Genomic DNA, 144,179 nt, shown 5'->3' with positions numbered 1-144,179 from the left:
GCAGCACTCCAATAGTTGTCCACTGTCCAGCAAGCAGCAAGGCATCAACAACTGGACTCCAGCTGGTAACACACTGCAGCACTCCAGTAGCTGTCCACTGTCCAGCAAGTGCAAGGCATCAACGTAAGCAAAGTGCCAAAGCAAATAAACAATTGTAAAATTAAAGACTTCACTAACTTGCATTACAATAGTAATTACATTTGTAGCTCAGTTTTTCTCACCTTAGTTTTATATCACTCAACCACAGTTGACAATCTCCTTGTCCCTAGAAGCCTTAGCAGTATTCAGACTATTCATTTCTGCAAGAAGTGCTGAAATAAAAAAACTTAGATTAAATCTATAAGAACATGAAATTAAAGCTATAACTATAAGAACAGGAAATAACCAAATGCAGTACCTTCTTCTAGTTTGGCTAACTCCTCGGTATCCTCTTCATTAGTGATAGGACTTGCACACCTCATCCAATCCTGAGTGCAAACAAGAGCTTCAACCATGAATGGAGTGAGAGAGCTTCTGAAATCATCTAAAATGCGTCCACCGGTACTAAAGGCACTCTCAGATGCGACCGTAGAGATGGGGATGGCTAGAATATCACGAGCCAGGCGCCCTAAAATTGGAAATCTTGTAGAATTCACCTTCCACCACTCCATAATATTAAACTTGGTAGTATGTTCTTCATTCTCTTCAGCAAGGTACTTCTCCAACTCTAATTTTGAAGCACTAACACTACAGTTGTTCGACTTCAACCTTTTGGCAACCAATGTTCTCATCAAGCTACTACCTTCTTCTTCTTGGTCATTATTTGCTTCTTTGGTCTGGCCATCCTTGTCACTTGGAGCATATATTCTCCCATACTCTTCAAACAGCTTTGTGAGTGTTTCGTTCATTTTAATCCAAACCACTTCTCCATGGACCTCACCAAACATTTCTAAGGTTGCGATCTTGGAGTAATTTGAAAGTTTGTACCTTGGATCAAGTGCAACAGCCACAAAGATGAGAATATTGAAACTTGTATGATCACCCCAATACTTGTTGTACTTCGCTAACATTCTTTTTGCCATTTCGTTGCGCAAAGGATCACTGCTATCACACCAAGACCGCAATAATATGTTAAGTTCAGCAACCTCATGAAAGAATATGTGAGTTGTAGGGCGAAGAGTGGCAGAAACACGAATGGTCAACTTGTGGAAGTGCTCAAGAAACTCGGCCATCTTCGCTGCACTAGCCCAATCATCAGAATCTAGCACTCCAGGCTGTTTTTCACCATTTAAATCAATTGCATAGTATGGATCATCTTCTGCATACCTCTCAAACACCTTCTTGTATGCTACTGCTACCTTGAGCATATTATATGTTGAGTTCCAGCGTGTGACAACATCAAGTGCCAAGAAAGCCTTGGTGTTGACCTTCTCTAGCTCCGCACACTTCTTAAATTTGGCAATCCTAGAAGGGGAGCTCTTAATGAATTTAACAGCTGCACGGACACGCTTGATAGATATGTCAAGCTCTTTCAATCCCTCTTGGACTATCAAGTTCACAATATGGGCTGCACACCTCATGTGAAGTAACTTGGATTCCAAGATGCTAGTCTTTGATTTGTTAGTGACCTTTGCCATGTACGAAACTGTGCCATTATTAGCCGAAGCATTGTCAACGGTGATGGTAAACACCTTATCTAATCCCCACTCAGCAAGACACTTCTCCATGTCTTTTCCTATGTCATCTGCTCTGTGACCTTTCACCATAAAAAACCCTATAATCCTCTTCTGTAGTACCCATGATTCATCAACAAAATGAGCTGTCACACACATGTAGCTTTGTTGATGGCTAGATGTCCATGTATCTGTGGTCAAGCATACTCTTTGACCATTTTTCTTGAAGAATTCTTTTAGCTTCTCTTTCTCATTGTTGTAGGCACTAACTACATCTCTAGTTGCAGTCCTTCTAGATGGAACCCCAAAACGTGGGCAAGCCTTAGACATGAACTTCCGAAAACCTAGTCTCTCAGCAAAAGCAAATGGAAGCTCATCTGTAATTAACATTTCAGTAAAAGCCACCCTAAGCATTTCTGTATCAAACCTCCAAGCAGTGATGCTAGACCCACTACCATCTTCACTACATGCTTGCAAAACAGGCTGTTTGTCATCATTGATCTTATTAGGATTCTTTTTGCATACCTTCAAGTGTTTGCCTAATGCAGATGTACCATTCACTTTTGCCTCACACTTTATAACAATCTTGCAATAGTTGCACCTAGCTTCCTTAATAACACTAGAATTATTGTCTATGATCTTGGTGAAGCTCTGCCATACCTCTGATCTAGGTGCCATAGCTTTTCTTTTCTTCACCTCTTTCTCTGCAGCTACTTCAGCAATCTCTTTCTCAGGCTCTTCAGCTAGGTTCTCTGGCACTCGAACATTCTCAGTCAACGCTAGTTGAGGCATTGGCTCTTCTGCTTGTGACATCTGCAAATAAGCAAAGCAAGTTTGCAACTACATACATATTTGGAAATTCGATTATTCAAACAACAAGCTTGCAGCGGCATTCATATTTGCATGCAAATTGGAACGACAAGTTTGCAATAGCTTTCATATTTGCATGCAAATGAGAAGTCGGCTTACATTGCAAGATTCCTCGCCGGTTGCCGTCGTGCCTTTGGTTAGCGTACCTTACGTGGTGGGTCGGTCTGCAGCGAGTCGTGGGCACCACCGAGGCACCGAGGAGCAGGACGTCGAGTCGCCGAAGTCCGAGCAGGACGTCGAGTCGCCGAACGCCGAGGTGCGGTGGCCGGTGGTAGTGGATGGCTGGCGCCTGGCGCTGCAGACGCGCAGAGGCGGCGAAGCGGTGGATCTACGGCGCGGCGGCGAACCAGTGCGACTCGGTGCGGCAGAGCGACGGTGGATCGACGGCGCGGCGGTGGACCAGCGTGCAGCGTGCTTGCGGGCGGTGCGGCTAGGGACTAGGGTTGCGGTTGCGGCTTGCGGGTGCCGCGTGCCGGGGTGCGTCGTGCGTGCGCTTGCGTCGTGCGGTGCGGACTGCGGTCTGTGGAGCCTGACTGAGTGCCTGAGTTAGTGAGTTGGGCCGTCCGGCCGTTAGCCCGTTTGGGTTTGGGCTGAGACTCACTGTAGATCGGTTCTTTGAGTCTAATCGGGTTTGGCTGGCTGAAAACCGAACCCGCAACCGATACCCGAACAGAAGAGATTTAAGAACCGAAACCCGAACCCGAAAACCGAAAACCGACATATTCGGTCTATTAGGGTTCGGGTTCGGTTCGGGTTCGGTTTTCGGGTTAAAAATGCCCAGTCCTACCCGAGGGCCTCCTCAGGCAGTGGGCGCACCCTCGGCTCGCCCGAATCCCAGCTCGGGCGGACTTTATCGTGCAGCGACCTCGGCCAAATCGCCTTACCAACCGACCGTATCGCATGCGCATTTAATGCGGAGATTGCCTGACACCTTATCCTGACACGCGCGCCTCAGTCGGCAAGGTCGAAGTGACCGCAGTCACTTCACCCCTTTATTGACCGTTCTGACAGGAAAACAGCACTATTCACCCTGTTTCGACTACTGTGCCAACCACCAGGGTAAAGCTGAGTCACGACCTCCCCCGAATTCTGACTCGGGTGTAACAAGGAGCTCCGCTTCGCCCGACCTCAGGCCTCGGCCTCAGCCTTGGCCTCAGGAGATGGTCTCTGCCTCGCCCGACCCCAGGCCTCAGCCTCAGCCTCGGCCTCGGGAGGAGTCACATCCTCGCCCGACCTCGGCCTCGGCCTCAGGAGAAGTCTCCGCCTCGCCCGACCTCAGTCTCTGACCGACTACGCTACAGGGGATACATCATTACCCTACCGCTAGCTAGCCACCCCTTGCTACGAAGGAACAAGACCGGAGTCACATCAAACTACTCTGATAGCAGGTAATGATGGTTCCCCGCGTGCGACCATGACGTCGATGGTTCTCAGCTCCTTACGGAAGCAAGGAAACGTCAGCAGGGCCCCAGGCCGCATCGTCAGCTATGCTTCTACGGGGCTCAAGCACTTCTCCGACGGCCACGTTAGCACGTATACATGGCTCAAGGCACTTCTCCGCCAGCCACGTTAGCACATAGCTACACCCCCATTGTACAGCTGGGCATCTCCTTGTATCTATAAAAGGGGATGTCCAGGGCCTTCCTAAGGGGAGGCGGAGGGCGAAGGCAGGCGAGCAGAGGCAGGCAGAGTAGGAGAGACACGGTGGAGGAAAACTTAGACAGCTCACCTCAAGGCCAAACCCTCTCTCTCTCTCTCGCTCTCGCTCTCTCGCAACGCTTGTAAACCCTACTATGAGCACCCCGGTGCAAGATAATATAAGTCTCATCCTCCCGCTTGTGTTCCATCTTGCATCAACCCATCTGGGCAGGGACACGCAGCGACAAATTCACTGGTCGGTTGACGGTCCTCGCGGGTCCGAAACGCCGACACACCCGGATATGCCACTTAAATCGTTGTGACAATATATATATAGTATTTAGAGCCCTGGGCTCTATTTAACTACAGGAAGCCCCGACCAGGTGCGTAGACCGCACCGGACCCTTTTTGGCTTATTGTACCTAACTGTGCTTACGCTAAATTATAATACGAGTTATGCTGATGTGTGTATCAGTTTATGCAAATATAGTCTGCGCATATTACGTGCATCGGGCCCACGATCCGGCCCATGCGCTCACAATTATCCAGTCCCACGCTGCCACTATAAAAACACCCCCACGCCGCCAGGGATTAGGTTTTAGCGGCGGCGGCGGTTCCCTCGAGCGTGCGAGCGGCGGTGATCCTAGGGGCCAGCAGCGGTGTCGCCTCGAGGCAGGCGACCGACGGTGGCGCTCCACCAGGAACGAGCGACAACGACGCTCCGAGGCAGGCGGGCAAGCGGTGACGACGCTATTGAAGCGGACGGACGACAGCAGCGCACCCTAGGCCCGACGACAACGGCGGTTGTCCCGTCCGTCTCTGCGATGGCCACCGCCGCCGCCGCTCTAGCATCTGTGGCGCCGTCCCTTGCACCCAAGGCCAACGACAGCAGGAAGGCGGTGGTGTCCATGGACGCGTCGGAGCTGGAGAAGCACGTGCTGGCGGTGGACGACAAATCCATGGACCGCGCCGCGATCGCCAGGATCCTGCGCAGCTCTAGGTACAGGGTGACCGTCGTGGAGTCGGCGACGCGCGCGCTGGAGTTGCTCGCGATGGGCCTGCTCCCCGACGTCAGCATTATCATCACCGACTACTGAATGCCTGGGATGACCGGGTACGAGCTGCTCAAGCGCGTCAAGGAGTCGGCGGCGCTCAGGGGCATCTACGTCGTCATCATGTCGTTTATGACCATCGTGATTTATACATTTTCAAACAAAATTTTACAACAGCTCTTATTGCATTTTATGCTTCCACTAAAAAGCAAGTGCCACATTCGTGGTTACAAAACAGATCATTGATTTACGCTAAAATTCGTATCCATTTACGCTTGTCGGGGACCATAATTAGGGGTACCCTCAAGACGCCTAATTCTCAGCTGGTAACCCCCATCAGCATAAAGCTGCAGAGGCCTGATGGGTGCGATTAAGTCAGGGATCAGTCCATACGAGCGACTCGATCACGCCTCGCCCGAGCCTAGCCTCGGGCAAGGGCAGCCGACCCCGAAGGGGTTTCCGTCTCGCCCGAGGCCCCCCTTCAACGGCGGACACATCTCCGGCTTGCCCAAGGCCTTGCCTTCGTTAAGAAGCAACCCTGACTGAATCGCCGCACCGACCGGCCAAGTCGCAGGAGCATTTAACGCAAAGGAAGCCAGGCCCTGCCAAAGGCACCATAGGAAGCTCCGCCCGACCCAGGGCTCGGACTCGGGCTAAGCCCCAGAAGACGGCGAACTCCGCTCCGCCCGACCTAGGGCTCGGACTCGGGCTAAGCCCCGGAAGACGGCGAACTCCGCTCCGCCTGACCCAGGGCTCGGACTCGGGCTAAGCCCCGGAAGACGGCGAACTCCGCTCCGCCCGACCCAGGGCTCGGACTCGGGCTAAGCCCCGGAAGACGGCGAACTCCGCTCCGCCCGACCCAAGGCTCGGACTCGGGCTAAGCCCCGGAAGACGGCGAACTCCACTCCGCCCGACCCAGGGCTTGGACTCGGGCTAAGCCACGGAAGATGGCGAACTCCGCTCCGCCCGACCCAGGGCTCGGACTCGGGCTAAGCCCCGGAAGACGGCGAACTCCGCTCCGCCCGACCCAGGGCTCAGACTCGGGCTAAGGCCCCGGAAGACGACGAACTCCGCTTCGCCCAACCCCAGGGGCTCGGACTCGGCCTCTGCTGGCGACCTCCACCTCACCCGACCTAGGGGCTCGAACTCGGCCTCTGCTGGCGACCTCCACCTCGCCCGACCCAGGGGCTCGGACTCGGCCTCTGCTGACGACCTCCGCCTCGCCCGACCCAGGGGCTCGGACTCGGCCTCTGCTGACGACCTCCGCCTCGCCCGACCCAGGGGCTCGGACTCGGCCTCGGCCATGGAAGACAGACTTGACCCCGGCTTCGGGGGAGCCTCCACGTCGCCCAACCTAGGGCACAGGCCAGCCACGTCGACAGGAAGCGCCATCATCACCCTACCCCGAGCCGACTCGGGCCGCAGAGAACAAGACCGGTGTCCCATCTGACTAGCTCCGCCAGATAGGCAATGATGGCGCCCCGCTAGCCCCGTGACGACGGTGGCTCTCAGCTCTCTTACGGAAGCAGGGCGACGTCAGCAAGGACACAACCGTTCCAACAGCTGTCCCTCCGCCAGGCTCCGTCGCTCCTCCGACAGCCACGACATCACGCCAGCAGGGTGCCAAGATCTCTCCGGCTGCCACATTGGCATGTACTTAGGGCACTAGCTCTCCCCCCCGCTAGACACGTAGCACTCTGCTACACCCCCATTGTACACCTGGATCCTCTCCTTACGCCTATAAAAGGAAGGACCAGGGCCTTCTTAGAGGAGGTTGGCCGCGCGGGGACGAGGACGGGGACAGGCGCTCTCTTGGGGCCGCTCGCTTCCCTCACCCGCGTGGACGCTTGTAACCCCCTACTGCAAGCGCACCCGACCTGGGCGCGGGACGAACACGAAGGCCGCGGGATTCCCACCTCTCTCTCGCCGGACTCCGGCCTCCTCGCTCCTTTCCCCCCTTCGTGCTCGCCCACGCGCTCGACCCATCTGGGCTGGGGCACGCGGCACACTCACTCGTCGGCTTAGGGACCCCCTGGTCTCGAAACGCCGACAGTTGGCGCGCCAGGTAGGGGCCTGCTGCGTGTTGACGAGCAGCTTCCCGTCAAGCTCCAGATGGGCAGTCTCCAACAACCTCTCCAACCCGGGACGGTGCTCCGTTTCGGGAGTCTTGAGTTCATGTCCCTCGACGGCAGCTACGACATGATACTCCTTCCACCGCCGCGCGACAACGACAATGGCGGCCGACAACCCGCCCGCCGGCGGCGGAATTGACGACATCTTCCCCGCGTGATGGAAGAACGACATTTGAGCTCGCCCCGTCCTCTCCCCCGCCAACGGAGGAGGAGGCGGGGCAACCAAGGCCGAGCGGGAGGCCGCGCTTCGTCGGCTGTCGAGCGAATTGATGTCCCCAGCGCCCCAACGGAGGGCGCGTCGGGCGTCGACCTCGCGTTCGAGACGAAGGCGAGCGCCGTCCCCCCGCGACACGCCAATCCCGAGCAAGTGGACGACGCCAGCGAGCTCGTGGAGGGCCTGCAGGACGTCGCCCTCGTACCTAGGACGACGGCGCGATCAGCCCCCGACGTGACTACATTGCCCCTCGTCGACCAAAAGGTACTAACTGATTCCCATCCTACATTATTTCGACTCGGCCTCAACCCGCCTAGCGACCTCGCTTTGGCAGGCGCTCTCGTTGAGGCGAGTGCAACCCCTCTGGGGTTTCGTATGTGGTCGCCTTGGGACCGGTCGACGGACGTCTCGACCTACGGGCCCTCTGGGTCTGAGGAAGATGACGATCCCAGCATCTGTTGGGATTTCTCTAGATTTGGCAACCCCAGTGCCATGCGGGACTTTATGACCGCATGTGACTACTACCTCTCCGACTGTTCTGACGGTAGCCGCAGCCTTGACGACAAGGACTGCGGCCCAAGCCGTGAATGTTTCCACGTCGAGCTAGGGGATCCCTCCGAAGGCAACCACCTCGGCATGCCAGAGGACGGAGATCTCCCAGGGCCGGTGCCTCGCGCCGACATCCCGCGGGAGCTAGCTGTGGTCCCCGTTCCGGCGGGGGGTCACGACCCACAGCTCGAGCAAGTCCGCGGGGCGCAGGCCAGGCTCGACGAGGGAGCAGGAGCACTTGAGTCGATCCGCCGGGACGTCGGGCAGGTATGGGCGGGCCAGCCCCCGGCCGGAGAAATACGTCACCTGCCCCAGGGTTTCCAGCACCGCGTCGCCAACGACGTCAGGGTCAGGCCGCTACCCGCGTCCAGCGGGGTCGGTCAGAACCTGGCAGCCGCAGCAATGCTCATCCGCGCGATGCCGGAGCCATCAACCACCGAGGGTCGGCGAATCCAGGGAGAGCTCAAAAATCTCCTGGAAGGCGCTGCGGCCCGACGGGCCGAGAGCTCTGCCTCCCGGAGGCAGGGATACCCCTCGGAACCTCATGTCGCGACTTCCCGATTCATGCGGGAAGCCTCGGTCTACACCGGGCGCACGCGCAACACCGCGCCTGCGGCCCCGGGCTACCTCGGCAACGAGCACCATCGTCGCGACCGTCGAGCCCACCTCGACGAAAGGGTGCGCCGAGGCTACCACCCCAGGCGTGGGGGACGCTACGACAGCGGGGAGGATCGGAGTCCCTCGCCCGAACCACCCGGTCCGCAGGCCTTCAGCCGGGCCATCCGGCGGGCACCGTTCCCGACCTGTTTCTGACCCCCGGCTACTATCACAAAGTACTCGGGGGAAACGAGGCCGGAACTATGGCTTGCGGACTACCGCCTGGCCTGCCAACTGGGTGGAACGGACGACGACAACCTCATCATCCGCAACCTCCCTCTGTTCCTCTTCGACACCGCTCGCGCCTGGTTGGAGCACCTGCCTCCGGGGCAGATCTCCAACTGGGACGATTTGGTCCAAGCCTTCGCCGGCAACTTCCAGGGCACGTACGTGCGCCCCGGGAATTCCTAGGACCTCCGAAGTTGCCGGCAACAGCCGGGAGAGTCTCTTCGGGACTACATCCGGCGATTCTCGAAGCAGCGCACCGAGCTGCCCAACAACACCGACTCAGATGTCATCGGCGCGTTCCTTGCCGGCACCACCTGCCGCGACCTGGTGAGCAAGTTGGGTCGCAAGACTCCCACCAGGGCGAGCGAGCTGATGGACATCGCCACCAAGTTCGCCTCCGGCCAGGAGGCGGTCGAGGCCATCTTCTGAAAGGACAAGCAGCCCCAGGGCCACCCGTCGGAAGAGGCTCCCGAGGCGTCTACTCCGCACGGCGCCAAGAAGAAAGGCAAGAAGAAGTCGCAAGCGAAACGCGACGCCGCCGACGCAGACCTTGTCGCCGCCGCCGAGTACAAGAACCCTCGGAAGCCCCCCGGAGGTGCCAACCTCTTCGACAAGATGCTCAAGGAGCCGTGCCCCTATCATCAGGGGCCCGTCAAGCACACCCTCGAGGAGTGCGTCATGCTTCGGCGCCACTTCCACAAGGCTGGGCCACCCGCGGAGGGTGGCAGGGCCCGCGACGACGACAAAAAGGAAGATCACCAAGCAGGAAAGTTCCCCGAGGTTCGCGACTGCTTCATGATCTACGGTGGGCATGCGGCGAATGCCTCGGCTCGACATCGCAAGCAAGAGCGCCGGGAGGTCTGCTCGGTGAAGGTGGCGGCGCTAGTCTACCTAGACTGGTCCGACAAGCCCATCACCTTCGACCAAGCTGACCACCCCGACCACGTGCCGAGCCCGGGGAAATACCCGCTCGTCGTCGACCCCATCATCGGCGACGTCAGGCTCACCAAGGTCCTGATGGATGGGGGCAGCTGCCTCAACATCATCTACGCCGAGACCCTCAGGCTCCTGCGCGTCGATCTGTCCTCCGTCCGAGCAGGCGCTGCGCCTTTCCACGGGATCATTCCTGGGAAGCGCGTCCAGCCCCTCGGATGGCTCGACCTTCCCATCTGCTTCGGAACGCCCTCCAATTTCTGAAGAGAGACTCTGACGTTCGAGGTGGTCGGGTTCCGAGGAACCTACCACGCGATATTGGGGAGGCCATGCTACGCGAAGTTCATGGCCGTCCCCAACTACACCTACCTGAAGCTCAAGATGCCGGGCCCCAACGGGGTCATCACCGTCGGCCCCACGTACAAACACGCGTTCAAATGCGACGTGGAGTGCGTGGAGTACGCCGAGGCCCTCGCCGAGTCCGAGGCCCTCATCGCCGACATGGAGAACCTCTCCAAAGAGGTGCCAGACGCGAAGAGGCACGCTGGCAACTTCGAGCCAGCGGAGACGGTTAAGGCCGTCCCTCTCGACCCCAGTGGCGACGCCTCCAAGCAGATCCGGATCGGTTCCGGGCTCGACCCCAAATAGGAAGCAGTGCTCGTCGACTTTCTCCGCGCAAACGCCGACGTTTTTGCGTGGAGTCCCTCGGACATGCCCGGCATACCGAGGGAAGTCGCCGAGCACTCGCTGGATATTCGGGCCGGGGCCCGACCCGTCAAGCAGCCTCTACGCCGATTCGACGAGGAGAAGCGCAGAGTGATAGGCGAGGAGATTCACAAGCTAATGGCAGCAGGGTTTATCAAAGAGGTATTCCATCCCGAATGGCTTGCCAACCCTGTGCTTGTGAGAAAGAAAGGGGGGAAATGGCGGATGTGTGTAGACTACACTGGTCTCAACAAAGCATGTCCGAAGGTTCCCTACCCTCTGCCTCGCATCGATCAAATCGTGGATTCCACTGCTGGGTGCGAAACCCTGTCGTTCCTAGATGCCTACTCAGGGTATCACCAAATCCGGATGAAAGAGTCCGACCAGCTCGCGACTTCTTTCATCACACCCTTCGGCATGTACTGCTATGTCACCATGCCGTTCGGTTTGAGGAATGCGGGCGCGACGTACCAGCGGTGCATGAACCATGTGTTCGGAGAACACATCGGTCGCACAGTTGAGGCCTACGTCGATGACATCATAGTCAAGACGAGGAAGGCTTCCAACCTCCTCTCCGACCTTGAAGTGACATTCCGGTGTCTCAAGGCAAAAGGCGTCAAGCTCAATCCCGAGAAGTGTGTCTTCGGGGTGCCCCGAGGCATGCTCTTGGGGTTCATCGTCTCCTAGCGGGGCATCGAAGCCAACCCGGAGAAGATCGCAGGCATCACTAACATGGGGCCCATCAAGGACTTAAAAGGCGTACAGAGGGTCATGGGATGTCTCGCGGCCCTGAGCCGGTTCATCTCACGCCTCGGCAAAAGAGGCCTGCCTCTGTACCGCCTCTTAAGGAAGGCCGAGTGCTTCACTTGGACACCCGAGGCCGAGGAAGCTCTCGGGAACCTGAAGGCGCTTCTTACAAAGGCGCCTATCTTGGTACGTACAGCTGATGGAGAAGCCCTCTTGGTCTACGTCGCCGCGACCACTCAGGTGGTTAGCGCCGCGATTGTGGTCGAGAGGCAAGAAGAGGGGCATGCATTGCCCGTTCAGAGGCCAGTTTACTTCGTCAGCGAGGTACTGTCCGAAACCAAGATCCGCTACCCACAAGTTCAGAAGCTACTGTATGCAGTGATCCTGACGAGGCGGAAGTTGCGACACTACTTTGAGTCTCACCCGGTAACTGTGGTGTCATCCTTCCCCCTGGGGGAGATCATCCAGTGCCGAGAGGCCTCGGGCAGGATTGCGAAGTGGGCGGTGGAAATCATGGGCGAGACCATCTCGTTCGCGCCTCGGAAGGCCATCAAGTCCCAGGTCTTGGCGGACTTCGTAGCCGAATGGGTCGACACCCAGCTACCGACGGCTCCGATCCAACCGGAGCTCTGGACCATGTTTTTCGACGGGTCGCTGATGAAGACGGGAGCCGGCGCGGGCCTGCTCTTCATCTCACCCCTCAGGAAACACCTACGCTACGTGCTACGCCTCCATTTCCCGGCGTCCAACAATGTGGCTGAGTACGAAGCTCTGATCAACGGATTGCGAATCGCCATCGAGCTAGGGGTCCGACGCCTCGACGCTCGCGGCGACTCGCAGCTCGTCATCGACCAAGTCATGAAGAACTCCCACTGCCGCGGCCCGAAGATGGAGGCCTACTGCGATGAGGTTCGGCGCCTGGAAGACAAGTTCTACGGGCTCGAACTTAACCACATCGCTCGGCGCTACAACGAGACTGCGGACGAGCTGGCAAAAATAGCCTCGGGGCGAACGACGGTTCCCCCGGACGTCTTCTCCCGGGATCTGCACCAACCCTCCGTCAAGATCAACGACGTGCCCGAGACCGAGGTACCCTCGGCCCAGCCTGAGGTACCCTCGGCCCATCCCGAGGCGTCCTCGGTTCAGCCCGAGGTACCCTCGGCCCCCGAGGGCGAGGCGCTGCGCATCGAGGAGGAGCAGAGCGGGGCCACGCCTGACAGAGACTGACAAACCCCGTACCTGCAATATCTCCGCCAAGGAGAGCTACCCCTCGACCAAGTCGAGGCTCGGCGGGTAGCGCGACGCACCAAGTCGTTCGTCTTGCTGGGCGATGAGAAGGAGCTCTACCACCGCAGCCCCTCGGGCATCCTCCAGCGATGCATCTCCATCGCCGAAGGTCAGGAACTTCTGCAAGAGATACACTCGGGGGCTTGCGGCCATCACGCAGCGCCTCGAGCCCTCGTCGGGAATGCTTTCCGGCAAGGCTTCTACTGGCCAACGGTGGTGGCCGACGCCACTAGAATTGTCCGCACCTGCGAAGGGTGTCAATTCTATGCGAAGCGGACCCACCTGCCCGCTCAGGCTCTGGAAACAATACCCGTCACCTGGCCCTTTGCTGTATGGGGTCTGGACCTCGTCGGTCCCTTGCAGAAGGCGCCCGGGGGCTACACGCACCTGCTGGTCGCCGTCGACAAATTCTCCAAGTGGATCGAGGTCCGACCCCTGAACAGCATCAGGTCCGAGCAGGCGGTGGCGTTCTTCACCAACATCATCCATCGCTTCGGGGTCCAGAACTCCATCATCACCGACAACGGCACCCAGTTCACCGGCAAAAAATTCTTGGATTTTTGCGAGGATCACCACATCCGGGTGGACTGGGCCGCCGTAGCTCATCCCATGTCGAATGGGCAAGTAGAGCGTGCCAACGGCATGATTCTACAGGGGCTCAAGCCTCGGATTTACAACGACCTCAACAAGTTCGGCAAGCGATGGATGAAGGAACTCCCCTCGGTGGTCTGGAGCCTGAGGACAACGCCGAGCCGGGCCACGGGTTTCACACCGTTCTTCCTGGTCTACGGGGCCGAGGCCGTCTTGCCCACTGACCTGGAATACGGCTCCCCGAGGACGAGGGCCTACGACGATCAAAGCAACCAAGCTAGGCGAGAAGACTCGCTGGACCAGCTGGAAGAGGCTCGGTACAGGGCCTTACTACACTCGGCGCGGTATCAGCAGTCCCTGCGACGATACCACGCCCGAGGGGTCCGACCCCGAGACCTCCAGGTGGGCGACCTGGTGCTTCGGCTGCGGCAAGACGCCCGAGGGAGGCACAAGCTCACGCCCCCCTGGGAGGGGCCATTCATCATCGCCAAAGTTCTGAAGCCCGGAACGTACAAGCTGGCCAACAGCCAAGGCGAGGTCTACGGCAACGCTTGGAACATCCAACAGCTACGTCGCTTTTACCCTTAAGATGTTTTCAAGTTGTGCATATACCTCGCACCCACGCAAAGTTTAGTCAACAAGGTAGGGTCGGCCTCGCCTCGGCAAAGCCCGACCCTCCCTCGGGGGCTAAAAGGGGGGAAACCCCCTCTGCGTCGAAATTTTCCTCGAAAAAAGATCTCTTTCACCAGAATATCTTCCATGCTTTTTGACTACTTCGAAAAGTGGGTCCTGGAAACGACGGAGTACACGTAAGCAGCCAAGGCTGACCGAGCCGAGGGACTCCTACGCCTCCGGGATACGGATACCTCACTCATCACCTTCTGCGATAAGTAACTCGCGTTCGGATAAAGTGGCTCCGCGGATCGGACAAGTCTTTACGTTCGGAAGCCCTTCTGCCGAAGCGATCCTTCGAGCCTTCTCGACCGAGTCGGTGACAGGGCCTCGCGGACGGGTGAAAGTACGCGTAAGCGGCAAGGCCGACCGAGCCGAGGGACTCCCACGCCTCCGGGATACGGATACCTCACTCATCACCTTCCGCAAGAAGCAACTTTCGCTCGCACAAACATCCCTGTTACCGACAAAAAGTCCAGATACTTGAAACAAGAGGAAAAGAGACACAGCTTTACAACGCAGCGAGGGTGTGTGTTCCGGCCTCGGCGGCCACACAAGGCACACGCTACAAGACACTTTGACCCTGCAGGCTCGGGTCTTGACGCTGGAAGAGGGCAGCAACACCCTCGGCATCGACGACACCTCTGGCGAGGCCCGACCTAGCCTCGGACGGCGACGCGGTCCGAGGTTCTCCGCTCCGAAGGACGACGTCATCACCACGCTCGGGCAATTGCTGCCTGGGACTCCTTCAGGAATCCGACCCGAGCAGGCGGCTCGGCCGGTCGCCTCTGGGGCCTCGGCCGACCATCTCCCGAGGGTGCCAGCCCGACCTGAGGCCTCGGCTGATCAACTCCGGCATCGGTCCCGCTGACGGACAACTCGACTAGGCTCCGGCCAACCAGGTTTCATTCTTGAGCCGACTCCGCCTCTGTTCATACTGATATCGCTACCCCTGGCCTCGGCTCATCGAAGAGCGGCCGAGGGGTCCTTTTAACTGAGCTAGAGGAGCCTCGGACAGCAAGGCCGACCGAGCCGAGGGACTCCTACGCCTCCGGGATACGGATACCTCACTCGTCACCTTGACACGGGGTGACTCATGCTTGGTGAAGCGGTTCAGATAATCAACAGAAGAGTCTTAGCGCTCAAAGATGAAGAAAAAACATGGCTCCGTGCCGACGTTACATACATGTTCAGGCCCCGAAAGCCGTGATGAATAGAAACCGTGGCATTCGAAGTGCCATTACAAACGGAACTCCGGTTCCGTCTCCGCGGGAATGGACAGCCTCCACGCCGGGGAAGCCCGTGGAGCGACAGGCTCTGGGCAAATCACCAGCAAAACGCGGGTCGCCCCCGAGCATACCGGCAGATCCTCGCTGCCGTCATCGCCGCAAATGCGAGGAAAGAGGCGGAATGTTGCATCCTAGCTGGGCAGCAACAGTTCGCCTTCCCCGGCATGGCTGGAGGACGTCTCCGCCGTAGGGCTAGAGGGCGATTGCCACCACCAGAAGCTGGAAGAAGAGGTGGTCCACCGACCCGCGCGGAAGGTGGAACCCCGGCTCGCCTCGCCCCCCGCCCCAGCGAGGATGGCGAACACCCTCAACACTGAGGGCGGGACCGGGATCACAGCCCGGTTTGCCTCTCCCTATCAAGGAGCTGGAGGTCACCGTCTTGGGTAACCACCAGCGGAGGGGAGCAACCGGGCTGTGTGATGAAAATCCTTGAAGCCGAACGATGGCTGAAAGGTACCAACTCCCACGGAGTTGCGTTCCACCAACGATGAGGCGAAAAGACGGCGGGCATCCCCCACCCGGGGGCTTGGAAGGTGGAAAGATGCGGCGCATGAGGGAGGAAGAAGACATGGTCGCCTTCCGAAAGAGGTCGCCCTCCTTTTAAAGGCAACTCTCCCTGCTTGCGCTCCCAACCGTCACGGGCTGAGTCTTCTCCAACACGCTTAAAAGCCCTCCCCTGCGGCGCGGGGGCTGGGTCCCGCATGTCATGCAGACCGGCTCCGAGCAGAAGAAGCCAAACCGCCGCGCATGGTGCACGCAACCGCCCAGCGGTTACAAGTGATCCTCCACCTTTGCCCAGACCAACGGGCGAGAGAGGCGGGCAGCCATGCAGGCGGCATGCAACCGCGCCAAGTGGACGCACTTTCTCCGACTCCCGACACGCCCGCATGGAAGCCCAGGCCCACGCGTCGCGCAACCGGCGCGCCGGATGCTGCATGCAAGCAACTGCATCGCCTGCGCCACCACCGTGCCTCCTCGATTGCGGAACCAATACCGCGACTCGAGGCGACCCAGCGCGCGACCCAGCGGCGCCAGCCTGACATGGCGGCCAACGCGGCCAAAGGAGGGCCGGCAGTAATGACGGTGGCAGACGCGCGGGAGCAGCGGGCACGTCGACAGCCAAGCTCACGTCCCATCCGGGGGCAGCGAGAGAGCCCCCTCTCACGGCGTGAAGACAACGCGCCCGTGATCCGTCCCTCGAACGGCTCGCGCACGCGCAACGGCTACCCCGCCAACTACTCGCCCCGTCGCATTAACTTCGCGGCTGGACAGGTGGCGCTTCTGGCAGGAGCAACGGGCGACGCTTCGCCTTCGCCGAAACAACCGCACCAAAAAAGGTACGCCGCGTTGTTCGGTTTCGTATCCTTTTTCCCTTTTTTCCTCTTTCTCTATCTCTTGCAACAGGGACCGGGAAAGGGGGATACCCCGAAAGGGATCCTTCCCCGTGAAGGAACCAGGCTCCGAGCCTCCTTACTGATCAGGGGTTCGAAGGCTGGCCCCCCGAAGGGTTCAACAGCCGCCTCAGATCGCGTGGGCCCTACACCCACTACTGGTCAGAGGTTCGAAGGCCGGCCCCCCGAAGGGTTCCACGGCCGCCTCAGGCTACTCGGGCTCCGTGCCCATTACTGATCAGGGGTTCGAAGGCTGGCCCCCGAAGGGTTCACAGTCGCCCCAGACGCCGAGCGAGGGATGACCAGGGGTACGTTCGATACATAACCGAGGCTCGGGCTGCGCTCCCGAGGTACCCTAGGACATTTCCGAGACCAGCGGGAGCGATCTTGTAACGGAATCCCATCGGAGGGAGGCATCGAGCCCTCGGACCCCGTCGCCAGGGGACCGGGTCCGGCAGATCACCCGCAGGTACTTTTGGGCGTGCCTCTGGGCCCCTAGCCGACCCCTAACGAACGGGGCACGGACGTCCACTCGGATTACCCGCTTGCAGCTCACCGGAGACACCATGTTCGGTGCCCATCGAGGGTAACATGGCGCTCTCCCCCCTCCTCCTTGCGGAAAGGCGACGTAGGGGCGTATGTAAAAAAGTCGAGTCTGTCCCTGATCGCCCTCTCGCCCTGTGCAGAGGCTCGGGGGCTGCTCTCGCAAACCCAGCTCCGGCCGAACCGTTGACAGCGTCAACATACCAGCCCGAGAACTTGGGCCCCGACCGTACACCCGGGCTACGGCCAGCTCGCATGAGGGAACAACCAGACCAGCCGAAGCATTATGCAAGGCATTAAGACCTCGAAGGAGTGAAACCACTCCTCCGAGGCCTCGGGGGCTACACCCGACGGGTGCGCTCGCGCGCACCCACCGGAACCAAATGCAACCGAGAAAGGCTGGTCCCCTTGCAAAAAAGTGCGACGAAAGCCTCCAAGCGAGTGCTAACACTCCCTTCGAGGCTCGGGGGCTACTGTCGGGGACCATAATTAGGGGTACCCTCAAGACGCCTAATTCTCAGCTGGTAACCCCCATCAGCATAAAGCTGCAGAGGCCTGATGGGTGCGATTAAGTCAGGGATCAGTCCATACGAGCGACTCGATCACGCCTCGCCCGAGCCTAGCCTCGGGCAAGGGCAGCCGACCCCGAAGGGGTTTCCGTCTCGCCCGAGGCCCCCCTTCAACGGCGGACACATCTCCGGCTTGCCCAAGGCCTTGCCTTCGTTAAGAAGCAACCCTGACTGAATCGCCGCACCGACCGGCCAAGTCGCAGGAGCATTTAACGCAAAGGAAGCCAGGCCCTGCCAAAGGCACCATAGGAAGCTCCGCCCGACCCAGGGCTCGGACTCGGGCTAAGCCCCGGAAGACGGCGAACTCCGCTCCGCCCGACCCAGGGCTCGGACTCGGGCTAAGCCCCGGAAGACGGCGAACTCCGCTCCGCCTGACCCAGGGCTCGGACTCGGGCTAAGCCCCGGAAGACGGCGAACTCCGCTCCGCCCGACCCAGGGCTCGGACTCGGGCTAAGCCCCGGAAGACGGCGAACTCCGCTCCGTCCGACCCAGGGCTCGGACTCGGGCTAAGCCCCGGAAGACGGCGAACTCCGCTCCGCCCGACCCAGGGCTCGGACTCGGGCTAAGCCATGGAAGATGGCGAACTCCGCTCCGCTCGACCCAGGGCTCGGACTCGGGCTAAGCCCCGGAAGACGGCGAACTCCGCTCCGCCCGACCCAGGGCTCGGACTCGGGCTAAGGCCCCGGAAGACGACGAACTCCGCTTCGCCCAACCCCAGGGGCTCGGACTCGGCCTCTGCTGGCGACCTCCACCTCGCCCGACCCAGGGGCTCGGACTCGGCCTCTGCTGGCGACCTCCACCTCGCCCGACCCAGGGGCTCGGACTCGGCCTCTGCTGACGACCTCTGCCTCGCCCGACCCAGGGGCTCGGGCTCGGACTCGACCTCTGCTGACGACCTCCGCCTCGCCCGACCCAGGGGCTCGGACTCGGCCTCGGCCATGGAAGACAGACTCGACCCCGGCTTCGGGGGAGCCTCCACGTCGCCCAACCTAGGGCACAGGCCAGCCACGTCGACAGGAAGCGCCATCATCACCCTACCCCGAGCCGACTCGGGCCGCAGAGAACAAGACCGGTGTCCCATCTGACTAGCTCCGCCAGATAGGCAATGATGGCGCCCCGCTAGCCCCGTGACGACGGCGGCTCTCAGCTCTCTTACGGAAGCAGGGCGACGTCAGCAAGGACACAACCGTTCCAACAGCTGTCCCTCCGCCAGGCTCCGTCGCTCCTCCGACAGCCACGACATCACGCCAGCAGGGTGCCAAGATCTCTCCGGCTGCCACATTGGCATGTACTTAGGGCACTAGCTCTCCCCCCCGCTAGACACGTAGCACTCTGCTACACCCCCATTGTACACCTGGATCCTCTCCTTACGCCTATAAAAGGAAGGACCAGGGCCTTCTTAGAGGAGGTTGGCCGCGCGGGGACGAGGACGGGGACAGGCGCTCTCTTGGGGCCGCTCGCTTCCCTCACCCGCGTGGACGCTTGTAACCCCCTACTGCAAGCGTACCCGACCTGGGCGCGGGACGAACACGAAGGCCGCGGGATTCCCACCTCTCTCTCGCCGGACTCCAGCCTCCTCGCTCCTTTCCTCCCTTCGCGCTCGCCCACGCGCTCGACCCATCTGGGCTGGGGCACGCGGCACACTCACTCGTCGGCTTAGGGACCCCCCGGTCTCGAAACGCCGACAACGCTGTTTCGGATCACGTTTTACGCTTAAATCCACCTGACCTAGAACCCGAGCTTGATCGGAGCGCGATTTTCACGTCGTAATTTAGGCCACATTCGTCGTTACGAAATAGATTGATGATGTACGATAAAATTTGTACCCATTTACGTTGTTTGGTTCACGTTTTACGCTGAAATGTGACCAAGCCAAAATCCGTGCACGATCGAACGTGATCAATTTTCACGCCGTAATTTTCGGACCCCATTCGCTGTTACGAAACAGGTCTATAATTTACGTAAATTTCGTATTCATTTACGTTATGTCGATTCACGTTTTATGATTAAATCCACCCGAGCCAGAACCCTAGCACGATCGGCTGCACGCGATTTTCATGCTGTAATTTTGGGCTCCGTTTGATGTTACAAAACATATATAGGATTTACGCTAAATTTTGTATTCATTTACGCTGTTTTAGCTCACGTTTTACGCCGGAATCTGCCCTAGCCAGAACCCGCGCACGATTGGGTGCACGCGATTTTCACGCCGTAATTTTGGGCTTCGTTTGCTGTTACAAAACAGATATATGATTTACGCTAAATTTCGTACTCATTTACAATGTTTTAGCTCACGTTTTACGCTGAAATCCGCCCGAGCAGAACCCGCGAACTGTGGCTGTAAATTAAAAATTTATTTCCTTCTACTAATGCTCCTCAAACAGTAAATGTCCCTTTATTTACGCGATTATGCAGCACGTCTTTCCTTATATCAAACCGGTCAAGATTTATATAATGCATGGTTTATTCTATCATGTTACACATCGTTATGCAGTCGTAAACGGTGTGCACATGGTAATATTCGTTTTGTGAGTCGAGGTACAAAAGATTCCTTCTATGCATGATTTATGCGCATTACTACATATATTTATGCGTGTGTATATCGCCTGACGCGTATCACCCAGGATTCGTGGCTATCATCTGCATGGCTGACGCAAGCACGCGTACACTGGGCCGACCGCGACCTGGCTGACGTCCTGGCTATGGCTTCCCCCATTAACGAAAGCCCAGAACTTCTATTACCTCTTCCCTATATATATATATATATATATATATATATATATATATATATATATATATATATATATATATATATATATATATATATATATATATATATATATATATATATATATATATATATATATATATATATATATATATATATATGAACATTCAGCAGTCTGATTGGCCATGATCTGTCTGTGCCCAGGCTTTGTCGTACAAAATTTGCTTAGCACTATGGCATTGTACAATGAGCATGATAAATTAAACACTGTTAGTTAGGATGTATACTGTATAGCTAGTGTGGTTGTTAGACTAAATCATTGTGCAGCATTACCTAGCTTGTTGCATCGGCATTCGATCTAGCGTGGTGTTAGTTGGGTCGGTCAATGAGAGATAAATTGGTTCTATGTATTGCTTGTACATATTGGCCTATATTAAATTACGTACATGTTATATATATACTAGTCGGTTACCTGTGCGTTGCGACACTCACAAGAATACCTATGTAAATTATTCACCAAAAAGATCTCAAGATTTTTTATTGGTTGTCTCTACTCTTCGCATAATATTTTTTATGAACGCATGGATACCATAGGCAGCAAATCAGAGACTCCATCCCTCGCCTCCCCCACTTCCAAGGTTTCGTAGAGCAGGAGAGCTAGGAAGGGAAGAGGCGGGCATACATGTTCGTTGCCGGAGAAGGACACGAGAGAAAGAGAGAGAGAGAGCACGCAAGCGGAGAAAGAAACCCAGCCGAAGCAGCTCCAAACCAAGAGGCACCCGCACCAGGCGTCGGTCTAAGAAGGGCGAGAGAATACGAGTGTCTTCCCAGCCCTAAACCCGCCGAAGCGACACAACACCACCACCAACTCCGTAGCATATACCGACTGCTGCCACGCTACGGGCCTTAGTTGTCCAATATCTCAGACCTGGAATCCTCATCGCTAAAATAACCTAAGCGTGGCAGGCGCCACCATGTCCTCCTCGAAGGCACGCACGGAGAAATGCCAAGAGCATGACCGACTCGCCCCGTACCCGTGTTGACGAGCGTCGGTCGGCTCGCGGCTACGACCGTGGGCGGTGGCAGCAGGTTGGGGTGGAAGAACATGGCGAAGGTAGGGGAGACGAACGAGACGTCCGACGATGCCGAAAACAATGGTGCACGCAATGTGAAACGTCCTCATGGACGTGCAATAGCCACTCCATGAGTCGGTGTCAGGGCTGGTGTCAGACGAATATGGAGAGGAGGCGTCTGCTCCTACGCCCTCTGTCGAGAATGGGGTGGCACGGAGGTGGAGGCACGAGGGGAGAGAGAAAAGAAGTAGAATGGCGAACGAGGTGGTGGCAACAGAGGCGAGGACCATCATTATCGTGCAGAGGTATAGATAGCCAAATAAACCATGTCTGGCGAGCCGTCCTAAGGCACGACCCATTTAATAGTGCCTGGGCCAAACCCGGCACGAGCGTCATGCGGTGCTTGGGTCGTAGCCTCGACTCATAGTGCTGGCCCGGTCCGGCACGATTATTTTTTATTTTAAAAAAAAACATATATACATATGTATACTTTATATTCAATATTATAAACACCTAGACATGATGTTCTACTGGTTAGACAGTGTCACACCCGGCTTTAAGGAACAAAGCCAGGTGCATCTCATACATGCGCCAAAAAGACAACATATATAATAACAGAGTGTATAGAGATAAATGTCACAATAATCAGAGTATTTATTACATAGCGGAAGACTTATTACAAAATAAAAGAATAAATATAAAACGAACTAAGGATCGTCGGCGCCAATGTCAACTGAGAAACGCCACCTAGATCAGATCATACTCCTCGCCTTGTGGCTCCTCCTGAACCACCTGCTCTTCTCCTGTGGGGGGTGTGAGACAGCAAGAGTGAGCTCACATACGTTCATCGCTCAACAAGTCGTGGGGAATAATGTGACATGAACTCACCAAAGGTGGGAGCTCATGGAGTGTAAGGCTTATCAAAGAGAATGGTTACAGCTGAGCATTGCTTTTAATGTTGGTCAAACTTTTATTAGCAGTTACTAAGTGTAAGTAAATACCAAACCTTAAATAAAATAATAGAACAAAATTAATAATAAACCCATGCAATGCATATGACAAAATTGAATTTAAGTTCCATAATTTAAACATCAGAGAGTCCTGAGCCGCTCATGACCGTGAGCTCGGCTAGTATACCAGTTTTACACTCTGCAGAGGTTGCACCCTTTACCCACAAGTCATGTTACCCATCTGTCAAGGGGTCGCGAATCCCATACACCTCTACCTAGGAAGCGCGGCAGGGCAACACTACGAGGCATTTACAAAGTTCCACTAGCTTCCGAAAACCCGCTACAGTTTATAGGAAGTTCCAATGCAGGGTTCCTGGCTGACCGCCATCGCAGCAAAATCAACCAGGGACCTCCCTACACTGACCACTCCCCTACTGCCCTTGCCCCTTTCGGGTAAGGTAGTCTTCCACTAGCTTTCCTAATTAGTCAGCCAAGGGCGTCCCATTAAACCCTTGTGGTGGCACGTGGTTCTCAAGTTAAGCTCTATGTTCCAATTAACATTAATGAACTTGACATGAACATAAATAGAATAACAAGAATAATTGGAACATAGATATAATAAATGATTATCCCAAAACCATGTAAAGCAATAGCAAACTACCCAGGTGATTCAGGGGTAAACAAGGTAATGTGATAAACAATCTAGGGTGACCTATTGGGTCCCATCAAAATTAACCTATGCATGGATGAGTGATATTAAAGAACATTATTGGGTAAAAAGTGGTCAAGGGCACAACTTGCCTTCAATGAGCTCCTGCTCAGCTACTTCAACCTGCTGCTCACCAGGATCCTCGGTCACGGGCTCTTCTACTCGCCACAATACAAACAAGCACAGTGCATATAGAGAAATTAACATTACACCAAACATATATACAAAATACACAGTAATAATCTACACATTAAAATAAAATTCTAGGAACAGGAATCATAATTTTTGGAGTTATAGATTTTAAGATATGAATTTCCAAGGTTTTATGTGCTTTAAATAGGATTAAGTGATAAATAAATTTCTTACTGTTTTCATGACATAACAGAGGCTCTAGGTGATAAAGAATAAAATTACAAAAATTTAGAAACTGGAACGGATTAATTTTGAGCTCATATGAATTTTCTATGAATTATTAAAGTTCTAGCACTTATTTTTGTATTAAAAAGCAATTTCTAATTAATTTTTCTCTGATTTTCAATGCTCTGGACTGGGCCTCAAATCCTGGAAAGCGCAGGGTTCTCGGTGTAAAAATCTGTAGACTCAGAATACAACACCAATGGATGGCGGGTTCTATATTCTAACTCTCTAAGGTCTCTTATGTAAAACTCCAGGCCGAACGGGTATCATCGGTTCTCAGCCGTCCGATCAACCACAGATGGCCCCGATTAGATCAACCATCGCCTGAGCCGATACGGGATCGAGGCCATAGGATCCGAATCCTACGGCTACAATCGTCACGGGACTTCGTCAAACTATGGCCGGTGATCCAAGCTTGTACGGCGGAGAATTAATCCGAGCGTGATCTAATCTCGATCGTCTAAAATACGATGAACGGCAACCGACTCGCCCCCCCTATCTGCTGCTTTCGAGCACGGCGGCGCAGATGCGGCCGAGCGGCGTTCTCGCCGGTGTCGCGTAGACCGCGGCCCGACGAGCAATCTACCCCAAGGAAACATGCGAAATGAAATTCACCCGCTTGCGATTTGAAAGGAGGGCGCCATAAATTCTGGGAGGGGCTAATTACCGCAGGTTGTAGAGGGAGTGCTCCCAGCATCGCGAGCAGCAAGGCCGCGGCGACGATCTTCCGCCGGCGAGGAATTCCCGGGCCCAAGGTCGCTTGTTCTGCCCGGCGAGGTCGCCGCAATCTTCCTTGCAGGCCAGTGGAGCTTCCCAGCACTACACCCAGAGCACGGTGAACGGCGAATCAAGGTTTCCCCTCCCGCGGCGGGACTCACTTCTCTCCCCTCATCGCTGCGCTGTTCTCTTTCTCTCTCTCCACGGTAACAGCTCTCGATCAGGTGAATAGGGTCAGGGGAGGTGCGTGAGGTGGTGGCTAGCATCCGGCATTTAACCCCGTGGTCAATCGCGAGGCAGGTGCGTGATTTGCGCTGACGTCGTGCCCGCCATGCGCGGCAACCCGTTGAGGACGGAACTGACGTCCCGAGCCCACCGAACGGCGACGGAAGGAAAAACGTGGACGCCAGTACATGACTGCCAGGTGGGTCCACATAACGGTGGCGCGAGGGAGCACGGGATGTAGCTGTCGGTTACGCAGGTTGGAGCTCATGCTGCGCATAGATCGGCAGTGAGCACCATGGGCGGTGGTTACGGAGAATTCCACTTCCTGGGCAGGCAATCCAGAGGGGATATATCTGACAACCCGGTCCAAGGACGCAGCGACCCAGGGGTTGTGTATGCGAGGGAGCCACTGCGTAGTGTCACGGCACAGACAGAAAGGGTTTGGGCTGCCGCGGAAAGAAAAGAAAAGAGGGGATGGGCCGTAGGTAAAGGAAACCGGCCCAATAGCCGTTTTCCCATTTTTCTTTCCTTTTCTTTTTATATTTTATTTTCCTTTCTCTTTTCTTCTCACTTTTAAATCTCCATTTGAATTCAAACTTATTTGTAAACTTCATACCTAGGTTAAATGCCTACATTCAAATATCAGTAAGAACATAATATATTCATTCACATATTTATTTTCTTTTTTTATATCCTTTCTCCTTTTTCTCATTTCCATTTTTCTTATTTTCCAACTCTAATTTCCCATTTTATTTAGTGCTCTAATTTTGAATTCAATGATAGACTTGCCTTAATTATAAATTTTGTGTTTGATGCACAAACAAGAAAAAGTCCAGCATGATGCACATTTTATTAAGGATTTATCCACTTTATCTATGCCTACTAATAATTATCATGAATGAAAAGGTACCACACATGAAGATTTATTTCTTTCTCTTATTTTCCAAAGTTGGGTATTACAAATCCTACCCCCCTTAAAAATAATCTCGTCCTCGAGATTTACGAAGAACTAGAGAAAAGGTGGGGAAAATCTATACGAAGCTCTTCTTCTCTTTCCCAAGTTGCTTCATCTTCATCGTGGTGACTCCATTGTACTTTACACATCTTTATCACCTTATTTCTCGTAACTCGAGTCAAAGTATCCAAAATCTTGATCGGGTACTCCGTGTAAGTCAAATCACCTTGAACACTGAGCTCTTCCATGGGTAACTGTTCCTCAGGGACACGGAGACACTTCTTTAGTTGAGACACGTGGAACACATTATGCACATCTGATAGAGTAGTAGGTAACTCGAGTTGGTATGCCATCTCCCCAACTCGCCTAAAGATCAAGAATGGTCCAATGTAGCGTGGGGACAATTTGCCCTTAACTTTGAATCTCCTCATTCCACGAAGCGGTGACACCTTGAGGTACACATAATCTCCCTCTTCAAATTCCAGTGGCCTCCTTCTATTATCAGCATAGCTCTTTTGCCTGGTTTGAGCCACCCTCAAATTCTCTCGAATTATACGGACTTGTTCTTCTGCTTCTTGAATCAGTTCAGGCCCAAAGAACTGTCTCTCTCCAGTCTGATCCCAATATAGAGGAGTCTTGCACTTTCTCCCATATAAAGCTTCAAAAGGTGACATCTTCAGACTGGCCTGATAGCTATTATTGTATGAGAATTCAGCATAAGGTAGACTTTTATCCCAACTTCCTCCATGCTGAAGGGCACAAGCTCTCAACATATCCTCCAATACTTGATTGGTCCTTTCAGTCTGTCCATCAGTCTGAGGGTGATAAGCTGTACTAAAATTCAACTTCGTACTCATATTCTCATGAAAGCTTCTCCAAAATCTTGAGGTAAACTGCGAACCTCGATCAGACACGATCTTCTTTGGTACTCCATGTAAACACACAATCCGAGCCATATATAACTCTGCTAGCTGAGAACCTTTATAAGTAGTCTTGACAGGAATAAAGTGAGCCACTTTAGTCAATCTATCCACAATCACCCATAAAGCATCATATCCTTTCTGGGTGCGAGGCAATCCAGTAATGAAATCCATACCAATCTCTTCCCACTTCCACTCGGGTATCTTCAGTGGATGTAATAATCCAGCTGGCCTCTGGTGTTCAGCCTTAACTCTTTGACATACATCGCACATAGCCACATGTGCAGCCATATCTCTCTTCAGTCCATACCACCAATATTTTTGCTTCAAATCCTTATACATCTTGGTACTCCTAGGATGAAATAGAATAATCCAAGTCATGGGCTTCCTTTAAAATAGTCTCACGAAGGCATTCAGTATCAGGAACACATATTCTGTCCTTGAACCATATAGTGCCCTGCTCATCTTCCGTAAATTCCGGAACTCGACCTTCAGTAATCAGATCCTTAATCTCTCTTATTTTAGCATCCTCGAGTTGACCTTTGCGGATTTCTTGCTCCAAGGTAGGTTCCACATCAATAGTAACTCCTTCAGTATGAGCAACTATCCTCAGGTTAAGTCTCCTGAAATCCTCAACAATCTCGTCGGGTAGCTGGGCAACAATAGCTGAATGAACATGCTCCTTGCGACTCAAGGCATCCGCAACCAAATTTGCCTTGCCCGGGTGATAGTGAATCTCCAAATCATAATCCTTAATAAGCTCCAACCAACGGCGTTGCCTAAGATTGAGATCCTTCTAAGTGAATATATACTTCAAACTCTTATGATCCGTCTATACTTGGCACTTAGTCCCCATGATATAATGTCTCCAAATCTTAAGCGCATGCACAACAGCTGCCAATTCCAAGTCATGAGTGGGGTAGTTCAATTCATGTTTCCGTAACTGACGAGACGCATAGGCAATCACATGTCCTTCTTGCATGAGCACACATCCTAAGCCTTGGCCACATGCATCGCAATAGATATCGAATCCTTTCTGTAGGTCTGGCATAACCAATACTGGTGGCGACATCAACCTCTTTTTCAACTGCTCAAAGCTGTCTTTGACACTTCTCATCCCACTTAAATTCTCTTCCCTTCTCCAGAAGCGAGGTCATAGGCTTTAGCGATCTTAGAAAATTTTTTTCAATAAATCTCCGATAATATCCTGCAAGCCCCAAGAAACTCAGAATCTCCGTAACTGTAGTGGGTATGCTCCACTCCATTATCCCCTTGACTTTAGCAGGATCCACTGAAATTCCTCCATTAGAAATAATACGACCAAGAAATGGCACCTTGCCAATCCAAAACTCGCATTTACTGTACTTGGCGTAGAGTTGATTATCTTGTAGCTTCTGTAGCACCAAGCTCAGATGTTCCTCATGATCACTATCACTCTTGGAATAAATAAAAATATCATCGATCAAAACCACGACGAATCTGACCAGATCATGAACACCTTATCCTTCAGATCCATAAAATAGCTGGTGCATTAGTTAGTCCAAATGACATAACGATGAACTCATATAATCCATATCGGGTCGAGAAATCCATCTTGGGAATATCCGATGGCCTAATCTTCATTTGATGATAACTCGTTCGGAGATCAATCTTTGAGAATACTCTAGCACCTCTCATCTGATCAAATAAATCCTCAATGCGGGGTAATGGATACTTGTTCTTCACCGTGACATCATTAAGTGATCTGTAATCCACACACATCCGCTGCGATCCATCCTTCTTCTGTACAAACAAGACCGGTGCTCCCCACGGTGAGGAATTCGAACGAATGTATCCAGACTCTTGTAACTCAGTTAACTGCTTCTTAAGTTCCTTCAACTCCTCTACGGACATCCTATATGGCCGTTTAGAAAAAGGAGCGGTTCCAGGTAAGAGATCAATAACAAACTCAACTTCTCTATCAGGTGGCATCCCTGGTAACTCCTCTGGAAAGACATCCGGAAAATATCTAACCACACGGATGTTGACACCAACAAACTTCCCATCTACTAAGAATGCCGCTAGTCTGATGGTGGCAGTCATTGCAACTTCAACTTCAAAGCTTTGTCCTTTGGAACTGGTGAGTTCTACGGTTCCCTTAGCACAGTGTATATACTGCCTTTGCCTTTCTTAACCATGACATACCAAGGATCATATCTATAGTGCTCTCTTCTAACACTATAGGGGTAGTCCATCTGGGTTAGAAATACGGGGTAAGAAAGGAAGAATTGTAGACGAGGTGAGTAATTACGACGAATGTTACTGCGGTTGATTTATTAGCTAAGTAGATTAGTGTGTTATCCACTAAAGCTAATACATTACCTTATGGTGGTACATGCTAGGATGCCCAACTATAATGTTTCAATCAATCAAAGAAGCAAATCAGACATTTATCATCAGAACAATCAACCAACATTGTAAATAGAGAAAATAGTTTTAATTTTGTCTTAGGTTCCCTATCTCTTAAAATATCATAGATGTAGGATTCCAAGGTGTGAAATCCATCTCGTCTCAGAGTAGAGAAGGTAAGAGTAATCAGAGTAGGAAAGCAAAAGGTGAGACAAGATCAAGATGAGATAAGTATAGAATGAATCAGAGTAAGGTAAGTAGTGAAGGGTTTTGTCCATTTCTATCTGGGTTTCGTCCTACAGTCAACATTTGCTCTGATACCAATTCTGTCACACCCGGCTTTAAGGAACAAAGCCAGGTGCATCTCATACATGCGCCAAGAAGACAACATATATAATAACAGAGTGTATAGAGATAAATGTCACAATAATCAGAGTATTTATTACATAGCGGAAGACTTATTACAAAATAAAAGAATAAATATAAAACGAACTAAGGATCGTCGGCGCCAATGTCAACTGAGAAACGCCACCTAGATCAGATCATACTCCTCGCCTTGTGGCTCCTCCTGAACCACCTGCTCTTCTCCTGTGGGGGGTGTGAGACAGCAAGAGTGAGCTCACATACGTTCATCGCTCAACAAGTCGTGGGGAATAATGTGACATGAACTCACCAAAGGTGGGAGCTCATGGAGTGTAAGGCTTATCAAAGAGAATGGTTACAGCTGAGCATTGCTTTTAATGTTGGTCAAACTTTTATTAGCAGTTACTAAGTGTAAGTAAATATCAAACCTTAAATAAAATAATAGAACAAAATTAATAATAAACCCATGCAATGCATATGACAAAATTGAATTTAAGTTCCATAATTTAAACATCAGAGAGTCCTGAGCCGCTCATGACCGTGAGCTCGGCTAGTATACCAGTTTTACACTCTGCAGAGGTTGCACCCTTTACCCACAAGTCATGTTACCCATCTGCCAAGGGGTCGCGAATCCCATACACCTCTACCTAGGAAGCGCGGCAGGGCAACACTACGAGGCATTTACAAAGTTCCACTAGCTTCCGAAAACCCGCTACAGTTTATAGGAAGTTCCAATGCAGGGTTCCTGGCTGACCGCCATCGCAGCAAAATCAACCAGGGACCTCCCTACACTGACCACTCCCCTACTGCCCTTGCCCCTTTCGGGTAAGGTAGTCTTCCACTAGCTTTCCTAATTAGTCAGCCAAGGGCGTCCCATTAAACCCTTGTGGTGGCACGTGGTTCTCAAGTTAAGCTCTATGTTCCAATTAACATTAATGAACTTGACATGAACATAAATAGAATAACAAGAATAATTGGAACATAGATATAATAAATGATTATCCCAAAACCATGTAAAGCAATAGCAAACTACCCAGGTGATTCAGGGGTAAACAAGGTAATGTGATAAACAATCTAGGGTGACCTATTGGGTCCCATCAAAATTAACCTATGCATGGATGAGTGATATTAAAGAACATTATTGGGTAAAAAGTGGTCAAGGGCACAACTTGCCTTCAATGAGCTCCTGCTCAGCTACTTCAACCTGCTGCTCACCAGGATCCTCGGTCACGGGCTCTTCTACTCGCCACAATACAAACAAGCACAGTGCATATAGAGAAATTAACATTACACCAAACATATATACAAAATACACAGTAATAATCTACACATTAAAATAAAATTCTAGGAACAGGAATCATAATTTTTGGAGTTATAGATTTTAAGATATGAATTTCCAAGGTTTTATGTGCTTTAAATAGGATTAAGTGATAAATAAATTTCTTACTGTTTTCATGACATAACAGAGGCTCTAGGTGATAAAGAATAAAATTACAAAAATTTAGAAACTGGAACGGATTAATTTTGAGCTCATATGAATTTTCTATGAATTATTAAAGTTCTAGCACTTATTTTTGTATTAAAAAGCAATTTCTAATTAATTTTTCTCTGATTTTCAATGCTCTGGACTGGGCCTCAAATCCTGGAAAGCGCAGGGTTCTCGGTGTAAAAATCTGTAGACTCAGAATACAACACCAATGGATGGCGGGTTCTATATTCTAACTCTCTAAGGTCTCTTATGTAAAACTCCAGGCCGAACGGGTATCATCGGTTCTCAGCCGTCCGATCAACCACAGATGGCCCCGATTAGATCAACCATCGCCTGAGCCGATACGGGATCGAGGCCATAGGATCCGAATCCTACGGCTACAATCGTCACGGGACTTCGTCAAACTATGGCCGGTGATCCAAGCTTGTATTGTGGAGAATTAATCTGAGCGTGATCTAATCTCGATCGTCTAAAATACGATGAACGGCAACCGACTCGCCCCCCCTATCTGCTGCTTTCGGGCACGGCGGCGCAGATGCGGCCGAGCGGCGTTCTCGCCGGTGTCGCGTTGACCGCGGCCCGACGAGCAATCTACCCCAAGGAAACATGCGAAATGAAATTCACCCGCTTGCGATTTGAAAGGAGGGCGCCATAAATTCTGGGAGGGGCTAATTACCGCAGGTTGTAGAGGGAGTGCTCCCAGCGTCGCGAGCAGCAAGGCCGCGGCGACGATCTTCCGCCGGCGAGGAATTCCTGGGCCCAAGGTCGCTTGTTCTGCCCGGCAAGGTCGCCGCAATCTTCCTTGCAGGCCAGTGGAGCTTCCCAGCACTACACCCAGAGCACGGTGAACGGCGAATCAAGGTTTCCCCTCCCGCGGCGGGACTCACTTCTCTCCCCTCATCGCTGCGCTGTTCTCTTTCTCTCTCTCCACGGTAACAGCTCTTGATCAGGTGAATAGGGTCAGGGGAGGTGCGTGAGGTGGTGGCTAGCATCCGGCATTTAACCCCGTGGTCAATCGCGAGGCAGGTGCGTGATTTGCGCCGACGTCGTGCCCGCCATGCGTGGCAACCCGTTGAGGACGGAACTGACGTCCCGGGCCCACCGAACGGCGACGGAAGGAAAAACGTGGACGCCAGTACATGACTGCCAGGTGGGTCCACATAACGGTGGCGCGAGGGAGCACGGGATGTAGCTGTCGGTTACGCAGGTTGGAGCTCATGCTGCGCATAGATCGGCAGTGAGCACCATGGGCGGTGGTTACGGAGAGTTCCACTTCCTGGGCAGGCAATCCGAAGGGGATATATCTGACAACCCGGTCCAAGGACGCAGCTACCCAGGGGTTGTGTATGCGAGGGAGCCACTGCGTAGTGTCACGGCACAGACAGAAAGGGTTTGGGCTGCCGCGGAAAGAAAAGAAAAGAGGGGATGGGCCGCAGGTAAAGGAAACCGGCCCAATAGCCGTTTTTCCCATTTTTCTTTCCTTTTCTTTTTATATTTTATTTTCCTTTCTCTTTTCTTCTCACTTTTAAATCTCCATTTGAATTCAAACTTATTTGTGAACTTCATACATAGGTTAAATGCCTACATTCAAATATCAGTAAGAACATAATATATTCATTCACATATTTATTTTCTTTTTTTATATCCTTTCTCCTTTTTCTCATTTCCATTTTTCTTATTTTCCAACTCTAATTTCCCATTTTATTTAGTGCTCTAAATTTGAATTCAATGATAGACTTGCCTTAATTATAAATTTTGTGTTTGATGCACAAACAAGAAAAAGTCCAGCATGATGCACATTTTATTAAGGATTTATCCACTTTATCTATGCCTACTAATAATTATCATGAATGAAAAGGTACCACACATGAAGATTTATTTCTTTCTCTTATTTTCCAAAGTTGGGTATTACAGACAGCTACGCCTAGTGTCTTTCCACCCTTCTTTCATCAGGGTGTGGGTTCAAACCCCACCTCCTATACCACTTTTTAATATTTTACGCTGAGTTGATTTGAAATAAATGTAGGGACTTTTTTGTAAAAGATGACGCATGACGACCGTTGAAACTGATGCTTCTTTCATCAAGGTGTAGGTTCAAACCCCACCTCCTACACCGCTTTTTAATATTTTAGGCTGAGTTGATTTGGAAGAAATGTAGGGACTTCTTTGTAAAAAGATGACGTTGGACGACTGTTGAAACTGATACTTTATATATATATACATATATATAGTCACTACAGGAAACGCATAAATTTTCGTGGGCCTGGCTATTTTCGTCGGCCCTCGGGACCGACGAAAATTTGGCCTATTTTCGTGGGCCAGTACGTATTTTCGTCGGCCTGCCCACGAAAATAGGAATGATATTTTCGTGGGCCCCGAGGCCGACGAAAATAAGGTGTATTTTCGTCGGTCATAGCCCGGCCGACGAACATAAGTCATTTATTTTCGTTGGCCTTCTCCCGGCCGACGAAAATAAGGCATTAACTGACCACTATTTTCGTCGGCCTCAATGAGGCCGACGAAAATAGAGGCCCGTTAATCGTCCGCCTGGGCCTCAGCGCACCTTCTCTCTCTCGCTCGACCTTGCGTCGCCGCCCGCCCGCCCTCCATCGCCGCGCCGCCGTCGGTGCCCGCCCGCCCGCTCTCCACGCGCCGCGCCGCCTCACGCGCCCGCCCGCACGCCCGCCCTCCCGCCCGCCCACCATAGCCGCGCCGCCGTCCACCATCGCCGCGCCGCCGTCCGTGCCCGCCCGCCCGCCCTCCCTCGCCGCACCGCCACCCGCGCCCGCCCGCTCTCCACACGCCGCCCCGGGGCACGCGCCCGACCGCACGCGCCGCGCCGCCGCACGTGGCCCGCGCGCGCGCCCTCGCCGCCGCGCGCGGCTCGCCGTTTGTCCACACCATTCATAGGAGCAGACTCGTCCACGTCGTGCCCGCCGTCCACGCCGTTCGTCCACGGCCGTCGTTCGTCCACGCTGTGCCCACCGTCCGTCCACGTCGTCGTCGTTCCCCGCGGTGAGCCTCCCCGTCTCCCTTCTTTCCCGACATATTTGATGCTCATGGCGGCCGTGGCGTGCCGTGCGCGCGGCCGTGGCAGCCGTGGCGTGCCATGCGCGTGTCGTGGCGTGCCGGGCGCGCGGCCGTGCGCGTGCCGTGGCGGCCGTGCACGTGCGGCGTGTCGTGCGCGTGCTGTTAATGTGAATGTTATTTGTCTTTTGTTTAAGTTATTTATTATGGACGGTGATCGTTAACCGTAGCGAACCGTATGCGTCACCCGTTCGGGAACGGCGAACGTCACATTGGCTTGTGAGGTTCGCCGTTCCGGTTGGACAGCCTGAGAGTGTAAGCCGATGCTGGTGATTTTGTGACATGTGCCTTACGATTGACGCGGAATTTTGGTTGTATAACCCAGTTGTTCTCCAACACACCATGTTCAGGCGTGTGCTTGGAGAGCAGCGGGGTTATGCTGCCGAAATTTCGTGGCAATCGTAGGGTACACGTCACAAATCACAAGCATCAACCTACACTCTTAGGTGGGTTTAGGGCCTTTACCTAATAGGGAGTTCACCTAAGCCACGGACAATCGTTGATGTTCTTTGTCTTTTGTTTAGCCTTTGAAATGGACGGTGATCGGAGGGTGATGTATGACGGGTGGAGAAAGGATGGGGCACATTCGAATGAATGGATGGGTGTAACAAAGGCTTTTCTTGAGCACGCTTTCAAAGATAGAACAAGTCGTCTAGTGAAGTGTCCTTGCAATCGCTGCGAGAACAGGTGGCCTCAGAAGATAGAAGAAATGGAGAAACACCTTTGCAAAAGTGGGTTTATGCCGAACTACCTTGTATGGTACCGGCATGGAGAGTCTATTAGACACGTTGACGTGGAGGTGGAACTTGATGACGATCATGATAGAATGGACGACATGTTGCATGATCTTGGTAGAGATGTTGAAATGAACGCTGAGGAGCCGGGGCAGCTTCCACGCGATGCTCAGGAATTCTTCCGGCTACTCGCCGCGGGAGAAGAGAGACTGCATGAGCACACTCAGATGTCAGTTCTTGGGACTCTCACAAGACTAATGGCAATAAAGTCAAAGCACAACATTTCAAACAGTGCTTACAACGACATCTTCCAACTGATGGGCGAGGTTCTCCCGGAGAATCATAAGTTGCCAAAGAATATGTACTTCGCAAAGAAGATGTTGGCTGGTCTTGGGATGACATATGAGAAGATCGACGTGTGTCCAACAGTTGCATGCTATTCTTTGAGGAGGATGACAAGCTGGACCGTTGTAAGCATTGCGAATCTTCTAGATATGTCGAGGTGACAAATGATGAGGGTGAATTGGTAGTTACGAAGGTCGCAGCTAAGCAACTTCGTCGGTTGCCCATCATTCCTCGGCTTTCAAGGTTGTTCCTCAACAAGGAAATAGCTCTGCATATGACGTGGCCAAAGAATGGTGTACGTCTCGTCACTGATCCAGACATAATGGTCCATCCGTCGGACGGTGATGCGTGGAAGGCATTTGACGAGTTTGATCCCGAATTTGCAAACGACTCTAGGAGTGTACGGCTTGGTCTATCGACGGACGGATTCACACCTTTCAATACCAGTGCAAGCCCTTACTCGTGTTGGCCTGTCTTCATTGTGTCATATAATCTTCCTCCTGAGTTGGTCAATAAAGAAGAGTTCATGTTCCTTGCACTAGTCATCCCAGGCCCCGAGCATCCAGGGCCAAAGCTGAATATGTTTGTTCGCCCTTTAATTGAAGAGCTAAAACAATTGTGGAGAGGTGTGAAGGCTTATGACAGCCATACTGAAAAGGAGTTTACCATGCGCGCTGCTTATTTGTGGTCAGTGCATGATCTGCTGGCGTATGGAGATTGGTCTGGATGGTGTGTTCATGGTCGGTTGTGCTGTCCCATATGTATGAATGATACAGATGCATTCAGATTGAAGCATGGTGGGAAAGTGTCATTCTTTGATGCTCACCGACGTTGGACTCCATTCAAGCATGATTTCAGGAGTTCGCTTACTGCATTCAGAAGTGGAGCCAAAATCAGAAATAGGCCACCAAAGAGGCAAACTGCACCGCAGATAATGGCATGGCATGCTTGTCTGAAGCAAGGAGAAAATGATAGGTTCCAAGGCTACGGGGAGGACCACAACTGGACCCATATTTCATCAATATGGGAGCTTCCGTATGCAAAAGCCTTGATCATGTCGCACAACATAGACTTGATGCACCAAGAGCGTAACGTTGCTGAAAGCATCATAAGCACATGTTTCGATGTGACTGATAAAACGAAAGATAATATGAAGGCAAGAAAAGACATGGCTGAAATTTGTAAGAGGCCGATGCTTGAGTTGAAAGTAAGCGATAAAGGGCATGAGAGTAGGCCGCGAGATGATTACTGCCTCAAGCCGGATGAAAGGAAAGAAATATTTAAGTGGTTGAAGAATCTGAAATTTCTAGATCGATATGCGGCAAATCTGAAACGGGCAGTCAATCTGAAGACCGGTAAATTGATCGGTTTGAAAAGCCATGACTACCACATTATTATGGAGAGGCTGATGCACGTGATGTTTCGAGGCTATTTTAAGGATGAGCTTTGGAGCATATTTGCAGAGCTGAGTTACTTCTATAGGGAAGTATGCGCAAAGACGGTATCGAAGAGGTTGATGCAGAAATTTGAGAAAGAAATTCCAATTCTTATTTGTAAATTTGAAAAGGTTTTCCCGCCAGGATTCTTCAATGTGATGCAACATCTAATTGTGCATCTGCCTTGGGAAGCTTTGGTAGGCGGACCAGTGCAATTCAGGTGGATGTATCCTATAGAAAGGGCATTGAAAAAGCTCAGGGCGTCTGTTCGCAACAAGGCTGGAGTCGAAGGGTGTATTGCGGAGGCTTTTGCCCTTAAGGAGATATCTCAATTCTCAACCAGGTATTTCGCTCGAGCCAACAATGTGTTTGCGCCTTCAGTGCGACTTCATGTTGAAAATGAATCACCCCAAAGCACCCTTCAATTTTTTGCGAATCCGGGTAAAGCAGTTGGAAAAGGGAGTGTACGTCACATTGAAGGATCAGATTTGAACACGCTAATGCTATATATGTATAGCAATATTGATAGCACACAAGAGGCGTTCGAGTAAGTTTTCCTCATATTTACGTCGATTTTATCATCTCATAATTTCTATAGTGTGTAATCTCCATGTTTCTAATATGTCCAGCATGTTTGATGAAGAATGTTGGAAATCTACTAGTAAACCTACGGCCATCCAATTAGAAAATCTTCGACGTGATGGGTTGAAAGGTGGACCAAACTTCGTGCAGTGGTTTCATAATTATGTTAGTAATTGTCGTTCTCTCATTGTCCATACTTAATCTTTGAATTTTGGACTTGGAAGATATAATGCATATACTAATTCCTTGTATAGGTTTCCAAAAACTCTGTGCACCCAGACTTGCAGCAAATGGCACATACCTCTGTGTCCGTCCGGAACTATACTCGCTATGATGTAAATGGATATCACTTCCGATCCGCGAAATTAGAGAAGAGTCGACCATTGGCAGCCACCACCAATAGTGGTGTGTTGGCAAGTTCATATGTTGACGATGACAAAGTAGTGGACTATTACGGTGTTCTTCAAAACATTGTACAGTTGATTTTCAATGGCCCCAAGGAACTTAAAGTCGTGTTTTTCGAGTGCGGCTGGTTTGATGCTCAAGTGGGACTCGTGTCGACAAGTATGGTAATGTCGAGGTGAAGCATAGCTATAGGATTTCGAGCAGTATGTGCGATGTTGTCCTTGCAAATCAGGCAAAACAGGTGTACTACCTGCCATATCCTCACCCAAGCCTTAGGGCTTGGTGGGTTGCAATCAAAGTCAACCCACAAGTCATCGCTCCAGAGAGTGCTGACTACGTGAGTACGAGCAGGGACAACGATGATGCTGTTTTTCAACCAGAAGCGGCGTCGAATCAAGACATAGCTCACCGATTCCATGTGATCAATGGAGAAGGCCTAGAAAATCTCTGTTGCAATTCAAGCGACTTAATTGAAGAACCTAGGTCAAAGCGCAAACGACCTGTCGTCGTTAGAAGATCAGTAAGAATCCAACGAAATCAAGAGCGTATGAATAAACAACGAGCCGAAGAAGCATCATCGGATGCGGATGACTTTTGATTAGTATGTTTCTTTTAGTTAATCAATTAAGCTATGTATTCCAATTTTCACATTATTAATTTTCATATTATTTGTTTCATATACTGTGGTTTGACATTAATTTATCTATAGTTGAACATGTTCAAGCATAGGAGATCGAGGAGGAGTGGGGGCAGCGCGGCTAGCGAGGACAGCTCGGGCAGTGGGCTTTTTCAGGGCACCTCACAGAGCCGACAGAGGCAGCAACAACTTCTCAACTGTCTAGACGAAGTGCATGGTGAGGAGGGTGAGCAGGAGGCTCCTCAGCAGGATGCTCATGTGCAGGGTGAGCAAGATGAGGAGGGTGAGCAGGATGAGGAGGTTGACCCTATGGGGGCAGGCAGCGCGGGCGACGCGTCAGATGGTTCTACATCCTTCAGGTATTATTATGCATATTAGTTTAATTGATATTAGTTTTAAATCATTTCATCATATTTAATTTACTTGTATACTTAGGTATAAGAAGAGCAATGCGCTTGGTCCGAGACCTGCTGAGAGGAGGCTCATCCGGCCACATGGAGAATGGTGGGATTTATTTCTGTTGTGTTAATTTTTTAATATGAACGTGATTGCACTGGTTTACTTGTTTTATTAATGTTTGTAGGTCATGGGAAGACTTGACTTGGGACGGTACAGGCAGACGTCCCAAGGTGAACGCGGTGTTGGGTAGCCTCTGTCGCTTCTACTACCCTGGCATGGTGGAGCTCAATGGCGAGAGGTTCGTGGCTATGCAGTGGGCCGACAGGGGTCTGAAGGACTATGTCCAGCCAGGGGAGCCAGGGGAAAGCAGTAGCGGAGGGGGAAGTTCGGAACAAAAATGAAGGACTTGTCAGGTGGCTGTGTGGGACGAGTTCTGGGTGAGTTTACTTTCGTATATAAGCAATTCACTGCATTATTGCTTCTCCTAATCTTACTTTAACTTAACTTCTCCATTGATATGTAGGGGAGGTTCCAATTGTCGGATGACATCGAGGCGGATCAGGCTCAGTGGGCACGTGTGAAGAGACACTTTCGGAAGTGCGCTGATAAGGTCATCAAGGATGCCATGTACAATGCTCGCATCGCGGCCGTCAACTACTACTACAAGAAGATAAAGGGGCAGAAAATGAGCAAAGCATTAGGGGCCAATGAGATCTACCTCACAGAGGAGCAGTACTTGGAGAGCGTTGTGGATTGGCTGGCGAAGGACATGGAAGCCTGGAGGTGGTTGGCTAAGAGATGGGCGTCGCCTGAGTGGATTGCAGAGTCCAACAAGCACCGTGCCAACCGTGGCACTGAAGGACCGGGGCACAGGTACGGCGCCGATGGACACCTTGGTACCGCACGCCGCATGGTAAGTGTATAAATCAAACTTGTATGTTACATCTATTACAATTCTATGGTTTAACTCAGGAGTAGAGCCTAGAGCAAAAGGGCCAGACGTCAGGTTAGTTAAAGCAAGAAAGTCAATGCTGGTGCTCGCTTATTCAATCCTTTTTTCTCTCCTCCTTTGTGCTAATCACTAGTGCTAAGAACTAGGTCAAAAGGAAAGTCAGCCCTTAATACGGAGTTTTCTACTTGTTCTTACTTGTGTTAGTGAAGCCTGATAGTTCAACTTGCCTGTCCAAAGTCAATCTATGAAAAGTCTTCCTTATAGGCGCACCCAGCTATAAGAGAGTAGAAGCAATCGGAGTAAATAAATCCCATAGTGAAATACGCCTTGAACCGCTCAGCCATCTCTCCTACATAATCTTATTATGGAAAATAAACTGAGTGAATAGCGAGTTTTCGTATTCCTGCAGTACAGGTACAGCCACAACGGCTCGAGAATTCCATGGCTCTATTGGATTGGATGGAAAAAATCCTTTTCATCTAAGTGGAAGGATCCTGTATTTTTTTACTAGGAATTCTGCTCCCTCGAAAAGTTTTTCTTTGGGGAAAACCAAAATAAAAAGAGAATGGAAGAATTCTTCTTTTTCATGCAGGAAGCTGAAAGTGGAGTTGCTCCAAGTTTTATGGAGGTTTACGTCCGTGGTGGTCCTGATCCGGCGAACCCTGATGAGCTATGCAGCGAGGCGGCAAGGGAGAAAATGGTAAACAAGTTTGTATTTACGAATTAAATTGCATGTTTTGTGTCTAACTCCAACTCTAACTTTCTATGCAGAATGCATATGGGGAGGAAATGACTCAACGCCATGGGCCTGATTTCGACTGGATGCATTCAGACTTAGATGCCTCGGCGTTGTACCACAGTGGTGGGGGTAGAAAGCATGGCAGGTGAGGTGGTTGTCTTTGATTCGACAATTTCATTAACAAGAATGTGTCCACTTAATGGCTCAAGTATGTGTATCATGCAGGTTTGCCTTTGGCACCGGCGTTGTGGAGTACAACATGACCATAGGTCAAGGGAAGGCATCGTCTTCGGTAGGGAGTTCTCGCTCCTCCAAGTCTGCTCGAGAGGCTCAGCTGGAGGAGGAGACTCGGGCAGCACAGGAGCAGGCTCGAGCAGCACAGGAGCAGGCTCGAGCAGCGCAGGAGCAGGTCGGACAGCTAACGCAGTATATGACTTCTTATTTTCAAGTAATTCGTCTATCTCATCACGTGTCATTGAATTCAAAGTATAGTGTTGTGATTCTAACATTTCATCCATTTGCAGGAAATGACTACTCGACTTGGCCCTGATATGAACTTGCCCGCTTTTCGCCCTCCCCAGGTAACACTATCTGAACACTTCAATTCCATAGCAACTCTTTTTTTATTATCAAAAATGGCTCGCAGGCACAAGGATGGGGACAGTGGCCAGGACAAGCTCAAGCGTCGCAGCCACAGTGGACCGGTGTTGGGTGGACGCAGGCACCTCCAGGCACTTGGACGCCTCCACCACCCCAAGGATCGCAGCCATTTCAAGCGTGGATGGCACCGCCACCGACGGGGTGGGTGCCACCACCTCAGGGGTGGCCAGCACAACAGTACCCGTGGATGCATGCACAGCCTCCTTATCACCATGGATCACAGGTGACGTTCCATGTTTAGTTTTATACAAATAGTGACCAAACATAACCAGTATAAGTATAGGGATAGCAAAACACAACCTTATTTGAATGATTGATGAATTGCAGGGTTCAGCGTCACATGCTCAGGAGGGTGCTGTCAACGTCCACGACTTCCTCGTCCATGGTTCTGGAGGGAGTGGCCACCTTCCTGGTGGTGGAGGAGGGAGTGGCCAAAACTCCCACAGCCCGCAGGAGTGATTAGTGAGTAGTGAGTTTGTTTGAAACTATGGACTTATGGTATTGAAACTATGTATGGACTATGGACTTATGGACTATGGACTATTTATGTATATGTGAATGTGTTTTGTGATATGTATATGTCAATGTGTTTTGTGATATGTATATGTGAATGTGTTTTGTGAATTGTGTATTTTGCTTGTGAATCTGTATATGTGGTATTGTGAATTGTGTATTTTGCTGTCAATTAAAAGGTGCAGAAAAATCTGTTTTGTGGGGGGTATCATAAATTTTCGTCGACCTCCAATCAGGCCGACGAAAATACTGCCCAGCTATTTTCATCGGCCACCGAGGCCGACGTAAATAGTCAACCGACCAACTATTTTCGTCGGTACCAACGGAAATAGTTGATTATTTTCGTCGAACTTATTTTCGGTGGCTATTTTCGTCGGTTTAAGCTTATTTTCGTGGGCTTTTGGCCCATGAAAATTTAGGTGTTTCCTGTAGTGAGTAGATATATTAAGAGCCATGTGCTTCAAATAGTTAGAGGAAGTTTAGGCCGACCACCTCTGCGATCTAGTTCAGCCCGGCGCGCCCACCCACTACCCAAGTCAGGCTATCGGCTGCGCCCCAACCCCACGTCTGTGCGCGCAAAAAAGGAATACATGCACGACTAAAACACGTTTCCTACATGGACGTAAATTTAAGAAAGAAATATGTGGCAGTTTCTACTTTTAAATGCTTTATTTTCTCCATAAATATAGGATCTCTGCAACAGCCATGCAGCTAGGCTTGTCATAACCAGTTTATGATATATACTTATACTAAATATGCTACATGATGTAGATATTTATGTAATTCGGTACACTGCGTAAAAATCCGTTATCTACTGCATGCGCACAAAAATAGGATGGTAAAAATGTACGATAAAATGAAATGGATTGATATGTATGGAAACAAAAAAAATCATATTTAATAATTTATTTTCTCTATAAATATAGTGTAGCCCCAACAGTCATGCAGATAAACTTGTTATAACTTGTTTATGATATATATTGATACTAATTATGATACATGGTGTATGTATTTATGCAATTCGGTACACTGCGTAAAAATATGTTTCATGCTGCATGCGCACAAATTTAGGATGTCAAGAATGTGTGAAGAAAGAAAATGAATTGGCATGCATGGAAATAAAAATCGTATTTAATGTTTTATTTCCTCCATAAATATAGGATCCCTCCAACAACCATACAGCTAAACTTGTTATAACTAGTTTACGATATATATATACCGATACTAATTATGCTACACGGTATAACTATTTATGCAATTTGGTACACTACGTAAAAATTTGTTGTCTACTGCATGCACACAAATTTAGGATGGCAAGATGTGCGGTGAAAGAAAATGGATTGGCACGCATGAAAACAAAAAAATCTTATTTAAATGTTTTATTTTCTCCATAATATAGGATCGCTCCAACAGGCATGCAATTAGACTCATTAGAACCAGTTTATGATATATACTTATACAAATTCTGTTACACGACGTAGATATTTATGCAATGTGGTACACCGCGTAAAAAAAGCTGGCATGTGGTTCACAGATGGACGCATCTCCAGGTTCGAGTGTAAAAACCTTAAGTTTTGAGCATAAAACACCTCAGTTATAAAGCATAAATACCGAGCCAATGTGAGAGGTTGATATCTCTAGTGGGTTGTATTTACGATTCTATTTTTATGGCAGATCCGAAAAACATGGGAGTCGCATGCATACGGTTTCTATTTTTATATAGATCGAAAAATTGTGGCAAATCATGTGAGTTTTCATTGCATGCACGTAAATTTTGGATTATATTTTCCTTTTCACTGCACGTGCGCAAAAAATTGGATGACATGAGTCACACATAGCATAAATTCTTATACAATGTTGTATAAATACTTACACCGTGTAGCATAATTGATAAAAAACTAATATCGGTCCAACTAAAAACGCTAGCGGGAATTAAGGACAGTTTTATGGCAGACGTAAAAAATTGGCAGGTACAAACATAAGTGATTTGATTTGATTTTTTATGGTAATTATGAACATGCAGGAATTAGGGACAGTTTTATGGCAGACGTAAAAATCTGGCAGTTACGAATATAAATGATTTAATTTGATTTGTTTATGGTAATTACGAACAACATAAATCGAAGAAATGCCTTTCTAATGTGCATGCAAAAAATATGCATGCAAAAAATATGCATGCAATAAACTGTTATACGAACTCCGTGTTTAAGCATAAAATCGTAGTTTTTAGCGTAAATAGTGCATGTGGTAGGCATAAAACACAATAATCGAAAGACAACATGAATTGAGGAGGTAACCGCCGGAGGACGTCGTCGACGACACAAGAACAGATAGAGGTCGTCACTCGGTCCGCCCGAACTACACCGGATTGGAGGATGTCACGCCCGATCGTCGTTGTGCGCACCTCGCGCCTTCCGTGACGGCGCTCGAACCTCGCGCCTCGTGCGGCGTCGTCGCTACTTGCACGTTGGGGGTGACGCTTGCTCGCCCACCTTGGGGGTGCCACCGCCTTGGGGCCCTAAGACGCTGCCGCTTGCCCGCACAGGGGCCCCGCCGTCGCTCGCCCTCTGGATCGGGGAGCCACCACCACCGCGCCACCGACCTGGGAACCGCCGCCACTACTCCGGATCGAGACAATGCAAAACTAAATAGATTTTATAAAGCAACCACTATTTTTGATATAACACACAGACTCCTTAAGGATGACAATGAGTATAAAACTTGCGGGTACAAGGTTTACAAACATAACCACAAGGTAAACATTAAACATGTGTCCACACCATTCATTCGCGAAGGACATAATATGCCACTCGTACCTGCTACGCGCGGGTGTCACAAAACTGGAGCACATAATTGCATGTATATTTCAATGCGGGCGGTGGCTGGGTGGAAGAAGAGACATTGGCAATTTTGCCATTATGGTTTGTGGGCTTCACCAATATACCATCGGACCCACAAATCATAGACACAGATGGTCCCACCAGTCATAGAGACGGGATGACATAATAACAGGAAGCCAAAACTGAGAGTGCCAAAATTACAAATTTCTCGGTGGAAGAAGTAATAGGATGAGAGAGTAAACCCTACTTCACACATACACCCCTTTGTCCTCTATATGGTTGATGTTTATATGCAAGCGTGGACAAAGATTACATGCCCGGACAATGTCCTGGTTGCCCCCTTGCAATGGCTACTACTGAGACGAGCGAAAGAGCTCAAACTCAAGCCATCAAATGAGTGCTCTTTCTATGTGCTAGCTACTAACTACGGGACCCAAGAGAGATTTTGTCCTTTGAACTCAGATCCTTTGAGAACACAAGCCAAGTGAAGCGAAACCAAAAAACTAAACTAAAAGCCCCAAAATGAAGCCCTTTTATACTATTACACACCTCACTTTTATAACACAAGAAGAGAGTTACATCTTTCCATGGATAGCATATTTGCCTACCAGAGATCCAACTACTATTATCTTATTATACTTGAGCATGCCTTCGATGCGTCACATTAGTGAGTGTGACATAGCATAGTGGTAGGTATGGGCGTCCATGCGATGTAATACGACATAATTCATAGCTCTCCTAGATACACGTGCAGCCTGAGATATGGCTACAATGTCGCCTTTTAACCGCTATGTCATGTATTGTAATAAACGTGATGGATATAAGTTTTATCGTAATCATCTAACGCAACCACTCTAGTCAAGGACACACATGGTATCAAGGTCGTGGCATCCGGAGTGGTCTTGCCTCGGTGCGTCTTAGGGAATGACGAAGGACTCATACTTAAATCCTTCGGCTTGGCCTCGTGGTTTGATCGATGAACGCTGACAATAACAAATAAGTATTACTAAATTCTTTGTTATCATATTATTATGATACATCTATTTGATATTATATTAAATTTGAGATATTTCAGCTTTTAGAAAAAGTTAAAATAAATTATAATTTAAAATAGAGGGAGTGCTTTTAATAGATACGGCTACATTATTTTAAATTCAGGTTCAGATCTATTTTAGAGCCTTTCGTGCGTACTCGTACTACCAACTGCTTTACTACCTCTGATCTCCAAACATTATGTCCGTTTTATCCACCCTCCACAGTGAAGGCTTTCCAACGTATTGAATATCGTATTGCACTGCTTATGTGAGATCGAGAAAGTATAATTTTCGACGACTAGTTCATTTGTGGCTAACATGGTAGGTGTGAGATTTGTGGCTAATTTTGGGGTGTTTAAATCAAGGGGACTAAATTTAGGAGAATGTATACGGTCCACGCGAGTCTTTAGTGCATATAAGTTTTACATAAATTAATAAAGTTTTACAATTTTTTTTGAAAATTATATATTTTTTTCACGCTACTCCAATTATACACAAAATTTTAAGCTTAAAATTCATACATATTTGAACTTGAAATTGGACTTGGGAATTGACAGCTCGGATCTTTTGCATCTCGGAAGGGAAAATAGACCTCGCAATTATTGGAGACGACGAGACGTCTGAACAGCACTGTTTTGCTAGGAAAAGTCGAAGAACCCCCTCCCTTTTTTTGCACAAGTACAATTAATCGTGCTATTAGCTATTACATCGGTTAGTTAATTTTTAAAATAAAATGTGATAAATATAAAACAACAGAGAAAGTACTACCGACCAATCTGGTGTGTGTTGGCAATATAATAAAATAATGCCCATCAGTGCATCACGTGCTGCGCCTGACGTGAGATGCGGTCGATGGAGATCGATGGTGCATCAACGACGGTAATGCGGTTGTTGCGTTTGTTCATGTGTGTCGTCTCTGAATGGACACCTAGCCATCACTTGGCATGCGTGCATGCAACTTGAGCTGGTTCAGTTTCTTTCAGTCAACTGTCCACGTGCATAATTTTGTTTTCCTGGTGGTTTAGCAGGTCACATGTGCAGTCACAGTGCTCATAGTGTTGATGCCATACCAATGGTAGCGCTCTCTGATATATATATGCCCCAAAATATCTATTATCCATGTTGGTTAAACTTTCTTAAATTTTAACTAGATATATAAAATATCTGTATCTTTAAATAAATTTATTTATAAAAGTTTCAATGATCTTTCTAATTATGCTAATTGTATACAGTAAATATTAATATTTTTATATTTTTTGGTCAAAGTAAAAAAAGTAAAAAAAATGGTTGACTTGTTTAGAAACGTGATCGATAACTATATTTGAAAAGGATAGAGCACTTATTTCCCCACGTATATTAAGGGCCTGTTTGTTTACCCCCATGGATTATATAATCTGGATTATTTTTGGAGGATTATATAATCTGGATTATATAATCTGGATTATATAATCTGAGTAGTCCTGTTTGTTTACCCAGATTATTTGAGTTGTTAATAAGATTCTTTTGTATGAGGAAGACAAGAATGCCCTCTATATTTGTACTAGGTTGAAACTCATATATGAGATGAACAATGTAACAAACGTTTCTGAGTATTCATAATTTATTACATAAACAATTTAAAAAAAATTCAATTGACATTGGCAAATATTGCATTAGCAATATTATCACGGAAGGCGCAAAAACGATTCGGTGAATTATAATGGCAATGGTGGGTAATTTCTAAGAAACTTAAAAGGGTAGTGGGGAAGTGGGAAAAAATAATCTGAAATAAGCACCTCCTCACTTGCTTATGGATTATCATAATCCAAGGGGTTAGATTATATAATCTGGGCAAATAAGCTAGACTGTTTGTTTGCCTATTAGGATTATTTAATCCAGATTATATAATCTGGGGGTAAACAAACAGCTCCTAAGGCAGTTTTTGGATGGACAAGCTCTAGGCTCTGATAGGGAAAGCTCTACTTCAAAAATTTTAAGTCTATTTCAGTATCTTTTATTCAAACAGGTCTAGCTCCACAAGTTCTAGCTTCAAACAAAATTGAAACTAGAGGCTAGTTTCATAAAATTTTCGAAGCTCCTCAAATGATGCTTTGAAATCTATATCTACACTATACTTAAAGCACCAGTTTCAACGGTCGTCCTGCTTTTTTTTCAAATAACCCTCATAGCTATTTCAAATAACCCGATGCACGCCTATAGATGGCCAAATGGCGGCCCGGCACGGGCCGGACCAGCTTGTTAGCCCGTCGGACCATTTAATTAAATCAGAGTATAGATGACCAAAGGGCGGCCCAGCACGGGCCGGGCTAGCCCGTTAGCCCGTCGGACCATTTAATTAAATCAGAGTAAAATGTTAAAAAATGATGCAGGAGGTGAGGTTTGAACCCATGCCCTAATATAATGGAAGAAGAGCGAGAGACACTGGATAAAGCTGTCTAACCAGTAGAACATTGTGCTCAAATATTTTTAATGTTGAATATAAATATAAATATAAATTGTATATATGTATATACATTTTTTGAAAAATAAAAAATATAATCGTGTCGAGCCAAGCCAACACTACGGGTCGAGGCTACAACCCAAGCACGATATGTCGTTTTTGGCTCTTGCAAGCATTAGGTCGTTTCTGAGACCACATTGGCGCAATGGACTCAATGGTGTTTTGAGGTTGATGAATTGGATGTATCAACAATGATTTGTCACACTAACAGAAAAATGAAAAGTTATTTGTTGGTTTTAAACGTTAGTAATTGCTACAAAGTAGCATAATTATATGGAGCGCATCTAGTTTTTATTGATGCTTAACTTTAGCAATCACTCAATATTTTGATCTATCTTTTTTATAAGTTTGAGTTCATGTAACTTATTTTATAAACTTGAGGTCACAAACTTTCTCTTATTTGGTCTCTGTATGGTGGAATTATGTTATTTTATAATCTCTGTTCGTTCAGTCAGTCGTTGTGAACTCTCTTCTAATCGCTCACTTCATTGGTCATATTGTACCAAAATATATTGGATGGAGTAAATAACATCAGTTAGCCAAATCAAAAAAATATTATACGGAGAGCGGAGACCATTAATAAAAAATCTTGAATTTTTTGGTGGATAGTTTACATGGGTATTGTTGTAAGCCGTCGCAACGCACGATCAACCGACTAGTATTATTTTTATACATCACCATGAATGTCGGCGTTTCGACCCCGGGGGGTCCCTGGACTGACAAGTAAATTGTCGCCGCGTGTCCCAGCCCAGATGGGTCGGCGCGAGACGGAGCACGAAGGGGGAAACAAGGAGACAGGCGTAAAGGGGAAACCCGTGGCCTTCGTGTTTGTCCTGCGCCCAGGTCGGGTGCGCTTGCAGTAGGGGGTTACAAGCGTCTGCGTGGGAGGGGGCGAGAGGCCTGCACGCGCCGTCCCGTCCTCCCGCGCGGCCAACCTCCTCGTAAGAGAGCCCTGGACCTTCCTTTTATAGGCGTAAGGAGAGGGCCCAGGTGTACAATGGGGGGTGTAGCAGTGTGCTAACGTGTCTAGCAGAGAGGAGCTAGCGCCCTAAGTACATGCCGTCGTGGCAGCCGGAGAGGTCTTGGCACCCTGTTCATGTGATGTCGTGGCCGTCGGAGGAGCGCTGGAGCCTTGCGGAAGGATAGCTGTCGGGGCTATCGAGTCCTTGCTGACGTCTCCTTGCTTCCGTAAGGGGCTGAGAACCGTCGTCGTCACGAAGCACGCGGGGCGCCATCATTATTTGTTTACCGGGGCGAGCCAGATGGGACGCCGGTCTTGTTCCCCGTAGCCTGAGCTAGCTAGGGGTAGGGTAATGATGGCCCCTCTTGTGACGTGGTCGGTCCGAGCCCTAGGTCGGGCGAGGTGGAGGCTCCTCCGAGGTCGAGGTCGAGTCTGTCTTCCGAGGTCGAGGTCGAGTCCGAGCCCCGGGTCGGGCGAGGCGGAGACTGTCGTCCGAGGCCAAGGCTGGGTCCGAGCCCTGGGGTCAGGCGAGGCGGCGAGGTGGAGTTTCCTATGGCGCCCGAGGCCGGACTTGGCTGCTGTCAGCCTCACTCTGTCGAGTGGCACAGCAGTCGGAGCGACGCAGGCGGCGCATCTTCTTGTCAGGCTGGTCAGTGTAGCGGCGAAGTGACTGCGGTCACTTCGGCTCTGTCGACTGAAGGGCGCGCGTCAGGATAAGGTGTCAGGCCACCCTTGCATTAAATGCTCCTACGATACAGTCGGCTGGCGTGGCGATCTGGCCAAGGTTGCTTCTTGGCGAAGACTGGGCCTCGGGCGAGCCGAAGGTGTGTCCGTTGCTTGAGGGGGCCCTCGGGCGAGACGTGAATCCTCCGGGGTCGGCTGGGCTCGGGCGAGGCGAGATCGTGTCTCTTGAGTGGACCGAGCCTTGACTTAATCGCACCCATCAGGCCTTTGCAGCTTTGTGCTGATGGGGGTTACCAGCTGAGATTAGGAGTCTTGGGAGTACCTCTAATTATGGTCCCCGACAGTAGCCCCCGAGCCTCGAAGGGAGTGTTAATACTCGCTTGGAGGCTTTTGTCGCACTTTTTTTGCAAGGGGACCGGCCTTTCTCGGTTGCGTTTCGTTCTGGTGGGTGCGCGCGAGCGCACCCGCCGGGTGTAGCCCCCGAGGCCTCGGAGGAGTGGTTTGACTCCTTCGAGGTCTTAATGCGTTTTGTGATGCTTCGACCGGTCTGGTTGTTCCCTCATGCAAACTGGTCGTAGCCTGGGTGCACAGTCGAGTCCCAAGTTCTCGGGCTGGTATGTTGACGTTGTCAACGGTTTGGCCGGAGCCGGGTTTTTTCCTCATTTCGAGCGCTAGGACTCGCCTGTCGGCTAGCTGGACCGCTTCACCAAGCGTGAGTTGCCTCGTGCGAAGGTGACGAGTGAGGTATCCGTATCCCGGAAGCGTAGGAGTCCCTCGGCTCGGTCGGCCTTGCCGCCCGAGGCTTCTCTTGCTTAGTTAAAGGAACCCTCGGCCGCTCTTCGATGAGCCGGAGCCGGAGGCAGCGGTATCAGCGTGGACAGAGGCAGAGTTGGCTCGAAAAGAAGACTTCGTCGGCCGGAGCCTGGCCGGGCCGTCCACTGGCGGAACCGGCGCCGGAGTCGAGTTGCCGAGGCCATGAGCCGGGCAGATGTCCTCGGGGGACAACTGGCTGAGGCTTCGGGGCGGCCGGCCGAGCCGTCTGCTCGGGCCGGATTCCTGAAGGAGACCCTGGCGGCGATAGCCCGGGTGTGGCGCTGACGTCGTCCTTCGGAGTGGAGACCCTCCGACCGTGTTGCCGTCCGAGGCTCGGTCGGACTTCGCCGAAGGTGGAGTTGACGCCGAGGGTGCTGCTGCTCCCCCTCCATCGACGTCTGAGCCTGCAGGATCGGTTCATCTTGTAGTGTGCGTATGTTTTCTGCGACCGCCGAGGCCCAGACATACTGTCGTCATGCTGTAAAGCTGCGTTTCTTTTTCCCTTTGTTTCGAGTATCAAGACTTATTTGTCGGTAACAGAATTGTTTGTCCGAGCGAGAGTTACTTTTCATGGAAGGTGATGAGTGAGGTATCCGTATCCCGGAGGCATAGGAGTCCCTTGGTTCGATCGGCCTTGCCGCTTATGTGTACTCTTACTCGTCCATAGGATTCTGCTAACGATGTAGTCGAGAAGGCCCGAAAAATCGTTTCGGCAGAAAGGTTTCCGAGCATTAAGACTTGTTCGGTCAGCGGAATCGCTTATCCGAGCGTGAGTTACTTATCGCAGAAGGTGATGAGTGAGGTATCCATATCCTGGAGGCGTAGGAGTCCCTCGGCTCGGTCGGCCTTGGCTGCTTACGTGTACTCCGTCGTTTTCAGGATCCCACTTTTGAAGTAGTCAAAAAGCACGAAAGACGTTCTAGCAGAAAGACTTTTCCCGAGGAAAATTTTGAAGCAGAGGGGGTTCCCCCCTTCTAGCCCCCGAGGGAGGGTCGGGCTTTGCCGAGGCAAGGCTGACCCTTCCTTGATGGTTAGACTTTGTATGTGAACGAGGTGTACGAACAACTTGAAAACATCTTAAGGGTAGAAGCGACGTAGATGTCGGATGTTCCAAGCGTTGCTGTAGACCTCGCCTTGGCTGTTGGCCAGCTTGTATGTCCCTGGCTTCAGAACCTTGGCGATGACAAACGGCCCTTCCCAGGGAGGCGTGAGCTTGTGCCACCCTCGGGCGTCTTGTCGCAGCCGAAGCGCCAAGTCGCCCACCTGGAGGTCTCGAGACCGAACCCCTCGGGCATGGTAGCGTCGCAGGGACTGCTGATACCGCGCCGAGTGTAGTAAGGCCATGTCCCGAGCCTCCTCCAGCTGGTCCAGTGAGTCTTCTCGGTTTGTTCCATTGCTTTGGTCGTCGTAGGCCCTCGCCCTCGGGAAACCGTATTCTAAGTCTGTGGGCAAGATGGCCTCGGCCCCATAGACTAGACAGAACGGTGTGAAGCCCGTGGCTCGGCTCGGTGTTGTCCTCAAACTCCAGACCACCGAGGGGAGCTCCTTCATCCATCACTTGCCGAACTTGTTGAGGTCGTTGTAGATCCTCGGCTTGAGTCCTTGCAGAATCATGCCGTTGGCACGCTCGACTTGCCCTTTCGTCATGGGGTGAGCCACGGTGGCCCAGTCCACCCGGATGTGGTGGTCCTCGCAGAAGTTCAGAAACTTTTTGCCAGTGAACTGGGTGCCGTTGTCGGTGATGATGGAGTTCGGGACCCCGAAGCGATGGATGATGTTGGTGAAGAATGCCACCGCCTGTTCGGACCTGATGCTATTTAGGGGTCGGACCTCGATCCACTTGGAGAATTTGTCGATGGCGACCAGCAGGTGCGTGTAGCCCCAGGGTGCCTTCTGCAAGGGACCGACGAGGTCCAGACCCCACACAACAAACGACCAGGTGATGGGTATTGTCTGTAGAGCCTGAGCGGGCAGGTGGGTCTGCCTTGCGTAGAATTGACACCCTTGGCAGGTGCGGACAATTCTAGTGGCGTCGGCCACCGCGGTCGGCCAGTAGAAACCTTGTCGGAAGGCGTTTCCAACAAGGGCTCGGGGCACTGCGTGATGACCGCAAGCCCCCGAGTGTATTTCTTGTAGGAGCTCCTGGCCTTCGGCGATGGATATGCATCGCTGGAGGATGCCGGAGGGGCTGCGGTGGTAGAGCTCCTTCCCGTCACCCAGTAAGACGAACGACTTGGCGCGCCGCGCTAGTCGCCGAGCCTCGGCTTGGTCGAGGGGCAGCTCTCCTCGGTGGAGATATTGCAGGTACGGGGTTTGCCAGTCTCGATTAGGCGGGACCCCATTCCGCTCCTCCTCGACGTGCAGTGCCTCACCCTCGGGGGCTGAGGATGCCTCGGGCCGAACCGAGGGCGCCTCAGGCTGAGCCGAGGGCGCCTCGGGCTCGGACGTGTCGTCGGTCTTGACTGAGGGTTGATGTAGGTCTCGGGAGAAGACGTCCGGGGGAACCGTTGTCCACCCCGAGGCTATCTTAGCCAGCTCATCTGCAGTCTCGTTGTATCGTCGGGCGACGTGGTTGAGCTCGAGCCCGTAGAACTTGTCTTCCAGGCGCCGAACCTCGTCGCAGTAGGCTTCCATCTTCGGGTCGTGGCAGTGGGCGTTCTTCATGACTTGGTCGATGACAAGCTGCGAGTCACCGCGAGCGTCGAGGCGTCGGACCCCTAGCTCGATGGCGATGCGCAACCCATTAACCAGAGCCTCGTACTCAGCCACGTTGTTGGACGCCGGGAAATGGAGGCGTAGCACGTAGCGGAGGTGCTTCCCGAGGGGCGAGATGAAGAGCAGGCCCGTGCCTGCCCCTGTTTTCATCAGCGACCCATCGAAAAACATGGTCCAGAGTTTCGGTTGGATCGGAGCTGCTGGAAGCTGGGTGTCGACCCATTCAGCCACAAAGTCCGCCGAGACTTGGGACTTGATGGCCTTCCGAGGGGCGAACGAGATTGTCTCGCCCATGATTTCCACTACCCATTTTGCAATCCTACCCGAGGCCTCTCGGCACTGGATGATCTCCCCCAGGGGGGAGGATGACACCACAGTCACCGGATGAGACTCGAAGTAGTGTCGCAACTTCTGAATTTGCGGGTAGCGGATCTTGGTCTCAGATAGTACCTCACTGATGAAGTAAACCAGCCTCTGGACGGGCAATGCATGCCCTTCTTCTCGTCTCTCAACCACGATCGCGGCGCTGGCCACCTGAGTGGTAGCGGCGACGTAGATCAAGAGGGCTTCTCCGGCAGCGGGGGGCACCAAGATGGGCGCGTTCGTTAGGAGCGCCTTCAGGTTCCCGAGGGCTTCCTCGGCCTCGGAGGTCCAAGTGAAGTACTCAGTCTTTCTTAAGAGGCGTTACAGAGGTAGACCTCTTTCGCCGAGGCGCGAGATGAAACGGCTCAGAGCCGCAAGACATCCCATGACCCTCTATACGCCTTTCAAGTCCTTGATGGGCCCCATGTTGGTGATGGCCGTGATTTTCTCTGGGTTGGCCTCGATGCCCCGCTCGGAGACGATGAACCCCAAGAGCATGCCTCGGGGGACCCCGAAGACACACTTCTCGGGGTTGAGTTTTACGCCTTTCGCCTTGAGACACTGGAATGTCGTTTCAAGGTCGGAAAGGAGGTCGGAGGCTTTCCTCGTCTTGACTACGATGTCATCGACGTAATCCTTGACCGTTCGGCCAATGTGTTCGTCGAACATGTGGTTCATGCACCTTTGGTACGTCGCACCCGCATTCCTCAAACCAAATGGCATAGTAACATAGCAGTACATGCCAAAAGGTGTGATGAAAGAAGTCGCGAGCTGGTCGGACTCTTTCATCCTGATTTGGTGGTACCCTGAGTAGGCATCGAGGAAAGACAGGGTTTCGCATCCAGCAGTGGAATCCACGATTTGATCGATGCGAGGCAGAGGATAGGGAACTTTTGGACATGCTTTGTTTAGACCAGTGTAGTCTACACACATCCGCCATTTCTCTCCTTTCTTTCTCACAAGCACAGGGTTGGCAAGCCATTCGGGATGGAATACCTCTTTGATGAACCCTGCGACCATCAGCTTGTGGATCTCCTCGCCTATGGCTCTGCGCTTTTCTTCGTCGAATCGGCGCAGAGGCTGCTTCACGGGTCGGGCTCCAGCTCGGATATCCAGCGAGTGCTCGGCGACATCCCTCAGTATGCCAGGCATGTCCGAGGGACTCCACGCGAAAACTTCGGCGTTTGTGCGGAGAAAGTCGACGAGCACTGCTTCCTATTTGAGGTTGAGCTCGGAGCCGATCCGGATCTGCTTGGAGGCGTCGTTGCTGGGGTCGAGAGGGACGGATTTGACCGTCTCTGCTGGCTCGAAGTTGCCGGCATGGCGCTTCACGTCTGGCGCCTCCTTGGAGAGGCTCTCTAGGTCGGCGATGAGGGCCTCGGATTCGGCGAGGGCCTCGGCGTACTCCACGCACTCCACGTCGCATTCGTACATGTGTCGGTACGTGGGGCCGACGGTGATGACCCCGTTGGGGCCCGACATCTTGAGCTTGAGGTAGGTGTAGTTGGGGACGGCCATGAACTTGGCGTAGCATGGCCTCCCCAGCACTGCGTGGTAGGTTCCTCGGAACCCGACCACCTCGAACGTGAGGGTTTCCCTTCTGAAAATGGAGGGAGTCCCGAAGCAGACGGGCAGATCGAGTTGTCCGAGGGGTTGGACGCGTTTCCTAGGGATGATCCCGTGAAAAGGCGCCGCACCGGCCCGGACCGAGGATAGATCGATCTGCAGGAGCCCGAGGGTCTCGGCGTAGATGATGTTGAGGCTGCTGCCTCCGTCCATGAGGACCTTGGTGAGCCTGACGTTGCCGATGACGGGGTCGACAACGAGCGGATATTTCCCCGGGCTCGGCACGCGGTCGGGGTGATCACCCTGGTCGAAGGTGATGGGCTTGTTGGACCAGTCTAGGTAGACTGGCGCCGCCACCTTTACCGAGCAGATCTCCCAACGCTCTTGCTTGCGGTGCCGAGCCGAGGCGTTCGCCACTAGCACACCGTAGATCATGAAGCAGTCGCGGACCTCTAGGAACTCCCCTGCCTTGTGATCCTCCTTCTTATCGTTGTTGTGGGCCTTGCCACCTTCCGCAGGTGGCCCGACCTTGTGAAAGTGGCGCCGAAGCATGGCGCACTCCTCAAGGGTGTGCTTGACGGGCCCCTGATGATAGGGGCACGACTCCTTGAGCATCTTGTCGAAGAGATTGGCGCCTCCGGGAGGTTTCCAAGGGTTCTTGTACTCAGCGGCGGCGACAAGGTCCGCGTCGGCGGCGTCGCGTTTTGCTTGCGACTTCTTCTTGCCTTTCTTCTTGGTGCCGCGCTGAGTGGATGCCTCGGGGAAATCTTCCAGCTGGCGGCCCTGGGGCTACTTGTCCTTCCGGAAGATGGCCTCAACCGCCTCCTAGCCAGAGGCGAACTTGGTGGCGATGTCCATCAGCTCGCTCGCCCCGGTAGGGGTCTTGCGACCCAGCTTGCTCACCAGGTCGCGGCAGGTGGTGCCGGCGAGGAACGCGCCGATGACATCCGAGTCGGTGACGTTGGGCAGCTCGGTGCGCTGCTTTGAGAATCGTCGGATGTAGTCCCGGAGAGACTCTCCCGGCTGCTGGCGGCAGCTGCGGAGATCCCAGGAGTTCTCAGGGCACACGTATGTGCCCTGGAAGTTGCCAGCGAAGGCTTGGACCAGGTCGTCCCAGTTGGAGATCTGCCCCGGAGGCAGATGCTCCAGCCAGGCTCGAGCGGTGTCGGAGAGGAACAGGGGGAGGTTGCGGATGATGAGGTTGTCATCGCCCGTTCCACCCAGTTGGCAGGCCAGCCGGTAGTCCGTGAGCCACAGTTCCGGCCTCGTCTCCCCCGAGTACTTTGTGATAGTAGTCGGGGTTCGGAACCGGGTCGGGAACGGCACCCGTCGTATGGCCCGGCTGAAAGCCTGCGGACCGGGTGGTTCGAGCGAGGGACTCCGATCCTCCCCGCTGTCGTAGCGTCCCCCACGCCTGGGGTGGTAGCCTCGGCGCACCCTCTCGTCGAGGTAGGTTCGACGGTTGCGGTGGTGGTGCTCGTTGCCGAGGCGACCCGGGGCCGCAGGCGCTATGTTGCGCGTGCGCCCGGTGTGGACCGAGGCTTCTCGCATGAATCGGGAAGTCGCGACACGATGCTCCGAGGGGTACCCCTGCCTTCGGGAGGCAGAGCTTTTGGCCCGTCGGATCGCGGCATCCTCCAGGAGATTCTTGAGCTCTCCCTGGATACGCCGCCCTTCGGTGGTTGATGGCTCCGGCATCGCGCGGAGAAGTATCGCTGTTGCAGCCAGGTTCTGGCCGACCCCACCGGAAGCCGGTGGCGGCCTTGCCCTGACATCGTCGGCGATGCGGTGCTGGATGCCCTGGGGTAGATGACGCGCTTCTCCGGCCGGAGCTTGGTCTGCCCAATCCTGCCCGATGTTCCGCCAGAGCGGCTCAAGTGTTCCTGCTCCCTCGTCGAGCCTGGCCTGCATCTCGCGGATTTGCTCGAGCTGTGCATCCTGACCCCCCGCAGGGACTGGGACCACAACTAGCTCCCGAAGGATGTCAACGCGAGGCGCAGGCCTAGGGGGATCACCGTTTTCCGGTATACCAAGATGGTTGCCTTCGTCGGGACCCCCTAGATCGACGTGGAAACATTCACGACTTGGGCCGCAGTCTCCGTCGCCGAAGCTGCGGCTGCCGTCGGAACAATCGGAGAGGCAGTAGTCACATGCGGTCATGAAGTCCCACATGGCACTGGGGTTTCTGAGCCCGAAGAAGTCCCAACCAAAGTCGGGCTCGTCTTCTTCCTCGGAACCCGAGGGTTCGTAGGTCGAGACGGCCGTCAGCCGGTCCCAGGGTGACTGCATATGATACCCCGGAGGGTTGGTGCATGCCTCTATGAAGGCTTCTACCGAAGCGGGGTCGCTTGGTGGTTCGAGGCTGAATCCAAAAGGCACGAGATGGGAATCGGTCGGTACCTCTTGGTCGACGGGCGGTGACGAAGTCGCGTCAGGGGCAGACTGCACCGTCGTCTCAGGTACGAGGGTGACGCCCAGCAAGTCCTTCGCGAGCGTGCTGGCGTCGTCCGTCCGCTTGGAGTTGGCGTGTTGCGGGGAAACAGCGCTCATCTTCGTCTCAGACGCGAGGTCGACGCCGGACGTAGGGCTGGGCAAAAAACCCGTAACCCGAAACCCGAACCCGGAATACCCGAACCCGAACCCGAAATACCCGAAACCCGAATTTTGTTTGGGAATTTCGGGTAGCAACTTGCAAAACCCGAAATTATTTCGGGTAATTCGGGTATCACAATCGGGTACCCGAAATACCCGAATTACCCGAACTTTCATGTGTCATGTACTCATGTCATGCTTAATAATTAATTTGTACATCTATAATTATGTGTAAGTGTGCATAACTTGGGATTGTAGATTGCTTGTGTTTTATATGTCCATGTATATCATTATTCAAACTATATTTTTATACTAATTTAATAGGGTGTATGTGTTTTTATGAAGCCAACACAATAGTTCGGGTAGTTCGGGAATACCCGAACCCGAACCCGAAATTCCGGGTACCCGAAATTCCGGGTATTGAAAAACCCATTGTAATTTCGGGTATTGATTCTCAAAACCCGAAATTTTAAAAACCCGAAATACCCGACCCGAAAATTTCGGGTAACCCGAACGCCCACCCCTAGCCGGACGTGTCCCCCGTTGGGGCGCCGGCGCCGTCGACTCGCTCGACAGCCGACAAGGTGCCGCCTCCTGCTTGGCCTTGGTTGCCCCGCCTCCTCCTCTGTCGGCGGGGGAGGCGACGGGACAAACCTGAATGTTGTTCTTCTGCCACGTGGGGAAGATGTCGTTGATTCCGCCGCACAGCGAGCGGGTTGTCGGCCGCCATTGTCGCTGTCGCACGGCGGAGGAAGGAGTAACATGTCGTAGCTGCCGTCGAGGGACATGAACTCGAGACTCCCGAAACGGAGCACTGTCCCGGGCTGGAGAGGTTGCTGGAGGCTGCCCATCTGGAGCTTGACGGGAAGCTGTTCGTCAACACGCAGCAGGCCCCTACCTGGCGCGCCAACTATCGGCGTTTCGACCCCGGGGGGTCCCTGGACCGACGAGTAAATTGTCGCCGCGTGTCCCAGCCCAGATGGGTCGGCGCGAGACGGAGCACAAAGGGGGGAAACAAGGAGACAGGCGTAAAGGGGAAACCCGCGACCTTCGTGTTTGTCCTGCGCCCAGATCGGGTGCGCTTGCAGTAGGGGGTTACAAGCGTCCGCGTGGGAGGGGGCGAGAGGCCTGCACGCGCCGTCCCGTCCTCCCGCGCGGCCAACCTCCTCGTAAGAGAGCCCTGGACCTTTCTTTTATAGGCGTAAGGAGAGGGCCCAGGTGTACAATGGGGGTGTAGCAGTGTGCTAACGTGTCTAGCAGAGAGGAGCTAGCGCCCTAAGTACATGCTGTCGTGGCAACCGGAGAGGTCTTGGCACCCTGTTCATGTGATGTCGTGGCCGTCGGAGGAGCGTTGGAGCCTTGCGGAAGGACAGCTGTTGGGGCTATCGAGTCCTTGCTGACGTCTCCTTGCTTCCGTAAGGGGCTGAGAGCCGTCGTCGTCACGGAGCACGCGGGGCGCCATCATTATTTGTTTACCGGGGCGAGCCAGATGGGACGCCGGTCTTGTTCCCCGTAGCCTGAGCTAGCTAGGGGTAGGGTAATGATGGCCCCTCTTGTGACGTGGTCGGTCCGAGCCCTAGGTCGGGCGAGGTGGAGGCTCCTCCGAGGTCGAGGTCGAGTCTGTCTTCCGAGGTCGAGGTCGAGTCCGAGCCCCGGGTCGGGCGAGGCGGAGACTGTCGTCCGAGGCCAAGGCTGGGTCCGAGCCCTGGGGTCGGGCGAGGCGGAGTTCGTCGTCTTCCGGGGCCGAGCCCGAGTCCGAGCCCTGGGGTTGGGCGAAGCGGAGTTCGTCGTCTTCCGGGGCCGAGCCCGAGTCCGAGCCCTGGGGTCGGGCGAGGCGGAGTTCGTCGTCTTCCGGGGACGAGCCCGAGTCCGAGTCCTGGGGTCGGGCGAGGCAGAGTTCGTCGTCTTCCGAGGCCGAGCCCGAGTCCGAGCCCTGGGGTCGGGCGAGGCGGAGTTCGTCGTCTTCCGGGGCTGAGCCCGAGTCCAAGCCCTGGGGTCGGGCGAGGCGGAGTTTCCTATGGCGCCCGAGGCCGGACTTGGCTGCTGTCAGCCTCACTCTGTCGAGTGGCACAGTAGTCGGAGCGACGCAGGCGACACTGTCTTCTTGTCAGGCCGGTCAGTGGAGCAGCGAAGTAACTGCGGTCACTTCGGCTCTGTCGACTGAAGGGCGCGCGTCAGGATAAGGTGTCAGGCCACCCTTGCATTAAATGCTCTTGCGATACGGTCGGCTGGCGTGGCGATCTGGCCAAGGTTGCTTCTTGGCGAAGACTGGGCCTCGGGCGAGCCGAAGGTGTGTCCGTTGCTTGAGGGGGCCCTCGGGCGAGACGTGAATCCTCCGGGGTTGGCTGCCCTTGCCAGAGGCTGGGCTCAGGCGAGGCGAGATCGTGTCCCTTGAGTGGACCGACCCTTGACTTAATCGCACCCATCAGGCCTTTGCAGCTTTGTGCTGATGGGGGTTACCAGCTGAGATTAGGAGTCTTGGGGGTACCCCTAATTATGGTCCCCGACAATGAAGTTGCACAAAAATTACCCACCATGCAATTGGTTTACATGACATATCGATTCTTGTCTATTTCTCCACCCGCTAATCAAGGGTAATTAAGGAAATTCATACAAATTAATTGTATCACAGAAACTAGAGTCTATGTGCAAGCCAAACAATCTTGAATCATGCCATATCAATCTGTTGAAATTGTTTCATGGTGAAGCTAGAAAACCGAAGCTACAATTCTTGAGTGAAGCCCTCTCAAACATAGCCTTAAACTAAGGAGGTGTTTGGTTTCTATAGACTAATTTTTAGCCCCTCCATTTTATTTCATTTTAGTACCTAAATTACCAAATCCGGAAACTAAAATAGAGTTTAATTTCTATATTTGTCAGTTTAGGAACCAAATAAAATAAAATGAAGATACTAAAAATTAGTTCTTAGAAACCAAACACCCCTTAAATTTGAGTCTATGAGTTGAATGCAAAATAGAAGGCCTAAATATAAACTAACCATGGTATTACGAAAATTAGTATAGGCTAATTGATGAGTCGAACATAGTAGAATTTTTTATTAGTCCATATTTAGCCTATAATTCAGTGAATGACCAAATTTTAGTCTGGAGATCCAAATAGATTCTAAACAGATTCCATATTTGGACATGATTTAAGCTATGATGAATTCGGGCCATTCTTTTATTATTATTATTATTATTATTATTATTATTATAGAAAAAGATGAAGAATTTCTAATAAACTAGACTCAGAGACTTCGAAGAGCTTATCCATCATATCTTTTATTCCATCTCCTATGTTAAATTTTATTGTATAAACAATATTGTCTACAATGTTACCCTATTTTGCATGATATACACATCAGACTTACTCGTAGCATAGGTAACGCGGCGTGAGTCCCATTTAGAGATGACAATCGGGCGGTTAGTACACGGATATATAGTTCGCGAATCTAAACCCACGAGAAAAAACTTAACCCATACCCGTACCCATAAACGTTCGCGGGTATGGATTTGTATCCATACCCATACCCGCTATCCAGTGGATACCCGTTACCCACTCGCCCACTATAATTTTAGCATTCAACACTAAACAACAATTTTATCACATTTCGAAATAATTATCATTCCAGTAGCATCAAATGATAATTTCAGCATCAAACAACATATTATAGATAAAAATTGGAAAATAAAAATTTATGATAATATAATATATAAATCTGGATGGCCCACATGTTAGATATCAATTGGGTAACGGGTATGATACTGGATATCCGTACCCGCGAAAAAAATATCCGCGGATACCTTATTATATCCATAGATAGCTGTACCTGCGGATACCAAATTCCAACATACCCATATCCAATGGATAATTATTCGTGTTTATTTACCCATACTCGTATCTATTATCATCCCTACTCCTTTTCGCTAGGCCAACTTGGATTCATCCTCCTGTTACAGGCCCAGACCAACTACTCCTGACTAGTGCAGAGTCGGCCCACGATCATCAAGAAGCCCACCAGACGAGCGCTGCTTGGTGTCGTGCGCCGAGCAGCTGGCGCGCACCGTGTCCCTATGCAACAACGGTCACGTCGCTGCCGCAGCCAACCGTTGCCCGTTGGTGCCGGCCCCATATGTCATCCGTAGAAAAATCCATCCGCGGAGGCATTTGCTCGTTATGAATTTTGTTTCGAGCAATCGTGCGTGCTCTGCTCTGCCGCCTCCTGGCGCTGGCGTCAGGCTCCTCCTCCCTGGCTTCCTCCTCCGCCACCTCGAACACCCCCAAAATAATTTCAGCAGCACGAGCGAAAAAAAACGAGAGGGGGGGGAGAGCAAACCCTAGCTGGCCGAATTCCGCCGCGCGCAGCATTGCCCTCCCGCGACTCGCGCGCCGGAGCTGGGGCGGGCGGCTGCGTGGCGCTCCCGATCGCCGGCGATCGTGTCGTCAGCCGGCGCTGGCGGGTGGGCGCTGGGGCGGCAGCGATACCGGGCAGCACGGGGCCCGATCATCGCTGGCGCCGCCGCCGCGGTCTGGCTGGCTGGCCGCGGGCAAACGTGCTGTCGGCTGGTCCCGGGCGTCGCGGAGCAAGTGGACCCGGGGGCAGGCCGCCGGAGACGGCGGCGACGGCGACGGCGGACGGAAGCGCAAGGGGATGGCGCTGTTCCGGAGGCTCTTCTACCGGAAGCCGCCGGATCGGCTCCTCGAGATCGCCGACCGCGTCTACGGTACGCTAACCCCGCACGCGCCTCCTCTTCGATTGGGGAATTTTAGCACCGGAAACGCAGCTGCATTCTGTAATTTCGCTCAGTGACGGAACATATTTCTCTGGATATTGTTTTTCAGCCTTTCAGCTAACATGTCTTCCTCGTGCATGCTGCATTAGCTTACTGTGCCAGCATGATTTTGCAGCCTTTATTTAAAGAAAAAGAAGACTTTGCAGCCCCATTCTAGTTTCGTTAGAAGTTTAGAACTATGGCTATCAAAAGGGTTTGCTCATTGCGTTCGACTGTTGCTGCAATTCTTCTTTCTTCATTACTACACTTTGATAGTAACGTTGCTACCAACCTCGTTGAATTGTGCAGGTAGGATAATTCTGAAGTTCCTATGTTATGCAGACCATTTTGTGCTAAATAATGTTACAAATTTATGGCTGATAAATGTAACTTACATGTTTGAATATAGATACCACGTTGCCCGCTGATGGGTTTTCTGTTGGTCAGTTGAGGACCTGTGATATTTAGTCTATGCCTAATACAATAATGCTTGCTCATCAACAACCAATGCAATCGTGACTTAATCTGCTACTTCGCTATCAGAAAATTTGAATGGAAAGTGCATTTGGTCTTGCACCACCATGCTGCTAAAATGTTTGAAAACATGATTGATCTAATTAAGTTTCACATGATTAGAGATACTGATTGGCATCTTTGAGTTGCAGACTTTGGAGTCAGTTGTTTGCTGGTGAGTTTTCAGTAGTGCAGTTAGGTGACTTCTTAGTAGGACTGACAGGATAACCTCCCATTCGTTTTTGCTTTGACCTTTGAGTATGTTTTTTCTTCTTGAAAACACAGGAGAACTGTGTTTCATTATATTAGAGAGCTTTGACCTTTGAGTATGTAGGACCAAGGCTATCATGTATTGATCTGCTACTTTCGTAGTCTCCCGTACCAATTCTTTTTTAAATGGGTGGCTTCTGTCCATGCACCATAGTACCATACTGCTATGATGTTTATAGACATTGTCAAAATAAGTCTGACATTAGTGTGCAATGATTGGCCTGTTTGTGCTTGCAGTATTCGATTGTTGCTTCTCGACAGAAACCATGGACCAATACAGATACAAGAATTATCTGGACAGCATTATTTTGCAGCTCCGTGAACAGTTTGCAGATTCTTCATTGATGGTACTCAACTTTAGAGATGAAGGAAAAAGTCTTATTTCAGGCATTTTCTCCAAGTACAATATTACAGTCAAAGACTACCCTTGCAAGTATCTAGGATGCCCATTACTTCCTTTGGATATCATTCTCCACTTCCTGGGGCTGAGTGAAAGGTGGCTTATGCTTGAAGGGCAGCAAAATATTCTGCTAATGCACTGTGAGAAAGATGGATGGCCAGTGTTGGCTTTTATGCTTGCAGGTCTTCTTCTGTACAGGAAACAATATAATGGGGAGCAAAGAACTCTAGATATGGTGTATAAGCAAGCCCCTAAGGAGCTTCTTCAGATGCTAACCACATTGAATCCACAACCGTCACATCTTCGATATCTTGGGTACATATGCAGAATGGATGATGACATAGGGTGGCCTACACAACCTATTCCTTTCACCTTGGATTGTGTAATTCTTAGAGAAATTCCAAATGTTGATGGAGTCGGTGGCTGTCGGCCAATTGTTCGAGTATATGGGCAGGATATTCCAACAACTGACAGAAATCATGGTGTTGTTTCACCACCATCAAAGGCCAAGAAAAATATTAGGCGTTACAGACAGGTACTATCAAGCATATTTCTTATCTAAATGGTTCTGCTATTTATTCAAGTTACTCGTTAACTATTTTTTCAGGCAGATAATGCGCCACTGAAGTTAAATGTTGGATCCTTCGTCCAAGGTGATGTTGTCCTTGAATGTCTGCATGTAGATGATGGCCGAGGAAATGAAAGGTTAATGTTTAGGGTGATGTTCAATACCTTTTTCATCCAGTCTCACATTTTACTGTTGAACTTTGAGGACATCGATGTCCCTTGGGATGCCGATCACCAGTTCACAAAGAACTTCAAAGCAGAGGTAGGCCATGATTTTTCATGTATGCATGTGGCAATTCATCGCCAAATATATCAATGTTAATTGTGGGTGCATGCCTGAACCAGGTACTCTTTTCAGAGTTGGATGCTGAGTCTGATGCATCCACTGAAGTAGCACCTGATTATGATTATGATGATGATGATGATATGGATGTTGCCTCTGCTGATGAGTTCTTTGAAGCAGAAGAACTCTTCAGTAATGCTGATTCCCAAGAAGGAAATAAGGATGCTGATACTCTTTCTATAGCATCTACAGATTATACTTCAACTCCAAGCGCCGAACGTTGGAGAAACTCACCGTTTTCCAACTTTGAGCCGAATATTGGCATTGATGGATCACGAGACAATAAAGTCGATAACTTGGGCTTGTTAGAAACAGTAAACGATGGAAAGACATGCACATCCACTGAAGCCAATACTATGCTCAACAATGAAACTGCAGTTGTTAAGTCAACTTTGGCAGCTACAATAGATGGAGACGCAGATAGTGGTATTTCAAAGTCTACTTATAAAGTGGATGATTACATGTTTGAAAAGGGTAGTTCCAAGCAGGATACAAGGATGGGTTCCAATCAAGATTTGGGTCAGATTGATAATGTGTTGGTTAAGGAGGTGATTATATTAGAAACTAATAGTCCTAAGGACATACAGATGATCAAAGAGGTCATCATATCTGAAGTTACAACTCTCAAACAGGTAGTAGACGGGAGTATGATGGAAACTGAATTAGATGAGACAGTCCATGATTCAGAAAGCATTGCATTGGCAGAAACTGAGGATACAAAACAACTTAATATTTTTTGCAAACAGGATGAGGGACACAGTGTGCAAGATGAATATGCTGCTTATGACAATGGCATAGTGATTGAACAAGAAGAAAGCAGCAACGAAGAAAACCTTACCATCAGAGACACAAATTCAGAAGTGACTGAGCCCACAGATGAGAATAATGGGTTTGAACTTTCATTATCAGGAATACCATATCTTCACTGTTCAAGCACTTCTTCGGGGCTAAGTTCTGCCAAGAAAAATATCGATCAGCTTCATGCTTGCAGTAGTAATGGCACTGCAGAACAAGGGGCGGGAATTGACTCCAGGAGCCACTCTTCTAATATGTCTTGTGTGAACATTCTACCAGAAGAATCTAGCTTGACAATAAACCATGCTTCAACTTCCATGAATGCAAATACAGATACAACAGATTCATCTCGATTGGTGCTAAAGAAAAAACCTTTTCAACCATTGTTGACATCTAGTCTTTTTGCTCCATCATCTCCCAGGCGCAATCTGCTTCGTGGTGCATCCACAGATTTGTCGTTTTTTTCTCCATCACAAACAGAATCTAAACAGAACTCTGTTACTTCTACAAGTGGAAGGGATGATCCAGCTATATCTTCTGTGCTTCCACCATCTCATCTCTACATACCCCTGAGATCATCACCCAAAATTTCTCTAGTACATCCTCCTCTACGACCAATAAGAACAGTTTCATCTCTACCTTCATTATCATTTGATGAATACATAGATATGTCAATGTATTCTTCACGATCGTCCAAACATGAAGAGCATGTTAAACCTCCCCTAATACCACCACATCAATATCTTCACCCATCAATGACAGAGGAAAAGTATCTACATTCAGGTAGTCTAACTTTGCTTGCTTCTAACAAATATGCCCCTCAACCCCCATACCCACCTCCACTGCCACCTCCACATGATTCTTGCACCCAAAATTGTTCGAGCACCCTAATATCTGAACATGAACAAATAAGAGCTGATGGGTCTTGTTCCTTTAGTCCAGGTTGTAGACAAACTGTTCTCCACTTAGATGATTCCTCAGTAACTTCACCCTCTAAAGGTAGTATAGCTGCAGCAGAAAGTTCCTTAGGAATCTCTGATTTCATAGATGAGGAAGTAACAAGTAGACCTAATATAGTAACTGGCATGGATTTCCCAATTACTAATGAAGATCCAAATTCTCTGTTGCACATGTTGACTTGTTCTTCACCTCCCAAAACATTACAACATGGTGAACCACCACTGCCGCTGCCACCTTTTCCTCCAGTAACACCACCACCAGAATTACCAGTGCCAACTATATGCAGTGATAGTGGATCAGTTCCACTGGTACACTCAAATCCATCTTCAGATTGTCCATATAAAGAAGCAGCAATGCTACCAGAACACAAATCTGCTGTTCCACCTACTCTCGAAGGACATGAAGCAAGTGAAGTTCAATTGCTGCAATCTGATATTACTGTTGAATTATCTTCATCAAAACATTCTGAGTATACAGTTCAGCATGTGTTTGGAAGCACTGAAGATACAATTTCAAATATCTCATCCTCTATACCTGCAGCACCTCCGTACCCAATATTTCATATTGTAACATATAATTCCTCAGGTTCAATATCTGCAGAGCAAGTAAATTGCGAGCAGGCTTTAGATCAAACAGCATTACCCATTCATTTGAGGCCATTCAAGGTGGAGATATCACAAAGTGAGACAACCAATGGACTCTTGGCCTCTAAAACCGATGATAAAGAACATGGAGGCCTTCCAATCCCATCATTGCCACAAAATTTGCCCCAGCCTAGAGAACATATGAAACCTCCATCTCCACCTCCTCCTCCACCACGACCACCACCTTGTCATGCAACACTTGTACCTTCTTTGTGTTTATCTTCAAATCCACCTTCTCTAAGAGAACTTTATGAAAATCAACCTTCTACTTCCCCTCCACCTTTTCCTAGAGAATCATTTGTTGCTCTACCTCCACCTCCAGCTCCACACCCTAATCATCTATCTCTTCCTGGAAAACATATTAAGCCATCTCCACCTCCTCCACCTCCTCCACCTAGAGAAAATGAAGCATTTTGTCCTTCGACTCTACTTTCACCTACAAGACATGTTATACCTCCTCCACCAACTTTACATCATATTGCACCCACATCTCCATGCTTGTATCAACCTTCTTTCCCTATTGATATAGAAATCCAACCTACCTTTTCAGAGGATATTGTAATAGTTTCACCTTCACATTCAACGGAGGTTAATATAGTTCCATTGCCACCACCACCTCCTCGTAGAATGAGTGAAATTTTGTCTCAACCTCTTGAGGGTGGACAATCAGCACTGCCAGCTTCTCTTCTTGAAGTTACTAAAGAAATCCCACCTCCTCCTCCCCTTCCCCCTAAAGTACAAAGGAGATCTCCATTGTCTACTCTTTGTGGTGGAATTGTGAATATTCCATTACCTCCACCTCCACCTCCACCTCCACTTCCTGGAGGACATGGAGAAGTTCCACTATCAACTCCTAAAGGATCTGGGGCCATCCCACCTCCACCACCCTTTACTAAAGGGCTAGGAGGAATTACATTGGCAATTCAATTTCATAGTGGAGACTTTTCACTCCTCGAACCTACCAGAGAATCAGAAAGTACTTCACGCTTGCCACCACCACCACTATCTTCCAATGGACATATAGGAGATCCACCACCGCCGCCGCCACCACCACCAACTATGAGTGTATTTGTAGAGGCTTCCATCCCGCTGCCACCTCAAACAGGATGCAGAGAGGCTCCACCACCACCGCCACCATCTCCTGGAGGACATGTAGAGTTTCCACCGCCACCTCCAGGGGAATGTGCATTAGCTCTGCCACATCCCAAAGCAAGTGTAGGGGCTCCACCACCACCGCCTCCTCCTGGAGGACATGTAGAGTCTCCACCACCACCGCCACCTCCAGGGGAATGTGCATTAGCTCTGCCACATCCCAAAGCAAGTGTAGGGGCTCCACCACCACCGCCTCCTCCTGGAGGACATGTAGAGTCTCCACCACCACCGCCACCTCCAGGGGAATGTGCATTAGCTCTGCCACATCCCAGAGCAAGTGTAGGGGCTCCACCACCACCGCCTCCTCCTGGAGGACATGTAGAGTCTCCACCGCCACCGCCACCTCCAGGGGAATGTGCATTAGCTCTGCCACATCCCAAAGCAAGTGTAGGGGCTCCACCACCACCGCCTCCTCCTGGAGGACATGTAGAGTCTCCACCGCCACCTCCACCTCCAGGGGAATGTGCATTAGCTCTGCCACATCCCAAAGCAAGTGTAGGGGCTCCACCACCACCGCCACCTCCCGGAGGATATGTAGGAGCTCCACCGCCACCGCCACCTCCAGGGGAATGTGCATTAGCTCTGCCACATCCCAAAGCAAGTGTAGGGGCTCCACCACCACCGCCACCTCCCGGAGGATATGTAGGAGCTCCATCGCCACCGCCACCTCCTGGAGGATACATAGGAGCTCCACCACCGCTTCCATATGGAGGAATTGGAGGTGTTCCTCCTCCTCCACCACCCTTTGGAGGACTAGGAGGAACTCCACCGCCTCCACCTCCAGCAGGGTTTCGAGGTGGAGCTCCAGCACCTCCTCCTCCTCCTGGAGGTCATGGAGGTCCGCCACCTCCTCCTCCTAGAGGACATGGAGGAGTAGGTGGTCCCCCTCCCCCTCCTGGTGCACCATCTCCTCCAATGCCTCCTGGAATGCCTGGTGGCCCTCCTCCTCCTCCAGGTGGAAGAGGAATGCCTGCTCCACCTGGCGGAAGAGGACATGGCCTTGCTCGCTCGTTAGGCCCGACATTACAAAGTGCAGTACGAAGATCATCTCTAAAACCACTACATTGGGTCAAAGTAACAAGGGCAATGCAAGGAAGCTTGTGGGCAGAGCTACAAAAACAAGTGGACGCTAATAGGTACTATAAACTGTCCAATAGTTTCTCCACTTTTTAACTAGATTCACAATAGAAAAGGGTCTGATAATAAAATGTCATGATGAACTTAATTCAGTTCCCACATATTTACTTAATTTGAATCACATATTTTTCCTGATTGTAGATTCTAGTGGCATTCAATGTATGTTTTTCATCTTATTAATATTCTAACGGGTAATATGATCATTGCAGTCGTGCTGAATTCGATGTAAATGAATTGGAATCTCTATTTACCATTGCTCCAAAGACAAAAGCTGGCCCCAAATCAGAAGGCCGTGGAAAATCTCTTGGGACAAAATCTGATAAAGTTCAACTGGTAATTTACTAAGCATGATAGACAAGCCAATAGCCAATCTCAAGTTTCATGCACTTCCTTTTTGTTAACAACTGCATGGAAGTTTATTTGGTGTAAATAAGTCAATTTCAACAATATTGGAGTTTATTTGGAGTTATGATTGGTGGATATTTTTTCTATTGCATCTTCTATTCCTAGGGATTAATATAGATATGCATGAAAAGTTTATCCATGCTTCTTTTAACGACGACTGTGGATTCCATATTTACCTTCCTTTTAACACTTTAGCTCAAAATATACTCTTTTGGCACTAACATGCTGGCATTAAAGTTGCCCTTTTTTAAAAAACAATGTTTCCTGGCAATACACATGTGTTATTATTTTATTTAAAAGATGTTGGCATCTTTGAAAAATCCACAGATTGATCTAAGACGGGCCAATAACACAGAGATCATGTTGACAAAAATCAAAATGCCGCTCCCTGATATGATGGTAAGTATATTTTGACCAGCAATGCTTTGCATTCTTGAATGACAAGGAATATGTCACAGTTTGAATGGAAAGCACATTGATTGTTTGCAATTTTTAAAGCATAAGTTACATGATATTAGTGCACGGGGAATTACATCACATAGTCACAAAGTTCCCGGGTCGATAGGGTCGAGGAACGTGGTACACTAACTGTGAGAGGGTTTTACATGGTGATAACGAAAATGACCCCGTGTTTCTGGGTCGGGGACGTCGTTTCCGGGTCGAGGGTCGCTACCACCGTACTCGTTTCTTGTGACTATGTTACATCAGTTGCATGAGTTCCTTGTGAATAGTATCGAATCTTCCTGTGAACATTTATCATGGTTATGGGCAATTATTTCCCTTTCATAGAAATGCATGAATCTTGATACTCATAGAAGATCTAATGTAGTTATCATTAAACCGTTTTGGTGAAGTGAAAGCATTAATAAGTATTTTTGGGACATTTTGTTTGTCTCACTAATTTCTTCACTGATAAATGACAAGTGGGGCAGGTAGAATAAACAAACCTATACTTTTAGAATTGATGTATTGGTTAGATGTGGATAAAATAACTGCATTTTTCTTTTTTCCCACGATGGAAAAACCCAAATTCATTACTTCATGGCAACATTTACAGGCATATAAAATAACAGCATTGTGGCTGCATTGTTTTTTCTCCCAGTCAATCTGCATGTCTGCCTCGAATTGAAGATGCATTTATATTGTATATAGTAGAATTTACATATGGTTCGTCATCAGGCTCACTATTTTGACCAGATTCTATCACAGTTATACACAATTTCACAAACTAACAAAATTGTTGTAAAATCATCTGCTTGTTTAAGTCAGAATCACCTGTTTTCCGTGAGTTTTACTCAGTTCGTAATTAAAGTTGTTTCATTTATGACAATCTTCTCCCTAATTTTTTGTGTGAAATTTAGACAGAGATTAATCCCAAATTAGTCACTGCTAGTCAAGTGAGTTTAGAAGTACTTGCTTATATTTAATTTCTCTACTTATAACAGAGTGCTGCTCTAGCTTTGGATGATTCAGTTCTGGATGCTGATCAAATTGAAAATCTCATTAAATTTTGCCCAACAAAAGAGGAGATGGAACTTCTAAAGGTCGCTTTTTAATTAATATCATATTTTTCCACATGTTTGAACCATTTTCTTCCCTGAATCTTGCAAAAATAAGATCAATTATTTGCACATTTTCCTTCAGAACTACAGTGGGGACAAGGAAGCTCTTGGAAAGTGTGAGCATGTAAGCATCCATATTTGTTTTACAGATAAATCTCGATGTGATTTACATGAATTAGGGACACATACATAACAATTGTGTGGGGGTGACCTTTCAATCTTTCATTATATAGACTTTATGTCTTTGTGTATATGTATTGGAGGAATAATAATCAGTTGCATTCCTGCGTTGTTCGAGAAAAAATAATCAATTGCATTGATTGGGTGTAGGGATTACATTATATAGGCCTATGATTACTCCCTAATCCTAATAGGCTACATGGGCTAGGCTAGGCCCATAATACACATAACCACATGATAGCGATACATACACAACGATACAGTCTAACACCCTCTCCCCACAGTTGAAACTCTAGCCACGACAAATGTTGAGACTGGTCCGGAACTTCGAAAACACCGAGGATAGAAGTCCCTTGGTGAAGATGTCAACAAACCGCAAGGTCGTCGAGACAGGAGAACATGAACGTCCCTGACGACAACACGCTCACGGACGAAGTGAAGATCGATCTTAACATGCTTCATGTGCTGGTGTTGGACTGGGTTGACGAAGGGGTAGACGGAATTGACGTTGTCGCAGTAGACAAATGTGCTCCTGGTGAGAGGGTTGTGAAGATTCTAAAGGAGATGGCTAAGCCCCAGCACGCCTCAGGCACACCGTTGGTGATGGTGCGTTACTCAGCCTTGGTGTTAGAGCGAGAAACTACGGGCTGACGCTTGGAGGACAAGGAGAAAAGGTTGTCCCCAAGAAACACAGCGTAGTTGGAGGTGGACCAATGGGTGTCTGGGCACCTCGTTTAGTCAGCATCGGTGTAGACAACCAGCTCATGGGTAGAGGAGCGCCAAAGAAGAAGCCCTTAGTCGAATGCACCTTGGAGGTATCGGAGGATCCACTTGACATCTGTCAAGTACAACTCCCGTGGATCATGCATGTGGAGACATACCTACTGGACAACACATGATATGGTGGGACTGGTGAAGGTTATTAGAGTGGACGCACTAACCAGTTCAACCCAAAAGCTTAACCTGATGGGAGAAGGTAGCCAATCCACAATAGGATGGGCCTAATGGGTCTTAACAAAGGCCTACAAGGTTCAAGTAGGCACTAGGATAGCTAACAGGAGTGCCATCACTGGAGACCTTCGCCTATATATGTACAGGAGTTGCACACAACACAACTTAGGGTCCAGCATGACAGCGCACTCCAATATATCCAAGGTGTACCGACGTTGCTGAAGAAATAGGGTGTCCGAGCGATTCTTGACAATAATGCTCAGGAAATGATGTAAAAGGCCTAGATCCTTCCTTGCGAACTCATGTTGAAGAGCTTTAACCATCTGGTGGAACAGCCGAAGTAGAGACAGTGAGCACAATGTTATCAACATACAAGAGGAGGTACAAATAGGGGTGGTAATGGATCATGATCCAAATGATTCTTCACAAAATGTTAAGGCCCTAAATAAAATTTAGTTAAAAAATGAATAGAAATAGGGCCCGATCCTAACCGATTCGATCCTTAAATCTTAGGCCCTGTTTGGGAACACAGTTTTTCCAAATTGCAGTTTTCCAAATACTAAAGTATACTTTAGTCATGACATTACTACAGTTTACAATGCTTCAGTTTTCGAATACAACATTATCCAATACATCAAGGTGTTTGGGAAAAACTTTGGTTGAGACCAATCAGCCAGAGCGGGACCCAGCTGGCGCTCTCTTTACAGAGAAAAACTTTGGCTGAGACCAAAGTTTCCAAAACTGCAAAACAAGTGCAGTATTTACAATACTACAATTTAGTATACAGAGATTTCAGATGAGTTGCCAAACACCTCAAAGTATATAATACCACAGTATTGCTCAATACTACAGTATTGCTTCAATACTGCAGAAAAACTTTGTTCCCAAACACCCCCTTATAGTGTAAAATTTAGAGTCCATTATCACCCCTAGGTACAAAGTGTCACCACCGCACCGGTAGATGAACAGGGAGGTGTTCAACTTGGCCTCAACAAACCCCAACGAGAGCAAGTAAGAAGCAAACTGGCTAGGAGGTGCATAGTGTCACTGTCGTGCCAGTAGATGAACAGGGAGGTGTCCGACTTGGCCTCAACAAACCCTAACGAGAGCAAGTAAGGCTTTGTTTCTTTGAGCTGCAACTTTTAGAGTTTTTCTGAAAAGCTGTTGTTGGGATTTTGAGCTTGAGAAGTCAATGATAGCTTTTCGATGATGTTATTAGTTTCTAACCCAGGAAGCTACAAAAAGCCCACAAAACTAGGCTTTTCAGCTTCCTATATAAACTTAGCTTTTCTGAGTTTCTGGCTTTCTAGAAGCTAAACCAAAAGGCCAATCGTTTGTTTAAGATTCTGGCTTTTCACGCTGAGAAGCTACCTAAAAAAGCTCAAAATATAGGGCCTAAGTGTAGAATAATACCGCACACCTATTACAGGTGGGGTGACTTCATTATATAGCCTGATAGGCTAGGGTTACATTTAGGGTTACAGTGTACATGGGCCAATGGGCCAGGCGCCCCACATGGGCTGTCATAGATACATTCCAACACCCCCCCTCAGTCTAATCGGGAGTGTTAAGAACGCAAAGACTGGACCTAAAATCAGTAAATAACTGTACAGGTAACCCTTTGGTCATAATATCAGCAAACTGAATTGACGATGGAACATGGAGCACCCAGACCTGTCCCAAAGCAACCTTCTCGCGTACGAAGTGGATGTCAATTTCAATATGCTTCGTGCGACGATGATGGACGGGGTTGGCAGTCATATAGACAGCACTGACGTTGTCACAGAAGACGATTGTTGCCGTAGAGATGGGTGCATGAAGCTCCTGGAGCAGCTGATGAAGCCAACAAGTCTCAGCCACAGCGTGCGCAACAACACGATACTCAGCCTTCGCGCTCGAACGAGAAACCGTAGTCTGTCGATTGGAGGACCATGAGACTAAGTTGTCGCCGAGGAAGACACAATACCCTGAAGTGGAGCGCTGAGAGTCTGGATAGCCTGCCCAATCAGCGTCGGAGTAGGCAGACAAACTCGTAATGCTGCCGGTGCCGATGTGAAGTCCAGTGGAGAGGGTACCCTTGACATACCGCAGGACCCGCTTGAGCAGGGCCAGATGAGGCTCGCGTGGATCGTGCATGAATAAGCACACCTGCTGAACGGCATAGGCGAGATCCGGCCGAGTCAGCGTGAGATACTGTAGAGCTCCGACGAGACTGCGGTATTGGGTGGCATCGGCCACCGGGGTGCCATCCGTAGCGAACAGCTTGGCTTGAGTGTCAACAGGAGTCGCCGTAGGGTGACACTCAGCCATGCCGCCGCGTTGGAGCAGATCCGCAGCATACTGACGCTGGGAGAGGAAGAGGTCGTCCTTGGAACGCGTGACAGAGATCCCAAGGAAGTGGTGAAGGTCCCCGAGATCTGTCATGGCGAACTCGGAGTGAAGAAGCTCGGTGAGGCGACGAAGAAGCTGGGTCGTCGAGGCTGTCAGGATGATGTCGTCGACGTAGAGTAGCAGGTAGGCGATGTCAGCGCCCTTTTTGTAGAAAAAAAGGGACGTGTCCGAAGCTGACACAGTGAAGCCGGATCGCTGTTCGAAGCTGGAGAAGCGCTGGTGCCAAGCCCGAGGCGCCTGCTTGAGTCCGTACAAGGACTTTTGCAGGAGGCACACGAGATCGGGGGCGGCCGAGTCGACGAAGCCGGGCGGCTGCTCACAGTAGACGGTCTCGTTCAGGTGGCCGTGGAGAAAGGCGTTCTTCACGTCCAGCTGATGGATCGGCCAGGAGCGAGAAGCGGCGATGCTGAGGACGACTCGGATGGTAGGCGGCTTGACAATCGGGCTGAACGTCTCGTCGTAGTCGATGCCGTGCCGCTGGGAGAACCCACGAATGACCCACCTGGCTTTATGGCGAGCTAGGGAGCCGTCAGCACGATACTTGTGCTTGAAGACCCACTTGCCGGAGATGATGTTGGCATGAGGTGGGTGAGGAACGAGACACCAGGTGCCATTGTCAACAAGGGCCTTGTACTCGTCAGTCATCGCCGCGCGCCAATTGGCATCGGCGAGCGTGACGCGGGTGGAGCCTGGCAGTGGCGACGCCAAGCTGGAGGCCGCCGCGGTGAATCCATACCGCTGTATGGGGGCGGCAGGGAGCCTGTTCGGGAACGAGTCTGCCGCGCAGGGGGCTCCGCAGACTGAGGTGCCATTGCCGGCGGCGCTGGAGCCGGTGCTGGATGCGAACGCCGACTGTAATGGATGCCGAACCGGGACCCAGCGGCGCAGTGGGGGCACCGTTACTGGTGCTGGTAGGTGCCGTCTGCCGGGGCGCCTGGGGCAGCCTGTAGGCAGCGCCGTGCCACAGGATGGCCGGGTCCAGCCCGACAGGATCGCTGGCATCGTCGGAGGCCCGCGTTTGCCGTACGTCTGAGGTAGACGAGGCTGGCGCGGGGAGTAGATCCTGTAGCAGAAAATCAAGAGTCCGGTCGAGGCTGTGAAGCCGCAAACGGAAAGTGAGTCTCATCAAATACAACGTGGCGGGAGATGATGATCTTGCGAGTGGATAGATCAAGACACCGGTAGCCCTTCTGAGAAGGAGGATAACCGAGAAAGACACGCCGTGGATCGAGGGGACAATTTGTGGGGGGTCGTGGCACTGAGGTTTGGATAGCACAGGCGACCAAAAACTCATCTGGCATTTTGCGATAAAGGAGATGGTAGGGAATACCATTATGTATGGACGACGAAGGCCGCCGGTTTGTGAGAAACACGGCGGTGGAGAGAGCCTCGGCCTAATAGGGAGGAGGCATAGCCGCATGGATCAGAAGCGTCCGAACGACATTGTTCAGAGTGCGAAGCATCCACTCAGCTTTGCCGTTTTGGGCGGATGTGTAGGGGCACGAGGTGGGAAGAAGGATGCCGCGGGCAGCTAGGAAGGCGGCGGTGGCACTGTTAATGAACTCAGTGCCATTATTGGTCTGAAAACAGCGCACAAAAGAGCTGAATTGTGTGTTAGCGTAAGCAGTGAAGTGAACAATATGTTCATGAGCCTTAGATTTATGACGCAGGGGGAATGTCCAACAAAAATGAGTAAAATCATCAAGTATAATATTTATAGTCCGAAATACTCAAAACTGGAGAGGTCCAGACATCACAATGAACGAGTTCAAAAGGTGTAGATGTATTAGAAACAGAACTAGTAAAAGGCAGCCTAGCGTGTTTTCCTAGCTGGCAGGCATGGCAAATGCGGCGAGCTGCTTTATTACACTGTATAGCTGAAAGCTTATTTAGGGTTTGAACGGCGGCTGGTGCTGGATGACCGAGGCGAGCATGCCACAACTCTGGAGCAACGACAGCAACATGGCAGTGAGGCAGCAGACGATGTGGAATGGTGTAGAGATCCCCGTTGCTATTGCACCGAAGGAGGACCGTTTTGGTTTGGAGATCCTCAACAGAAAAACCAGAAGCGTCAAACTCAATGGAACAGTTATTGTCGCGAGTAAGCTGTCGAACAGATAACAAATTACGAGCAAGCTGAGGAATGACAAGAACATTATTAAGATGAAAATAACGATCAGCTATAGGTAAGAGAGATGTGCCACAGCCAGATGAAGGGATGGACTGCCCGTTACCGACCGTAATGGAGCACGATGGGGAATGACAACGGGAAAGGAGTATACCGTCGTTGGAGGACATGTGGGATGTCGCTCTGCTGTCCATAACCCATGAAGGGGAGTCCTGCACCGCCATTTGATTAAGGGCAGCAATCAAGTTGGCTGTATTCCAGCCGCCTGAAGGAGCACCTGCGGCGGAGAACTGCGGTGGCGCAAAGGCGGTGTGGGCCTGCTGTGGAGGAGGCGGAGTAGGCACCCACTGTTGCTGTTGAGGAGGCCACGAACCAGTCCAGGGGTTGTAGCAAACCCAAGGACCAGTCGGCTGGGGTGGTTGGCGGCGGCCACCCTGCTGCTGGTTGCGCCGGCTGCTGGTTGCGCCGAGCACCACCGTCCCTGCTGCCACCACGCCCTTTGCCCTTGCCACTGCCCCCATTGCTGGAGGAGGAGGTGGAATGGTAGGCAGGCGACGTGCAGGATGGGGCGGTGGAAACAGCGAGTGCCGATGCCGAAGCTTCCTTGTTCTCGGTGCCGAGGCGAAGTTCCTTGGCACGGAGCATGTTGGTGGCGGACTTGAAGTTGGGTAGCGGTGACGTGTTGGCGATGATGTCGGCGGTGTTGGCGAAGCGAGGGTTGAGGCCGCGCAGAAGATTAAGAACGAGCTGCGCAGGGGAGATAGTGTGGCCGACCTCCCGGAGCGCATCAGTGGTGCGCTTCAGTTGCTGGGCATAGGCGTCGATGGAGAGGTCGCCCTGGGACAGGTTGTGGAACTCCTGCTCGAGGACGACGGCGCGAGACTCCTTGTTCGCCTGGAACAGGGCCTCGATGGAGACGTACAGGGCGCAGGCGTTTTGATCAGGCTCCATGGCGAGGTCGAGGACGGTGTCATCGGCGGAGTTGTACATCCACCCGCGAACACACGCGTCGGGCTGAGACCACAGGGATCAGCCGGGCGCGCAGGCTCTGTGCCGTTGATGTGGCCGAGCAGGCTGTACTTGCCATAGAGGGCGGTAAAGAAGCCTTTCCATTTGGAGTAGTTGGGGCGCTCGAGACTGAGATCGATCGGCACGTGTTGCTTCACGTTGACGACGGCGTAGGCGGGAAAGAACACCGGGGCAAGCCCTTCTGCAGGGGTGGTGTCGATGGCCATGAAGGCGGCGACGCTTAACGCAGCGGCCTAGTGGCGGCGCGCGCGTCCTGGTGGCGGGGCGGGGCGGGGCCCGGGGTTTGGCGCGACGGCCTGGTGGCGGCACGGGAGCTGGGTGGCGGCTGCGGGGTCGCAGCGGCTTGGTGGCGGGGTAGAAGCCGGGAGCGGCTGCGCGAGCGCAGCAGGCTGGTAGCGGCGGTGCAGGCGCGGCGGCCGGTTGGGGGGACGGCGGCGCAGGCGCGACAGCTGCAGAGGCGCTTGCGCGGCGGCTGGGTGCGGGGGCAGCGGAAAGAAAAGGATCGTGTTTTGGCTCTATACCATGTAGAATAATACCGCACACCTATTACAGGTGGGGTGACTTCATTATATAGCCTGATAGGCTAGGGTTACATTTAGGGCCAATGGGCCAGGTGCCCCACATGGGCGGTCATAGATACATTCCAACACTAAGAAGCAAACTAGCTGCCAAGTCCATAAAGGGATGTGTTGGGTTTGCAGATCATGTCAGGATGAACTGAATCGACAAATCCGGTGGGCTAGCTACAATAGATCATCTCTATATGAGTGTCATGGAGGAACATATTCTTGACGTCAAGCTGATGGACAGACCAAGATGGGATGGAGCTAGTGAGAGAATTGTGTCGATAGTAGTTGGCTTCACCACCGGACTAAAAAGCCTCATCATAGTCAACACCAGGACTCCGAGTGAATCCCCGAAGAACCTGATGAGCCTTGTACCTATCCAGAGAGCAATTCGCCTTCCACTTGTGTGTCTAGACTCACTTGCCACTCGCCATATTATCACCAGGGAGCGTGACACCAAATCTCAGGTGTGGTTGGCAAGGAGGGCCTCATACTCTTCCTCCATTGCACAACATCCGTGAGAGTTGGCGAGTGTGCGATAGATGGAAGAAGGCACGAGGAAACCAACGAGAAGGATGTTGAGTGGACAAGGTAGTCCATAGGAGTATAGGACGAAGAACTCTGGCAGCCTGACAGGTCACCACCGGGTTGACATGGCGAGGGTCACGATGAAGAAGAGGGTGATATACTGTCGACTCAGCTCAAGTGTGAGGTGGTGCACCCTCCTGTGCACGACGCTGGTAGACATGCACTGAGTCGGTGAAGTGAGTCAGAGCGGACGAGGCTACCAATAGCTCGACCATAGTGAGCGAGGGCACATCTGGTGAACCCGAGGTCATGTGTGGCACAGTGGGAGACGTCGAGGCCGCACATGGCTTGACCGGTGACATTAGGGCATCCACATGTAGCATGGTGGAAGACACATGGCACTGGGGCGTCTCGCGCGGTCTGGTCGTGGTCGTCCATGATGAGGTTAATGACGGAGCCGTCAATAGGGCCAAATATCCATGGTGCCCTAGCGAAAGGGTCGGCAGCTAGGGGGTGTGGTGTGGCAGCAGTGGGGAGGATCCAGGGTTAGGCTCGGTGTCGTGATACCATGTAGAGAATTAGGAAAACACCACACATCCATTTATATTTGTAAGGGTGATCTTTTATTATATAGGTTGTATGGCTTGGTGTACAAGATGAGTATAGAGATACATCAATATGAACATGAACATAGCCTTTTAGTCCCGAGCAAGTTGGGGTAGGCTAGAGTTGAAACCTAACAAGAAGTCACCAAAAAGAGAAAGAAAGAAAGGGGAGGAGAAAAAGCTTTTGAGAGAACAAAAAGGGAAAAGGCCTAATCACGGTTGGGGCACGTGGATAGCTTCTTTCTAAGCACTTCTATCCAAACACAACTCCTTTGGGATATTCCATTCCTTCAAGTCCCTTTTGATAGCCTCCTCCCATGTCAAGTTTAGCCGCCATCTACCTCTCTTCACATTAATGTCCCATCTTATGATGCCTCTATGCACCAGTGCCTTTGGGTGTCTCCGGTGGAAATTGTGAGTAAAGTAGAATGGAGGAATTGTCTTGTATTGATAGAGTAGAGGTGTTGTTACATATATAGGGGAAGAGCCAGAGGCAAAAGAAACCTCCTAAACAAGGAAACAGCAGGACCCTAATTGATCCTTACCATCCTGGACTCCTCCCCAAATCTCTCTCTATCCTAACCTGCTATACAAGGCTGGCCGGCTGTTTATGTGCTTAAGCCAGGCATCACGCCTATATACAAGGCAATGGATATTGCTGTCTAACATCCCCCGCAGTCGAAACGTCCGTCGAGCGAACATTGAGGCTGGACCGAAAATCAGTTAACACCGAAGACGACAGACCTTTGGTGAAGACGTCAGCAAACTTTGAAGTCGTCGGTACATGTAGGACACAAACATTGCCAAGAGCAACATCTTCCCGAACGAAATGAATGTCGATCTCCACATGTTTGGTGCGTTGGTGCTGAACAGGGTTTGAGGACATGTAGACAGAACTGATGTTGTCACAGTATACCAAGGTCGTCTTCGGTAGAGGAGCTTGCAGTTCAATCAAGAGCTGTCGAAGCCAGGTGGCCTCAGCAACGACATTAGCAACAACACGGTATTCGGCTTAAGCACTGGAGCGAGGAACTGTATTCTGGCGCTTGGAAGACGGGAGACCAGGTTGTCGCCGAAGAAGACAGCATAGCCAGAGGTGGATCTGCATGTGTCCGGACAGCCCGCCCAATCGGCATCAGAGTAAACGACCAACTCAGTTTGAGAAGTTGGTCGAAGAAATAGCCAGATGCAAAGTGCCTCTGATGTATCATAGGATGCGCTTGAGGGCAGCCAAGTGTGGTTCTCGTGGATCATGCATGTGGAGACAAACCTGATGAACAACATAAGCAATGTCTGGACGAGTGAATGTAAGGTACTGAAGAGCTCCTACAAGACTGCGGTAATCAGTGGGATTTGAAACTGGAGTGCCATCAGAGGGGAGCTTGGGGTTCACATCGACTGGTGTAGTACATGGCTTGCAGTCACTCATACCAGCTTGCTCAAGAATCTCAATCATGTACTGATGCTGGGAAAGATAGATGCCTGAGGTAGAGTGCTGAACATGCATGTCGAGGAAATGTTCAAGTCTGCCAAGATCCTTCATAGGAAATTCTTGCTGGAGGGCACTGATGATACGTCACAGTGTTGGCAGGGAGGAGGCAATGAGCACAATATCATCCACATACAGAAGAAGATAAGCCATGTCCGCACCCTTGTGATAGACAAACAGGGACATATCTGTTTTGGCCTCAATGAAACTGAGCTGCAGAAGGTGAGAAGCGAATCTGCTGTACCATGCACGGGGGGCTTGCTTGAGTCCATAAAGAGAGCGGTTGAGATGACATACATAATCTGGATGAGTGGAGTCTTCGAAACCAGTGGGCTGAGCACAGATGACAGTTTCAGACAATGTGCCGTGAAGAAAAGCATTACTGACATCCAACTGACGAATAGGCCACCCTCGTGAAAGAGCCAATCAGAGCACTGTCCGAACTGTAGCAGGTTTGACCACGAGACTAAAAGTCTCATAGAAGTCGATGCCGGGGCGTTGAGTAAACTCGCGAAGGACCCATCACGCCTTATACCGCTCAAGAGAGCCATCGGCGTTGAACTTAGGCTTGAATATCCACTTGCCTGTCACAAAATTGGAGTGAGGTGGCCGAGGAACGAGATCCCAAGTGTGGTTTCCAACTAGAGCTGCATACTCCTGTTCCATAGTAGCGCGCGCCAATGGGGATCAGCCAGGGCGCGATAGCTGCGAGGAATTGGAGACAGTGCTGAAGCTTCAAACAGAGCTAGGAATAGAAGATCACACTTGCCCCGAGTGGTCACTGTGGTGGTTGACCACAGGGGGCACAACAACAGCGCCGACAGGGACAGTTGGAGTAGCTCCTGAAGTATCAGGGGGCGCCTGGGCTGCTGGCCCAGCAGCATCAGACGCCTGGGTTGCTAGTGAAGGAGACGCCGCGACAGGAAATCGATGGCGAGAATACACCTATCCATAGAAACAGTCGATGGTGATCGCCCTGGGGGCAACCAGGGTAGCTGCTGGTGGAGCCGGCTGCATGACGCATGTCCTTGGAGCATTAGGGAGCGCCAGGGCTGCTGGTCCAGCAGCATGAGGTGCCGAAGTTGCTGGTCCAGCAGCAGGAGACGTCGGGACTGTTGGTGAAGGTGAGGGAGCCTGCTGAGGCTCACACGGTTGTCCAAGGGACTGTGGTGAGCAGTCAGGGGCAGCCACAGGTGGTTCGCCAGGTGAACGGTCCTTTTGTTGCAGCAGTACCTGGAGAAGAAGAAAAAGTCGGTGACAGTTCAAAAGGAACTGAGACCGTGTTAGGTGAACCATCTAGGAAATCAAGGGCAACACGCGTGGGAGGGGAAGAAGCCTCGGAAAAGGGAAAAGAGGCTTCATCAAAGACCACGTGGCGCGAGATGATTTTGCGATTGGATTGACGATCGAGACAAAGGTAGGCCCTTGTGGTGAGGGCAATACCCGAGAAAAACGCAGAGGGTGAAGCGATGGGAAAGTTTGTGGGGGGCTGTGGCACAAAGGTTGGGATAACAAGTGCAACCAAAAACACGGAGATGCTCATATGAAGGATGTTTACCAAATAAATAGAAGTGAGGTGTGGAATAGTTGAGGGTTTTGGTGGGTAATCTTTATGAGATAGGTGGCAGTGCCGAGAGCTGCGGCCCAAAAGGCGGGGGGAACACTAGCATGGAAAAGAAGGGAACTAACGACATTGTTTATGGATCGGATAATGCGTTCGACTTTGCCATTCTGGGCGGAGGTGTAGGGGCATGACATACGAAGGTGAATGTCGTGCGAGGAAAAAAATGTGCCGGCGCGTAGGTTGTCGAACTCATGGCCGTTGTCGCACTGAATACCCTGGATGGTGATCCCAAACTGGGTGCGAACATAGGCAAAGAAAGTAGCGAGGGTGGAAAAGGTGTCGGATTTGAGGCGCAAAAGGAATGTCCACAAAAAATGGGAGTAATAATCTAAAATGGCAAGATAGTATTTATGATCAGAGACACTAGTCAAAGGGGAGGTCCACAAATCACAATGTATAACTGAAAAATTTAGTAGCCCTGGAGGGGTGGATGTATGAAAAGGGAGACATACATGATGTACTAATTGACAAGCATGACATAAAGGAGCAGTTGCACTCTTATTCCAAGAAATGACCGACATAGACGGGATAAGACAGCGTGACCAGGGTGCCCAAGACGCTGGTGCCACAGGGACGTAGTAGATGTAGCTGATGCATGAAGGGTGCCACTAATAGGGGCCCGGAGATATCACATCTGATGATCTCGCGCTGAGTAGGAAGATCCTTGACAGAGCAACCAAGCGGGTCAAATTCAACAGAACAGTTGTTATCGGTGGTGAATTGACGAACAAAAATCAAATCCTTAATAAGGGATGGTGAGACAAGAACATTATTAAGGGATAGATTATGTGGAAGGTGAGCGGTGTCAGTGGAAGTGACAGGAATGAGATGACCATTACCGACAACAATATGTGAAGGAATATAACGAGAAGAAGAGGTGTGAGAGATGATACCGGCGTCAGAGGTCATATGGCTGGTGGCACCAATGTCAAAGTGCCACTCATGCTGAACGGGTTGTTGAAGAGCAACAGTCTGGAAGTTGGCGGCCAGGGCCTACTAATCCCAGACCGGAGTGGGAGCAGGCGGGCCGACGTAGCCGGGAGGTGGCCCATAGGAGGTCGGGTGAACACCCCACTGTACGGTCCACTGACCAGAGGGTCTAGCCAACAAAGCCTGAGGAGACGAGGATGCTCCTTGTGGCGGGCGAGGCGCGGTAGGTGGTCGCTGACCCGACCACATGTAGATAGCGCCTGACCAGGGGTTGTAGTAGCTGTAGTGGGACCCCTGGCCAGCGGAAGATCCAGCGTCAGCGCGGCTGGTGGTGGAGTGCCTACCACCGTCGTGTTTCCCCCTCTTGCCGCACTGGTTGGAGTTGTAGCGACCGCCGGAGCCTCCCCCGGAAGGTTGGGAGGGGGCTGGCAGCTGTGTAGCCGGTTGCTGGGAATGACGAGGAGCGCCGGTGGAGGGCGCAGGAGTAGTGGTGCTGCCCATACTGCCAGGCGCAGTGAGTGCAGCAAGAGCAGCAGCAGGGGGAGCCTTCGTCATGGTGAGCTCCTCAAGAGCAAGGTTGTCGTGGACCTGCCGAAAACTGGGCAGGGGGTATGTGCGACGAAGATGTAGACCAAGCGCAAGGAAGCGCTTGTTAAGACCTCGGATGATGTTGAGGACAAGAGTTCTGTCGGAGACGGGCTCGCTAAGGTCGCGAAGATCCTTGGCAAGCTTTTTGTAGCGACGGTAGTATTCGGCAACGGGAAGATCGCCCTGGGAGGAGCGGAACTCTTGGTCAGTGTATAGAGCACGGGTGGTGCGGTTCCCTAGGAACTATGGCTCGATGGAGAGCCACAAGACGTGCGCTGGGATACAGCGTCGGCGAGGCCGTCAGAGATGGTGTTGAGGATCCAATTACGGACGACGGCATCCATGCGAACCCAATCGGGCGAGGCATAGGCAGTGATATCGGAGAGAACATGACCTTCCAGAGAGAACTTGGTTAGGGTGAGGAGGAAGGTGTCGCACCATCGGGCGTAGAATGTGGAGTTGACGTCGAGGAGCGGGATGAGGGTGCGGATGTTCTGCACTGCCACTGCCTGGGTGTGTAGGTTCAGCAGGGTTGCAGCCTCATGATGGAGTGTTGCGTCCAGTGGGGAGGTGCCACCGTCTTGGATGTCGTTGTCGGGATCTCTGTGGAAGTGACGTCACTGGGGGGAGGCGGCGCAGCAGCCGCGTGTTCACGCGCGGCGCGTTCCAGGGTCGCGCGCACGCGAGCGTCCGCCGCGTCGCGTTCCTGTTGGGTGACGGCGGCCTGGGCTTGGCGCTCGCGTTCCGGGACAACATCCTCCTCCTGTGAGTCAGCAACGGGATCGGACTCGATGCCGGAGATGGCAGCGGCCATGAAGCAGTGCCGGGAACAGCGTGGTGGAGCAGCGCCGAAGAAGGGAGGCGCGATGGAAGCGGAAGCGACAGGGAAAAAGCCTAGACTCGTGATATCATGTGAGTGAAGTAGAATGCAGGAATTATGTCTTCTATTGATAGAGTAGAGGTGCTGTTACATATATATATATAGGGGAAGAGCTAGAGGCAAAAGGAAACCTCCTAAACAAGGAAACAACAGGACCCTAATTGATCCTTACCATCCTGGACTCCTCCCCAAATCTCTCTCTATCCTATACAAGGCTGGTCGGCTGCTTATGTGCCTATATACAAGGCAATGAATGTGTAACAGAAATGCCCCAACCATCTCAACCGGTGTTAAATAAGCTTTTCTTCAATTGGACCTACTCCTAAACAAGGAAACAACAGGACCCTAATTGATCCTTACCATCCTGGACTCCTCCCCAAATCTCTCTCTATCCTAACCTGCTATACAAGGCTGGTCGACTGCTTATGTGCCTATATACAAGGCAATGAATGTGTAACAGAAATGCCCCAACCATCTCAACCGGTGTTAAATAAGTTTTTCTTCAATTGGCGCTACTCCTAGCCGATCGTGTATGTCATCGTATCTCACTCGGTCCAATCTTGTGTGCCCACATCCAACGCAACATACGCATCTCTGCGACACTTAGTTGTTGGATATGTCGTCTCTTAGTAGGCCAACACTCAGTCCCCATATGACATAGCGGGCCTAATCGCCATCCTAGAGAACTTGCCTTTCGGCTCCTGCAGAACTTGGCACTCTCTTGTCACATAGGACTCTCGATGCTTGACGCCATTTCATCCACCCCGCTTTGATCCAGTTGGAGAATAGTTAATCCAAGTAGTTGGGCCAAGCCCATTACACAGAGGGGTAAACATGTAATGGCACGAGGACTGACCCAAAACCCTAACGGGATTCTAACACCCCAACAGTCTCAAGTCTCTCCTGTACAGATGTTGAGGCTGGATCAAAACTCGGCGAAAACACTCGACAACAGCCCCTTGGTGAAGACGTCGGTGAATTGCAGCGTTGTCGATAGGCTGAGAACCCGAATGTCACCAGCGGTGACACGCTCGCGGACGAAGTGCAGGTCGATCTCCACGTGCTTCGTGCACTGATGCTACATGGGATTGGTGGAGAGGTAGACCATGCTGACATTGTCGCATTAGACAAGGACGACGCGTTGGAGGGGGTTGTAGAGAAGTTGGCGCAACCAGGAAGCCTCGGACACGCCGTTGGCCACAACGCGGTACTCAACCTCAACGCTGGAGCGAGAGACGACGGGCTGGCACTTGGTGGCCCAGGAGACGAGGTTGGCGCCCATGAACACGGTGTAACCGGAAGTGGACCTACGGTGTCGGAGCAACCAGCGTAGTCAGCGTCGGTGTAGACCACAAGCTCCGTCGTCGGGGAGGGTCGTAGTCGATGGGGCCACAGAGGTAGCGTAGGATCCGCTTGAGAGTGGTGAGATGGGGCTCCCGCGAGGTGTGCATGTGAAGGCACAATTACTGGACGACGTAGGCGATGTCGGGCCTAGAGAAGGTCATGTACTGAAGGGCGTCGGTGAGGCTCCGGTAGGACATCGCGTCGATGACAGGGGGCCCGTCGTCCACAGAGAGCTTCTTCTGAGTGTCGATAGGCGTGGAGCAGGGCTTGCAGTCAAACATGCCAGCCCATTCCATGATGTCGAGGGCGTACTAACGCTGGTTTAGGAAGAGACCCTGAGGCCTCCGCTCGGCGGTGATGGCGAGGAAGTGTGGAGAGGCCCGCAAGGGCGCGATTGTGCACTGAAGAAGATCGGTGTTGGACGCCATGAGCACGATGTCGTCGACGTAGAGCAGCAGGTAGACGGTGTCTTCGCCGCGTCGGTAGATGAACAGGGACGTGTTCAACTTGGCCTCGACGAAGTCGATGGAGGCCAAGTGGGAGGCGAAGCGGTTGTACCAGGCCCACGGTGCCTAGTTGAGGCCATACAGGGAGCAGTTCAGTCGGCAGACCAGATCCGGATGAGCTGAGTCGACGAAGCCGGTGGGCTGGCTGTAGCAAGAGGAAGGCATTCTTGACATCAAGTTGATGGACTGTCCAGTCCCTGGAGATGGCGAGGGAGAGGAGGGCGCGAACGGTGGCGAACTTGACGACGAGGTTGAAGGTCTCGTCGTAGTCCACTTTGGGGTGCTGGGTGATGCCCAAAAGGACTCAACAGGCCTTGTAGCGGCCGAGCGAGCCATTCGAGGCCAGCTTGTGGCGGAAGATCCACTTGTGGCCAGCAGGGCGGCGTACTCCTCCATCCGTGAGAGCAGCATGAACAGAGGGAACCGGGGAGGCGTTCAGAGGAGCATCGGCGGCGGAGAACGCCGGTGGCGCGACGAGTCACCATCGGGTGGATGTGGTCGGGGTCGCGGTGGATGGCGACTGGGTGGTAACCAGGGGCCGAGGGAGCGGCCCGCCCGCGATGGTGGCAGGCGAGGGCGAGGTCTGCGAAGCAAGCCATACGGGGGGCAGGCGTCGTGCTCGTCGACGAGGCTACGCATGGTGCAGGCAGGGTCGACGGAGCCAGCAAGAGGAAAGTCATCTTCATGAAAGACGACATGACGAGAGATGAGGATGCAGTGGGTGAGGAGGTCAAGGCAATGGTACCCCTTGTGATTAAAGGAGTAACCGAGAAAAGGACAATGAGTGAAGCGAGGGGAGAGCTTGTAAGCAGCGGTGGCAAAGGTATTGGGATAGCAGGCACAACCAAAGACACGAAGGTGGTCATAGGAGGGGGTTGTGCCATACAGGGCAGAGTGGGGAGTGGGGTGGCTCCACCGCCTTCGAGGGAAGGCGGTTGAGGAGATGGGTAGCAGTATTTAGGGCCTCTGTCCAGTAGCTGGCAGACAGAGACACTTAAAAGAGGAGGCAGATCATGTTGGTGGTGGTGCGAATGATGCGTTTGACCCGTCCGTTCTGGGGAGGGGTGTAAGGGCACGAGAGACGCAACCGTGGGAGAGAAAGAAGGAGCGGGAGGCAGAGTTGTTGAACTCGCGGTCGTTGTGACATTGAAGGGCACGAACCGGGCGACGGAACTGGGTGGAGACCTAGGCAAAGAAGTGTGTGAGGGTGGAAAAGGTGTCGGACTTCAATCGAAGCGGGAAAGTCCAAAAAATGAGAGAAGTCATCTAGAATGACCAGGTAGTATTTGTAACGAGAGAGGCTGAGGACAAGAGAAGTTCAGAGATCACAGTCTGAGCAGCCCAGGACATGGAAGTGGAAAAAGGAAGACGAGAGTGACGGCTGAGCTGGCAAGCATGACAGAGGCGCTCAAAGGAGCCTCGACCAAGAGATATCTGAGCGGCTGGAGAGCTAGGACATCACGTCAGGTCTAGAGTGCCCGAGACGATAATGCCAAACGGTGGAGGTGGTGGTAGAAGCAAGAGCATGGGGGAGGCTATGCTGGTGGGGGAAGTGTATGGCAAGTGAATAGAGTAGAGGAGGCCTCACAACGAGCGAGCACGACACGAGTGGGAAGGTGTCGTATGGTGACTCCTAGTGATCGAACTCTATAGAATAGTTGTTGTCACTAGTGAAGCGTCACTAGTGAAGCGACGAACCGAGAGAAGGGGATGAGTCAAATGGGGAGCAACAAGAACGTTGTTGAGGTAGAAGGGTCCCGGAAGAACCGATGCGCCTACTGAGGTGCCCGGGAGGGTGGAATCGTTCGCCACCACGATAGAGGATGGATGTGAGGGGTGTGGAGGATGGTAGTGGAATAATGAGCTAGTGGTAGGAGTGGTGTGGAAGGAGGCTCCGGAGTCGACCACCCAATTGGTGGGAGAGGGAGGGGGCGAAGGCACGTGGTGCGAGGAGAGAGCTAGCGGAGGAGCTCCGACAAGGCTAGTAGGAGGAGAGGGAGACAACAAGGTCTCGACTACCAGGGATGCAATCACAGCACGAGGGAAGACAAGCAGGCCAGGCACGTGACGGTCCGCCTGAGGGTGGATCTCGACGCAGTCACGAAGGATAGGGTTCAAGGCCCAATCAAAGGACACGAAGGTGCCCTGGACAAGCTGGCCGTCAAGGAGGACACACACAGGGCAGGGGAAGGGAGGCAGAGAAGTCGAGGGGACAGCGGGCGAGGTAAGGCTTGCGGCCGCGGAAAACGAGCATGCAACCAGAGGAGCAGGACTAAGGACGTCGGGGGTGTGGTTGCGCCGTTGTTGAGGGTGGCCGCGACGCTGGGAAACCGGGAGCCACAAGGGTTGCGGGCGAGGTGAAGCCGGTGGACCGCACACAGGAGAGAGGCACGCCGCCCATGGAGAAGTGAACCGGGCCTGTCGCATGATGGAGACCAGCGACAAGAGGAGACACGAAAGTGACGGGATCGACGAAGAGAGCACGCAAAGCAGCAGGGACATGGGAGTCCATGCCCACACCAGCGAGGGCGGCGTAGAGAGCTGCCAAGCCTGCAGGAAGAGTTGCAGCAGGTGGCGCCATTGGTGTTGTGCTCGTACAAGGGGCCGTGCCGGTGCTGTGGAGGTTGGCAGCGCTGGTCTGCTGGAGGAGGGGGGCAGTGCAGTGGGGCAGCAGGCGTGCATGCCGAGGTGGGGAGGCGTGTGGGCATCGCCCATGGTTGGAGAAGGGGGGGGGGGCGCCATGAGAGAGAGGCGCCAAGGTCGCAACAATAGTCGACGAGGAAACCTGAGGCGGCGGGCCAGAGGGGCTGGGACCGGAGGCGAGGAGGGAGGCCGCGACGGCCTAGAAGCTGTGAGCGGCGGGCGGCCGCAATAGAGGAGCGGGCCGGCCTGGGGAAGAGGGAGGTCGGCAGCCAACAAGAAGGATCCAGGCGACGGCGGCGAGATCCAGATGGCGGCGGGGCGGCACCTATCCAAGCACGCAGGGCAGGGGCCGTGCGTGGTCGGTGGCCAACCTAGGACGGAGAGAAGCAAGCATCCACGGCAGAGCGGCCTAGAAGCTGTGGGCGGCAGGCGACCGCGGCAGAGGAGCGGGCCGACCTGGGGAAGAGAGTGGTCGGCGGCCAGCAAGTAGGATCCGGGCGACAGCGGCGAGATCGAGATGGCGGCGGGGCAGGTGTCTTGCGTGGTCGGCGGCCAACCTGGGACAGAGAGAAGCAGGCGTCCACGACAGAGGGTCCGGGAAGGCCGACGTCCAGGGGAGTTGTGGCCGGCGGTGACTGTAGAGAGGAGGGCCGGCGACCAGGAGGTGGGAAGGAGGGAGAGAGAGAAAAAAATGGAGAGAGAACTAAACCTAGCTCTGGAACCAAGTTGGAGAATGGAAACCCTAGCCCTAATCGTGCATATATATAATCCAAGTAACATTCTTTCTTCTCCTTTATTGCCTTTCGAACGCGGTCCACCACCAAGTATCTTTAGGTTCACCTCTTCTCCCTTTGGTCACTCCAAACACCTCTGACGCCACCTTCCTAATACAAGTTGCCATCTTCACCCACATGTTGTTTGCATCTTCTTCTTCGGACCAAGCACCCTCCACAATAACTCTTTCCTTTAAAACTTCAGATGTCTCCCTTTTGAGTTTCCACCACTTCGTCCTCGCAAATTTGGCTTGGTTATCCCTATGGGTACGAATCCAAAAACGGAAGTCAGCCACCACAAGTTTATGTTGGGGCACAACATTCTCTCCATGTATCACCTTACAATCCAAACATGCTTGTTTATCTTCTCTCCTTGTGAGAACGAAGTCGATCTAGCTCGGGCCACTGCTAAAAGTCACCAAGTGACTCTTTCTGAAGAAAGTGTTGGCTATCACTAGGTTGTAGGCTACAACAAACTTCAAAATATCCTCTCCTTGATTCCTACTACCATACCTGAAACCTCCATGATCCAGCTCATAACCTGCATTTGTTGAACCTACATGACCATTGAGATCTCCTCCTATAAAAAGCTTCTCATTGGTGGGTACTGCTCTAACCATGCCAGCTAAGTCTTCCCAGAACTTCCTCTTCTCGCTCTCACTAAGACCAACCTGAGGGGCATATGCACTTATAATGTTCAAGACTACGACCCCCAAAACTAGTTTGACTAGGATAATCCTAAGCCTTTTGACATCCACCACTCCATCTTTGAGGCTCTTATCAATCAGGATACCTACTACATTTATGTTTGTCACTGTTCCTGAGTACCAAAGCTTGAAGCGAAAGGGCCTCTAGTCGAGTTGGTTAGGTGATCTGAGTAGCACTGCTCAGGTCTTGAGTTGACTCCTCGGGAGCGAATTTCAGGTTGTGGTTAAAAAATCCCCTTGTTTGTCCCACGCCAAAGCACAGGTCTATGGCCTGGTCCTGGACGCGGTCCTTTCTCACATGGGCTACAGTGCCGCTGTGTATGGGTGAGGCAGCCAGGCAGGGGTTCAAGGGTTTTCTCGATTTGTGTGAGGTCTTCTTAATATAATGTCCGGGGCTGTCTTACCCCCCGCAAGTCGAGTATCAAAGCTTGAAACTAGTGTTCTCCACCTTCTTTGCTTTTTACCCCTTCCATTTTGTCTCCTGGACACATAGGATATTAACACGCCTCCTGCTCGCTGCATCGACTAACTCTCTTAGCTTACCTGTAATGGACCCTACGTTCCAACCTACACGGATCCTAATCGGCTCAACTAGATTCCTTACCCCTCGCACCCGTTGAGACAGATGCGAAGACCCTTACACATTTGTCACTACACCCAGGCACCAATGTAGCGCGCCACTAAGGAAGCGACGACCTGATCTTTGCTCACTTGACACGACATCCAAATCATGACACGGCGTATCACCAAGGGGGTGGCGGTGGTGGCCCGATCCTTGCCCATTTAACACCATACCCAGGTTTCGATATGACGCGTCGCTAAGAGAGTTGCCCCAACGGTTTTTATTGGGTTTCATCTCCATTTGAGTGGCTAAGTTTTTTATAGCTGGCTCGACACGCCTAACGCAACCCTCCTCATACATGGACTTAGGAGCAGGCTATGCTGCACCAACATATGCTGAGACAACATAGAGAGATACACGTCTATACATATCTCTAATTACATGTTTATATATGGGGTGTGTGTCATATGGGAGTATTGCATAATTATTTAAAATCTTGATGTACCTGTTTCCTTGAATTACCTTGCTGCCTGCCATCTGCAGTTCTTTCTAGAGTTGATGAAGGTGCCGAGGGTTGAATCTAAGCTTCAGATATTCGCTTTCAAGATTCAGTTTCAGTCTCAGGTCATATGCTGGTAACTTTTTGATATTTTGACCATTGAGGTGTTCATAGCTTTTCATATCCACCTTTCTTCTTTTCCTCTTAGATTAGAGATGTTAGAAAGAATTTGCAGACTGTGTCATCTGCTTGTGAGGAGGTACACATTTTCCTGAATTTTTATTTTTACACTTGGTATCCATTTCCATCATGAGAGAACTCCACTGATATGCCATTCAGCTCAGAAGCTCTGAGAAGTTGAAGGTTATCATGAAGAACATTTTGTTAATTGGGAATACATTAAATCAAGGCACACCAAGAGGTAATGGACTTTTGTTGTTGATGTTGTAAACATCTTTAAACTTTATTTTCTGCATATATCTTCAGGCCAATACCTTATCTTTTCTATTAGAAAGTAATATTCTTGCTATTTCATTGCAGGCCAAGCTGTTGGTTTTCGCTTGGACAGCCTCCTAAAACTTATAGACACCCGTGCCACTAGTGGCAGAATGACATTAATGCACTTTCTATGTAAGGTATGTAGCGAACTGAAATCCAAAAATTGAATAACAGAAAAGTAGCAAGCATTCAAAACTTCTGTGTTTTTTCTATGCATCCATGTGCTGCAAATGAGCCTAGGATGGTTGAGGTTGTGAATGACATTAATGCACTTTCTATGTAAGGTATGTAGCGAACTGAAATCCAAAAATTGAAAAACAGAAAAGTAGCAAGCATTCAAAACTTCTGTATTTTTTCTATGCATCCATGTGCTGCAAATGAGCCTAGGATGGTTGAGGTTGTGGATGTAAGCTTAGAGATTTTCTAGATTGATACTTTCCATGTTCTTAGAGATATTCTAGGGATATTCTAGATTGATAATTTTTCATGTAACTGGATATATTCCATGTATTGGAATAGTAAACCCTAACCCTAATAGGGGTTGGGTGAAGTATTAATAGACCGAGTAAACTGGGCCAGGCCCATTACAGACGGGTATTCTAACACCCCCCCGCAGTCACAACTCTATCCTGTACAGATGTTGAGACTGGAGCGAAAGTCTAAAAATACACTCGACGGTAACCCCTTGGTGAAAATGTCGGCGAACTGCAGCGTGGTGGGGACGCGGAGAAAGCTTATGAGGGGCAGTAGCAGAAGTGTTAGGGTAGCAGGCACAGCTGAAGACGCGAAGGTGGTCGTAGGTGGGGGCTGTGCCGTACAGGGCGAAGTAGGGAGTAGGGTGGCACACCGCCTTGGAGGGAAGACGGTTGAGAAGGTGGGTGGCGGTGTGCAGGGCCTCTGCCCAGTAGCTGGCAGGGAGAGACGTCTGAAAGAGAAGGCAGCGGATCATATTGGTGGTGGTGCGAATCATGCGTTCAGCCCAGCCGTTTTGGGCAGAGGTGTAAGGGCACGAGAGACGCAACTGGACGCCATGAGTGAGAAAGAAAGAGCGGGAGGCGTGATTGTCGAACTCGCGGCCATTGTCACACTGCAAGGCACGGACCGGGCAGTGAAACTAGGTGGAGACCTGCGAAGAAGTGTGTGAGGGGAGAGATTCTGATATTTGCCATCAGCAAGAAACAGGTTTGTAAAATTGCCATTAGGCCCACATTTCATAGACCCAGCTGGACCCACAATTCATAGATACAGTGGTAATTATAACAAGAAGACAATATTGTGAGTGGCAAAAGTCCAATTATCTCGTGTGAGGGTGGTGAATGTGTCAGACTTCAATCTAAGATGAAAAGTCCAAAGAAAATGGGAAAAGTCATCCAAAATCACCAAATAGTATTTATAACCAGAAAGGACTGAGTACAGGAGAGGTCCAGAGATCACAATGAACCAGGTCAAAAGCCTGCTCAGCCCGAGAAGCAGAAGTGGTGAATGGGAGACGAGTATGTCGGCCTAACTGGCAAGCATGACAGAGGCCCTCAAAATGTCCCCTACTACATGAAGGATCTAGGCTACTGGTAATCTTGGTCATGACGTCAGGGCCGGGATGTCCGAGACGACGATGCCAAGTGGTGGAGGAGGTGGTGGAGACCAGGGCAGGAGGCGGAGACGCGCCAGAGGTGGATGGTTGGAGCGTGTAGAGGGGCCCCGAGCTGTCACAGCGGGCGAGGGGAGTCCTGGTGGCCAAATCCTTCAAAGAGAAACCAGAGGGGTCAAACTCAATGGATCAAGAGTTGTCAGTGGTGAAACGACGAACAGAAAGGAGATTATGAGTGATGTGGGGGGCTACGAGAACGTCGTTGAGGTAGAACGGTCCAGGGAGAACCGAGGCACCTACTGAGGTGACAGGCAGAGTGGAACTGTTCTCAACGACGATCGATGAAGGATGAGAGGAATGGGGGGGGGGGGTGGGAGCGGGAGAGCGTGCCTGTAGTGGGAGTGGTGTGGTAGGAGGCACCAGAGTCGATCACCCAGTCGGAGGAAGGAGGGGTCATCGCCATGGTGCTGAAGGCGGCGGCGAGGGAGGCGTGGTCCCAGCCTCCAGACATCGGGGACAGTATCGACAGGCGTGGAGCAGGGCTTGCAGTCAGACATGCCAGCCCGCTTTAGAATGTCAATGGTGTACTGGCGCTGGGGCAGAAGGAGACCCTGGGACTAACGTTCGGCGGTGATGCCGACGAAGTGATGGGGAGGCCCCAGGTCCTTCATCGCAAACTCCCGCTGGAGGGCGATGATCGTGCGCTGTAGGAGATCGCAGTGGATGTCGTGAGCACAATGTCGTCGACGTATAGGAGGTAGACGGTGTCCTCGCCGCGCCGGTAGATGAAGAGTGACATATCCGACTTGGCCTCGACGAAGCTGATGGAGGCGAAGCGGCTGTACCAGGCCCGCGGCGCCTGCTTGAGGTCGTAGAGGTAGTGGTTCAGCCGGCAGACCAGGTTCGGGTGAGCGGCGTCGACGAAGCTGGTGGGCTGGCTGCAGTGGACAGTCTCCGTCAGAGTGCCATGGAGGAAGGCGTTGTTGACGTTGAGCTGATGGATCTCCCAGTTCCGGGAGAGGGCGAGGGAGAGGACGGCGCGGGCGTTGGCGAACTTGACGATGGGGTTGAAGGTCTCGTCATAGTCCACTCCAGGACGCTGGGTGAAACCCCAAAGGACCCAGCGGCCCTTGCAACGGTCGAGAGAGCCATCTGAAGTCAGCTTGTAGCGAATGAGCCACTTGTCGGTGACCACATTGGTGCAAGGAGGACACGGCACCAGGTCCCAGGTGTGGTTGGCCAGCAGGGTGGCATACTCCTCCATGGCCTGATGCCATTGAGGGTCAGCGAGGGCGGTGCGAACGAAGGAGGGGACCGGGGAGGCGTCCGGTGGAGTAGTGGTCGTATCAGCGGCCAGGATCAGCCTGTCGAATGGCCAAAGGACACTTGCGGCGCAGCGAGTCACCATCAGGTGGATGTGCCCGGGGTCACGGTGAATGGCGACCCGGTGGTACACCGACGGTTCAGAGCGAGGCGCCGGGACGGCGGTGGCCGCGGGCGTGGTTAGCTCGCGGCGATGATAGACGACGGCGGGGTCGGCGAATCGGACCACACTCGTCGAGGGGCCTGGGTTCGTGGGCGCTGAGGGAGGAGCGCTCCCGCGGCCGTGGTAGATGAGGGCGGGGTTAGCGAAGCGAATCCCACTCGTTGACGAGGCCAGAGTCGTCGGGGCCACGCGTGGCGCAAGCGGGGTTGACGGGGCCGCGTGTGGCACATGCGTAGGGGACGGGGCCGTACGTGGTGTGGGTAGAAGTGCGAGCAGGGACGTCGAAGCCGCGTGTGGCACAGGTGGGGTTGATGGGGTCGCGCGAGGCGCGGGCAACAGTGCGAGGCGAGGTGCCTGGGAGGGATGGGTGCTCGAATCAGACTCAAGGAGGGAGCCGAGATCGGTGGGTGGGGAGGAGCCAGTAAGGGGAAACACATCTTCGTCGAAGACGACGTGACGAGAGATGATGATGCGATGGGTGGTGAGATCAAGACATCGATACCCCTTGTGGTCAGGGGAGTAGCCAAGGAAGAGGCAGCGAGTGGAGCGTGGAGACAACTTATGAGGAGCAGTAGCGGAAGTGTTGCGATAGCAGGCACAACCGAACATGCGGAGGTGGTCGTAGGAGGGGTTGTGTTGTACATGGTGAAGTAGGGGGTGGGTGGCGTTGTGCAGGGCCTCTACCCAGTAGCTGACAGGGAGACGCCTGGAAGAGAAGGCATCAGATCATATTAGTGGTGGTGCAAATCATGCCCTCGACCCGACCGTTCTGGGCAGAGGTGTAGGGGCACGAGAGACGCAACTGAACACCACTGGTTAGGAAGAATGACCTGGAGGCATGGTTGTCGAACTCGCGGCCATTGTCACACTGCAGGGCACAGACCGGGCGACGGAACTGGGTGGAGACCCAGGCGAAGAAATGAGTGAGCATGGTAAAAGTGTCGGACTTCAACCGAAGAGGAAAAGTCCAGAGAAAATGGGAAATCATCCAAAATTACCAAATAGAATTTATATCCGGAAAGACTGAGTACAGGGGAGGTCCAGAGGTCACAATGAACCAGGTCAAAAGCCTGCTCAGTCCGAGAAGAAGGTAGTAAAAGGGAGACGAGTGTGTCAGCCAAGCTGACCAGCATGACAGAGGCCCTCAAAATGTCCCCTATTACAAGAAGAATCTAAACTACTAGAAAGCTTGGTCATGACGTCAGGTGGGGTGGCCGAGACGACGACGCCAAGTGGTGGAGATGGTGGTGGAGACCAGGATGGGAGGTGGAGACACGCCGGTGGAAGAGGGCCAGAGTGTGTAGAGGGGCCCGACGCTGTCACATCGGGCGAGTGGGGTCCTGGTGGCCAAATCCTTCATAGAAAAACTAGAGGGGTCAAACTCAATGGAACAAGAATTGTCGGTGGTGAACTGATGGACGGAAAGGAGATTGTGGGTGATGTGTGGGGCTACGAGAACATCGTTGAGATAGAACGGTTCAGGGAGCACCGATGCACCTACTAAGGTGACCGGAAGAGTGGAATCGTTTCCAACGACGATCGAGGTAGGGTGTGTGGGAGGAGGTGGGTGTGAGCGAGATAGCATGTCTGCGGTGTGGGTGGTGTGGTAGGATGCACCGGAGTCGATGACTCAGTCAGAAGTTGGTGGAGCTAGCGCCATGGTGCTGTATGTGGCGGTGAGAGAGAATGGGTCCCAGCCTCCAGCGAACGGGGACCAGGGTGTCGTGGCAGGGGTCCCCGTAGGCGGGAGCTAAGGCGGGGGTGATGGAATAAGTCTTGAGCATCTAGAGGACAGCAGTCACTTTTGACTGTCCTCTGTAGTCCTTAGCATCTAGAGGACAGTTTGACTGTCCTTTGTATTCTCTTTAGCATCTAGAGGACAACAGTCGCTTTTTGACTGTCCTCTGTAGTCGCTTTAGCATCTAGAGGACAACAGTCGCTTTTGACTGTCCTCTGTAGTCTCTTTAGCATCTAGAGGACAATCCTGTTGTGTAGTGTGTGAGAAGGGTGTGGTAGTGCAGCCTCTAGGGCTATAAATATGGGTCTCCAACCCTTAGATGGGTATGGCATTGTGTAGTGTTTGAGGAAATAAACAGAAAATTGCCCCAACTCAGTGTCATCCTCTTGATGAGAGTTAGAGTCCCTTTACTAATTGGTATCAAAGCCAAACTATCCTGCAGCCTAAACATCTCGTGCTCATCTCCTTCCCGCGTCTCTCCCCACACTCAGTCGGCAGCAAGAGCTCCAACTGTTCCTTCCTCCCCTGCTCAGACGAGCAGCCCTTCGTCTGAGATAGCCTCTTCCACACGCAGCAACCCCTCACTAGCCCACCATGTCCCTACGCTCGGCCACTTCGAGTGCGCTGTGCCAGCAGGAGGCCGAGGTCGCCGCGGCTCAAGAACGCGAGCGAGCAGCAACAGCGGCTGCAGCGACAGCGGCGAGGGCAGCACGGTTGGCGGCGGCGGAACTGGCAGCGGCGAGAGCGGAAGTAGAAGCAGCGGAGGCGGCGGATGCTGCACGTGCGGCGGCAACAGAGCTCGAGGTTCTGCGCGGCAGTAGAGCTGGCAGCTCTGCTTCTGTCGACGACAACACCGACGAAGAGCTCAGGCTGGCGAGGGAAGCAGCGCGAGAGCAGGCGGCACAGTGGGCAGCCGCGCATCCCCATGGGGGCGCGCGTGGCGGCAGCCCGGATAGGCGCCGACGCGCCGATGGCGCTCCAGGCGGGGGCGCACGCGGCGGTAGCCCAGACGGGCGTAGACGCGCCGGCGGTGCTCCCGGCGGCAGCGACCGAGTCGACGGAGATCGCGGCCTCTACAGGCGGCGCGGTTCTCCCTCCCCGGATCGGTACCATGGTCGCCGCATGGCCCAGGCCATTGTCAGGGACATCGGTCCCGGCGGTGGGTGGCCTACCCTCACCAAGACCAACTACGTCGAGTGGGCCGCGGTGATGAGGGTACGGCTCCAGGTTCGCCACATGTGGGAAGCAGTTCGTTACGACGACGTCGACTACCACGAGGATCGGCGAGCGCTGGATGCCCTCATTGCTGCAGTCCCGCCCGAGATGCAATTTTCGCTTTCCCAGAAGCGGACTGCCAAGGAGGCCTGGGACGCCATCGCTGCGACCCGCATCGGCAGCGATCGTGCCCGCAAGACCACACTGCAGGCACTTCGCAAGGAGTGGGAGAACCTGGCCTTCAAGCCAGGTGAGGATGTTGATGACTTTGCTCTCCGCCTCAACACTCTGTTGCAGAAGATGGTGCAGTTCGGCGATGACACCTACGATGAGGAGAGAGCTGTTGAGAAGCTCCTCCGTTGCATCCCCGAGAAGTACAGGCAGATTGCTCGCTCGATCGAGTCTCTGCTAGACCTCTCCACGATGACGATCGAAGAGGCGATTGGTCGCCTCAAGGTGGTCGACGGCGACGAACCACAGGCTCTCTCTGGGCCTATCACTATCGGCGGGAAGCTACATCTCACTCGGGAGCAGTGGGAGGCCTGCCAGGGTGACAAGAAGAAGGGGGAGTCCTCGACACGAGGCCGCAAACGCGGCAAGCCGCGCAAGGCGCGTGGAGGCGCCCAGGCCGGGGCGCGAGGACATGCTGAGGGTGGTGCACGTGGAGGTGCCCAAGGCGGCTCCGTCGGCAACAAGAAGCCGGCACGAGACGACGGCTGCCACAACTGCGGCAAGCTTGGCCACTGGGCCAGGGATTGTCGACAGCCACGACGTGGCCAGGCCAACGTCGCACAGGCGGAGGCGGAGGAGGAGGAGGAGAACCTGCTCCTGGCAAATGCAAGCATCGAGCCATCTCCAGCGGCACCGACCGCAGCGACACTCCTCCACCTTGATGAGTCGAAAGCACGCGCTTTTCTCGGCGACGGCTCCAACAAGGACATGATCGAAGGATGGTGCCTCGACACCGGCGCCACTCATCACATGACCGGCCGACGGGAGTTCTTCACCGAGCTTGACTCTAGCGTCTGTCGGAGTCTACTACATCCCCGCGTTGAGAAACTCTATCATCAGCTGGGGACAGCTGGATGAGAACGGTTCGCGCGTGGAGGTCGAGCACGGAGTCATGAGGATCTGGGATCCCTCTCGTCGCCTTCTTGCCAAGGTGCGCAGGAGTGCAAATCGGCTTTACATCCTCAATGTGAAGGTGGCACAACCTTGCTGCCTTGCTGCTCGTCGAGACGACGGGGCATGGCAGTGGCACGAGCGCTTCGGGCACCTTAACTTCGAAGCCCTGAAGCGGCTCAGCGCCAAGGAGATGGTACGAGGCATGCCGTGCCTTGACCATGTGGAGCAATTCTGCGATGTCTGCGTGTTGACAAAGCAGAGACGGCTCCCCTTCCCCAGCAGTCGAGCTTCCGAGCCAAGGAGAGGCTCGAGCTCGTGCATGGGGACTTGTGTGGCCCGGTGACACCAGCCACACCAGGAGGACGACACTACTTCTTGCTGCTCGTCGACGATCTCTCCCGCTACATGTGGGTGATGATCCTTGGCAGCAAGGGAGAGGCTGCGAACGCCATCAGGCGTGTGCAGGTCGCTGCGGAGGCGGAGTGCGGCCGCAAGCTGCGCGTGCTGCGCACCGACAACGGCGGCGAATTCACGGCGGCTGAGTTCGCGTCGTACTGCGCGGATGAGGGCGTTCAGCGCCACTACTCCGCGCCGTACAACCCGCAGCAGAACGGCGTCGTCGAGCGGCGCAACCAGACGGTTGTGGGGATGGCTCGGGCTCTCCTCAAGCAGATAGGAATGCCAGCTGTCTTCTGGGGAGAGGCGGTGGTGACAGCGGTTTACATCCTCAACCGCTCGCCCACCAAGGCTCTCAACGGGATAACACCGTACGAGGCTTGGCATGGGCGCAAGCCGGCGGTCTCTCACCTACGGGTCTTCGGCTGCCTCGCGTTCACCAAGGAGCTTGGCCACATCAGCAAGCTCGACGATAGGAGCACCCCGGGGGTGTTTATTGGCTACGCGGAGGGCTCGAAGGCCTACCGCATCCTTGACCCAAGAACACAGCGTGTGCGCACGGCGCGCGACGTAGTGTTCGACGAAGGGCGAGGTTGGGCGTGGGACAAGGCGGTGGACGACGGCACGACTCCGACGTACGACTTCACCATCGAGTACATCCACATTGAGGGAGCTGGGGGAGTAGGCAACTCTTCTCCGAGCAGGTCTACCCCAGCCCCCAAGTCTCCACCGACTCCAGCGCCACACTCTCCAGCTCCTGCTACAACGAGCTCTTCACCACCACGCACTCCAGCCACGACTCCGGCTACAGCGAGCTCTTCGCCACCACGTACTCCAGCACCGACGGTACCCTCTCCGGGAACGTCCTCTCCGACACCAGCTCGTGTCGAGCACGACCCAGTGGAGCTCGTGACCCCTCTGTCCCGCGACGAGGAGCGTGTCGACGCGTGCTACGACAGCGAGCCGTTGCGGTATCGAAGGGTGGAGGGCCTTCTCCTCGACCCGTCGGTGCCAGGCCCTGCATCTCGCACTCTGGCAGGAGAGTTGCATCTTGCATGCGACGATGGTGAGCCTCGGTCTTTCGCGGAGGCCGAGAAACATGCGGCTTGGCGTGCTGCGATGCAGTCGGAGATGGACGCGGTTGAGACGAACCGCACTTGGGAGCTCGCTGATCTCCCTCATGGTCATCGCGCGATCACCCTTAAGTGGGTGTTCAAACTGAAGAGGGATGAAGCCGGCGCCATCGTCAAGCATAAGGCTCGCTTGGTGGCACGCGGTTTCTTGCAGCAGGAGGGGATCGACTTCGACGATGCCTTCGCCCCTGTAGCACGGATGGAATCCGTGCGACTCCTCCTCGCGCTGGCAGCCCTGGAGGGCTGGCATGTTCATCACATGGATGTCAAGTCGGCGTTTCTTAACGGCGACTTAAAGGAGGAGGTCTACGTACACCAGCCGCCAGGTTTTGCGATCCCTGGCAAGGAAGGCAAGGTGTTGCGCCTGCGCAAGGCCCTCTACGGCTTGCGACAGGCACCAAGGGCGTGGAATGCCAAGCTGGATTCCACGCTCAAGAGGATGGGCTTCATGCCAAGCCCGCACGAGGCGGCCATCTATCGGCGGGGCAATGGAGAAAATGCCCTGCTGGTGGGTGTCTACGTCGACGACTTGGTGATCACCGGCGCCAAGGATGCAGAGGTGGCAGCATTCAAGGAAGAGATGAAGGCCACCTTCCAAATGAGTGACCTGGGGCATCTCTCCTTCTACCTGGGGATTGAGGTGCACCAGGGAGACTCCGGGATCACACTTCGCCAGACCGCCTACGCCAAACGTATTGTTGAGCTGGCTGGGCTCACCGACTGCAACCCAGCTCTCACTCCGATGGAGGAGAGGCTGAAGCTGAGTCGCGACAGCACGACGGAGGAGGTGGATGCTACTCAGTACCGACGTCTTGTGGGGAGCCTTCGCTACCTCGTCCACACACGACCTGACTTGGCATACTCTGTCGGCTACGTTAGTCGGTTCTTGCAGCGACCGACGACGGAGCATGAGCAGGCTGTGAAGAGGATCATCCGCTATGTTGCGGGGACTCTCGACCACGGTCTCTACTACCCGAGGTGCCCTGGGGAGGCAAACCTTGTCTACAGCGACAGCGACCACGCCAGCGACATCGACACTAGCAAGAGCACAAGCGGGATCATCTTCTTCCTCGGCAAGTGCCTCATTAGCTGGCAGTCGGTCAAGCAGCAGGTGGTGGCCATGTCCAGCTGCGAGGCCGAGTACATAGCGGCGTCCACTGCTTCGACTCAGGCGCTCTGGCTGGCTCGACTGCTCGATGATCTCCTCGGGAGAGACACTGGAGCGGTGGAACTCAGGGTGGACAGCCAGTCCGCTCTGGCATTGGCCAAGAACCCCGTGTTCCATGAACAGAGCAAGCACATCCGGCTGAGATACCACTTCATCCGAGACTGCTTGGCAGAAGGGAGCATCAAGGCGTGTTACATCAACACCAAGGATCAGCTTGCAGACGTGCTCACCAAGCCCCTTGGGAAGATCAAGTTTGTTGAGCTTTGCTCCAGGTCCGGGATGGCCCAACTTTCTCACAAGACGACGCCCAAGACTTAGGGGGAGAATGATGGAATAAGTCTTGAGCATCTAGAGGACAGCAGTCGCTTTTGACTGTCCTCTGTAGTCCTTAGCATCTAGAGGACAGCTTGACTGTCCTTTGTATTCTCTTTAGCATCTAGAGGACAGCAGTCGCTTTTTGACTGTCCTCTGTAGTCGCTTTAGCATCTAGAGGACAACAGTCGCTTTTGACTGTCCTCTGTAGTCTCTTTAGCATCTAGAGGACAATCTTGTTGTGTAGTGTGTGAGAAGGGTGTGGTAGTGCAGCCTCTAGGGCTATAAATATGGGTCTCCAACCCTTAGATGGGTATGGCATTGTGTAGTGTTTGAGGAAATAAACAGAAAATTGCCCCAACTCATAGTGTCATCCTCTTGATGAGAGTTAGAGTCCCTTTACTTACAGGGGGCGGGGTCGTCGGGGGCACGCCGTACGGAGGCAGGCGTGCGAAGGTGCGCCGTAGGGGGGCACAATTAGGAGAGCCGGCGTCGGAGGACGGGAGGCACTGGGGGCCTGACCCGACCACATGGAGATGGTGCTGGTCCAGGGGTTGTAGAACGACGGCTAGCCCTGGCCGTGGCCCTGGCCGGTGGAACCTCCACGGGTGGAGCTGCCACATGGAGATGGTGCTGGTTCAGGGCTTGTAGAACGACGGCTAGCCCTGGCCGTGGCCCCGGCCGGTGGAACCTCCATGGGTGGAGATGCCGCCCCTACGTTGGCCCTTGTGGGGGCGACGGCCGCCGTTGGCGGTGGAATCCTGACGAGGGGCCGTGGCAGGGGCCGAGCGGGAGCACCGGTTAACAGAGTGCGGGGAGCCTGTCCCCCGGAGGAAGCCTGAGCACCAGGGGTGGCGCTGTAGAGTGTCGGTGCTGGAGTGGGAGCCTCGATTGTCATGGTGAGCTCCTCGAGGAGAAGCTCATTCCGCACGACATGGAAGGTGGGAAAAGGCACGATCCTCTTGATCAGAGCCTTCAGGTGGCCGTAGCGAGGGCTGAGGCCACACAGGAGGTCCAACACCAAGGTACGGTCTGCCACCGGCTCGCCAAGACCGAGGAGGGAGTCCGCTAAGCCCTTCATCTGGCGGCAGTGCTCCCCCACGGAGAGGTCCCCCTGAGAGAACTGGTGGAACTGGGCATTGAGGTGAAGGGCCCGAGCGTCTTGGTTCCCGAGGAACTGTTCCTCGAGAGCGAGCCACGCCTGATGGCCCGTGTTCGCCTGGTCGCGGATGATGTCCTGGAGCTCAACGGTGATGGTGCTGTGGAGCCAGGAGAGCACCACGGTGTCCATCAGGGACCAGGCCGGGGACGGTGGGGCGATGATGTCGTCGAGGACGTGGTCGGCAAGACCACAGCGACGAAGGATGAGAAGGACCTGCCCCCGCCAACGAGGGTAGTGGGAGAATGCCGGGTCCAAGACAATGGACACGAGGGACCGAATGTTGTGTAGACCGGCATCCTGGGTGTGGAGAGCGGCGATGTGGTGGCGTCGAGTCCAGAGGCTATGGGAGCCTCGGGAATGGGCGAAGTGGATCCTCTCCTGCTGCAAGAAACCGCAAGAAACCAAGGTGTCGTCTTCATCCCTCTTTAGTTTGAACAACCACTTAAGAGTGATCGCGCGGTGACCATGAGGGAGATCAGCGAGTTCCCAGGTGTGGTTCGTCTCAACCGCATCCATCTCTGATTGCATCGCGGCACGCCAAGCCGCGTGTTGCTCGGCCTCCGCGAAGCACCGAGGCTTGTTGTCGTCGCACACAAGATGCAACTGAACCAGAGTGTGAGACGCCGGGCCCAGCACCGACGGGTCGATTGAGAAGGCCCTCCACCTTACGATACCGCAACGGCTCGCCATCGTAACACACGTGGACGCACTCCTCGTCCTAGGAAACGGGGTAACGAGCTCCACCGAGTCGTGCTCGACACAAGCTGGCGTCAGAGAGGACGTTCCTGGAGGGGTTATCGTCGATGTTCGTGTACGTGACTGGAGTGCATGGTGGCGAAGAGCTCATTGTAGCCGGAGCTGGAGTTCGTGGCGCTGGAGTTGGTGGAGACTTGGGGGCTGGGGTAGACCTACTCGGAGAAGAGTTGCCTACTCCCCCAGCTCCCTCAAATTGGACGTACTCGATGGTGGTCGTACGCCGGAGTCATGCCGTCGTCTACCGCCTTGTCCCATGCCCATCCTCGCCCTTCATCAAACACTACATCGCGCGTCGTGCGCACACGCTGTGTTCCTAGGTCAAGGATGCGGTAGGCCTTCGAGCCCTCTGCGTAGCCAATGAACACCCCTGGGGTGCTCCTATTGTCCAACTTGCCGATGTGGCCAAGCTCCTTGGTGAACGCGAGGCAGCCGAAGACCCGTAGGTGAGAGAGAATGCCGGCTTGCGCCCATGCCAAGCCTCTTACGGTGTCATCCCGTTGAGTGCCTTGGTGGGCGAGCGGTTGAGAATGTAGACCGCTGTCACCACCGCCTCTCCCTAGAAGACAGTCGATATTCCCCTCTGCTTGAGTAGAGGCCGAGCCATCCCCACAACCGTCTGGTTGTGCCGCTCGTCGACACCGTTCTGTTGTGGGATGTACGGCGCGGAGTAGTGGCGTTGAACTGTATCATCAGCTTGGGACAGCTGGATGAGAACGGTTCGCGCGTGGAGGTCGAACACGGAGTCATGAGGACCTGGGACCCCTCTCGTCACCTTCTCCAAGGTACGCAGGACTCCAAATCGGCTTTACATCCTCAACGTGAAGGTGGCACAACCTTGCTGCTCGTCGGGATGACGGAGCATGGCAGTGGCACGAGCCCGAGCCATCCCCACATCCGTGCAGTACGACGCGAACTCAGCCGCCGTGAATTTGCCACTATTTTCGGTGTGCAGCACCCGCCGCTTGCGGCCGCACTCCGCCTCCGCGGCGACCTACACACGCCTGATGGCGTTCGTAGCCTCCCTTGCTGCCAAGGACCATCACCCACATGTAGTGGGAGAGGTCGTTGACGAGCAGAAAGAAGTAGCGTCGTCCTCCTGGTGTAGCTAGTGTCACCGGGCCACACAAGTTCCCATGCATGAGCTCGAGCCTCTCCTTGGCTCGAAAGCTCGATTACTGGGGAAAGGGGAGTTGTCTCTGCTTTGTCAACACACAAACATCGCAGAACTGCTTCACATGGTCAAGGAATGGTAGGCCTCGTACCATCTCCTTGGCACTGAGCTGCTTCAGGGCCTCGAAGTTAAGGTGTCCGAAGCGCTCGTGCCACTGCCATGCCACGTCGTCCCGACGAGCAGCAAGGCTGTGCCACCTTCACGTTGAGGATGTAAAGCCGATTTGGACTCCTATGTACCTTGGCAAGAAGGTGACGAGAGGGGTCCTAGATCCTCATGACTCCGTGTTCGACCTCCACGCGCGAACCGTTCTCATCCAGCTGTCCCAAGCTGATGATACAGTTCCTCAACACGGCAATGTAGTAGACTCCGGTGAGCAGTTTGTGCTCACCAGACGTGGCGGTGAAGACGACTAAGCCGGCACCCTTGATCTATATGCCGGAGGCGTCCCCAAACTTGACGAAGCCTCGTACGCTAGAGTCGAGCTCGGTGAAGAACTCCCGTCGGTCGGTCATGTGATGAGTGGCGTCGGTGTCGAGACACCATCTTTCGATCATGTCTTTGCTGGAGCCGTCGTCGAGGAAAGCGCGTGCTATCGACTCATCAAGGTGGAGGAGTGCCGATGTGGCCGGTGCCGTTGGGGATAGCTCGATGCTTGCGTGTGCTAGGAGCAGAGCTTCTGCCTCCGCCTGTGCGACGTTGGCCTGGCTGCTTCGTGGCTGTCGACAGTCCCTGGCCCAGTGGCCAAGACTGCCACAGTTGTGATAGTTGTCGTCTCGTGCTGGCTTTGCCAACGGCGCCGCCGTGGGCGCCTCCGCGGGCACCACCCTCAGCTTGTCCTCGCGCCCCGGCCTGGGCGCCTCCGCGCGCCTTGCGCAAATTGTCGCGTTTGCGACCACATGTCGAGGAGGAGGACGCCCCCTTCTTATCACCCTGGCAGGCCTCCCACTGCTCTCGAGTGAGATGTAGCTTCCCGCAGATAGTGATAGGCCCAGAGAGGGTATGTGGTTCGTCACCGTCGACGACCTTGAGACGACTTATCGCTTCTTCGATCGTCATCGTGGAGAGGTCTAGCAGAGACTCGATCGAGCGATCTGCTTGTACTTCTCGAGGATGCAACAGAAGAGCTTCTCAACAGCTCTCTCCTCATCGTAGGTGTCGTCACCGAACTGCACCATCTTCTGCAATAGCGTGTTGAGGTGGAGAGCAAAGTCATCGACATCCTCACCTAGCTTGAAGGCCAGGTTCTCCCACTCTTTGCGAAGTGCCTGCAATGTGGTCTTGCGGGCACGGTCGCTGCCGATGCGGGTCGCAGCGATGGCGTCCCAGGCCTCCTTGGCAGTCCGTTTCTGGGAGAGCGAAAACTGCATCTCGGGTGAGACTGCAGCAATGAGGGCATCCAGCACCTGTCGATCCTCGTAGTAGTCAACGTCGTCATACCGAACTGCTTCCCACATGTGGCAAACCTGGAGCCATACCCACATCACCGCGGCCCACTCGACGTAGTTGGTCTTGGTGAGGGTAGACCACCCACCGCTGGGACCGATGTCCCTAACAACGGCCTAGACCCCGCGGTGACCATGGTACCTATCCGGGGAGGGAGAGGCCCGCCGCCTGTAGAGGCCTCGATCTCCGTCGTCCCGTCCACCGCCGGCAGGAGCACCGCCGACGCGTCCACGCCTGTTTGGGCTGCCGCTGCTGCCCATTGTGTCGCTTGCTCTTTCGCTGCCTGCCTTGCTAGCCTGAGCTCGTCGTTGGTGCTGTCGTCCCAGGAGACAAAGTTGCCGGCGCTACTGCCGCGCAGAGCCTCAAGCTCTGCCGCCGCCACACGTGCAACATCATCCACCGCCTCCGCTGCTCGCTGAACGACAAGGCGAGGTTGTCAACACCGAACGCGACCACGAGGGCCCATGCGGGGGAAACCCACGACTGCCGACCATGTGGGAGGGAGAGTCGCGTGGCCATGGGCCGCGGGTGTAGGGGTGGCACTGTAAGTAGAGGGACTCTAACTCTCATCAGAGGATGACACTATGAGTTGGGGCAATTTTCTGTTTATTTCTTCAAACACTACACAATGCCATACCCGTCTAAGGGTCGGGATACATATTTATAGCCCAAGGGGCTGCAGCATATGCTTCCTAGAGTTGCGAATATGCTGTCCTACAAACTGCACTAACCACTAGGTGCTGTTGTACTCTAGTCAAAAAGGAAAAACTGCAAACTGCAGCAAGCTGCTGTCCTCCAAAAGCTGAAACTGAAAAGGAGATGCCTGCAGGCTGTCCTTGCAGTCAAAAAACTGCTGTTGTGCTGCCTGCCGCAGTCCTTGCTGTCTGCCGCAGTCCTTGCAGTCAAAAGCTGCTGCGTTGCTGCTGTCCTGCAGCAGAGATGCTGTGCGGACTGCGGACTGTCCTCCACACATGACTTATTCCATCATTCTCCCCCTAAGTCTTGTGTGTCGCCTTGTGGGAAAGTTGAGCCATTCCGGACCTGGAGCAAAGCTCAACAAACTTAATCTTCCCAAGGGGCTTGGTGAGCAGGTCTGCAAGCTGATCCTTGGTGTTGATGTAGCGCGCCTTGATGCTCCCTTCTGCCAAGCAGTCTCGGATGAAGTGGTATCTCAGCCGGATGTGCTTGCTCCGTTCATGGAACACGGGGTTCTTGGCCAATGCCAGAGCGGACTGGCTGTCCACCCTGAGTTCCACCGCTCCAGTGTCTCTCCCGAGGAGATCACCGTGCAGTCGAGCCAGCCAGAGCGCCTGAGTCGAAGCAGTGGACGCCGCTATGTACTCGGCCTCGCAGCTGGACATGGCCACCACCTGCTGCTTGACCGACTGCCAGCTAATGAGGTACTTGCCGAGGAAGAAGAGGATCCCGCTTGTGCTCTTGCTAGTGTCGATGTCGCCGGCGTGGTCGCTGTCGCTGTACCCGACAAGGTGTGCCTCCCCAGGGCACCTCGGGTAGTAGAGACCGTGGTCGAGAGTCCCCGCAACATAGCGGATGATCCTCTTCACAGCCTGCTCATGCTCCGTCGTCGGTCGCTGCAAGAACCGACTAACGTAGCCGACGGAGTATGCCAAGTCAGGTCGTGTGTGGACGAGGTAGCGAAGGCTCCCCACAAGACGCCGGTACTGAGTAGCATCCACCTCCTCCGTCGTGCTGTCGCGACTCAGCTTCAGCCTCTCCTCCATCGGAGTGAGAGCTGGGTTGCAGTCGGTGAGCCCAGCCAGCTCAACAATGCGCCTGGCATAGGCGGTCTGGCGAAGTGTGATCCCGGAGTCTCCCTGGTGCACCTCAATCCCCAGGTAGAAGGAGAGATGCCCCAGGTCACTCATTTGGAAGGTGGCCTTCATCTCTTCCTTGAACGCTGCCACCTCTGCATCCTTGGCGCCGGTGATCACCAAGTCGTCGACGTAGACACCCACCAGCAGGGCATTATCTCCATTGCCCCGCCGATAGATGGCCGCCTCGTGCGGGCTTGGCATGAAGCCCATCCTCTTGAGCGTGGAATCCAGCTTGGCATTCCACGCCCTTGGTGCCTGTCGCAAGCCGTAGAGAGCCTTGCGCAGGCGCAACACCTTGCCCTCCTTGCCAGGGATCGCAAAACCTGGCGGCTGGTGTACATAGACCTCCTCCTTTAAGTCGCCGTTAAGAAACGCCGACTTGACATCCATGTGATGAACATGCCAGCCCTCCAGGGCTGCCAGCGCAAGGAGGAGTCGCACGGATTCCATCCGTGCTACAGGGGCGAAGGCATCGTCGAAGTCGATCCCCTCCTGCTGCAAGAAACCGCGTGCCACCAAGCGAGCCTTATGCTTGACGATGGCGCCGACTTCATCCCTCTTCAGTTTGAACACCCACTTAAGGGTGATCGCGCGATGACCATGAGGGAGATCAGCGAGCTCCCAAGTGCGGTTCGTCTCAACCGCGTCCATCTCCGACTGCATCGCGGCACGCCAAGCCGCATGTTGCTCGGCCTCCGCGAAAGACCGAGGCTCACCATCGTCGCATGCAAGATGCAACTCTCCTGCCAGAATGCGAGATGCAGGGCCTGGCACCGACGGGTCGATGAGAAGGCCCTCCACCCTTCGATACCGCAACGGCTCGCCGTCGTAGCACGCGTCGACGCGCTCCTCGTCGCGGGACAGAGGGGTCACGAGCTCCACTGGGTCGTGCTCGACACGAGCTGGTGTCGGAGAGGACGTTCCCGGAGAGGGTACCGTCGGTGCTGGAGTACGTGGTGGCGAAGAGCTCGTTGTAGCAGGAGCTGGAGAGTGTGGCGCTGGAGTCGGTGGAGACTTGGGGGCTGGGGTAGACCTGCTCGGAGAAGAGTTGCCTACTCCCCCAGCTCCCTCAAAGTGGACGTACTCGATGGTGAAGTCGTACGTCGGAGTCGTGCCGTCGTCCACCGCCTTGTCCCACGCCCATCCTCGCCCTTCGTCGAACACTACGTCGCGCGCCGTGCGCACACGCTGTGTTCTTGGGTCAAGGATGCGGTAGGCCTTCGAGCCCTCCGCGTAGCCAATGAACACCCCCGGGGTGCTCCTATCGTCGAGCTTGCTGATGTGGCCAAGCTCCTTGGTGAACGCGAGGCAGCCGAAGACCCGTAGGTGAGAGACCGCCGGCTTGCGCCCATGCCAAGCCTCGTACGGTGTCATCCCGTTGAGAGCCTTGGTGGGCGAGCGGTTGAGGATGTAAACCGCTGTCACCACCGCCTCTCCCCAGAAGACAGCTGGCATTCCTCTCTGCTTGAGGAGAGCCCGAGCCATCCCCACAACCGTCTGGTTGCGCCGCTCGACGACGCCGTTCTGCTGCGGGCTGTACGGCGCGGAGTAGTGACGCTGAACGCCCTCATCCGCGCAGTACGACGCGAACTCAGCCGCCGTGAATTCGCCGCCGTTGTCGGTGTGCAGCACGCGCAGCTTGCGGCCGCACTCCGCCTCCGCAGCGACCTGCACACGCCTGATGGCGTTTGCAGCCTCTCCCTTGCTGCCAAGGATCATCACCCACATGTAGCGGGAGAGATCGTCGACGAGCAGCAAGAAGTAGCGTCGTCCTCCTGGTGTGGCTGGTGTCACCGGGCCACACAAGTCCCCATGCACGAGCTCGAGCCTCTCCTTGGCTCGGAAGCTCGACTGCTGGGGAAAGGGGAGTCGTCTCTGCTTTGTCAACACGCAGACATCGCAGAATTGCTCCACATGGTCAAGGCACGGCAGGCCTCGTACCATCTCCTTGGCGCTGAGCCGCTTCAGGGCTTCGAAGTTAAGGTGCCCGAAGCGCTCGTGCCACTGCCATGCCCCGTCGTCTCGACGAGCAGCAAGGCAGCAAGGTTGTGCCACCTTCACATTGAGGATGTAAAGCCGATTTGCACTCCTGCGTACCTTGGCAAGAAGGCGACGAGAGGGATCCCAGATCCTCATGACTCCGTGCTCGACCTCCACGCGCGAACCGTTCTCATCCAGCTGTCCCAAGCTGATGATAGAGTTCCTCAACGCGGGGATGTAGTAGACTCCGGTGAGCAGCCTGTGCTCACCAGACGCGGCGGTGAAGACGACTGAGCCGGCGCCCTTGATCTCTACGCCGGAGGCGTCCCCAAACTTGACGGAGCCTCGGACGCTAGAGTCAAGCTCGGTGAAGAACTCCCGTCGGCCGGTCATGTGATGAGTGGCGCCGGTGTCGAGGCACCATCCTTCGATCATGTCCTTGTTGGAGCCGTCGCCGAGGAAAGCGCGTGCTTTCGACTCATCAAGGTGGAGGAGTGCCGCTGCGGCCGGTGCCGCTGGAGATGGCTCGATGCTTGCATGTGCCAGGAGCAGGGCCTCCTCCTCCGCCTCCGCCTGTGCGACGTTGGCCTGGCCACGTCGTGGCTGCCGACAATCCCTGGCCCAGTGGCCAAGCTTGCCGCAGTTGTGGCAGCCGTCGTCTCGTGCCGGCTTCTTGTTGCCGACGGCGCCGCCTTGGGCACCTCCACGTGCACTACCCTCAGCATGTCCTCGCGCCCCGGCCTGGGCGCCTCCACGCGCCTTGCGTGGCTTGCCGCGTTTGCGGCCTCGTGTCGAGGAGGACTCCCCCTGCTTCTTGTCACCCTGGCAGGCCTCCCACTGCTCCCGAGTGAGATGTAGCTTCCCGCCGATAGTGATAGGCCCAGAGAGAGCCTGTGGTTCGTCGCCGTCGACCACCTTGAGGCGACCAATCGCCTCTTCGATCGTCATCGTGGAGAGGTCTAGCAGAGACTCGATCGAGCGAGCAATCTGCCTGTACTTCTCGGGGATGCAACGGAAGAGCTTCTCAACAGCTCTCTCCTCATCGTAGGTGTCGTCGCCGAACTGCACCATCTTCTGCAACAGAGTGTTGAGGCGGAGAGCAAAGTCATCAACATCCTCACCTGGCTTGAAGGCCAGGTTCTCCCACTCCTTGCGAAGTGCCTGCAGTGTGGTCTTGCGGGCACGATCGCTGCCGATGCGGGTCGCAGCGATGGCGTCCCAGGCCTCCTTGGCAGTCCGCTTCTGGGAAAGCGAAAACTGCATCTCGGGCGGGACTGCAGCAATGAGAGCATCCAGCGCCCGCCGATCCTCGTGGTAGTCGACGTCGTCGTAACGAACTGCTTCCCACATGTGGCGAACCTGGAGCCGTACCCTCATCACCGCGGCCCACTCGACGTAGTTGGTCTTGGTGAGGGTAGGCCACCCACCGCCGGGACCGATGTCCCTGACAATGGCTTGGGCCATGCGACGACCATGGTACCGATCCGGGGAGGGAGAACCGCGCCGCCTGTAGAGGCCGCGATCTCCGTCGACTCGGTCGCCGCCGCCGGGAGCACCGTCGGCGCGTCTACGCCCGTCTGGGCTGCCGCCGCGTGCGCCCCCGCCTGGAGCGCCGTCAGCGTGTCGGCGCCTATCCGGGCTGCCGCCACGCGCGCCCCCATGGGGATGCGCGGCTGCCCACTGTGCCGCCTGCTCTCGCGCTGCTTCCCTCGCCAGCCTGAGCTCGTCGTCGGTGTTGTCGTCGACAGAAGCAGAGCTGCCAGCTCTACTGCCGCGCAGAACCTCGAGCTCTGTTGCCGCCGCACGTGCAGCATCCGCCGCCTCCGCTGCTTCTACTTCCGCTCTCGCCGCTGCCAGTTCCGCCGCCGCCAACCGTGCTGCCCTCGCCGCTGTCGCTGCAGCCGCTGCTGCTGCTCGCTCGCGTTCTTGTGCCGCGGCGACCTCGGCCTCCTGCTGGCGCCGCGCACTCGAAGTGGCCGAGCGTAGGGACATGGTGGGCTAGTGAGGGGTCGTTGCGTGTGGAAGAGGCTGTCTCAGACGAAAGGCTGCTCGTCTGAGCAGGGGAGGAAGGAACAGTTGGAGCTCTTGCGACCGACTGAGTGTGGGGAGAGGCACGAGAAGGAGATGAGCACGAGATGTTTAGGCTGCAGGATAGTTTGGCTCTGATACCAATTGTAAGTAGAGGGACTCTAACTCTCATCAGAGGATGACACTATGAGTTGGGGCAATTTTCTGTTTATTTCTTCAAACACTACACAATGCCATACCCGTCTAAGGGTCGGGATACATATTTATAGCCCAAGGGGCTGCAGCATATGCTTCCTAGAGTTGCGAATATGCTGTCCTACAAACTGCACTAACCACTAGGTGCTGTTGTACTCTAGTCAAAAAGGAAAAACTGCAAACTGCAGCAAGCTGCTGTCCTCCAAAAGCTGAAACTGAAAAGGAGATGCCTGCAGGCTGTCCTTGCAGTCAAAAAACTGCTGCTGTGCTGCCTGCCGCAGTCCTTGCTGTCTGCCGCAGTCCTTGCAGTCAAAAGCTGCTGCGTTGCTGCTGTCCTGCAGCAGAGATGCTGTGCGGACTGCGGACCGGTACTGGTGGGCTTTGTGCATTGGGGGGAGAGCCCTGCAAGTGGGGAACGAGGCCGACGCGAGGGGCCTTGGCTACTGCACATGTTGGCGCTGTGAGCGGAAGGGAGAGCCATTGGCTCGAGGAAGAGGTGGCCAGAGTGGACGGTGAGGAGGCCTGGAGGTGGACGCCAGCACGAGCATGGCCTTAGGTCGTCGGGCGCTGACGGGGGTGGCATAGGTAGCGTGACTGGGCACCTAACGGGCGCTGGGGGAAGGGGCGGTGCGGGCGCGCCTGGGAGCGGTGGCGTGGGCGCGCCGAGATTAGAGACGGCGGCGCGGACTCGCCGGGGGCGGGCGTGCAAGGAGATGTGGCACATGGGCTGCGTCGGGGCCGCGACGGCTATAGCAGCCCAAGAGAGTCTGGCCATGATGGGGGAAGGACGAGAGGCGGCTGGCGAGCTGTCGTAGGGGAGGATGAAGGTGGAGGCTAGGCTAGGGGAGAGGAGGGGAAGAGAGGATTGATACCATGTTAGAGGTTGAGAATGGAAACCCCTAACCCTAATTGGGCAGGGGATGTATTAATATGTATCCAGGTACATGGGCAAAGGCCCATTACAGAAATGGATTACACAATACGCTAACACATAATACTGTAGGGGCTTCCCCTACAATTTTCAGGTCAAAAAAACAATCTGTAACAACTAGATATGTTCTCATTATGATGGGAAGATATCTTGTCAATGACTTCTTATTTCTCATTGGTACAGTTTTCTTCTGAACTTAATGACTGGTTTAAATGTACTTCAGTCCCTTGCAGAGAAGTCACCGGAAGTAATGGATTTTCATGAGGAACTTGTCAACTTGGAAGCTTCTTCAAAGGTAATTTGCTTCTCTGACTAATATGGATAACCTCAACTGACAGTATTTGTTAAGTATTCTGGAGTTACTGTAAACAGTTGCAACTGAAAGCATTGGCGGACGAGCAGCTGGCAGTCGTAAAGGGGCTGGAGAAAGTTGAACAGGAGCTAACTGCTTCAGAAAGTGATGGTCCAGTTTCTGATGTTTTCCGTAAGGTATACTTTCACAACTTTTTTGTTCTGTTTAGAGTTCCTTCTCTATTTGAAATGTTTCTGGTGGCCAGTATTTTGTAGTTTTGGTTGTCATCATGTGGAATCCTTATTGTTCGCTTAAAAGGTTGAGCCTTTGACTAGTTATCTACTCATTCAATGCAATGCAGACTTTAAAGGAGTTCATTGATTGTTCCAGTGCTGATGTACGCTCCCTATCAGCATTCTATTCTGAAGTAGTAAGTCATTTGTCATTATCCATGCTTCCATTATGCTTTAGATTTGCCCCTTTTAACTTATTCACTGTTTACAGGGTAAAAGCGCAGATGGACTTGCTGTTTATTTTGGAGAAGACCCTGCAAAATTTCCTTTTGAGCAAGGTAATATTCATGCCAATCGATCCATGCATGGAAATGGTTTACCTTAGGTGCTAAAGCATTGTCATTGATGGAAACGGTTTCTTCCATTTTTAATTGCATCCATGGAAATGGTTTTTATTCCATTTACTATGGTGGTTAAGCTGTGATCTAGATAACATGCTTTTATCATTGACACTTCTGGATTCCAGTACGAGGAGCATAGTTTATCCGGCTGAGAAGCAAGGGAGCGAGAGGTTGAAGACATGAGCAAAAATGACATTTCACCACCTTCTCTCTCCTCAAATCTGAGAAAAAAACAATAAAATAATTGTTGCCTTGTCCTACAGCAAATAATTGTGATTTCATAATAGTACCTAGCATATTTTGTTTTTAGTGGCCCATTCAACATTGTTTCATAATAGTCTCTTGTAGTTTTTCCTTTCGTCGGTGCTTTTGCTTTGCCATATCCTCTATTTTAGATAGTCAATATGGCAAATAGATATCTGTGAAGCGAGTTGTATGTCCTAACGAGTGGTCAATGTGATGTGCCTGTTGTTGAGTTGTGGTTGAGAAAGGGGTTTTGCCACCCCCCCACCTCACCCCACCCCCACCCACAAAAAAATGCCTTAAGTTATGAAATTGTACCATATTTATTTGGAGGAAGTGTGGCGCACCCTCTAGTTGTAAGGTTTTTGTTTCCGGTGGGCCAATTCTCTTCGTCTGATAATACCACAGTGAAGCAAAGCTTTCCGTCCTTTCAGTAATAAAAAACTGTGAACTGCATCAGTTGTTTTTATGTGATTTTCTACTTGTTTTACCTTCGATTCATTCTTTCTTTTTTCCTTTTTCTAAATGCATTAGCAGTGTACTGCAAGTTTCCTGAGTTACAAACAAAGCACACTTTATGCAGTTTTCCAGTCCTTATTAGTACTAACTGATCTTTAAAACATTTGCAGTTGCTACAACCCTTCTGACCTTTGTGGGGTTGTTCCGGAAAGCTCATGACGAGAACCTCAAGCAAATTGAGGCTGAAAAGAAGAAAGCCCAGAAAGAAGCTGAAAAGGAGGCAAACCAGGACAAAACTCCTGTAAAATCAAAAAATGGGAATGCAGATAAATCGCCAAGATCACCATCAACCTTCTAATGATGTACGGCAGAACTTCACATGGTCATCATTTCTTCCTCAACGAATGCCCGCCTTTGCTGGCCTGGGCACAATTTCGCAAGCATGAACAGTATACAAATCCATAAATTCCTTGTGGACAAATGCTTACAAGACAAGGTAACAGATAGTCTCTTTCGTATATGTGTAATGTTCTGTTCTAACAGGTGAAATATGTATACTTGTCCGTACCACCCTAACTTGTAGTCACTTTTATTTTTCCAGATGGTTTTGGTTCAACATCTATGCATGTATCTCATGACACTGTACAAAGCTCACACCCCACACAAAAAACTAGGTTCTTCTGTACAAAATCCATACTAGATCCCCCCCCTTCTGTCTATACTAGCAGCAGGAGTAGGTCAATGTTTGTAAAGTACAAATAGGAGTGTAGGTAGTGATCAGTAGCAGGTCAGAAGCAGGATTAGTGCTACCACAGGCAGGTTCCTAAGCAGATAAAGATGAGTATCATAGCCATGTCCTTTGACTCCTTGACTAGAGCAATTGTGAGCTTCAGTGTTTCGCCTCATTATTGTCAAGAGAAAAAAGTGGCCACCTGTTGCTTATTTGCATTGTGTTGCATTCTCCTCCAACAATCGATGTGGTTTTTCATGGCACAAGTTTCTGGCGTAGAAAATTTGAAAACTGTTCCACTAGGACTGCAACCATGTGACTCCATACATGGGGATCATCTCAACATCTGATGATGCTTAGAATCAGAAATGGAAAGGAAGAGAGGGTTTTCTTCAAACTCCATTTGCTATCACATCTGTTGTGCCTTACATTGAACTCATCCAAATCTAGAGGACAACAACACTAGCAACAAAATGAATCTATTAATGAATGGTTTTGTGTACACGCTGAAGATAAGGGGAAGCAGTTCACTCTAGAGTGAAGGGACAACCGGTTCACTTCCATCGTAGTCGTAGATCAGTTTACTAGAATTTATGTGGCACACGGGGGCGAAGTCACGTTATCTTTCCTTTTGGAGTTCTCGTCCGGGTGCATGTCCAATACCAAAACCAATACTATCCAGTTATGTGGTGTCTATGTAGCATCATGTCTGTAACGAAAGCAAAATGTCTGTACATTGCTGTGTGAAAGGATCACGATGTCCAAGAGGGGGTGAATTGGGCTTTTCTAAAATTTCAACAAAAGTTAAATCCTAAACAAGAGCCCAACTTCACCTAACTAATAGCAATAAATGAATACTACTACAAAAACAACAACCCTAAGTTATTACTACAAATACTTGCTAAGTAATTGCACAAACTGAAATGCTCAAAGTAAATGCGGAATGTAAAGCAAGGGTAAGAAGACTCTCCCAATTTTTTTTGCCGAGGTATCGAAGAATCGGCACTCTTCCCTTGGAGCACCCGCGCAAGGGTATCGCTCCCCCTCGGTCCTCGTAAGAACCAAGTGCTCACTATAAGGTGATCCTTTGTCACTCCGGCGCGGTGGATCCCTTACGACCGCTTACAAACTTGAGCTGGGTCACCAACAAATCCTTCGGGGTAATCATCGCACTCCAATCGCCACCAAGCCGTCTAGGTGATGTCGATCACCAAGAGTAATCAGTCATAGACTTTCACTTGACCAAGAGAAGCAAGACACTAAATGAGGATGGTGGAGGGGGTATAAATAGCCCCAACCATCAAACTAGTCGTTGTTGAAGCTCTCTGCGCATGGGCGCACCGGACAGTCTGGTGCGCCAACGGTCGGCTCCAACGACTAGTTCTGACAGATAGTCGTTGGTCTGCCAGTGCACCGGACAGTGAACAGTGAACAGTGAACAATGACTGTCCGGTGCACACCGGATAGTCCGGTGTGACCGTTAAAATTCAACTTCGCGAACTCGTCGCTCTCGGGTTTCTTGGGGAAGAGGCGCTGCCCCCGGGGTTGGCTGGCCCCACTGTCATAGGGTGCACTGGACAGTCCGGTGCCCCTAAGACAGCAAACACAAATTCTATTCCTTAGGTTTTTCTAAACCTTTTTCGTTCTAACCTGTGAGTGTGTTATAGAGTGACACCTAGCACTAGATGTGAGTGTGAATATGCACCAACACTACACTAGAAATCTCTTGGTCAAACTACTCATCCACAACCCCTCTTTATAGTATGGCTAAAATAAAAATAGAAAATCTAATTCTATACCAAGTGTCTGCAACTCCTTTGACACTCGAAATATGAAGACCTTCATCTTTTGATTTGCCTTTTTCAGCCGTCGTTTCAAGTTCTCATCTGAGGGATTGTTTTCACCGTTGCAACGCAACTTTCTGTAATGCGACCTAACTTACAATTTGCTCTGCAAAACACACGTTAGTCACATATAATCTTATGTTGTCATTAATCACTAAAACCAACCAGGGGCCTAGATGCTTTCAATCCCCCCCCTCTTTTGGTGATTGATGATAGCCCTACAAGAGTGTGAGAGTAGTTTGTTTGTTTTTTTGTCAATAGAGAAGATGGTTAGTGATACTCAACAAATTTGACAGAAAAAATCGTGTAATAGAATAGCATGTATAAGCGCATACACAACATAAGTTTCTTGTTCATACAAGTATGAAATGAAATCCATGAACAAGAACTAAACGACTGGTGACAACATCATAGGTGAAAACATAATACACACACAGTCATTAACAAACATCGAGAGCATATCATAGAGTTTGTGAGTTAAACATCATACAAAAGTGGAGCTAGTACAGAGAGTATCATGCATATATATTACATCAAAAGATCAAGAGCTCTCTCAACTAACTCCCTAACTCCCCCTAGCTCTCACAACTCACATCTCTCCCCCTTTGGCTTCAAACACCAAAAGGGTGACCCAAACCTACAACCCAGAAGAAGGAGGAGGTGAAGGCGCATCAGGCCGCGGTCGAGGCAGAAGAGCAAACACGAACTGAGTATCGGAGTCAGTCTCGGATCTAGGATCTGCAATAGAGGGTGGAGCTAGTGCTGACTCTGACGCTGGCTGTGGTGCAGTATCTACCGGAGCTGGAGCAGTCACGAAACAACCACGGTCGCAGTGGTAATAGTAGACGCTGATGGCACTGGTGGCTGAGCGCTGACAGGTCCGATGACCTAGGTCGAGAAGTCCAGAGTGACCGGCCTAAGCGGAGAGATGGACGTACCAAAAGAGTGGAGCTGGGGTCCTAACTGAATAGCTGACACAACACCAACCTGAAGAGCTAGAGGAGGAGCAGACTGCACTGGAGGGATCAGAACACCGGTGTGCTGGAGAATGTGAGTCATGAACGCCATGTGCTCTGCCCTGTCTGCGAATAGTCTGAAACATCGATAGCATCCGCTCAGACATTTGTTGCTGAATAGCTGCCTGCCTAGTCTGCTCTGCGGTCAAATGAGCCTACTGCTGAGTGAGTGACTAGAGAATGGCAGCCAGAGCGGGGTCAATCGCTGGAGGAGCAGACGGAGGAGCAGCACTGGAGCTACCAGCCGCGTGATCATGAATGAGATGGCACAGGAGGTGGTGGCGGAATCCCCAGATCTTCATCATCATCGGAAGAAGTATCTGCAACTGCACCCTGATCCTCAAATTGTCTGATGGCCTCATCCTCAACCCTAATATCTGATGATGGAGCTAGAGCTGGAAATGTGTCCTCAAGAGCTAGGCAATAGAAACCAAACTGCAGTCTGGAGGCCTCAAGGGTGGCCTAGAACTGAGGAGGCCGGATCAGCTGAGCAAATATGTGACACAGATAGTGAGCGTAAGGCAGCTGACGCCGAGCCCGAAGACCATCCAAAACTGTGTCCTCAATCTAACAAATCAGGAAATCGACCACGTCAAACTCAGAGTGTGAGATCAAGGCACCGAGTAGCCAGAGCTGGATATGAGTGGTGGCCTCTCTGTATTCCATCCTGGGTAGCAAGGTGCGCCTCATGAGCTCATATAGGAACTTGGCTGCTAGAGTGAAGTCTGCTAGAGAACGTCGCGACCCATCTGTGAACGGAGGTCGAAACTAGGCAATGACATGAGCAGTGGCAGGGGCAACTCTTTCGTGAGGGCGACGAGGAGGATCTGACGTGCCATAGCACAAGGTGTGGAGTCTCGTCGACGACTCAGGAAATCCAAACAACTCCCTGATCTGAGTAGCATGCAAGGTAACATCCCCGCGCTCAAATCTGAACCTCATCCACTAATGATCTGGGTCTATCCATACTGTGGCATAGAAAACTCTAACCCATTTCTCTACATATCTGCCACCGAAGGTCAAAAGAGAGTGTAAACCTGGCAGATATGTGAGGTGACCCTCAAACTCTAGACCGACTACTGAAAGGAAGGCAGGGAGATCCAAACACCGGTGCGCTCTCAAGGCAATCTGAGCAGTCAGTTGTGCCCTGAAGAAGGACTCATGGGTTCTGGTGCTGAAGAGTGGCGCAGCTGCTGGGTCCCTCTGAGCTGGCAACCACGAATCCATGAGGACGTGTCTGAATCGACATACCCGAGCAGTTGTGGCTTGCTGAAGATCAAGCAGATGAGGATCAACAACAAGCGGTCTCACTTCGGTCTCGCCATGATCCCGGAAGCGAGGTGGAGGAATAGGTGGAGCGGAAGCAGGAGCGGGAGCAGTGGAAGCAGGAATGGTGGAGGTGGTGGAAACAGTGGGAGTGGTGGACGGCTCAAGAGCGGCAGGAGCTGGCGAAGTGGGAGGTAGAGTGGAGACTGGGTCGGAAGGAGTGGATCGAGCAATGGAGGAGCGAGTCCGAGACCCGAGGCGACAGACTCAGAAGGCGATCTGATTAGAGGAAATATGTAACTAGCCTCCCTGCTCTACCTGATCTGCTGCTGCTGCTGCAAGCGCTACACGAGCGGCTCTGTCCAAACGCCTCTTCTTTCTGCCCTCTTGCTGCTCAAGGTAGACAGTCTTGCCTTTGACCTGTCTGAAGGGGTGAGAAGGGTCATCGTCATCTCCTCCATCTGATGCACCCGGCTTTATCCCTTAAATCCGGGTATGACATTAAAGGCCTTCGTTATCGTCACAGTCTAAATTTGTTATAATAAAACAAATTAATACTGCGAGGGGCTACTGTTGGGGGCCTTCTCCTTCCGAAGGTCCTCAAAAACATATTTAACCATTTGCTTTCAGTATAAGCTATTACAGGAAGCTTCGTCTTTAAGATGAAGACAGATCTAAAAAAGTATAAGAGTAAATGCCGAAGCTATCACTAGATGGACAACTTCGGTTCACAACGAAAGATGATAAGGATGAACGCCGAAGCTATAGTCGAAGGATAGTAGCTTCGGCTTAGAACGGTTACGAAGGCCAAACATGATGCTGACCGGAAGGGAAAAAGACTAGCTAGTCCTTAATGATTTACGTTATGGTCATATAAAAGTCGCCTAGAGGGGGGTGAATAGGCGAAACCTGAAATTTATAACTTTAAGCAAGCACTAAGGTCGGGGGTTAGCGTTAGAATTTAATTTAAGTCGAAAAGAGAGGGAAAACAAATCAACCAAGAAATAAGGCGAGTGAACACGGTGATTTGTTTTACCGAGGTTCGGTTCCAAAGAACCTAGTCCACGTTGAGGAGGTCACAAAGACCGGGTCTATTTCAACCCTTTCCCTCTCTCAAACGGTCACTTAGACCGAGTGAGCCTTCTTCCTTAATCTCACGGGTCACTAAGACCTTGCAAGGACCACCACACAGTTGGTGTCTCTTGTCTCGCTTACAAAGTACTTGATAATAAGAGAAAGAAAATAAAAAGGCCAAGCCAAGCAATAAGAGCAACAAAAGAACACAAGAACACCCTTTCACAAGTCCCTAATGGAATTGAGTTGAATTGGAGGCTTTGGAGAGGATCAAATCTATTTGATGTGTCTTGGAGTGGAGTCTTTTGCTCTTGTATTGAATACAATATTTGGAATTCTTGAATGGATATGAATGAGGTGGTTGGGGGGGGTATTTATAGCCCCCAACCACTTCCATAGCCGTTGGGGAGGCTGCTAGCGATGGGCGCATCGGACAGTCCGATGCGCCACCGGACAGGTACTGTGCGCTGTTCGGCGCGCCGCCACGTCATCCAACCGTTAGGGTTCGGAGCGAAGTCGACCGTTGGAGCTTTGTCTTCTTGCAGCACCGGACAGTCTGGTGCCACACCAGACAGTCCGGTGCCCTCTGACTTCGCGGCTCTGACTTCTGCCGTAGCACTGTTCACGTGGCAGGTACTTTTGTAGTCGACCGTTGTGCGCAGATTGCCATTGCCCGCTTGCTCACCGAACAGTCCGGTGAATTATAGCGGAGCGCGCCTGCGTTTTCCCGAGAGTGGCTAGTTGACCCCTGTATGGTCCTAGTGCACCGGACAGTCTGGTGCGCCAGTCCACAGCACACTCAAGTTCCTTTTGCTTTTTTTGAATTGGGTCCCTAACTTGAATATTTTATTGGTTTGTGTTGAACCTTATGCACCTGTAATACATGAATTCTAGACAAACTAATTAGTCGATGTGTTTGTGTTGACTATCAACCACCAAAATTAATTATAGGAAAAGGTTAACCCTATTTCCCTTTCAATCTCCCCCTTTTTGGTGATTGATGCCAACACAAACCAAAGCAAATAATAAGTGCAGAAATGTAACTAGTTTGCATTTATAATGTGCATAGGTTACTTGGAGTTAAACCAATTGAATATCTCACTGTTGGGGGCCTGCTTCGTCGTCGAAGGTCCCATAAGAAGAAACACCTTCGGAAGATTGACACAAAGCCGAAGCTATCAATCAGAGAGCTTCGGAGTACATTTCCAAATGCACCGACTTAAAGATGAAATGACCAATCGACCCATGATAACTTGTATTATGATTGTAAACCTTTGTAAAGGGCATGAATGTAATTTCTCACAGGCTGCGTCCTGTGCCTATAAATAGATGAACAGTACCCCTGTACTGTTCACGCTATCTTGTATTCGCTCGTGTGCAACACTTGGATTTTTGCCTTCTGTCAAGCCGAAGGTATAAATGTAATTAAATACCATATTTAAATATCCAAGTTTATATAATGAAGACATATGGATGATATTATATGTTTGTTCATGTTATCTTCCATATTTCATATGTTTCGCCTTTAATTTTCTTATACCATGATGATGAAGGTACGTCCTTCATGACCTTCGTCCGAAGATCATTATATCCTAAGGGAAATAATGCTTTAATGGACGAAGGACATTAACATTTAATACTTTGTTTTGCCTTGTTCTTGACTCATAACATTTGAGAACAAGTCCCCAACATTGGCGCCCACCTCCGATGAACTCACTTCCACTGATTGAGCTGATGGCTTCGTTCAACAATGAAGCTGAAGTAGCTTCGGCTACGAAGATGGTGCTCCCGATAATAGGCGGTTCATGTTCAGAACTGGCCAACAAGAAGCAGAAGAAGGAGGCCCAGAGAAGGGTACAACATGTTGGGGTGCAGGGACCCTTCATCAAGTCAAAATGGTCCCACATCCCAATCACCTTCTCCCAGGAGGACCTTCAGCTCAAGGATTACCCTCACAATGATGCTATGGTTATATCTTATGTCATCAAGGGATTTCTGGTCCATAATGTTCTGGTTGATATAGGCAGTGCAGCGGATATTGTATTTGCTAAGGCCTTCAGACAGATGCAAGAGCCAGAGGACAAGATTCATGATGCTACACACCCTCTTTGTGGCTTCGGAGGAAGGCAGATCGTAGCACTTGGCAAGATCACAATGCCAGTGACCTTCGGATTTGTCCACAACACAATGTCACACCCGGTTTTGGAAGGTAAACCGAATGCGAACCATGTACGTGCCAGGATCAGAAATTCACGTACACGGCGATTACATAAATGACTCATCATAGCACAATGCTTCGAATAACAATAAAGAGTAAGTAATAATATAAAGACTAGAGTCATTTACATAATATAATCAAAGTACACAGAATAGAAACGTAGCCAACGTAAATAAACCCACCACAGGGAGCTGACTGGGGGTGGTCGCTAGCCTAATCCTCGAACTCGTCAAAGTCCTGGAACTCCTGGAGATCCGCCTCGACGCCTTCTTGAAAGTGCATTCATCCCTTTTGTGAGTTTTGGTGATTTGGATAACAACACATTTAAAGGTCTAACGAGTTTGCTAAGTGTTGAACAGGAAATTCAGTATGATGAACATACTTGAATAGTGTATAATGATCAGTGAACAAAGGTTCAACACGAGGTTAAATAACCAATGAGACAATGCAAATGGATATAATATGATCTCTATATTGGTTTGAATATATGGACAAGACCTGAGAAATCACTACATACATATGACCAGAATAGAGGACAAAGTGATTTAGAGGATTGGTCAAGCCAAAGAGAATAAGATATGAGGAATCATGAATTGGCTTGACCATATTACTATCAGTCCATATATGCTTCTATGAGAATCAAACTAGAGCTTGATTGATCTTGACAATTATATCTAGAAGACATTCAAGCAAGGTTCACAATATTGAAGAAATGATTCTCTCAATGGATGCTCAATTTGATGTGACTCAAGAATGGCTTGATAGGGTGAAGATAGCAAGGAAAGGGCTTCGAGGAACTAAGCGAAGGTGAAGGCCAAGCGACGGCTTGTAGACCGAGGTACCATGGCTAAGGTGAAGAAGAGAGTACTTGCACTAAGTCGATGAACTAATCAGCTATGAAGAGTTATAACATGTTGATGCATCAGTAAGGTGACTTGAAGCCATGATTTGAACTCATATAAGGTGATATGGTACAAGTCACAGGGTTTGATTTGAGTTTGCTTCAAAAGGTGAGACAAAGATGTTTGTGATCCTTATGAAGCAATGCCATGGAGAAATCACACATGAGACACCAATGACTCAAGGAGTTTACTTCATTATATTTTATTTAACTTGAGTATAGGAATCGTCGTACTATAAAGGGGGATCCAAAAAGAAGGTTGGTGTTTGCCAAAGCTCAAACCTCTCTATTCAAAAGCTATTTTTGAAAAGCAAAAATCTCTTTAACGTTCTATGGTTGACCGTGGTTAGGGTTGAGAAACCTAGAGTGTTCTTGCTGAAAAGCAGCTGAACTTCTTCAACTGCAGCTGAGCTTTCCAGCTGAACTTGACTTCAGCTGAGTTGAGCTTCTTCAGCTGCAGCTGAGCTTTTCAGCTGAGCTGGACTTCAGCTGAGCTGAGCTCCTTCAGCTGTAGCTGAGCTTTTCAGCTGAGCTGGACTCAGCTGAGCTGAGCTTCTTCAGCTACAGCTGAGCTTTTCAGCTGGGCTGAACTTCAGCTGAACTCAACTTCAGCTGTGAACCTCTTTGACCATACACCAGCTGAACTTGCCTCCGGGCAGTTGAGCTGGGGTTTTCTCTCCTAAACTCACTGGTCAAGACCAGTTGAACTGGTCCTGAGGGGCAGTTCAGCTGGTCTCTGACCCCTCTGACCTCTGTTCTGCAGTCTGCCAGTCAGACTGGCAAACAGGTCGCCAGAGCTGTCAGGGGCGGTTCAACCGCCCCCCCTGGGCGGTTCAACCGGTCTTGGTCAACTTGACCAGTCTGCAGGTCAGTCTGGCAGTCAGACTGGCAGACAGTCTGCCTGACCTGCCAGGGGAGGCTCAACCGCCCTAGGGGGAGGCTCAACCGCCCTCAGGCAGAAAATTCTGCCCAACGGCTAGTTTTGAGCTCCCACTATATATACTACCTCCTACCTCTCTCCCCAAAGTAGTGAGCACGATTTGAACTCCATTTCTAACCCAAGAAACACCTCCCTCTCTCTCACACACATCTCTTGCCTCTCCCATTTCAAATCTTTGGAGAGAAATCTTTGAGTGAGCTTGAGAGCTGCGGCTTTGTGCTTCATCTCTAAATCTCTCTTGCTCTTCTTCTTCATTCGAGCTTTGGTACTACATCGAGTTCTTTGTGGATTCATTACTCTTGGAGCTTCTAGCTCCTAGACGACTAGGTGTCTCTTGTGAGTCTCCAAATCTTGTGGAAGACCACAAGAAAGTTTGTATTACCCGCTCGTTTGAGCAAAGATTATTGTGTGGGCTTGACCTTTGTGGTCGGCAAAGGGAGGATTAGGGTTGAAAGAGACCCGGCTCTTTGTGGGCGCCTCAACGAGGAAGTAGGGCACCTTTTGTGGTGTGACCGAACCTCGGGATAAATCTTGTGTCTCTTGTGTTCTTGCTCATTGTGTTTGTTTGTGTTCTTCGTTCTCTCACCATTCCGTGGAAGATTGTTTATACCTTTTTTTGTGTGTGGATTTTGAGAAGTGCCCTTCTCAGATCTACTACTTTGAACCCTGTGGATCATTTAGAACATCTCATTTCCAAAGTTAACTGGGTGAATTTCGAGATCAATTCAGTTTTACCCAGTTTGCTTCTAGTTTTTGTTGAAAAAGTTTTAACTTGCCTATTCACCCCCCCTCTAGGCAACTTTCAATTGGTATCAGAGCCTAATCCTCGTTCTAACGCTTAACCGCGTGAGGAAAGATCATGTCGGGGGGACTAAGAAACGAAAGTGCTTCTAAGCTTGAAAAAGTTGAGATTGTCTCGACTTCATCTTTTGGTGCAGATGTTGATCCTAGGGCAATAGATCTTGCCATGAGAATCGCCGAAAGGATGTTCCTCAAAATGAAGGAAGATGAGGCGAAGAACAAAATTGAAGAAGAAAATGATCGATGGAGACCAAACGACGAATCCACCTCTTCACAAGGTTCGTCTTTCAAATCCACTTCTCATATGTGCTTTATTGCTAATGGGAGTGACAGTGAAAGCGAAAGTGAGGATGAGGAGGAGCAAGAAAGTGATAGTGAAGATGAGGATGATCTTCAACAATTCTTCGCTCAGCTAAGCAAGAAACATCGGATGAGCTTGCTTAAACTCATGAAAAGAGCGGAAGAACAAAAAGAAATGCTTCATAAGCAAGAAGACTTCCTCATCAGAAAAATTGAAGACTTAGAGAAGTTGACCAAAGAGCATGAGAAGCTAAAGTGCTCTCATGATGATTTGGTCCAAAGGTATGAAGACATTTCAATTGAGCAAATTAAAGTTGTTAATCATTCATCATATATTGCTCAATTAGAAAATAAAAATGCTATGTTCAAGAACACGATAGAAAGGCTAAATATTGAAAATCTAGCTTTGCAAGAAAAACATGATATGCTTGTGTGCTCTCATAATAAATTTATGGATTCACATATCATGTTAGAAATGGCTCATGAGGTTGTGTTAACTAATTTGAAATCATACCAACCTCACATGTGCACATGTGTTGAAATTGAAACTATATTACCATGTGCTAACAAATGTTGTTATCAAGCAAGCCAATCTTCCATTGAGCTAGAAATTTCAGGAATTAGTGATATTTCTATCACACAAGAAAATAAAGAGCTCAAGGAAGAAGTTGGAAGGCTAAGAAGGAGCTTAACACTTTTGAAGGGAAAGTGTCATGCTCAACCTTCTCACGATAACCGTGATAATATGGTGAAAAAGCTTGAGAAGGGGACAACCGTAGCATGCACAAAACCCCTTCAAAAGAATACCAAGCTTTTCAAGAAGGGCATGAGCAAAATCCATGGTAAGAAAATTAATGCTCATATGATTTGCTCTAACAATGTACCTATGTGCTTCAACAAAGAAAGATTAAAGAGAAGCGATAGGAGATGCTATGGATGCAAGGAGAAGGGCCATGAAATTGATTCATGCCCCCACATGAAGAATCAAGACCTTGCACGATCAAGAAAGATGACCATCAAAAAGGATGAAAGCAAAAGGCAAAAGCATTGCAAGGACAAGCATCGCATTTGCTACAATTGCCGTGAAAAAGGTCATCTATTCAAGGTTTGTCCAAAGGGTAAAACTCCTAAGCCTAACTTGTCAATACATTCAAATATGCTTAGGAGACCCAAATTTGACTCTTGTGCTAGAAAGGTGATGAGTTCACCACATTCTAGGACCAAGGCTATTTGGGTGCCTAAGTCCTTATTGGCTAACCTTGATGGACCTATCATGAGATGGGTACCAAAATGTACTTAATAAGTTTTGTAGGTACCCAGAGATGATATGAAGCTTTGGGGTGCTTGAGCGGTTTAACTCAATTCTTACCTCAACCTATCAATCTTACATTGTCTATCCTTTAAGATTGACCCAAAGATGAATTGTGTTGTTATATCACTAACTTCATATTCATCTCTAGCAAGAACTTGTGTTGTAGGGAATAAGGATTAATCTTTGTGGGAATCAAGCAAAAGGCCTACAACCAAGTGATATCCAAAGGATGGTAACAATTAATTCTTAAGTGCACATTGCTTTTAATTGGTATATTCCTTTGTGTCTTTTGTATCCACATAGGAAAAATGAAGCACTTGAGAATGAACTTAAAAGATTTTACCTTGCTTTGGAAAGGATCTAATTATATGGTAGATTGCAAGTTCATATTTTTATATTGTGACAATCTACATGCTTTAAATTGATTGTATGTATCTTGTGGCATATTTCAAGTTAATCATCATATTATTGCCATGACCTAGACATAAAGAGTATTATCCCATGTTCTTAAATGATTAGAGTGCTAAGTAAGAAATTCAAATTCTTAAAGCACTTATCAAAAGGGGAATTCTCTATATGACTAAAGTTGTGAGACTAATGTTCTTATCTGAGTGATTTATGTAGTTTCACAACATGAGAATGTGTTTCTAAAATAGAGTGTGTCATTCAATCTATGCGTACATTTTAAAATTTGAAATGAGGTTTATTGTGGAAAATTATTTTAAAATTTTCATTCCAAGCTCAACTGGTCTGACCAGCTGAACTTTCTAGCTCAGCTGGGGAGACCAGCTGAACTTTTGAGTTGAACTTCAGTTCGGCTGGTATTCACCAGGAAACCCCCTGGCTGAAACCGGTTGAACTGGTGTCCAGGACCGGTTGAACCGGTCTGGCACAGTTTGACCGGCCAGTCTGACCATTTTTTTCAGACTGCGTCAGCCCTTTTTCAGACGCCTTTTTCAGTCTGCAACAACACCTTTTCAGCTTTATTTTTGCAGACTTTTACTGTTTCATTTGGTATATGACCAATTATAGTTCCTTTCAAGTGGCATTCTTTCAATTGGTAATAATCTATTTTATGGAAAGAAATGCCAATATGAAGGTTAAATTCCGTTTGGCTTAAATTTGTAAATTAATGCATATTGTGAATTCACTGCTCCATGTGCATTAACTTAAAAGGAATTTAATTTATGCCTTTACGCCTCATAAATGATGATTTGTTTGCCATTCATATATAGATATCATCATTCATTAAATACTTCCTTGTACTACTAATACCTTTTTTTCAAAGTGTTTTATCGACTAGTTTAAAAAGGAAAAGAGATAACAAAGAAGGAAGTCTCCACAAATGATGAAAAGAATACTAAGGTGACACCACCACAGATAGTAAGATCTATCAAATTGGTATAACAAATGGTACATTCTATATGGTGGTAAGTATTCTTAGGCATAAGTTAATTCATTGCAAATTTGTCATGCCTTGACCAATATATGTAATGTACTCCTCATGAGACTCTTAACTGAATTGAAAGTGCATATGGCAAGTCATTCAAATACTTGATGCACATATCTAGTGGGAGAACATTATATATCTTGTGTCATAGAGAATAAGTTTCACTTGAGTAAGCTATACTAAGACAATCCAAAATGGTAAATTTGTATCTCATTCATATGGATTGTAATCTTTGTTTTCTAAATAGCTACTCTTGATGCAGTTTAAAATTCCCTTATCGTTAATTCTAAAAGTGCATAAGAATATTTTTGTTGATATTCATCACATACATATGCACTAACATGGATATGATTGTTAAACTGTAAAAGGTACAATTAGTGATCCATACTCTCTAAATTTTGGAAACCCATATTTTGATATCTTAGAAATCTACTTCAATCGATATCCATATGCTTCACATTGAATTGGATCACTAAGTTGTACATTCCATGCATAACTTGTCTTTATGATATGAATGCTTGTGTGACTAACCTTGATAAGCTAGGTGCACTCAAAGTCAAGCTAGGTTCATCATCAAGAAGGCAACACAATGATGTATCAAGAAAAGGAGAAAAGGCTCCTATTCTTAACTCTAGCTTTTATCTGTGTGATTAAATATTGACTTAAAACCATGTAAGATGGTTGTCAAGTATATGTGGGTGCCTACACAAAGAGAAAGGCCACAATAAAGATTGTGTGGGTACTCAAGGCTCTTACTACTAATCTCAAAGGACCCAATTCAAATTGGGTACCAAGATATGAGGCTTAAACTTGTTTTGCAGGATCACTCCTTCAATGGATCAAGTTGGGTGCTCGATAATGAATGTATAAATCATCTTTGGAGATAGTAGCAAGGGTGGTAACAACTGAATCTTAAGTGCAAATTATTTTCAAATCTTATCTCTTTTGTGACTTGTGTAGCCACTAAGGGAAAAGAAGCACTTGAGGATATACATCAGTTGTTGATTATGAAATAAAGGTCTAATTGGAAGTTGAATGAATATTATCATATGGTGAACAATCCAAAATTATGTGACGTATTCTCTATCTAGTTAATTTGGATTTGATTCTTCTATATTAGACACACACCATAATATGGATTAAGTCATCCCTCTAGGCTTCATTGAATAACCATGCATATTATCCATGTCATTCAAAATATATTGTGCATGAGGGTTCAAGGAAATTTAGTCCATATTATGAGGTTTCTCTATTTTAGCAACTCGCTTGCCTCCCACATATAAAATGGTTGCTAAATAAGAAACTAGTGCTTGTGCTACTAATGCCATCTCTTATGTTGAGTTTATCCATAGAAAATCTATGTTAAGAGATGGTGCTTGTTTTACATTGGATAAACCACAAGCTTAAAGGATACTATTCAACTAAAGTAAGATGAAGTTGATAAGAGGCCAAGGTATGAAAACTTCCTCTCCTTCAGTTGTTTTAGTATTCTATCCTTAGTGGGATGTTCCATAGTATAGGTTAATTTCCTTGCAATATAAAATGTTCAATAGTGCATATAACTTTGACATCAACTATATGTGTGCACTAATTTAAAGGAATTTAATCTATCTTTTTGGGTTTCAAGAATGATGATTCATTTTCCATCCACATATAAGGATTATCATTTGTGAAACCCTCCCTTGTGTTTCTAATGCTCTCTTTTCTAAGTGTTTAAATAAGGTCCTTCCAAGTGCTTTCAAGATGGATTCAAAATCCACGGATATAAGAGTCTTGGGTGTTTCAGTCATTGAGTTTCAATGGGTCTCATATCAAGTTTGATTGAACCAAGCCAAGATCAATGAAGTTCAAGATCGCCTGGTTGGATGAAATCATAAAGAGAAAAGAAATCACAGTGATTCAAGAAGGGAGTTACACTTTTTGTCAACCTAATAATGAAGATGTAGTGACATATTTATATGATATCCTTCATTATGAGGTTTAAGGTTCATATTAGCATGCTTTACCCTCCAAGATTTCAATTGATATACTTTTGGTTCTTAAACTTTTAATTGGTTTAATTTTCATCATCTATGTAAAGCATGTTATGTTAAACCAATATATAGTGCAAACATCTCCTTTAACCTCGCATTGTTAATGTGCATAAGTGTACTTTGTGTACTCTTGCATGCACAAATTGAGGGGGAGTTTAGCCTATATCTTGTGAGGCTAATGATTTCTTCAAGTTCATGTTTTGTAGTCTCACACCTTGGAGAACATCAAATGAGGATGAGTGGTTCCAAGGAAATGATCAAATATTTACCACATGTCACCCCATGGATTAGTTCTATTGGGGAATGATATGTGTTCTCTAGCATAAATTCAATTGGTTCATATATATTATGCCTTGACCAAGATATATGATGAACTCCTCTAAGAATCTTATTTGAATCAAGTGCATGTTACAAGTAATTCGAATACTTGATGCATACATTTAGGGGGAGCTCATTCTATATCTTGTGTCCTTAAAGACTAACATTTTCTTTTAGTGAATTTGTGTAGTTCTTTGAAGAGAATGAGTTTCTCTTGATCGTTTAAAGAGGATAAGTTTCTCTTTGAAATGTCAAGCCTATCAAAAGCTAAGATAGAAATTCATGATTATAATGAAGACCATATGGCATGGAACAGAGGTGTGTCACTCCATGAACTATTGTATTACATTTGTGTATCTAGGCTCTTACAAGTTAGTGTATGCATATATATGCAATATCTTAAGTCACATCATAAAGTTGCACTTGAATCTTGGCTTAAAATATTGCATATCATGTCGATTAGTATACCGTTTGATTATGAGTAATTCCTTAAATTGGTGCAATTTCATATTTTCATACTTTATTTGTACCAAGGTTCAAATTGTAGAACTTAATCCCCTGGCCTCACAAGTCCAAGTGCATAAGCTAAACAAGTATTCATCACTTGTATGCACACATTTAGGGGGAGAATGGTCTATAATTTGCATCTTTGAGACTAACTTCATTTTCAAGTCTATTATGTGTGTAGTCTCAAATTAGAAAGGAATCTTCAAAGCAAAGACAATCGCTTCCACTGCAAATTTTGATGAGTATCAAAGATTCTTTGCTCCAATAAATGTAACTTCTATACATTTCATAAGAGAATGAGTTTCTCTTGTATATGCTACTCCAACGTCATCTAAAATTGGTAAATATGTATCATATCCTTTTGGATTGCAAATGTCTGAAGTAGCATAGCTTATAAATTCTCCTGTCTAAAACTTAATTGATTAAATAGTGCACATGTTTCTTATGTTGCATGATTATGTTCAATTGATACTCCTTTTATGCCAATGGTACTTTAAGTTGCAAATAAGTACTCTCAACAGATATCAATTGAATTCATATATATATATATATGTGTGCACTAAAACTTGAGTAGAACTTAGTGTAATATGCTATTAGTGATCTATTTATCTATCAAATTGTATCAATTGGTGTTTTTTAATTGATATTTTTCATACATGATCACTAGTTGCATAATCCATACTTGTGCAATTTTCATGTTGCCTCTTGTTGTGATAAGAAAATGCTAGGTGACATCTAGACTCCAGGTATCAAGATTTATCTTTCATTTAGTATGACAATCTTCATTTGATATCTTGGACTTATGTCACAACTATACCAACAAGAGCGTGCAAATGAATTCTAAATCCAACACAAGTTTGGAACACCCCCTTGAAAAGGTAAAACGCAAAGGTACATCACTTCATGTCACTTCTACATTACTTTTTTGTCATCTAAGGATCCTTTTCATGATAGTGTGTTCACATCTTGCTTAAATCATAATTTCTACCCTTTATATTCTTTGTATCCTTTTTGGAGATTTATGACAAAGGGGGAGAAATTTTGCATTAAAGCTTATCTTTATTTTAGAAAAGGGGAGAAATAATTAACAAAAGGGGGAATCATAAGAAAAACATAAGATGAAGAAAGTTGATAAGTGCATTCCATGTCATGAGCATCACGTTTATTTTATGACACACTGCACCCTATGAATAGTATGATATAAGTTGTCTATACTTTGACCTAAATATGTGCTTTTGGCATTTGAGTACAAAAGTGTTATTTTCTGAAATGCACATGTTTAGGGGGAGGAAACTATATCATAGGATTCAAAAATCTCATTTATCAAATCTTATGTAAGCTTTAAATGTGTTGTCATCAATCACCAAAAAGGGGGAGATTGAAAGTGCATTCATCCCTTTTGTGAGTTTTGGTGATTTGGATAACAACACATTTAAAGGTCTAACGAGTTTGCTAAGTGTTGAACAGGAAATTCAGTATGATGAACATACTTGAATAGTGTATAATGATCAGTGAACAAAGGTTCAACACGAGGTTAAATAACCAATGAGACAATGCAAATGGATATAATATGATCTCTATATTGGTTTGAATATATGGACAAGACCTGAGAAATCACTACATACATATGACCAGAATAGAGGACAAAGTGATTTAGAGGATTGGTCAAGCCAAAGAGAATAAGATATGAGGAATCATGAATTGGCTTGACCATATTACTATCAGTCCATATATGCTTCTATGAGAATCAAACTAGAGCTTGATTGATCTTGACAATTATATCTAGAAGACATTCAAGCAAGGTTCACAATATTGAAGAAATGATTCTCTCAATGGATGCTCAATTTGATGTGACTCAAGAATGGCTTGATAGGGTGAAGATAGCAAGGAAAGGGCTTCGAGGAACTAAGCGAAGGTGAAGGCCAAGCGACGGCTTGTAGACCGAGGTACCATGGCTAAGGTGAAGAAGAGAGTACTTGCACTAAGTCGATGAACTAATCAGCTATGAAGAGTTATAACATGTTGATGCATCAGTAAGGTGACTTGAAGCCATGATTTGAACTCATATAAGGTGATATGGTACAAGTCACAGGGTTTGATTTGAGTTTGCTTCAAAAGGTGAGACAAAGATGTTTGTGATCCTTATGAAGCAATGCCATGGAGAAATCACACATGAGACACCAATGACTCAAGGAGTTTACTTCATTATATTTTATTTAACTTGAGTATAGGAATCGTCGTACTATAAAGGGGGATCCAAAAAGAAGGTTGGTGTTTGCCAAAGCTCAAACCTCTCTATTCAAAAGCTATTTTTGAAAAGCAAAAATCTCTTTAACGTTCTATGGTTGACCGTGGTTAGGGTTGAGAAACCTAGAGTGTTCTTGCTGAAAAGCAGCTGAACTTCTTCAACTGCAGCTGAGCTTTCCAGCTGAACTTGACTTCAGCTGAGTTGAGCTTCTTCAGCTGCAGCTGAGCTTTTCAGCTGAGCTGGACTTCAGCTGAGCTGAGCTCCTTCAGCTGTAGCTGAGCTTTTCAGCTGAGCTGGACTCAGCTGAGCTGAGCTTCTTCAGCTACAGCTGAGCTTTTCAGCTGGGCTGAACTTCAGCTGAACTCAACTTCAGCTGTGAACCTCTTTGACCATACACCAGCTGAACTTGCCTCCGGGCAGTTGAGCTGGGGTTTTCTCTCCTAAACTCACTGGTCAAGACCAGTTGAACTGGTCCTGAGGGGCAGTTCAGCTGGTCTCTGACCCCTCTGACCTCTGTTCTGCAGTCTGCCAGTCAGACTGGCAAACAGGTCGCCAGAGCTGTCAGGGGCGGTTCAACCGCCCCCCCCTGGGCGGTTCAACCGGTCTTGGTCAACTTGACCAGTCTGCAGGTCAGTCTGGCAGTCAGACTGGCAGACAGTCTGCCTGACCTGCCAGGGGAGGCTCAACCGCCCTAGGGGGAGGCTCAACCGCCCTCAGGCAGAAAATTCTGCCCAACGGCTAGTTTTGAGCTCCCACTATATATACTACCTCCTACCTCTCTCCCCAAAGTAGTGAGCACGATTTGAACTCCATTTCTAACCCAAGAAACACCTCCCTCTCTCTCACACACATCTCTTGCCTCTCCCATTTCAAATCTTTGGAGAGAAATCTTTGAGTGAGCTTGAGAGCTGCGGCTTTGTGCTTCATCTCTAAATCTCTCTTGCTCTTCTTCTTCATTCGAGCTTTGGTACTACATCGAGTTCTTTGTGGATTCATTACTCTTGGAGCTTCTAGCTCCTAGACGACTAGGTGTCTCTTGTGAGTCTCCAAATCTTGTGGAAGACCACAAGAAAGTTTGTATTACCCGCTCGTTTGAGCAAAGATTATTGTGTGGGCTTGACCTTTGTGGTCGGCAAAGGGAGGATTAGGGTTGAAAGAGACCCGGCTCTTTGTGGGCGCCTCAACGAGGAAGTAGGGCACCTTTTGTGGTGTGACCGAACCTCGGGATAAATCTTGTGTCTCTTGTGTTCTTGCTCATTGTGTTTGTTTGTGTTCTTCGTTCTCTCACCATTCCGTGGAAGATTGTTTATACCTTTTTTTGTGTGTGGATTTTGAGAAGTGCCCTTCTCAGATCTACTACTTTGAACCCTGTGGATCATTTAGAACATCTCATTTCCAAAGTTAACTGGGTGAATTTCGAGATCAATTCAGTTTTACCCAGTTTGCTTCTAGTTTTTGTTGAAAAAGTTTTAACTTGCCTATTCACCCCCCCTCTAGGCAACTTTCACTTCTTCTTTACTTGAGCATAGATTGCACCAAAGGCAACCTAGTGTTTTGTGAAAGCAAGGGTGAGTACACATCAACGTACTCAGCAAATGTCCTGTTTGGCTGAAGTGGACTAGCTTTATGTAGGGTTAAGGTCAAAGCAGATTGCTTTTATTTGGTCAGGTATTTATTATTAGTGGAAGCCAAGTTTTATCATATAACCAACCAGTGAACCATTTCCTCATCGAGGAAACCTCATTATCATCATCGAACCGAAATAATAAAAAGAATCATTGTATCTCGAACCATCTGTATCTCTAATCAAAGAGGATCCCAAGGCCGCTCATAACCGTGAGCACGACTGATATATTAGTTTCACTACCCTCTGCAGAGGTCGCACACTTTACCCATGAGTCATGATTCCCTTTCTGCCCGGGGAGAGCTAATCCCCATTGACCACTACCTAGGTGGTCCGGCAGGGTATCACTACGTAGCTTTTACAAAGATTCCCTAGAGGTCATAGCCGCCCGTTAGGTTTCTCCAGTTTGATAAACACAGTACCTCTTCCCGCAGGAGGGTGACTAACAAAAGCAAAACAAAAGAACCTCGGCACTCAGCCTCAGCAGAGCAAGCACTGTGCCTGGACCCCATTAACGGCACGACGGTGAAGCAACTACTTCTCTAGTTCCTCTAATTAATTAGCTAAGGGCATCCCATTTCACCCTCATGGTTGCACTGTTATCCCGGGTGGTCTCTCAATGAACAGGTCCTTACGGAGAGGTACTCGGGAAACAGCCCGAGTCCCCTTAAATGCCACAAGTATATCATCATATCCAGAATAAAACCATAGTATCATCATTGTATCTCATTATGTTCATTGATTAAAGTAAAGCGCTAGCATGAAGCTAACCATAGTAACCCGAAAGGTAAACAAGGATAAGGTAAATAGAAAGCTAGTAAATCCTTAGGTTGTTCATAGTATGCGGGACAGTGTATTATAAAGTAAATGGGACATAATGGGACAGAGGACACTTGCCTTCACCAAATAGATGCTCAGGGTCTTCAACTTTGTAGAACTCGAAGAGCTTGATCACTTGGTCGCTGAAGCTTGACAGTCGATTCCTCGAAGCTCGTAAATGGATCACAATCTATTCGCAACGCACAGCGAATACAAACAGGCACAAACAAACAAACACATATACATATACATGAGAACATTACACCATTCAGATAAAAACATAATAAAACATGCAAAATGAAATAGAGGACGTTACTACGGTCACACGAGGAAAATGAAACATCGAACTCGAAGCTACGGTCGAGAAGATATCGCGTTTACGCTAAACAAATATTAACTATAACGTTTAATTCGACCTGATTATATTAATCGATATTTATTTAAAATGAAATTAGAGCTATCTAACCATTTTAATTAGCTGACCACACTAACAATTCTTAGTTAAATAAGTAATTTAAATAACATCAACGACTCTAAGTGGGACGAGTTAGCGGAGCGAGACGAAACTCGTAACGCATGAAACAGCATAACTGCACGCGACCTAGCGCGCGCACCACGCGCGATACGTGCAGGCAACATGACGATGGCGAACCCAACACAGCAGCGTGCAAACAACGCGCTGACACACGCGAAATAGCACGCGACGACACACGAAACAGCACGCTCGACCTGTGCGAACGAGAACGCCACCACGTGCGAAATAGCACGCGCGACAAATGAGAAAACTAAACAGGTGACACATTTATACTAAACACTTACTAAATATATAAAAATAAGTTAAGCTAAAATTAGCCAGGTTAATGTTTATTATAAAAGAGCGAGATAAACACTACACATTTAATCTAATTGAAATATTAGTCTAATAAATATTAGTCGAGCGAACCTTAAGCTAATTCTCCAACATATATGACTTGACGAATTAACGTCACTAACATGAGTCTTTACAAGCGAAAACAAATTATTATCACGCGTAGACGTCGCGCGACACACGTACACGTCGTGTGTCAACGCGTGCGAGTAGCACGTGACACACGCGAAACAACTCGCACGACAGCGCGCGACTCGCACGAGTCAACGCGACTATGCGCGCGAATAGCGTGATGACGCGCACACGATGTCACGCGCGAACAATGATAAATAATTAATGACAAGTATTTTAGTTGGCATTAATCACGTTAATTGACATTTATATTAACAAAACATGAGTTGAAACTACAGACTCGTTCTATTAAATTGTTATGTTATTAACCATCAACCGACCAATCATTTAATTACTTAGCTAAAACAACTGTGGTGGCAACATATATTTAACGTGTGTACAAGATTGCTACCCAGTTAATGTGTAATTAATTAATCAACCTAGTCGACTTTACGCCAGAAATAATAATGCGCGCAAAATGCGTGACGTGGAATCGGTACAAATGACGTGCGGGATGAACTATAATCAAATTTTAATTAGATGGCCATAAGTATTGAATAAACCACATAATTAAATAAGTAAAACTTGTAACGTGATAAGATAACATTATTAATACGAAATCGACGCTATCATGAGGTTGACACGACTAAAACGAGCTGTAACGGGTTTACGACGCAAGTTACACATATATATAGGATGACTAACCATTCATGGCTAAACACGTCGCGACATACAAATACTACTTAATTGCGTCGTTTCTCTTATATTAAACAAATATTAAATGTAATCCTTAAAGTCGGCATAAACACAATAATAGCTATTTACACACACGTATGTAAAATCATAGATTAGATTCGATTGAACTCCTATTTTAATAACCGACAACTAAACCACAGATTAATTATTTAATTCTGACGATTCTGTTACATGAACAATGGTCTAATTAACACTACCGGTACTGGGTGAAGCGGATTGGCGTTGTGCGGCGACACGCGTGACGCACAAAATGATGCGTGCAACGCGAGGAGACGACACACGACAACACTACGACGAGGCTATGTGCACGCAAGAGAAAAACAAAGGGGGGGGGGTAGACGGGGGTAGACAGGGGTAGACGGGGGTTGTCTACACGTAGACGAACGTCGTCTAAACTCCGACAACACACTATTCACACGTGGATGCATAAGCACGACGACCGGTTTTGGGACTGGGTTCGACGACCTGCATAGGTTGCGCGATGGCGGCGAGGCTGCTGTTGCACACACGACTGGGCGGATCGACTGACGGTGCGCGCAGGGGAGCTTGGCCACGGGGCCTTACCGCCGCAACGGGCTCAACCAAGGCCGGCCATGGCGAGCACCGAGGAGGGCACGGAAGAGAGAGGGGTAGGCGATGGGCTTCTCCTCACAGTGATGAACCACAGAGGGAGTGCAAACTTCGGCGGCGTGTCTGCGCAGCGGCTCAACGGCGGCCTGGGCTGGTTCGACCGGACTTCGGCCACGGCGAGCTAGTGCAGCGACGAGCACGACAAGAGGCGAGGAGGGTAGGGATGGAGAGAGGAAGAGGTGAGCTCACCATGAGTGAACGAAGGGCGGGTTCGGGGAAACTTCAGGCGAGCTCCGGACTTCACACCATGCGACGAACTCGACGAGGAAGAATCGCGGGCGTAGCTTACTCGGGTGGACGGCGAGGCTCGACGGCGTGGGCGAGCTAGGCACGTGGCAGTAGGGCCGGTGCTCGGTCGCCATGGCTACGTGGTTTGGAAAAGAAGGGAGCAGGGGTGCTGGGCGAGCTGGTTGCCATGGCAAGAGCGAGCTCGGCCAGGGGCTGCAGGAACGACTGATCGCGAGACGGGGTTATGGCGTGTGTTCCTGTGCAGAGGGATGTGCACGCGCTGGGTGCCTGGGTCAAGGCGTCGTGGGCAGGTGGACGAGGAAGAAGCGGGGCACGGGCAAGATCGTGGCGTCGACTTCCCTCCTCCATGCACGGACTGGGCAGGGGCGGGTTGGGCATGCACAGCGACTGCGTAGGCACGACGACGGTTGGGGAAAGGCGCAACTGGGTGCAGATGCTCCGCACGGGGCGCTGCTAGCGCGAGCGGATCGTGGGCGCGCGACGTGCAGCAGAGCGGGTACGCGCGGGCGGCACGCAGGCGGCCGGGCGAGCGCGCGCTGGTGGCGGCGCTGGGCGCGACGGCGCGCGCTAGGGTTGGGGCACGAGGCGCGCGGGCCTGCTGGGCCGCGGTAGTAGGCCGGGTGGGGGTGCGCTGCGCTAGCGCGGCTGCCTGGGCTGCGAGCGAGGGGAAGCGCATGGGCCTGCGCGCGCAAGACAGCTGGGCCGGGGGAAGCGCGAAGGAGGGGGAAGCAGCCGGTTTCCCCTTTTATTTATTTATTTATTTATTTTCTTCCTTTTGTTCCTTTTTGAAAACATGATTTAGTTTTGAATTCAAATTCAATCATGCTTCCTAAGTTTGAATAAATGCACCATCACAAAGGAAAAACATGCCTCGACATGCTATGCAAAAATCAAGGACCCCTTTCTAGGTTTTATTTCACTAGGCCTAAACATATATAAAACAAAATAACTCTTCGCTATTTAGGAAAAAAGAAAAGAAAAGCAAGGACAAGAGAGGATAACACCTGAATTTGGTGGGTATTAGAAAAGAAATTTTATATCCCCAAATTCCGGGTATTACACACAAGGACTTAACAGGTTGTGTTTGATATTGTTGACATGGAATACCCCTACAATGCAATCATTGGTCGTGGGACACTTAATGCTTTCGAAGCAATTCTTCATCCAGCATACTTATGCATGAATATACCTTCGTAACAAGGGCCTATTGCAATTCATGGAAGCCAGGAAGCTGCCAGAGAGGCTGAGGGAAATTGGACAGACTCAAAAGCCATCCACAATATAGATGGATCCGAAGCTTGTGAGCAGTACAAGTACAGAAGAGAGAAGGCTGCTTCGACTGATCAGCCGAAGCCCATGCTCCTATGTGAAGACATAGCAGAGTAGAAGGTACTGCTGGGGTCTCAATTATCTGAAGAGCAGGAAAAAACTTTGATAAGGTTTTTATTCAACAACAAAGATGTTTTTGCATGGTCGGCCAATGATCTCTGTGATGTCAACAGGGATGTCATTGAACATTCACTCAATGTCGATCCATCCTTTAGGCCAAAAAGCAAAGGCTTCGGAAAATGTCTGATGATAAAGTCGAAGGTGCTCGGAATGAAGTAAAAAGACTTCTCAGTGCTGGTGTCATCAGAGAAGTAAAATATCCAGAGTGGCTAGCCAATACTGTTATGGTGAAGAAGGCCAATGGCAAATGGAGAATGTGTATTGATTTCACGGATCTCAACAAGGCATGTCCGAAGGACGAATTTGCATTGCCAAGGATAGACTCTCTTATGGATGCAGCAGCTTCTTCAGAACTTATGAGTCTGCTGGATTGCTACTCAGGATATCATTAAATATGGATGAAGAAGGAGGATGAGCCGAAGACTAGCTTCATAACTCCCAGTGGCACCTATTCTTATCTTCGAATGCCTGAGGAGCTCAAGAATGCTGGAGGCAGTTTCAGCAGAATGACAGCCAAGGTCCTTCATTCCCAGATAGGCAGAAATGTGCTAACATACGTTGATGACATCATAGTAAAAAGCACGAAGCAAGAAAATCATATCACTGATCTACAAGAAACATTTGCTAACTTTAGATAAGCTGGCCTGAAATTAAATCCTGAAAAGTGTGTCTTCGGAGTGAAGAAGGGTAAGTTCCTTGGCTGTCTGGTTTCAATGAAGGGGATTGAAGCTAACCCAAGCAAGATCGAAGCCATCCTTCGAATGGAACCGCCGAGCACAAAGAAGGGGCCCAATGGTTGGCAGGAAGACTGGCTTCATTGAATAGATTTATATCTAGATTGGCAGAAAGAAACTTGCCATTCTTTGGAATTCTAAAGTCAGCCGAAGTCTTTCAATGGGGCCCAGCTCAACAGAAAGCCTTCGAAGAGCTGAAGCAATACTTGATTGATATAACAACATTAACTCCACCTGCGCCAGGGGCTCCGTTACTATTGTATGTGGCAGCTTCGCACTCTGCAGTGAGTGCGGCGCTTGTGCAGGAGAAATTCGAAGGACAAATCAAAAAGAAAGCCCCAGTATACTTTGTCTCCGAAGTTCTAAGCTTATCAAAGAAAAATTGTATAGAATTGGAGAAGGTGTTGTATGCCGTCTTAATGGACTCCAGGAAGCTTCGACATTATTTTCAAGCATTCATATAATTGTTCCTTCATCACAGCCTCCGAAGGATATCATGAGGAACAGAGAAGCTACTGGAAGAATTGGAAAGTAGGATGCAGAACTCAACGAATTCAGCATTGATTATGTGCATAGATCATCAATTCAGTCCCAGGCGTTAGCAGACTTCATCGCTGACTGGACGCTAGGGGCTCAGGAAGAAGAAGCAAATAAAGATGCTGAAGCTTGGACAATGTTTTGCGACGGTTCCTAGGGAACCTTTGGGGCAGGTGCGGCTCCTGTCTTAGTTGCACCTTCTAAAGTCAGAACATGCTATGCAGTCAAGCTTGATTTCAGCTGCACAAATAATATTGCTGAATATGAAGCTTTGCTTTTGGGGCTTCAGAAGTTAAAGGCAATGGGGATAAGAAGGGCGGTCCTTAAAACTAATTACCAAGTTATTTCTGGTCATGTTGACAAGAGTTGGAGGGCAAGAGACCCGAATCTTGAGAAATACCTGGACACAGTTCAAAGGCTTGAAGCTTCTTTTGAAGGGTTTTCTGTCAAGAATATTCCACGAGGAGAAAACGAGCACGCTGATCTGTTAGCCAAGTCAGCAGCACAGAGGCTGCCTCTACCTTCGGAAGTATTTTTTGAGACAATAAGAGCACCTTCGGTGGAGCTTCTCGAAAGAGCAGTGCTCACTATATCTCCTGTTCATAGTGAAGATTGGAGAACTGAGATTATATCTTTCCTCCAAGGTAACTGCCTTTCAGATGACGAAGCCTATAATAAGAGAACGGAGGCAAGAACAAGACCATATGTAATAATAGAAGGGGAGTTATACAAACATGAAGTCTGCTCTCCACTTCTTAAGTGCCTATCTAGAGCCGAAGGTATAGAGCTGATGAAGGAAATACATGCAGGATTGTGTGGATCTAGACCTTTGCTGGGGAAGGTCTTTAGGCAAGGATTTTATTGGCCGAAGGTAGCTTCGGATGCAACGGATCTGGTTCAAAAATGCGAAAATTGTCAAAAATGTGCTAGAGACCAGAAACAACCTTCGTCGCTAACCCAATTAATACAACCAACTTGGCCATTGCAAAGATGGGGCCTAGATTTATTAGGTCCACTTCCACCAGTACAAGGCAATTTAAGATATGTTGTGGTGGTTGTGGAGTATTTTTCCAAATGGATTGAAGCGAAGCCTTTGGCCACAATAACTTCGGTCACAGTCCAGAAATTTTTTTGTCAAAACATTGTCTGTCGCTTCGGCGTACCAAGGGTTATAACTGTGGACAACGGAACACAGTTTGATGCCGAAGCTTTCAAGCAATTATGTGATTAAATCGGCACGAAGATTCACTTTGCGTCAGTCAGACATCCAGAGTCAAATGGACTTGTCGAAAGAGGAAATGGTATTATAATGACAGGAATAATGAAGTTAATTTTTAATCAACTCAGAGGAAAGTGGCCAGAAGAATTGATTAAGGTGGTGTGGAGCCACAATACAACTGTATCAAGATCAACAGGTTTTACGCCATTCAAGTTATTATTTGGTGACGAAGCTATAACCCCAGAAGAAGCTAAAGCGGGGTCAATAAGAACAACAGCTTCGACTGAAGACGAAGCTGATTATCATGTGGCAAAAGACACTTTAGAAGGGGTCAGACTTCAGGCTGTGGAGAATATAAATAAATATCAAGCCGAAACAATAAAATGGCGCGACAGAAAAGTCCGACTGAAAAATATCAAGCTAGGGCATTTGGTGCTTCGAAGAGTGGCTAATCCGGACACAGTAGGCAAACTACAACTGAAGTGGGAAGGACCTTTTTTGGTAGTATCTTCATCAAGGCCCGGTTCTTACAGATTAAAGAATATGGATGGCAATGACATTCCTAGATCTTGGAACGCGAATGAGCTTCGACGGTATTATGTATAGATTGATGTAATCTTTTTCATTTTTCTATGGCACCCTTTTCCTTTCCAAAGGGGGAGAAAGGTTTTTAATGGGGCCATAGTTTGTAATTTTTTCTTTTCTTATTCAGCTCCATGAGAGCAAAATCCCCCAAAATATGTAAATGTAAAATCTGAGCATGCACCATCGAGTGTAGAGA

The 144,179-nt window shown here is 50.5% G+C and overlaps 1 protein-coding gene across 10 annotated transcripts; it reads left to right on the top strand.

The window, feature by feature from the left end:
• Positions 1-61,392: 61,392 nt before the first annotated feature.
• Positions 61,393-116,652, top strand: LOC103640164 (formin-like protein 12). 10 transcript variants are annotated; one of them, XM_008662798.4, is made up of 18 exons: positions 61,393-61,934; positions 63,003-63,700; positions 63,773-63,994; positions 64,078-68,762; positions 68,973-69,096; positions 69,496-69,567; positions 70,614-70,712; positions 70,813-70,854; positions 91,698-91,778; positions 91,862-91,912; positions 91,993-92,074; positions 92,194-92,288; positions 114,040-114,111; positions 114,189-114,305; positions 114,470-114,538; positions 114,613-114,679; positions 115,615-115,940; positions 116,046-116,652. In XM_008662798.4, the coding sequence occupies exons 1-17, from the start codon at positions 61,862-61,864 to the stop codon at positions 115,800-115,802; spliced, it is 6,837 nt and encodes a 2,278-aa protein (XP_008661020.1). In that variant the 5' UTR covers positions 61,393-61,861; the 3' UTR covers positions 115,803-115,940; positions 116,046-116,652. The 10 variants fall into 10 exon arrangements, with proteins under 10 accessions (XP_008661020.1, XP_008661031.1, XP_008661051.1 ...); XM_008662809.4 differs by having other exon boundaries at positions 61,614-61,934; positions 91,998-92,074; XM_008662829.4 differs by having other exon boundaries at positions 61,614-61,934; positions 70,821-70,854; positions 91,998-92,074; positions 116,046-116,386.
• Positions 116,653-144,179: the final 27,527 nt, after the last annotated feature.

Source organism: Zea mays, chromosome 1 (genome assembly GCF_902167145.1).
Source record: "Zea mays cultivar B73 chromosome 1, Zm-B73-REFERENCE-NAM-5.0, whole genome shotgun sequence".
Classification (NCBI taxonomy): domain Eukaryota; kingdom Viridiplantae; phylum Streptophyta; class Magnoliopsida; order Poales; family Poaceae; genus Zea; species Zea mays.
Note: the sequence above shows the minus strand (reverse complement) of the source record. Positions and strands in the feature narration are given on the sequence as shown.

What these genes read in the sequence shown, in the direction of transcription:
- LOC103640164 (XM_008662798.4), top strand. Translation starts at nt 61,862, where the DNA reads ATGGCGCTGTTCCGGAGGCTCTTCTACCGGAAGCCGCCGGATCGGCTC. An exon ending in AGATTCAGTTTCAGTCTCAG is followed by an intron (nt 91,779 to 91,861) that starts GTCATATGCTGG and finishes TTTTCCTCTTAG; the next exon opens with ATTAGAGATGTTAGAAAGAA. An exon ending in TGTCATCTGCTTGTGAGGAG is followed by an intron (nt 91,913 to 91,992) that starts GTACACATTTTC and finishes TATGCCATTCAG; the next exon opens with CTCAGAAGCTCTGAGAAGTT.